Source organism: Carcharodon carcharias, chromosome 14 (genome assembly GCF_017639515.1).
Source record: "Carcharodon carcharias isolate sCarCar2 chromosome 14, sCarCar2.pri, whole genome shotgun sequence".
NCBI classification, from domain to species: domain Eukaryota; kingdom Metazoa; phylum Chordata; class Chondrichthyes; order Lamniformes; family Lamnidae; genus Carcharodon; species Carcharodon carcharias.
Window position 1 is genome coordinate 9575451 of NC_054480.1, and position 144179 is coordinate 9719629.

A 144179-nucleotide genomic window follows, 5' to 3' on the forward strand; every position below is an offset into this window, starting at 1 on the left:
TCACCAGATTGTGGTCCTGAGGCTATTCTAAAGTTAGGTCCCACCGAGGTGTGTCTCTCTGCGCTGGTGGAGGGTGTGGGTGAGTGCTGTGACGGGTCTTCAGGGAGGATGCCTCCAGATTTCCTCTTAAGAGGTTTCTTTGGGGCTTGATTGGAGGTCCTGGTTCATGGATTCTGTGTGCTGTTTGGCAGATGTGCCTGTGAAAACAAGGGGAGATAATTAGTGCATAGCAGTGGCCTGTGAAAGAGGACACGTCACTCACAGCATGCTTGTCTGATGGATGTTGCACTGTTGGATCCTCACTTGGTAGAGCAACGCTGACCTCACCGTCAGCACAGGACTAGTCCTGGTCAACGCTGGCCAGCTGGATGGCTCTGTTTTTGAATTCTGTCAGAACTTTGATCTCCAGCACCCCTCCACCTGTCTTCGACCTTTCTCTCCTGTTGTGAGCCAGTTTGTCCTGCATGGATAGAGATGGGGAGAGTGTGTCAGGATGCCTGCCAGGCCAGGTGATAAGTATGCCTGGCCTGTGTGGGTGGTGAGTGGTCCCATGGACGGGATGAGGACAATAACGGTGTGTGTGAAAGAGTGAATGGTGATGTCCCTTGCACTGGCAGTGAGTGAGTGCCCTCTGGATGTGTGGTGGGTTTGTGAGTGTATGAGTTCGGAGTGATGAGAGGAGTGACTTACCCTGGTGGAACAGAGGAGATCATTCATCCTTTTGTGGCACTGGGTGGTGGTCCTCCTCTGCAGGGCTTTTGCGCTGACCACTGCTGCCACCACTTTCCAAGCCAGGTTGGTGAATTTTCTGCCCATCCTGTGGCCAGAGTGGGGGTACAACACAACCCAGCGGGCCTCCACAACATTCAACAGTCACTTGGGGGACCTATCGTTGAAACGGGGGCTGCAATCTTTTCTCCTTTGATGGCCATGTCTCCTGGGCAGTGGTGGTGAGCTGGTGATGATAAGTGCTTTGCTGACAGTTGCCTTTTAAAGATGGCGGTCAGCATGATGCAACAGTGGGGTGATGGTGGGCAGGCGAATGACAGCCCGCTTGCCATGGAAACAGTGTGTTTCGCGGGAGTGAATAAATAATGAGGTGGGCCCGGACAATACAGTGTGAAAACCTGCCATTTTCGTCTGCATGTAGGACTCCATTTTACCCGCCCGCTACCGTGCTTATAGCAGTTTTGGGAAAATTCCGCCCATTGGCAGTAAAACAGTTTGGGATATTCTTTCCATCTTTATTTCTTTCTAAACTCACTCATTTTACATGTTATTTCTCAAAAACTTCCATATATTCCTTTTGTTAAGAGCAGTTAGAAGATATCTTTCTGACTCTTCTGTACAGAATGTGCCTACTTACTGTCCTCATATACACTGGCTACCCTCACTCAAATGGCCATCCTTCACATTAACCAACAGGAATTTCTAGTATTAGATTTTGTGTTACGGACAAAGCTTATTCTCACATTTCCTCTAAGCCCTAGCCTTGAACTTGCATCATCCTCTGGTTCCTCCCCCCTCATGCCTTCTCTTAGCTCATCTTCTCCATGAGATCCACCTCCTGCTTCCTTAATCCTATTCCACTAAACTGCTGACCACCCAACTTCCCTTCCTGGCTCCCATGTTGGTTGATATTGTTAATGGTTCTGTCCATTCAGATTTTCCTTTGGCAGATTTGGCCAGCATCCACCCATCACTCTGATTGGTTGGGAAGCCCAGAACAAAAAACAAAGAACAAAAATAAGTACAGCACAGGAACAGGCCTTTCGGCCCTCCAAGCCTGCGCCGATCATATTGCCCGTCAACTAAAACATTTTGCACTTTCAGGGTCCGAATCCCGCTATTCCCATCCTATTCATGTATTTGTCAAGCTGCCTCTTAAACACCACTATTGTACCTGCTTCCACCACCTTCTCTGGCAGCGAATTCTAGACACTCACTACCCTCTGCTTAAAAAACTTGCCCCGCACATCTCCTCTATAGTTTTCTCCTCTCACCTTAAATCTATGTCCCTTAGTAATTAACTCTTCCACCCTGGGAAAAAGCTTCTGACTATCTACTCTGTCCATGCCACTCATAATTTTGTAAACTTTTATCAAGTCGCCCCTCAATCTCTGTCGCTCTAGTGAGAACAATCCGAGTTTCTCCAACCTCTCCTCACAGCTAATAACCTCCAGACCAGGCAGCATCCTGGTAAACCTCCTCTGCACCCTCTCCGAAACCTCCATATCCTTCTGGTAATGTGGTGACCAGAATTGCACACAATATTCCAAGTGGCCTAACCAAGGTTCTATACAACTGCAGCATGACTTCCCAGCTTTTATACTCAATATCCCTGCCAATGAAGGCAAGCATGCCATATGCCTTCCTGACTACCTTATCCACCTGCGTTGCCACTTTCAGTGACCTGTGGACCTGTACACCCAGATCCCTCTGCCTGTCGATGCACTTAAGGATTCTGCCATTTACTGTATAATTCCTGCCTGTATTAGACCTTCCAAAATGCATTACCTCTCATTTGTCCAGATTAAACTCCATCTGCCATTTCTCCACCCAAGTCTCCAACTGATCTATATCCTGTTGAATCCTTTGACAATCCTCTTCACTATCTGCAACTCCTCTAACGTTAGTGTCGTCTGCAAACTTACTAATTAGCCCAGTTACATTTTCCTCCAAATCATTTATATATATTACGAACAGCAAAGGTTCCACTGATCCCTGTGGAACTCCACTAGTCACAGCTCTCCATTCAGAAAAGCACCCTTCCATTCCTACCCTCTGTCTTCTTTAACCAAGCCAATTCTGTATCCATCTTGCCAGCTCACCTCTGATCCCGTGCGACTTTACATTCTGTACCAGTCTGCCATGAGGGACCTTACTAAAGTCCATGTATATGACATCCACTGCCCATGGGATGCTAATGCCATTACTGAGTTAAAGAGCCACGGTAAAGTCCACTGACTGAACAAGTTGGTTGCTGACCCTTTACCGGCCTCTCTACTGCATGCAGGTCTGTTATGATAAAATTCTGCCCTGTGTTTCAGGAGGATGAACTTCTGAAAATCTCAAAGATGTCTGATTTTTTTATTACAAAGTGAAGGTTTTTTTTTTGAATTGTGTGGGTTTGGTTCTGTTATGGGATGATACTGGCCACTGAAACGTATCTCCATCAAAAACGGAGCCAGGCATCTGAGCAGCTTCATATTCGGTAATACGCAGGAAGAATATTTTAACTATGTGGTAAGCAATCTCTGGAAGAGGTAAGAACTTCACTTGCTCACGTTACATGTGCTTCAAATTATTCTGAGTTGGATTTATGTGTAATAGTGGATGAAACTGGTTATAAATGTACAGCTTGAGCTGAACTGTTGAAATTGAGTAAAAATTGATTGAATTCCAAAGAGATGAATTTTTATAGTAGGAATGCTTTTTTCCTTATAATCCTACAATGCAGATGCTTCTGTTCCTGCATCTGACATATTTATTACAAGAGTACAGTGCAGAGGGGAAAATGGTATGCACTCCTTTAGCGGGTGTGTGTTCCTATTTACTCAGTTCTCCTCTACATGAAATGATGCAAAATAACCAGATGCAGAAACAGGAAAATTTTCTCTGAATGTCTGATTCAGGTATTAAATTGATCAAAGTAGACAGAAATTTTTCTTTAATTAATAAAGCTATCACTTATAAAGCAAAGCAAAATTAATAATTTTAATTTATTCTATTTTAATAGAACATTCAATAATTTTACCACCAATAACTTTGGGGCTCAGCTTGTCCATCATCTTGGGCAAAGATCTGAAATGGCCTCTCGGGAGAGGCACAGTCTTTGGTGACACTGCCATTCTGATATATGGAGTTGACTTTCTGTACACCTTTTCTGTACACCCTCTTTCAGTACACTTTTGTTCCATGATACCTTCTTCTTTGTTTGGGAGCCTGCTTGTGGCCCCATGTGGCCTTCTGTCACTTTCCCACCCCGATGCTGCCATGAGCTGGCTGCTGTCCAGATCCCTGTCTTTGCAGTCGTCTCCTCTCAAGGGCAACTAGAGAGGGGCAATAAATGCTGGCCCAGCCAGTGAAGCCCAAATCCCATGAATGAATTAAAAAAAAAAGATGCTCCTCCTCACTAGAGGACTTATCCTGAGCGAACGATGCCCATGGCAGGTGGCACTCTGGGTCTGAAGGGCCATTCTCTCAGATGCTTCTGTTACAGACCGGCATGGGAGGAGTGCAGTTAATTCTAGCCCCAATTCTCCACAAGTCAAAACAATAGTTTAAATGTTTAATTCACCCACAAAACTGGCCAATTGCTACCCTTTGATACCGTTATTCCCAGCATAAAAATACTCTAATACTTCTTCCAATAAACACAAAAAAATTGATTTATTATAAAACAAGCTATTTTTCAAAAATAAGTTAATCAAGCAGTTAACATACGAGTTGTAGTTTAGAAGTGCAATAATTTCCCCCTTTTTAAAAAAACAGATATTCAGACCTCCAAGACTCATCCACAACCAAAAAACAAGACAAAACAAACAGTCCCCTGCAGAGGCAGGAGTATGGGAACGTTTTTTTTAAAAGGATAAAATTTGAAGAGATCTCAATGCTGTTGACCTAGCAGAGTTCTAGTCACAATAACGTTTCCTCTTTCTTTCAGATGCCAAGGAACACAAGCTCCAACAACTTATTGATACCAATGCCCATCCAGGACCCTACACCTCTTCCCGTCCCTCTGACCCCATCCTGTATTCTAATCCCAGCCTCTGACCTTCCCCTCTCTGATGCTGAACGGCCTGTACTCAGCAAACGACTCAGTTTCATATCCTTACTCCCTCATCTCAATGAATTTCGGGGTCAGCATAGTGCTGAACACTTCTTCCTCCGCCTTTATCTCTGTGCTCATGTTTTTGGGCAGGATTCCTCCCCCTGTTCAACAGATCCTTTCACCCACCTCCATTATTCTCCCTCCACCTGCACCCCTCCCTCTGGCCTCTTAACTGCTCTTGATCTTTTCATTGAGAACTGTCGGCCTGACATCGGCCATCTCAATTTCTCTGCCCCTCTTACCAACTCTAACCTGTCTCCTTCTGAACTTGCTGCACTCCGTTCTCTTAGGTCCAACCCTGACTTTGTCATCAAACCTGCCGACAAGGGTGATGCTGTTGTTGTATGGCGTACGATCTCTTTCTTGCAAAGGCTGAGCGCCAACTCTCAGATGCTTCTTCCTACCTCCCCCTGGACCATGACCCCACCACCAAATATCAAGCCATTGTTTCCAGGACTGTCACTGACCTCATATCCTCTGGAGATCTTCCCTCCACAGCCTCCAACGTCATAGTCTTCCAACCCCGGACAGCCCACTTCTACCTCCTGCCCAAAATCCACAAACAGGACTGTCCCGGTAGACCGATCGTGTCAGCCTGTTTCTGCCTCACAGAACTCATTTCTTCCTATCTTGTCTCTGTTCTCTGTCCCCTTGTCCAGTCTCTTCCCACCTACATCCGTGATTCCTCTGATACCCTACCTCATATCAACAATTTCCAGTTCCCTGGTCCTAACTGCCTCCTCTTCACCATTCCCTCTACACTTCCATCCCCCACCAGGATGGTCTAAGTCTCTCTGTTTCTTCCTTGAACAGAGGTGCGAACAATAACCATTCACCACCACTCTCCTCTGCCTGTATGAACCTGTTCTGTCATTGAACAATTTCTTCTTAAACTTGTCTCACTTCCTCCAAATAAAAGGTGTGACTATGGGTATCCACATGGTTCTCAGTTATGCCTGTCTCTTCATGGGGTATGTGGAACATTCCTTGTTCCAGTCCTACCCAGGCCCCCTCCCACAGCTCTTTTATTCGGTACATTGATGACTGTTTCGGTGCCGCTTCATGCTCTCGTGTGGACCTGGAAAAATTCATCAATTTTGCTTCCAATTTCCACCCCTCTTATCACCTTCACATGGTCCATCTCCGATACTTCCCTTCCCTTCCTGCACCTCTCTGTCTCCATTTCTGGCAATAGACTGTCCCCTAATATTCATTACAAGCCTACTGACTCCCACAACTACAGCTCCCCACACCCTGCTTCCTGTAAGGACTCCATCCCATTCTCTGAGTTCCTTCGCCTCCGTTGCATCTGTTCCAATTATGCCACTTTCCAAAATGGCGCTTCTGACATGTCTTCCTTCCTCCTTAACCGAGGTTTCCCCCCCACTATGGTTGACAGGGCCCTCAGCCGCATCCAACTCATCACCCGCACCTCTGCCCTCACAGCTTCCCCTCAGGTTGACACCTCATTTTTAGGTATGCCTGGTGCTGTTCCTGGCATGCTGAGTACAATTCTGCTGCAGCTGATGGCCCAAAGCGTCTCATGGATGCCCGAACTTGAGTTGCTAGGTCTGCTCGAAATCTATCCCATGTACTATGGTGGTAGTGCCCCACAACACAATAAAGGGTATCCTCAATGTGAAGGTGGGACCTTGTGGTGGTCACTCTTACCGATACTGTAATGGGCAGATGCATCTGCGGCAGGCAGGTTGGTGAGGATGAGATCAAGTATGTTTTTCCCTCTTGTTGGTTCCCTCAACACCTGCTGCAGTCTAGCAGCTATGTTCTTTAAGACTCAGAATCACCGAATTTTAATGGCACAGAGGGAGGCCATTCAGCCCATCGTGTCTGCACCGCCTCTCCAAATGAGCATTATGACCTAGTGCCATTGCCCTGCCTTTTCCCCGTACCCCTACACATTGTTTCTATTCAAATAATTATCTAATGGCCTCTTGAATGCCTCGATTGAACCTGCCCCCACCACACTTCCAAGCAGTGCATCCAGACCCAATCCACTCGTTTTGTGAAAAAGTATTTTCTCACGTCACATTTGCTTCTTTTGCAAATCACTTTAAATCTGTGCTGTCTTGTTCTTGATCTTTTTACGAGCTGGAACAGCTTCTCCCTATCCATTCTGTCCAGCCCCCTCATGATTTTAAATGTCTCTATCAAATTTTCTCTTTGTATTCTTCTCTCCAAGGAGAACAGCCCCAACCTCTCCAATCTATCTTCATAACTGAAGTTTCTCATCCCTGGAACCATTCTTGCAAAGCTCTTCTGCACTCCTTCCAACTTTCTATAATGTGGCACCCAGAATTGTACATAATATTCCAGCTGAGACCTAACGAGCGGTTTATATATAATCAGCATAACCTTCTTGCTCTTGTACTCAGTGCTCCTATTAATAAAGCCCAGGACAATATAAGCTTTATTAACTGCTCCCTCCACCTGTCCTGCCACCTTCCATGAATTATGCATACCGTACACCCAAGTCTTTCTGCTCCTGCACCCCCTTCAAAATTTCACCCCTTATTTTATATTGTCTGTCCATGTTCTTCCTGCCAAAATGCACCACCTCACACTTGAACTTCAATTTGCCACCTATCTGCCCACTCCACCAACTTGTCCATGTCCTTTTGAAGTTCTACACTGTCCTCCTCGCGGTTCACAACACTCTCAAGCTTCGTATCATCCGCAAACTTTGAAATTGTCTCCTGCCCACCAAAATTTAGATCATTAATCATTAATATATATCAGGCAAAGCAAGGGTCCCACTACCAACCACTGGGGAACTTCACTACAAACCTTCCTCCAGCCTGAAAAAAATCTATTGACCATTACTCTCTACCTCCTATTTTTCAGCTAATTTTGAATCCACGTTGTTACTGTCCCATTTATTCCATGAGCAATAACTTTTGTCACAAGTCTGTTGTTTGGCACTGTATCAAATGCCTTTTGAAATCCATGTACACCACATCAACAGCATTACCCTCATTGACTCAGCCAGCTTGGTCTGTAGTGGTGCTTCTGAGCCACTCTTGGTGATGGGCATTGAAATCCCCCACCCAGAGATTGCAATTGTTTTGCTGGAAAGAAGAAAAGCAAGCCTATAAAGATGGTTAAAAGCAAAATACTGTGGATGCTGAAAATATGAAACAAAAACAAAAATTGCTGGAAAAACTCAGCAGGTTTGACAGCATCTGTGGAGAGGAAGACAGAGTTAACATTTCGAGTCCGTATGACTCTTCATCAGAACTCTTCATCTATAAAGATGGTCGTTGGAAAGATGTTGGAAAATTATTCCAATGAGTCTCTTTACACTCTACAACAGGTTGGCATTGTCAAGTCTCAAGGTAAAAGATGGTTTGTGACTATTGGAATGATGACTGCAGGAGAGCATCAAGCTAATGTGAAATGTCAGATAGACACTGGTGTTACGAGCAACATCATGAGCTTTCGGACCTGTTTGAAGTTGCTTGAGATGGTGACCAAAGAATTAAGCCATTGAAGATAAAGTTGAGTTTCTATGGTGGAATGATGCTCACCGCACGAGGACAAACTAAGCTTAGAACCCAATGCAATGGGAAGAAAGAAGATCAATAGTTCCAGATAGTAGAGAGTAAGCAAAATCCCTTCATCTCAGCTGAAACAAGTCAAAAGACTGGTTAACCCTGCGCGTACCAGAAGAGATTTGCAGCATTTCACAAAGCACCAAGCCATTGACTGTTGAACAGATGCTGACAAATTACAAAGATGTTTTCACAGATCTTGAATGTCTTCCTGGTAAGTATCATCTTGAAGCAGATGAGAGTGTGAGACCCACTCAGCATCTTGAAGAGAGCTGCAGCTGCCATCAAGTCCAGCTGAAAGACAAGATAGGGAAGCCTGAAAATTTGTGATTAATCAAGAAAGTGACAATTCCTACAGACTGGATTCGCAGCATAGTAGCCAGAGCCACCCCCAGGGTATGGCAAATTGGGGCAACCACCTCGGGTCCCTCATTTCGGGAATGACATCGCAGTGTCAGGTGTAAAGCATGGGGTGAACTAGTTAACGTCTTTAAATCAGGAATATAGTGCATTGCATCCGACCTGCAGGATAAGACAATCACTTGCAATGTTGATTTTCAGTCCCCGGCAATTTAAACCCTCTGCTTCTTATTTTATTTTTCTTCCAGCACACATTTGCAACTAACATTTGCTTAAGTTGGAAGATGGACAGTCATTCTTTTTTGAAAAAGTTGAATTATTTTCTTGCATTGTGTTTGTAATTTTTAAAAAAGTTGAATGCAATGAATGTTCTCACTCTGACATTTAGGCTGCAATTTTCCAACCCCTTGTGGTGGGGCTGGTGAGCCATTGAAATTTCCATTCACATCAGCAGGACTGGGGCTGGGATTCCAGACTCAGTGAGGGACTGGAAACTTCCAGCCTTAAAGCTTTTTCCAATTGGGGTGTGGAGCATATTAATAAAAATGTTACAACAGGATCCCATAGAGATTATGGGCAGAATCTTGCCCTCGGATGGCGTGCAGGCTCCACCGGCTTGGCGGCAGGTGGACAGCTGACCCCTGCCACCAAAACGGGGCCTGCCGCCATTTTGAGTGGGCGGGCCAACTAAGGCCCGCCCAGCAGCCTTCCTAAGAGGAAGCACTATGCGATTCCTGTTCCGGGGGTTGGGGAGAGGGAATCCCCAACTGTCAAAGTGCGCTCTTTCACACATGCACACGAAAGAGCACACTGCTCCCTGAGGCAAAGTCCCGACTCAGGGAGATTCATGACAGGTAAATAAGATCTAAAAATAGATAAATATTGAAATTATTAATGTGTCCCCCTCATGTGACAATGTCACACGAAATGGGACATGTTAATAATAAACACATAAAATTTATTAAATGTTTAAAAAGTGGACATGAAACTTCATCCCGCCGGTGGATGAAGTTTCATGAATAATCAGAAGCCCGCTGGGGCTCCTGGCCTGCCTGCCAGCCTTAAGGTTGGACGGGCAGGTCTTTAATTATCTTAACGAGCCTGTCAATGGCCTCAATTGGTTATTGACAGGTCAGCAGGCAGACAGCTGATTGCGCTGTCCGCCCGCCTTGCTAAACGTCATCCCGTGTCATTTTCCCCTCGGCGAGCGGGCCCCGCCCCCAAAACGACGAGGGGAAAATCCTGCCCCATGGATATCTCCTTAACAAAATGAGAGCCAACAATTATGTTCAGCCTTGGAAGCAAAGTGCAGTTTTACGTGGGACACAGTTACCACAGTCAATAGTGCAGAACATGTTTGCAACCGAATGCTCAGTAGCTGGGATACTGCTGGTGCTCCTTTCCACACACATTCAGGGGCCCAGATGTCAGAGGAAACTTGTATAAAAATGTTATGGGATGCCCACCTAGTGTAATTTGCCCCAGGTCCTGCACCCCGGCTTGGCACAGCCCTGATATTAGCGGTGAAAAAGTCTGGAAAGTTCAGAGTGTGCATAGATCCAAAGGATCTCAGCGAAACTTTGAAGAGATATCACTACCCTATGCCAATCATTGAAGAAATTTTGCCGCAACTTGCGAAGGCAAAGGTGTTCACCATCCTAGAGGCGAAGAAGCCAACACAGTCCATGATCAGTATCTAGTGAGACTGCTAGAGAGCTCACGAGATGAACCTGAAGCTGTCTGTGTGGGAAAATTGAACAAAGACATGATTGAACATTATCTTGCAATGATCACCTTCCGTTGCCAAGTTAGGGAGTCATTGTGAAGCCCTTGGGCTGCCCTCATTCCAAGCATTTCATCCCCAGATTCTATCTTGCAGCTGTTGCACAGCCTTAAGGATCTCTGGAAGCTGAAGCCACCACCGGCCCACCACTAGCAATGCCCCAGAATGACAGCGCTTTCACAAAGGGGGTTGGTTTGATCTGGATGAGTACAGCCAGGCACTATCAGCCTTAGTCAGGGCACTGTCAGGCTGCCTCCTTTGAAGTAGATTAGAACCCAGACTTGCACTAATATAATGACTGTAATCATTGAGGCGTGTAAAGCCTGAACCTCTCAGGTGCACTGTGTAGGCATCTTTGGAGCATTTTGCAAATGGTCTTTAGCAGTTTCCCTTTTACAGTTATATCCTTCTGAGCTTTGTGCATTCCTATGTCAGGGATAAGTGGTCTTTAAAATCCAATCAACATTTGGCCCCAAGCCACATTGATTCTCACAAGAATGCGCACCATGATTTAAGGTGCCCAATCCTTCAGTTGGCATTTGAGTCTTCCTAACATGTCTCAGCTGAGCCTTGCTCTCCATGTCCTGAAGCAGAAATTATTAGGGTGCCCCTTCAATTGGCCCAGAAATGCAGTAGTCAACTCCTCCCATGAGCCCTCAGGTCCTTCCCTTGGCGATTTTTTTCCAAGGTTATTTTTCAACTGTGTCATTCCACGAGCTGTCAAAATGGTGCCGCTCCCGTCAATTATGAGACCAGCTTCCAACATCACCGCCCTCCCCCCACCCACCTGTTACCGTCCAAGTCTTTCCTATCATCCTGGAAAAGCTTTATACGCAAATTTCCCTCCCTCCAATCCTCCAATCACTCTTCTGTCCCCCCTCCCCTCTAATCCTGGAGCCCATCGTAATTCTTGTAGATATCCCTGTCCTCCCCGTGAACTGTTTTCTGTTACTGTCCTGGTGCCCTATGTCGACCTGACTCTTCCCTATCTTGAGGCCCTATGCACAGTGACCTACCAATCACCACTCCCCCCACCACGCCCCCACCACCATGAGATCATCGAATGCCCCCTCTTAGTTACCAGTTTCCCATTTACAGGCTGCAGATGCCTCCCCTGACTATGACTGTGCCATCTGTGGTCCAGTACCAAGCACCCAACTCCCAGGACCGAAATGTGTGAGGGACTGACCATGCCATGCACGCCATGCTGTGTGTGACTAACACAACACAGGCAGGCCCTCCCCCTCCCAGGACTGGGAATAGGACATGTGTGCCAGGCACAACACTGTAGCATGGTGCGCACTGCCCAGGACTGCCATTACTTTCTGGCCCAGACTACATGGTGCGCACTGTCCAGGACTGCCATTACTCTCTGGCCCCAACTGCTTGGTGTGCACTGCCCTGGACTGCCTTACACTTATCCCCCCTACTGTGTTCCTTTTACCCCCTGCAGTTATGTGTCTCTGTCCATCCCTACCCTCCTGTGATCTAACCACCCTCAGCCTCTCAGTCAGGTGTCTCTGTCCTTCCCTTTCCTCCTGGGATCCAGGGAACACCCCTCCCCTAGTCATGCCTCTCTGTCTAGTTCACACTCCCAACCCCGCCCACCTCCAGGTCAGGTTTGTGCCTTCCAGCCGCTTCCCTTGCCTCTGTCTAGCCCCACCAACAAGCCAATCAAGCGCGTACCTTCCAGCCTATTCCCTTCCCACTGATCTTGCCTAAGCAGCCCTGGCACAGAGTTGGAGAAGCTGTGAATGCCGCACAGTGAAGAGTGGGCTTCAGCAGCACGCACAAACCCCAAAGTCACGACAGAAGTGAAGTTCGCCAGGTGCATGTCAATTATATATGGTTGTGGTTCATGTTAGTCTAATCATCTGCCAGAGTGGCCATTAGATTTGGAGTGGAGCATGAATTCGGCGAGCTAGGTTTTAAATGAGCATTCATGAGATGCAAAGGCATGCAAATGCAGATTCCGATCCACCATGAAACTCAGAAGCGAAAAATTGCAATCCATTTTTACTCTGTGGGAAATTGACTTTTTGCTGCATGTCTTCTTGTCCTGCCTGTCATGATGCCAGCCATTGGCGGGACCGATAAATCCCGCCCTTAGTCTGATGGACCAGATTAACTTGTCCCACACTACATTTTCCTATCACCGGAATTTTTCGGTCCTGTTGGCTTCGGGCATCATGGCAGGTGGGAATGGGACGATATGGCAAGAAGGCTAAAAATCGATTTCAAGCCAGTGTGAAAGCACAGCAAGATCATCCGATGGTGTCTGCTATGGCAGAACGCCAATCTTGTTGGTGGCCAGCATGAACTCCATGTGCATCCTGGTAATGGGATGCAAAGTAAGGCCCGACTGGAATTGTTCCCTCCGCCAGATTTAACGTTGTGCCAAAGGGAAAACATGTTGGCCCATAACACATCTGGCCAAGTGTGAAATTCAAATGTCAGGACTTACCGTTAGGCCTTGCTCAGATCATGGACATCCGAGGAGCAGAAGATGCTGGAGCCCTACAGCTATCGGACCATGGAGGAGCATATGCATCACATGCTGGGTGGATTCTCATGGTCCTCCTTCTTCCTTAACCGAGGTTTTCCACCCACGGTCGTTGACAGGGCCCTCAACTGTGTCCGGCCCATCTCCCACCCGTCCGTCCTCACGCCTTCTTCTCCCTCCCAGAAACATGATAGGGTCCCCCTTGTCCTCACTTATCACCCCACCAGCCTCCGCATTCAAAGGATCATCCTCCGCCATTTCCGCCAACTCCAGCATGTTGCCACCACCAAACACATCTTCCCTTCACCCCCCCTATCGGCATTCCGTAGGGATCGCTCCCTCCAGGACACCCTGGTCCACTCCTCCATCACCCCCTACTCCTCAACCCCCTCCTATGGCACCACCCCATGCCCATGCAAAAGATGCGACACCTGCCCCTTCACTTCCTCTCTCCTCACCGTCCAAGGGCCCAAACACTCCTTTCAAGTGAAGCAGCATTTCACTTGCATTTCCCCCAACTTAGTCTACTGCATTCGTTTCTCCCAATGTGGTCTCCTCTGCATTGGAGAGACCAAACGTAAACTGGGCGACTGCTTTGCAGAACACCTGCGGTGTGTCCGCAAGAATGACCCAAACCTCCCTGTCGCTTGCCATTTTAACACTCCACCCTGCTCTCTTGCCCACATGTCTGTCCTTGGCTTGCTGCATTGTTCCAGTGAAGCCCAACGCAAACTGGAGGGACAACATCTCATCTTCCGAATAGGCACTTTACAGCCTTCCGGAATGAATATTGAATTCAACAACTTTTGGTCTTGAGCTCCCTCCTCCATCCCCACCCCCTTTCTGTTTCCCCCTTCCTTTTGTTTTTTTTCCAATAAATTATATAGATTTTTCTTTTCCCACCTATTTCCATTATTTTGAAATATTTTTAAATCTTTTATGCTCTCCCCACCCCCACTAGAGCTATACCTTGAGTGCCCTACCATCCATTCTTAATTAGCACATTCATTTAGATAATATCACCAACTTTAACACCTATGTGTTCTTTTGTTTTGTTGGTGACATCTTTTGATGATCTGCTTCTATCACTGCTTGTTTGTCCCTACAACCACACCAACCCCCTCCACTTCTCTCTCTCTCTCTCCGGCCCCCCCCCCCCCCCCCCCCCCCCCCACACACCTTAAACCAACTTATATTTCAACTTTTTCTTGGACTCGAACTCAAGTTCTGTCGAAGGGTCATGAGGACTCGAAACGTCAACTCTTTTCTTCTTCGCCGATGCTGCCAGACCTGCTGAGTTTTTCCAGGTAATTCTGTTTTTGTTTTGGATTTCCAGCATCCGCAGTTTTTTTGTTTTTATCTCATGCGTATGGCTCTGCCACGAAGCAGCTGACGGAAGGCGGGAGGTCTTTGATGTCTCAGGTCTGCTTCGGAGCATCACGGTCTTGGCTTTGGGCTGCTATAGATGATCAATGGGGGCGGGAAAGGAAGGTTCAGCTGTGAGTGGGAGAGGAAGGTGTAGTGGTGGTGGGAGAGGATGATCTAGGTGTGACCGGGAGAGAAAGATGCATTGGTGGGGGAGGGAAGGCAGTGAGTTGTCAGGGGGAAGCTAAGATTTTGGGGAGTTCAGATTGGGAGGGCGGAGGAGGGAGTACAGTGGGAGGAGGGTGTAACGGAGGAGAATGCGGCGACTGGGGCGGTAGATGTAAGGTGGGCAGAAGGTGTAAGGAAAGGAATTTGGAGGGGGGAAAGGAGTTTGGGGGGAGAGCTCGGAGAGGGGAAGGAGTCCAGGAGAAAGGAAGGAATTCGGAGGGGAGAAAGGAATCCGGGGTTGAGCAGGGGATTTGGAGATGGGAGGAACCCCGGGGGCAGAAGGTGTCTGGGAGATGGAGGGAGTTCAGAGGGGGAGGAAGAGTCCGGGGGATAGAAAGGTGTCCAGAGGGAGGAAGGAGTTAGAGTGGAGGAGGGAGTAAGGGGTGGGTGTTGTCCAGGTGAAAGTGCAAGGGAGGGATCTGTGGAGCCAATGACAACCTCAGGAGGAGCAAACCAAGGGTGGGCATTGTAGGAGGGAATGGTGAGTATGAGAGGGGGCAGAGGGAGCTGGAAGGGTGAGGGTGCATCGGTAGCAGTAGAAGGGATGGCGAGAGTGATTGGTGGGGACTCAGAGGCAGACACGGACCCTGGGGTTGGGAAGGAGGAGGTTGGGGAGGTCAATGTGGATGGGGCTGGCATTCTCAGGAAGTTAGGGAGCATGCACATTCACCTGGACACCTTGGAAAGAAAAGGGTTTGCGTTGGTAGATGACAGTGAGGAGGTGGAAGGTGATGCCGGGGGGGTCATCAGTGATGGGGAAAGGAAATGGATGACTGGAGAGGGGAAAGGACAGAGCAGCTGATCAGAAACTTAACGACTACCATGGCTGTCTATATTGAAAGTAAACGGAGCCTCGTGTTGGACGGGCAGAGGTGCTGCATGGGAGTACAATCAGGGGGTGGGCAGAGACGCAGGCCAGCTCAGATGGACAACTGAAAGAGAACATCAGCAGGCAGCAATGAACATACTTGGGACAGTAAGATGTGTATGATGGATGAAGGATCCGCATGCGTGGGAGAGTCCTTGCGCAAGGCTCCAAAAGGCCCTGCCACACACACACACTTCTCCCCCCAGAATCACTCATGGTCTGGCTCCATGCAGTTAAACTGCTAGTTGGGGGGGAATGCAGTGGGAGGACTTGTGAAGCCAGTCAATGAAGCTGAAGGACAACACTACACATTATTCAGTGAAAGTGAATATATTTACAGATTATAAAGTGACAAAATAGATTCACCCATGCAACCACTTGTGATCAGAATTTCTTAACTTTTCTAGGCCTACCACTTCTTCTAGGTGCTGCCTTGATATCTGAAGCAGGGGCAGAGACAGCCTGTGCAATAGTTGGCCCTGTTGCCTCTGATGTCTTCACAGTGTGTCCTCTGGAGAGCCAAGGCCTTGAGAGTGCTGGCTTGCTTTGGCTCTCCTCCTGTGGGCCAGCTGCTCTCTCTGCGGTGACAGAGGATGGGTTGAGGGGCTCATAGGCAAAGGGGACTTGGAGGGAGTGGATAGCCCCTGAAATTCCTGAGCGGATGACCCAGGGATGTCCAGCTGCCTCTCCTCCTCCCTTCGGGTGCTCAAGAACTGTGCCTGACTCCTTGAGGGGAAGGAACACCTGGAGGGATGTCGAGGTGCCCCAATTCCCCATTGTGTTGCCACTGCAGGAAATCACCCAGGGCTACTGCGATGGAGTGCAGGTCTGCGCGCATCTCCGTGTTCTGCTGGACCGGGGTCTCTATGGCATCCGCATCCTTCCCAAAGAAACTTCTATGTGTGCACATGTGGGCATCACTTCATCAGAGAGCAGGCAGATGCAGTCTTACAATTCGTGTGCCACTCTGTTGAGGGCTTCCAACAGCTCTGCGTGATGTTCTCCCACCTCCTGCTGACTCTCCACAATAAGTTGGAAGGCTGGATCCAGAGGCTCATCACCTAATTTGGACCTCTGAAATGCCTCTTCCCCAGCAGTCCTCCGAGTGCCTCAGCACCGTTTTAAATGGGCGACCCCTTATCTTTAAACAGCGCCGCCCCTTAGTTCTAGATTCTCCCACAAGAGGAAACATCCTTCCACATCCACCCTGTCAAGACCCCTCAGGATCTTAAATGTTTCACTCAAGTTGCCTCTTACTCTGCTAAAGTCCAACGATACAAACCCAGCCTGTCCAACCTTTCCTCATAAGACAACCTGCCCATTCCAGGTATTAGTCTGGTAAAGCTTCTCTGAGCTGCTTCCAATGCATTTACATCCTTCCTTAAATAAGGTAACCAATACTGTACACAATACTCCAGATATGGTCTCAAAAGTGCTCTGTATAACTGAAGCATAACCTCCTTACTTTTGTATTCAACTCCTCTCGCAATAAACGATAACATTCTATTAGCTTTCCTAATTACTTGCTGTACCTACATACTAGCCTTTTATGATTCATTCACTAAGGCACCCAGATCCCTCTGAATCTCAGAGCCACGCAGCCTTTCATCTTTTAGATAATATGCTTCTCTTTTATTCTTCCTGCCAAAATGGACAATTTCACATTTTCCCACATTATTCTCCATTTGCCAGATTTTTTCCCACTCACTTAACCTATCTATAATCCCTTTGTAGCCTCCTTTTGTCCTCTTCACAACTTACTTTCCTACTTATCTTTATGCATCAGAAAATTTGGCAATCATCCCATCCATCCCTTCATCCAAGTCATTTATATAAATTGCAAACAGTTGCGATCCCAGCACTGATCCCTGTGGCACACCACTCATCACATCTTGCCAACCTGAAAATGACCTATTTATGCCTACTCTCTGCTTCCTGTTCGCCAGCCAATCCTCTATGCCAGTATGTTACCCCAATACCATGAGCTTTTATCTTATGCAACAGCCTCTGATCTGGTGCTTTATCAAATGCCTCCTGGAAATCTAAGTACAGTACAACAAGGGGAGGTGATGGCATAGTGGTATTGTTGCTGGGCTAGTAATCTGGGGACCCAGGTTTGATTCCTACCATGGCAGATGGTGGAATTTGAATGTAATAAAATTCTGGAATTAAAAGCCTAATGGCCATTGTTGAAAAAAACCCATTTGGTTCACTAATGTCTTTTAGGGAAGGAAATTTGCTGTCCTTACCTGGTCTGGCCTACATGTGACTCCAGACTCACAACAATGTGGTTAACTCTTAAATGCCCTCTGAACAAGGGCAATTAGGGATGGGTAACAAATGCTGGCCTAGCCAGCGATGCCCATATCCCATGAATGAATAAAGAAAAACATTCACCGGTTCCCCTTTATTCACAGCACATGTTACTTCCTCAAAGAATTCCAATAAGTTGGTTAAACATGATTTCCGTTTCACAAAAACATGTTGACTCTGCCTGATTACCTTGAACTTATCCAAGTGCCCTGCTATAACTTATTTAATAATAGCTTCTAACATTTTTCCTATGACAGATGTTAAGCTAACTTGCCTGTAGTTTCCTACTTTCTGTCTCCGTCCCTTTTTGAATTGCGGAGGTACATTTGCTATCTTCCAAACTAATGGGACCTTCCCTAAATCCAGGGAGTTTTGGAAAATTAAAACCAATGCATCAACCATCTCACAGGCCACTTCTTTTAAGACCCCAGGATGAAGTCCATCAGGACCTGGGCACTTGTCAGCCCACAGCTCCAACAATTTACTCAGTACCACTTCTCTGGTGATTGTAATTTTCCTGAGTTCCTCGCTCCCTTCCATTTCCTGATTTATAGCTGCTTCTGGAATGTTACTTGTATACTTTGTAGTGAAGACTGATGCAAAATACTATTCAATTCATCTGCCATCTCTAGTTTTCCATTATCAATTCTCCAAACCCACTTTCTACAAGACCAATGTTCACTTTGTTAACTCATTCCTTTTTTTTTTACATATTTATAGAAACTCTTACTATCTGTTTTATATTTCTGGCTCGTTTTCTCTCGTACTCTAATTTTTCCCTCCTTATTAATCTTTTAGTCATCCTTTGCTGTATTAATGTTATAGTCATCCTTTTTGTCAGGCATTCCTTCACCAGTCTGTTACCTCACCCTTTTGTTGTGTGCCAGCTTGTCCTGTATGAAGGCAGATGGAGAGAATGTAAGCAGTATGCCTGTCAGGCCAGATGAGAAGGATGCTTGGTATATGTGGATAGTGAGTGGTGCCATGGACCAGATGAGGGCATGGTCCGCAGGACAGATGAAAGTATGTGTGAGAGTAAATGGTGATGTCCCTTGATCTGGCAATGAGTGAGATCCCTGTGGATGTGTGACAGATTTGTAAGTACATGAGTTGAGAGTGATGAGAAGAGTGACTTACCCTGGCAGAATGGAGGAGATCATTCATTTTTTGTCCTCTTTTGCAGGGCATTGGTGCTGACCACCGCTGCCACTGCCTCTCAGTCTGGATTGGTGACCTTGCTTGCTGGTCTTTGCTCAGAGTGGGGGTAGAGGACTTCACGGCAGGCCTCCACTGAGTCCAGTAGGCGTCCAAGGGAGGCATTGCTAAATTTGGGGAAGCATGTCTCTTCCCTTTGGCAGCCATGATTTTGCAGCAGCTCCCAATCCCTTAGAGAATGCTAGCTCTGCGCAAGAGCACCCTTTAAATATGGCACCCTGATTACTGAAGGCCTGAGGTGACAGCGGGGTGGGCAAATCAGAGGCCACACCGCCAGCAGTCTGGTGTTATTCCCGGGAATGCATTACTGATGAGATAGGACATGCTGTGAATGGGATGATAAAAACCTGGCATTGCAGCCAGCAAGTAAAACGTCCTTTTTCCCACCTGCTATCGCACTTTGTGCAAATCTGGGACGATTCTGCCCTATGTTCTTCATTGTGTTTTCCGTGTATGGTTATTTTGTATTCATTTATTAATTACTTGTTTGCACGGAGTATCCTTAGTCTCCCGGTAAACTTATTTTTATTACTAAAACAATGCACGTTGTTGTTGTTTGCACGGAGTATCCTTAGTCTCCCGGTAAACTTATTTTTATTACTAAAACAATGCACATTTTTGTTGTTCATTGATCTCTATGTATGATCTCTGTCAGATTACTTAGATTTCTTTTGCAGTAAATTGGCTTACTTTCTATGCTGCAATATTGGGGTATTTCACTGCTTCTCAATGCATATCAAATTAATTATTTGCTTGATATAACTGTGTTTCTTACTGGCTTCTGAGAATAGCACTACATTGAATACGAGCAGCACTTCCTTTGGCAATCCGACTGCTGATAAATTCTGTACAGAAGGAGTTTCTACAGTCACTTAGCTAGACCAAACTGAAATTAATCCCACTACCCTGCACTCTCCATGTAGACCCTTTATCCTCTTTATGCCATTTTCCCTTAAAAAAGACAACGGTCTCTGCTTCAGTTAAATATGTGGAATGGATCAACTCAATGCCATGGAGCAAAACATGAAATCATTAATTCATGAAATAAAAACAGAAAATACTGAAAGTACTCAATGGGTCAGAAAGTACCTTTGGAGAGAGAAACAAAATTAAAGGGCTGAATTTTCCCAATCCCATGGTGATGGATTTATAGGTGGGACTGGGAGCAAAATTAGAGTCTCGCTTTGGATGACTCCCTTCCTCAGTGATCCTGCGGAGGTAGGGTCTGATTGACAGCTAACTGTCTGATAAATTAAAGTCTAAATTGGAGTCAAATAGGTGACACCACTGGGTTCTTCCCAACAGCGGACAGGCCCGCAGTTGGGGCTGAAACCTGTTGTTGCTTGGAGACAGGCTCCTTAGTGGCAGACCAGGGGCCCGTGAGGTCTCCTTTAATTTCTCCCCAAGGACTGCGAATGCTAAAGGGCTATAGCTGCGGCGGCAGCTACAGCTCCCCCTCAACACTAATGGCCTGGCAGCTGTGGTCGCACTTTTCACACTTTTATAATTCTTCAGAGGACGTCTTCATCTGGAGGCACCCTCATGTTCTTCTACCTACATTGACAGCCACGCACCTCTCCCAGGGGCTGTCACCCAGACATCAATGCAGGCCCTGTCATTGGGTCTGCTGGCTCCCTGGTCTGCTTGCCATCCTTAATTGGCGGGCCATGAGGGGGATGCGGGGGTGGGGGGGGGTGGTCCCGGAGGCGACTTCTTAATTGGCTGCCCCAAGGAAGATTCCGAGCAACTGCCCGCCATGACCACTTCCAGGTTCCTGATTCTGAATTGAGCACAATGTCGAGGTCCTGATCTTGGCAAAATCTAGCCCAGTGTTTCAGGATGATGACATTTTATCGTATCTAGTACATGCTAGAGGTGAGCAGCTTTTAAGCAAGTAAAGAGCTAAAAGAAAGGAAGCAAAAATAGAGCAAAAGGGAAAGATCTGTGACTGGAGAAGATGGACACAGCTATGAAAAAGATCCACTGCAAAATGTGGAGGAAAACCACAACACCTACCATGGAACATGCAGTAGAACCATGACAAATGAATGGGGTGGAATATTTCTTCATTACAATCCTGAGGATTTGTGCTAACCAATGTCTTCCATCAACAAGTATCCTTTATTTATTTAATGTACTGCAAGTTGCAAAATAGTGGTGTTGAGACCAAATGAAACCCAACTTAAATCAATGCAACAATTTATTAGATATTACAGAGAAGCAGATAACTAAGAGCAAATAATATTGCGTTCACAAATGGGAAAAATGAGAATGTTCCTCCACACAATACTGATTACATTGGCAATGCATGGCTGTTGGCTGTGTAAGACATGACTGTTATAAAACCACAAAGCCAGCTGCAAAGCAAGCAACTGCCAAAAATATGAGTAGGGGACCTGGGTTCAGATGTAGTCTAGAATGATGGAATGAAGGTCTCCTCGGCCTGATGGCTTCAAGTGTTCTAACTTAAAAGGAATCTGGGGCAGTCTCGACCTGATTCCTAGTGGACATGAGCCCACAGCAAAAACTGGAACTAAACTGGTAGTCTAATTCAAAGAAAGAAAAAATTTCCATGGTTTATATAGCTTCAGCATGTCCCTAATCACTCCACAGCTGATTAAGTACATTTTTTGAAGTGTAGTCATTGTCATAATATAGGGAAATGCAAGAGCCAATTTGCACACAGCAGTGTTCCAGAAACAATGAAGAAATAAATGACCAGATAGTCTATTTTCGTGATATGTTGCTTGAGGGATAAATATTGGCCAGGAAACCGGGAGAATTACCCTGCTCTTCTTCAGCTAGTTCCACTAGAATTTTCACATCCATGTGCAAAAGTAGTCAGGACCTTTGTTTAAAATCTCATCTAACTGACAGCATTTTTGTCAGTGCAGCACTCCCTCACCATTGCACTGGAGTGTCATTTGTATTTGTAATTAGGGCTTGAACCCACAATCTTCTGATTAAGAGACATGAATACTGTCACTAAACTATGATAGACAAAGGACTGAAAGACTGTTTTACAGTAGCAGTAGGGTATTATTACTGAAATTGGGGCTGAAACATATTGGTTAACGTAGAGACAGCTCTACTTTGCACCTAATTGTGATACAGGGAAAGTATTCAATTTCTCAGCAATTCACCTTGCTTACCATAAAATTCACATGCAAATCCAATATATTTTTGAGGATCAGGAATGACAGCAAATGTAACACATCAAACAGCTAACAGCCATGTCCACATTTATGCTGTCGCTCTTCTTTTGACCTTTGGCTTGTACGGGGCAACAGAATAAACAAAACCATTAACATCTTTTCCATAATCCTGAACCACAACATAAATCATTAAATTCAGCCTAAATATAAACATACTTAAATATAACAATATATTTTTGATTCACTGATACACTTGAAACAATGTTAAGTATGAATATAAAAATTATATACGATAACTGAATGGAGTTTTATCATTTACATCAAACTGCATCCACTATTAATGGATGGACATGGATGGCAATACTTTTATGAAAGTCAAATTATTACTGTATGTTGTGGGTTTCCTGCAAACTCTGTGGGTAAATGTTTGATTTGGCAGAACTGACCAGGTCAAGTAAGATTAATGGTGGGCTGGATTTTACGCTCTCCCATCAGCGGGTTTGAAGGTGGTGGGGCTCGTAAAGTTCAGCTGCCGCCCTGATAGCCGTTTACCTGCCTGTCCTGACTTGCCTGAAATTTTACCGGGGTGGGTGAGGCGTTGGGCGGTCTTGGGCCTTTTGGTATTTTATCCGTGATGTGGGAAGGCACATGCCATGCAAGAAGCCCGACAGCTTTAGTTGCACAGGTTGCTGCTGGGTTATGGGGGGAAACCTCCTTTGGGGGCCCATTGAGGCACCACCCCCACCCCCCACCAGGTCATCCCCTCTTTAACTTCCGCCTAGCCTCTTGTACTGCACCCCCCGACCCCAACCCTCACAGATTCAGGCCAGATTTGGATGATTGCTGGGAGAGGGAACTGATGATCTCGGTTGGAATCCTGATTGTGGGAAGGTGGAACAGGGCCATATTGGAATGATGTAAATGCTGCTATCACTGGAGTGGGAAATAGTTTTGCTTGGTGGGCTGGGTTAAAGCACTCCTGCTCCTGGCCCACAAGCAGTGCGGGGAAAGCATTTAGTTGTTCACAGCAGCAGTTCTCACCTCCCATTAGCTTCGGATCTTCCAAGGGCTGGGAAACACAGCTGGTCTGTGTTAAAGCTGAGAAACTGGTTAAAATCTGAAGCACATGCCCTTATTAAAATATTTAAATGAATGACCCACTTCTTTGAAGCAGGTAGGTTGCATACTTCCCATGCCTCCTTAAAAGTGGAAATCATGGGTTCGAAGCAAGATGGGTTTGTGCTTATGATTTTGTGCATTTTAATAACCCTCCCATTTTTTGTGGTTAAAACTAACCCCAAAGTTGCCAGTTCACACAATGTAGAGCCATACCTTAGCATCTCAATAACTTCAAAAGAGGAGTGAAAAGACTGGCAGAGAAATTAATATGCCTTTATTATTTTACTGAAATTGTTACATTATTGAATTAATTTTGTCAACCCTTATTTGTTGCCCCACGTTGCCCTAGTTAGAGTGCTCTAAACTCACATATTTAGGTTACATTGGGTTATTGGGGCATTTCTCCAGTTAAGGTTTCTGGGTGAATTATGTAATTTTTTTTACATTTGATCTTTTGTCAAGCTCCAACATGTTACGTTAACTACTTCATCAAATAAACATAAGAATGGAGTCAAAAAGGTGTCTTACACAGCAAAAAAGAGAAATTAATTAATTTGATTTATGAGAACAAAATAATAGTATTGTGATATATTAGTAAAAGAGAATACGCACCTGTCCCCATGTTAGTCTTTATTCATATGTCAGTATCTGTACATGTGCTGGAATTTATTCCTGTGTCAGTATCTGTACCTCTGCTGGTCTTTATTCTTGTGCCATTTTCTGTACCTGTCCTTGAATCAATTTCTGAATGGGTATCTGTACCTATGCCAGTCTTTATTCCTGTATTGACATCTGTACCTGTGCTGGTATTTATTCCTGTCTTGGCATCTGTTCCTGTACTTGAATCTATTCCTTTATCAGTATCTCCAATTGCTGAAATCTATAAATGTGTCCACCTGTACCTGTACTGATATTTATTCCTGTATCTGTCCTGTCTGATATTTATTTCTTTGTCGACATCTGTTCCTGTTTTGTTATTTGTTCCTGTGTCTGCTTTTGTTACTGTACAGTATGGAATCTATTTCTGTGTCATTATCCGTATTAGTGCTGGAATCTATTCTGATGGCAGTATTTTTATATAGTGGTATCCAACACTGTGCGGGTATTGCAGTTGTGCTGGTATCTGATATGTTGCAAGCATCTGTCCTTTGCTGGTATCTGACATTGTGTAGATATCTGTCCCTGTGCTGGTATCTGATATTCTCTTGACATGTGGCTCTCCTAGTATCTATTCTGTGTTCTCATCGATTCTTATGCCTCAACCTGTCCCTATCTGACAATATGTAGGTAGCTGCCCCTGTATTGGTTTTTGCTATTGTGCCATCTCTTGTCCCTGTTCAGTTATCTGCAATGGTGTTGTTATTTCCCTCTCTGTTGGTATCTGTCACTATGCAAGTTTATTTCCCTGTGCTTCATTTATACATGTCCTGGTGCATCTGTTTGCAGTTCAGCTACAATGTGGCTGACACCAGCGATAATTAAGGCTATCCTCTTAAGTTCTGAAATTTTATGATGAATAAGCAATCCCTCATTTTTCTTTTATAAATTTTAATGACCAGCAGCTCTTACAATTTATTTCATCCCCAAGCTAATTGCTTACCCCATTCTATTTCACCGCTCTCTGACAGAGAAGATATGAGTTGTTAATTTCTTTTGTACCTATTTGTCCTCAAATTGGGAAAAGGTGAAATTGCTATTTCCTTTACAGCCTGACATTTAAATCCTCACTTCTTTTGAAACATACCAACTACCATGCTAATAGAAAATAGTTAGAACTCTTTCAGCTACGGCTAGAACTTGGTAAAATTGGGCCATGCCATTATATTTTACCAAAAACATAGTCAAAACACTACAGAAGGTGAGTATAAGAATGTACAAAACTGGAAAACAGCATTGTGTCCTAGCTGATAATTTGCAATATTTGAAAATTACCACTTCTCTATTTCATATCCTTAGGGCCCTTTACGTGCCAAATATCTGTCCAGTTCCTCCTTGTGCATTATGATGGACCTGCAGCTATTTCTGGAGAAAAGCTGGAAATCCCAGAGCAGTATTGTAGGGATGAAGACCTGATACAATGGATCTCTGTCCCTATTTGCTCTCAACCCTCCCTGCAAACTAGTGTTTCCCAGAAGTAACAAAAGAAAATATGCCTTATCATGTTCCAGTGGTGAAATCAAATTTTGGCTGTTTATGCATCTAGTAATGCCTTGTACAGGGCAAGTAAGCCTTTGGGGTTTCTTTGGGGTTGAATTGGTTCCATTCTGACAGGTTGATAGGAGACTGGAACTATGTTGTTCCTCTGCAATAATAAGTACTCCAGAGCATTGTTGACGAGTGACCGGTCAGCCTGGCTCATTGATGTAAACTGGAGGAACAGACGTGCCATTGAGAGTCAAATGCTTTCCACTCAGCTCCAAATAATCCTGGGAACCAATGACCTAATAGCTGGGGAGGGAGGGAGGGAGGGAGGGGTGTTGTTGTTAGCTGGATAGCCAAGAAGAAACTCATTGCTACATTGTGCTGGTAAAACTACGTGGTCAAACTACAAAAGACTTCCTGTGCAAGCTTCTGAGTTGTTAAGTCTTGATTCTTGACAGCCTATATCCAAGTTCTCTGGATTTAATTACATGGGATTTGTCCCTATGGCAAGAAAGGTTAATAGAAATTTTAATTTAATGGAAATTAATTTCAGGTGGAAGGCCATTTGTACTAATGCAGTTGAAGTAACTGTGGTATGAACTGTGGTGCTTAATTTTAATGGAACATTGTTGTTCCATATTGTTCTTCAAATTAAGTAGCAAGAAGAGAAATATCAATTTTCTCCTTTGAATATAATGATTCATTTACCCTTCCCCAGTTACATTGCTGTGTGCTCTATGGTGGACTGTAATTCAGACAGCTATTCCTCCAAGGCTGTGCAAATCTGGGCGATGAACTAGATCTTGCACAAGAAGACCACATGATTGCTCTGAAAAAAGCAAATAACAGCAGACTCCAATTAAAATTCTTGGAATTAAAGGTAAGAAGGGAAGTCAGATGAAACTTTATCATCAAAGGGGGAATGGACATGTGGAAGTGGCTGTCGAAGTGGCATTATAAATTGGTTCATGAGGCAATTAGATGTATTTCTGGAGAGAAAAGACTGAGCTATATGATGAGAAGGTTGTCCAGAAATGGGTGAATTGTATTAAATAGCGATACCATTGTTTGGGCAGATTTTCCTCATTAATGCTTTGGTAAAAGCCATTCTCTGAGCTGCATCTGATAAAGGGAACATGAATTTGGAAAACTATAATAATATTACAGAATTTTCCCAATTTTCCTCTTTGTGTACGCCTGGGTGATATAGAGGGAAGTCTGCCCCCTTGATCCATTCTGTTCCTAAACATTTTTATTTTCTCATGAATGGTGAGATAATCCTCAATGAGCTGAAGCCCCCCCGCCTTGTCTTTGGTGATTCTCTTAAAGGCATTCTGTCTTTATGATAAAGTGTTTTGTCCAATTTGTTTTTATTTATTTACAAAGATATTGTGTGATGATGTAAATCACACCATTGCATATGCAATTGATAAACTGCTCTCCCTCCCTTCCTCACTCCCCAAAAACATTTGCCAAACATTTTTTTTAGATGCGGCCAGTGACCCTTTGATTTTACAAAAGTGGCACAGAATAATGAAAGGCTCTAAGTTTTTATTGTTGATTTGTAGATAATTCTCAGCCAGTTGGAATCTATCTCTATCTTTACCCATAATCCAAACTGACAATAACCAAAAAGAAGGCATGCATATTATTTTTTGTTCATTTTATAAGCGGGCCGGCTGTGCTTTTTTTTAAATTATGAGACAAACTGCTTATGTTCTATCCAGACACTTGGCATTCAGCTTCCGGCAATAGCAGACAGTATTGAAAAAACGGCAGTGGCAGAAGGCACAAGGGTTGCAACATGGTGGAGATGGCGGTAGACACATTCCCCAGAGCTGCACACAATGACCATTGTATGGCCTTAGCTTCTTCACCTTATGGACCATTGCAATCCCGTTGTTCTATATTTAAGGAAATGAAAATTAAAGATGAGAAGATTGCAATACAATCACTATAATAATCATACTTACAAAGATTTTGTTAAGGCCATATTTCAATTACTCATCTGCATTCTGTCCAGATTGAATACTGGAACCAAGATGAAAGGACAAGGTCCAAGGTTCAAGGCATTGCCAAAGAATGAAGAGAATTGAATAGAAAATGAGGGAAATCAAAACATAAGAGCTGTGGTAGGATAAAGCTTTGGTTTTAAATACTTGTAGTTTGTGGGAGGAAGGGAAGATTGAGGGAGGGAAAGAGTTCTGTAAGTCCTAGGAAGGATTGCGTGCAATTTAGAGATAGTGTTAAGAATTTTGATTAAAGTAAGGGTACAGGGAGGAGTACCACATAGAATTGTGCGATTGGAGTTTTGGAGCAACAAGTTCAGAGGAGGAATAAACAGCAATATTGATAAAAAGAGGAAGATACAAGAGAGATTTCAGTGGAATTCATTTCTATTTTCTTTCCCCTTTTTCTTCATTACTTTGTCACACCAGAAGCCATTCACTTGGTCAACATGATAGGAAAGTGATACACTTCTCAGTGCTCTGCCAATTCCAAATTTATAAGCAGCTGTTCGGCACTTGGCTGAGAGTAACTCCCAAAGATGATTCTCGCTTCTGTTGTCCCTATCTGTAGGAAACTGTTTCTTGTCATAGAGACAGAACTGAGATCAAAGCCATAGATCCTGCCTGCCACCTTGTGGCAGAACAAGTTAGTAATCCAAAATGCATAAGTACAGAAAATGAGGAAATCTTTGGTACCAAGATGCATGCAAAATAGGCAGTGAAGATTTATTCCATTCTTTAGCTTTACTATCATTCTTAATTAAGAGAGCTCATGATAAAAGACACCAAAGGTGCTCTCACTACTTCAGGTACCAAATATCATGTTTGCATTGAATACCTACAGGTTTTAAATAAGATTGAGGCCTGAATGTTCGCAATGATGGAGAAGGTCTCCAGCTTATCCAGAATGGCGCTCGAGGCCCGAATTGAGAAGTACCACCCATGAACCCGTCGCTCACCATTTTCGCAGTGGAGAGGGGTTCTGGGATGAGTTGCACTTTACAAATCTATGTTCATGGAGGCAACTAGACTTGTTAAATTTCTGCTGCCTTCAGTCAGATACAGTTTTTGTTAGTGGGATGTCAAAAAGCACAACCTGTGCACTTTAGACCTATCAGAAGAAAGTCTAAAATTAGCAGAGTTCTTTGGAGAGGTAGGGTGCCCTTTTGGAGAGGTAGGTCCCATTCCAGATTTGGTCCCAGGACAACTTTGGGAGAGGTCAAGTGCCCTTTCGGATTGTTAAAATTAGACATGAATGTGTGTTAAGAAATGGATAGACTGCCAAGCGCATTGGAAATGTCATGGGAACTGTCAAAAGAAGGTTTCAAAGGAGCTGTCAAGCTGTTAAGCTGTCAAGGCATTTAGATCTCCTGCACTTTAAATAATTGAAAAAGAATCAGTGCTTGCTATTTCACTCTGCCTGTTGACATAAGCCTGAGGCTTATCATTACAGGATTAGTGCTGCATGACTGATTTCACAACCTATCATTATCACGATGTGGTGCCTACCAGTTAACAGTTTGATTGACAGCTTCAAGTGCTTATAATGGTGGCTATGGGTGGAATCGTCCCAGACTAAGACAATTGTCCCAGACATTTTACCCGCTGGCCGCAATGGCAGATTTTAGCACCATTTTGTCCCCTTCCCAGGGCATCTCACCTCATTAATAATGCATTCACGGAAACATGCCAGATCACTGGGGGGCATGCTTGGATTTGCCTGCCATGCCATGACCTCAGTGCTTCCTCGCTCCCGGCGCCATATTTAAAGTGCACCAGAGTGCAGCCTACTTCATGTTCAGACCAGGACTGCTCCAGGCAACATATGGCCCCGAAAGCAAAGGTGACGGCAGCCCTCTGAGGGACCTAATGGAGGCAGTGGAAGGCTGCTGTGAACGCCTCTACCCCTGCTCTGGCTGTAGGAGATTCACCAGAATCACCAATCTAGCCTGGGAGGCGTCAGCAGTGGTGGTCAGCGCCAACGGGGCACAGAGGTGGTCAGTCATCCAGTGCAGGAAGAGGGTGAATGCTCTCATCTGTTCCGCCAGGGTAAATCAAGCACCTCATCACTCTCAACACACACTTTCAAACCCATCATACATCCACAGGGATCTCACACCTCAAGAGACAACACCACTAACTCTCATACACACCCTCACATCTCCATCAGGTTCAATTCCCCTGGAGCTCACGTCCTCATCCCATCCATGGTTCCACTCACTACAGAAATGTTCCACACATCCTTATCACCTGCCATGGCATGCATCCTGCTCACACTCTCTCTATCTGTTTTCATGCAGGAGAAGCTGGTTCACAACAGGAGGGAGAGGTCCCAGACTAGAGGTGGAGTGGTCAACCTTAGGCCACTCACTCACTCTGAGGAGTGTGCAAGTGCGCCGGCTTGTGAGGATGCAGACTGTGCCTGTGGTAACAGTGAGGTTAGTGGCCACCACCCACATGAAGATCCTGCACTGGATTATCCCTCTGTCAAAGCAACAGAGTGCTCTCTCTCCTGTTTTTGACACTGCAGCCATGCACTAATTATCTCTACTTCAGTTCAAGGGAGCTCTTTGAAGCAACCAACACACTCAGCCAGCCAGTCCCTCAGCTCCTTCCAGGCCCTCACCTCCACCGAAGAGGACCCCTCCTCTATTGAAGAGCTGGAAAAAAGCAGACTGGAAGACCCATCACAGCACTTACCCACACCCTCCACCAGCACAGAAACACACACCTTGGTGGGATCTAGATCTAAAGCAGGCTCAGGTTCACAATCTGGTGGTCACTGCACATACATGTGTCCAAGGCAAGAGGAGGCAGGTTCAACCGAGCTCCCCGGTACTCAGAGACTGCTGGGGAAGAGGCATCTCAGAGGTCCGAGTCAAATGACAAGCATCTGGATTCAGCCTTCCAACTCATTATGGAGAGTCAGCAGAAGGCAGGGGAACATCATGCAGAGCTGTTGAAAGCCCTCAACAATTCTTTACCCCAGAGAGTTGTGGAGGCTAGATCACTGAAAGTATTTAAACAGGAGGTAGTTAGATTTTTGAAATATCACGGAGTTGAGGGCTATGAGGAGCTGGCATGAACAAGGGGTTGAGGCCTGGGGCAGATCAGCCATGATCTTGAGTAGCGGGGCAGGTTTGAGGAGCCGAATGGCCTACTCCTGCTCCTATTTCTTATGTTCTTATGCTCTCAACAGAGTGGCACATGAGTCAGAGGAGTGTGTTCGCCTGCCCTCGGATGAAGTGATGCCCACATGTGCGCGCATGGAGGTCTCCACGAGAAGGATGGCAGACACCATGGAGACCCTGGTCCACAGAATGCAGAGATGTGCGCAGACCTGCACTCCATCGCAGTAGCCATGGGTGAGTTCCTGCAGTGTCAATGTGAGAGGGAAATTGGGCACCTCAGTGTCCCTCCAGGTGCTCCTTCCCCTCAAGGAGTCAGCCAAGGCCCTTGGGCACCCGAAGGGAGGAGGAGTGGCAGCTGGACATCCCTGGGTCATCCACTCAGGATCCTCAGAGGCTATCCATTCCCTCCGAGTACCCTTTGCCTATGACCCCCCTCAACCTTGTCCTCTGTTACCGCAGAGTGAGCAGCTGGCCCACAGGACAGCCAAAGCAAGCTGGAGCCCTAAAGGCCTCGGCTCTCCAGAGGACATATGCCGAAGTCATCAGAGGCAACAGGGCCAACCATTGCACAGGCTGTCACCACCCCTGCTGCAGATATCAGGGCAGCACCTGGAAGAAGTGGTAGGCTGAGAAAAGTTAAGAAGTCCTGATCACAAGTGGTTGCACAGATGAACACATTTTATCACTTTATAATCTGAAAATGTATTCACATTCACTGAATAATGTGTAATGTTGCTTTCCAACTTCATTTATAGGCTTTGTGAGTCCTCCCACTGCATCCCCACCCCCTGAGCAGTTCAACTGCAAGCAGCCGGACCATGAATGATTCTGGAGGGAGAAGTGTGTGTGTGGCAGGGCTGTTCGGAGCCTTGCACAAGCACTCTCCCACCATGCGGAGCTTTCATCCATCACACTCATCTCACTGTCCCAAGCATTTGTAATGTTGCCTGCTGGAGTCTCTTTCAGTTGTCCATCTGAGCTGACCCATATCTGCCCACCCACTGATTGCACACCCATGCAGCACCTGTCCAACATGAGGCTCTGCTCACTTTCAATTTCTGCGAAATGGTAGTTGTCAAATTTGAGATAAGCTCCACCCATCCTTTCCCCCATCACAGTCCACCCTCCTGGCAGTACCTTCCACCTCCCCACCATTACCCTACAGCTCGAACCTTGTCGCTCCAGGGTGTCCAGGTGAACATGCACATTTCCTACCTTCTTAAACATCCCAACCCCATCCACACTGACCTCCTCGGCCTCCTCCTTCCCACGCCAGGGTCCATGTTTGACTCCACGTCATGAACAACCACCCTCGCCGTCTTTTCTACTGCCACCATCACACCCTCATCCTCCCATCCTACCGGCTCCCTCTGCCGCCTCTCACACTCACCATTCCATCCTACCATGCCCATCCTGAGTTTGCTCCCCAAGAGGTAGTCATTAACTCCACAGACCCCTCCCTTGCACGTTCACCTGGACATTCCACCCCCTTACTCCTTCCTCCACCCTTACACCTTCCTTCATCCTTATCCCCCACCTCACCCCTCCAAGCTCTCTCCTTCCCCGGGACATCTTCCCCCTCCAAACTCCCTCCTTCCCCTGGACACCTTCCTTCCCTCTCCCAACCTCGCGCCCCCTGACACCTTCACACCCACCAACTTTACCCCCCAACCCCGACACATTTGCCTCTCCCTCCAATCCCAAACTCACCCCCCACTGACACCTTTGAACCCCACCCTCCCAACCTCACCACGCAACCCCCCCACCCCCGACACTTTCGCAGCCACCCTTACAACTTAACCCACCTCCCGGTACACTTTCTTCTCCCATTCACACCTAGATCTTCCTCTCCCCTCCTCCAACCTCACCGATCATCCATACCAGCCCATGGCAAAGTCCGTGAAGTTCTGAAGCCACAGCAAAGTCGAAGCTGCTGCGTGGAGACCTCCCATCTTCAAAGAGCTGCTTTGCGGCGGAACCATGTGCATGAGGATCCACCCAGCATGCAATGCACATGTTCTTCCAGGGTCCGTTAGCTGTAGCGCTCCAGCATCTTCTTCTCGGATGCCCGCGATCTGCACTAAAGGTAAGTCCCAACATCTGCACATCACGCTTGTCCAGATATGTTCTGGGCCGGCATGTTTTCCTGTCAGCCTAACGATAAATTGGACATGAGGAGACGATTCTGGTCGGGCCTTACTTTGCATCCCAGTAGCAGATGCAAAAGGGGTTCACACCAGTCTCCAGCGGGATTCGCGATCCGCCACACTATCGGATGGTCCTGCTGTGATTTCACGCTGGCATTAAACCGTTTTCTGCCCCTCTCGCCGAATTCTCCTCACTCCCGCCCGCCATTGCGCCCGCCGCCAATGGGAGCGGAAAATTCCGGCCTATGAGTACAAATGCACCTTGTTAGAAGCAATTAAGTGGTTGAAGGAATTTAAATGTAGTGAATGGCTTTTTTCATCAATAGACACTTAGAAATTTATTTTATTTCCTCTCAGATCCCGAGATCAGCCCATGATGGATACTGGGGGACTTGGCATGGAGGGTGTAAGGGAAAAGGGTGATTGTGTGGGAGGCATGAGTTGGCACTAAGTTGGCATAGGGGCTATAAAGTGCCATGGGGATTTGGTAGAGGCACATAGGTTGGCATGGAGGGTATGAGGGGCCAAGGGGGGTTTGGGTGGGGGTATAGGTTGGCATGGTGGTATGAAGGTCCATGTGGCATGTGTGGGGCATGGATGGGGTATGGGGAGTGTGTAGTGCGGGGGTGATGGTGAGAGCTACAGGGCTGTTTTTCGTTTCCATTATCTTTTTTGAAGCTGGGACAAAGAGCCGGATCACCGAGGCTGGCCTTTTGTCCAGCCCGCCTCTGCACCCAGAGCAGTCCTTGGGCTGCCCCTGAACTGTTTCTGGAGTCGGTGTCCATGACTCCTTTTATACCCCATCCCCCCAGAACTAAAATCAAAAATTTTGGAGCTGTTTTTCAGGATTTGGCTTCTCTTGACTCTCAGACTTGGGTTGCATGCGCAGCTTGCTTCAAGTCATCCTAGTCTAATGCTTCCTTCAAAGGGCTTAGAAACTCTCAATTTTTGCACAAGGCACTTGGAATTTCTACTGTTAGGAATTTCTGTGAACCAACTTCTTTGGGGAGGCAGGAATTCTGTCTGCCACAAAGACATATCCATATTTGTTGCATTAGGTTCGTCCACTAGGCTATGGGATGTGGAGAATTGTGGCTACATTAGGGAGCTGCTGTGTGTGTAATGTGTTCAACTGTCTCAAGGGTAGCCAAGAAGGGAGAAATCTTTGGAAATATTTTCAAATCATGGCAAGTTGAACTAATTGCCCCAAGATTGATTCAACTGTCCCAGGGGATTTAAGATTTAAAATCTCACCTTTGTCCAACAGGTGTCTCTTGTGCACACCTTTCCTACTGTATAAGTGACAGGAATACACTATATGACATTTTGCCATTATTTGTGTGTAATTATATTAAGACTTCCCACATGTAGGCTTGTCTATTGCTAGCTAGTGCTTAGTCTAGTAACATTTTTACAGTTGGTTGCAGGTACAACAGTTAAATGCAGCAGACACAGCGTAGGAAGGAAACAGTGGTTCCTGATTGTTGTGAACATAGATCTCGAAAATGTGAAAGAAGGGTGAGCATTCTGGTGTGTATGCACTGGTTGTGCGTGAGGACCTCGCTGTAGCAGTGCCTCATCCAACAAGCCACAGAACAACCAGAAACTGACTGCATAAACTCTGCTGCAACAAATAACAAAAGAGGAAGGAGAGAGAGCTGAACCCCAGCTTGAGAACTCACTTTCTTCAGGGCAATTCTTTCCCTCTCTGCCCTTGAAGAGCCATGGCTCTAAAATTGGAGCCATGCCTCCAGGATTGGCCTGCTGAGTCACCTGAGGATTCATAAATCACAAAAGCTGGCAGACGCCATCCTTGTTTTGCGGAACTGATGACGATGATGATGTGCTGTTATAGACCTGCTTCCGTCGCTGGCATTCTCCTCAAAGTTTGTTGAGCGGCAATGAAGTCAGGATCTTTGCCAGACAGTGGGATGAATCCAAGCTGTGCTACCTACTGAATCAGCTGGTATTATTGACTGACTCATGTTCGGCTGTGTAGTTATCGAGCCCCTCAGCACCCCGCCCGCATCCCCCCCCCCCCCCCCTCAACCTGTAAACAATCAGGCTGCCTCATTACTTCAGAGAATTAAATAAAACAAATTCTTACTCCCTCAGTTTCAGAGATCCAGGTCCCAAGCCCCTTTTCTCTTAAAAAGTAGCAATTTGTGTTAAATTGTAATTCTGACACCACCTATTCTTCGGTATCTTGCTTGAGGAGACATAAATGTAGTAGAAAAGCAAAATGAAGGGTCATCATCAATGTTAACTCTGATGCCCTCCAGAGATGCTGCCTGACCTGCTAAGTCTTTCCAGCATTTTCGGTTTTATTATAAATGTTAGTTAGCCACTTAACTGTAGGTAAGGAATTCTAGCCAAGCTAAATTCTACCCTCAACTGGCATTCACACTTGCAATCTGACAGTATCACATTCTGACAGGATAGCAATCAGAAGTAGGAACCCTGGCCAGCATTTTGCCTCCTTGGCCTAAGGATCACAAGTCAACTATAAATTTAGTTCTGTGGCTCTGGCTAAATAGCTAGGACCAGAAATTGGATTTGTGACCTCCCTGGAAGTATGACTCAGTGTCACATTGGGCAGTGGATTTACCCACTTACGTAATTTGGAAGATTCTAAAATGTTTTATTTCAATGCAGATTACAGTAAGCATTAATCTACAAAAAGCTGTCTGATTTTACTTACTTTTTTGTGTTGACTGGGGCTCATTCTTCCACCATCTCTTCTGAAATTTATTTTCCTACTGTTTGGCAGTTCTGTAAGGAAGATACAAAAGGGTTGGGAAACAGTAGAGTCAAAGTTTGAAGCACAGTGTTAACTACTCTGATAGAACAGGAACTAGAACTTCTGAAAAGAACAGGGTTTTCTGGTCCCCTTCCCGTCTGAAGTTAACGGACCTATTGCTGGTTTGTCAAATTTTCTGTCCTGCCCGTGATGATTCCTATGATGGGCAGGACCAGAAAATCTCACCCAATGACTTAGAAGTAGTGAGGAGTTGAATACTCATTTGTCTGAGTGTTATTACCTTCTACCAAGTTTCCATTATGAACATAGGTCATAAAATATGTTGTGTCACTTTTAATTTTGTGGACAACACTGGACCGTAGACTTCCAGTGCTGTCATGCAGGACCAGGACTAACATTCTCGCAGGGAAATTTGCTAGTGCTGTTGGGAAGGGTTTAAACTAGATTTGCAGGAGGATGGGAATCTGAGAGGGAGCTCAGATTGGAGGGAACAAAACTGGTATCAGGAAGTAGAAAAGTAGTAAGCAAAATCAAAAGGCAAATGAAGCAGAAGCAAGCATTAAATAGAATCAGAACGTGGAATAATGTTAAAAAGACAAAGTTAAGGGCACTTCATCTGAATGAATGCAGCAATCGCAACAAGGTAGATGGTTTGAAGGCACAAATGGGTATGATTTAATTGCTATTGCGGAGATGTGGTTACAGGGTGACCGAGACTGGAAACTGAATATTCAAGGATATTCGTCATTTAGGAAGGATAGGCAAAAAGGAAAAGGAGGTGGGATAATGCTATTAATAAGGGATGAGATCAGTACATTAGTGAGAGAGAATCCTGGATCAAAGGATCAAGATGTAGAATCAGTTTGGGTGGAACTAAGAAACAGTAAGGGGCATCAAACATTGGTGGCAGTTGTTTACAGGTCACCAAACTGTAGTAGTAATGTTTGGCACAGTAGGAATCAGAAAATAAGAGCTGCATGTTATATGGGTGATACACTAATAATGGGGGACTTCAGTTTACAGATAGATTGGGTAAACCTAATGAGCACTAATGCTGTGTAGGATGAATTCCTGCAGTGTGTATGAGATGGGTTTCTGGAGCATTACATTGAAGAACCAACTAGGGATCAGGCTATTTTAGATTTAGTATTATGTAATGAGAAATGACTAATTAATAACCTTGCTGTAAAGGAGCCTTTAGGAAATAGTGACCATAATATGATGGAATTTAACATTAAGTTTGGAAGTGATATGGTTCATTCCCAAACTAGGGTCTTAAATCTGAACAATGAAAACTATGAAGGTGTGAGGGGCAAGTTGGCTATGGTGGACTGGGAAAATACACTAAAACATTTGATGGTAGACAGGCAATGGCTAGTATTTGAAGAAGTATTACATGGTCTACAACAAATGTACATTTCTCTAAGACACAAAAACCCAACAGGAAAGGTGAATCAACTGTGGCTAACAAAAAAAAGTTAAAGATTGCATTAGATCAAAGGAAGTGGCTTATAAGGTTGCCAGGAAAAGTGGTAAGACTGAAGATTGGGAGCAATTTAGAATCCAGCAAAGTAGGACCAAGAAACTGAGAAAGAAATATGATAAAGAATATGAATGCAAGCTAGCGAGAAACATAAAGGCTTCTTCAGATATTGAAAAGGAAAAGATTAGCAAGGACAAATGTGGGTCCATTACAGGTGGAGACAGGAGAATTTACAATGGAGAATAGGGAAATGGTGGAGAAACTAAACAATTACTTGATCTTCATGGAGGAAGATACAGAAAATCTTTCAAAAATACTAGGGAATCAATTGGCTTGTGAAAATGAGGATCTGAAAGAAATTAGTATTAATAGAGAGATAGTACTTGAAAAATTAATTGGATTGAAGGTTGATAAATTCCATGGACCTGATGAGCTACATCCCAGAGTGTTGAAGGAGGTGGCTAAAAAGATAATGGATGCATTGGTGATTATCTTTCAAAATTCTATAGATTCTGGAAAGGTTCCTGCAGACTGGGAAGTAGCAAATGTAACCCCATTATTTAAGAAGGGAGAGAGAGAGAAAATGGAGAACTACATACCTGTTAGCTTGGTGTCAGTAGTAGAGAAAATGTTGGAATCTATTATAAAGGATGGGATAACTAGACAACCAGAGTTTTTTGAGGATGTTACTTATAGCATAGATAAAGGAGAACCAGTGGATATTGTATATATGGATATTTGGATTTTCAGAAGGCTTTTGATAAGATCCCACACAGGAGATTAGTAACCAAAATGAGAGCACATGGAATTGGGGGTAATATATTGATTGGACTGAGAATTGGTTAGCAGACAGAAAACAGAAAATAGGAATAAATGGGTTATTCTCAGGATGGCATGCTGTTGCTGGTGGGGTACCACAAGGATCAGTGCTGGGGCAACAGCTTTCATGGTCTAAATAGTTGATTTGGATGTGGAGAACAGATGTAATACTTCCATTTGCTGATGACACAGAACTACTCGGGATGTAAGTTCTGAGGAGGATGCAAGGAGACTTGAACAGGCTATGTAAATGGGCAAGATGGAATATAATGTGAATACGTGTGAAGTTATCCTTTTTGGTGGAAAAAACAGAAAGGCTGAATATTCATTAAATGGGGAGAGATTGAGAACTGTTGATGTCCAAAGGGACTTGGGTGTTCTTGTTCATGAGTTACTAAAAACTAGCAGGCAAGTGCAGCAAGCAATTAGGAAGGCAAATGATATGTTAGCCGTCATTGCAAGGGAATTTGAGTACAGGAGTGAAGATGTTTTGCTGCAATTGTGTGGCACCTTGGCAAGACTGCATCTGGATTATTGTGTACAGTTTTGGTCTCCTTATCTAAGGAAGGATATCCTTGCCATAAAGGGGGTGCAATTGAGGTTCACCAGACTAAACCCTAAAATGGTGGGATTGTCTAATGGGGAGAAATTGAAGACATTGGGCCTTTATTCTCTAGGGTTTTGAAGAATGAGAGGCGATCTCATTGCAACTTACAAAATTCTCACAGGGCATGACAGGGTATATGTAAATATAATGTTTCCCCTGGCTGATGAGTATAGAATCAGTGAACACAGTCTCAGAATTAGGGGCAGGCCATTTAAGATTGATATGAGGAGAAACTTCGTCACTCAGAGTGGTGAATCTTTGGAATTCTCTACCCCAGAGGGCAGTAGAAGCTCAACCATGGAGCATGTTCAAAACAGAAATCAATAGATTTCTGGATACTAATGACATCAAGTGATATGGGGATAGGACGGGAAAATAACATGGAGGTAGATGGTCGGCCATGATCTAACTGAATGGCGGAGCAGGCTTGATGGGACAATGGCCTACTGCTGCTCCTATGATCCTCGTGCTACAGCTGAAGAGCTCCCTTTGGTCTTCAGGCATCAATAGTCCTGCACCTGCAATATCTGCTCACCTTCACACATGTTATATGGTAGTGGCGCTCAATCAAAGCCAATGGATACTTAAACAAGCTGTCTGTACTATTTCAGTGCTGTTATTAATGTTTGGATGGAACCTCCAGGAGGCCTCCAGGGCCCAACATCAGCTTGAATAGCTCAATGGATTTTTGATACCACAATTCTCTGAAAGCACATGTGCATGTAGACCATAAAACGGCCCAACAAAATTTTGGTTTCATAAACAATGGCATATAGACTTGAGCTTGTACAAAACACTATTTAGGTCATAATTTTGAAAACTGTGTCTTTGGCACCATATTATCAAAGGTCATTAAGGGCAGAGAGTATGTATTCTGTAGATTATGCTAAATATAAGAAAATATAGTTATTTACAGAGACTTAAGATGCTGCATTTATAAGGTCAGAATCCTGTATGCCTTTTTTACAGCCTTATTAATTTGTCCTGCCACCTTCAAAGATTTGTGTATGTGAACCTCTGGCCACACTGTTCCTGTACTCCCTTAGATTTCTACAATGTAGTTTGTATTCTTCCTTCCAAAATGAATCACATCACACTTTACATTAAATTTCACCTACCATGCTTCTGCTCATTTTACCAGTCTGTCTATGTCCTGATCTGATTCTATCTTCCTCATTGTTCACTAAATTTCCAAATTTTGTGTTATCTAAAAAAATTAAAATTATGACTCCATTTTCAAGTCCAAGTCATTAATAAATATTAAGAAGACCAATTGTTCCATTATCAATCCCTGATGGATACCACTGTATACATCCCTCCAATCTGGAAAAACAACAAATACTCTCTGTTTTCTACCTCAGCTAATTTCATTTCTACTCTGCCACTGCCCCTCTAATCCTGAGTTTACATTTTCTAATGTGGCACATTATGAAACACGATTTGAAAGTTCATATGCGCATCAGCTGGAGTATCTTCATCAACCCTCTCCATTAGTTCATTGAAGAACTCAGACAAGTTTTGTCAGATGTGATTTATCTTTAAAAACCTATGTTGTCTGCCAATTATTAACCTTGTTTTTTTCAAATTCTCACTAATTTTATCTTGAATTATAGAGACTAAGGGACTAAAGTTTCTGGGGCCAGGGTGGTGGAGAGCTAGCATATTAACCAATAAATGAAGCCCTGAAGGGATAAATTAATTCTCCAAAGATGGTAACATATTCCTTTATAAGAATTTTTATAATTTATAGAGTCTTACTCTTCATCCCTTCTGTCCTGATTTTCGTGGCCACTGTCAGAAATGGTAGCCCTGATGCAACCTTACAGGCTGCCCATTCCAACCATTTAAATAATCCTACACCTAGGCCAGGATTTTACAGTCAGTGTGCAGAGACAGGCCCGAGATGCCAGCGCGTAAAATGATACGCAATGATGTTGGGCGTGTGTCCCAACGTCACCGCGCACCATCGCGATATTTCGGCAGGCGGGCACGTGTCTGCCCTCATAGTGTGCCCGCCTTCCATTAATTAACAGGCCAGTTAAGGCCCTTGAGGCAACAACTGAATTTGATTTTGCGCAGCCCGTGCGATTTTCAGGGCATTGCATGGGCACAACGGGCAGGCAGGTAGGCCACATTTTCAAAAACCTCATACATGGGTGGGATAAGAGGGGTGAGTGGGCTTGCTAATGCGAGTTGTTAGAACTCTTACTTACTGCTACTTGATTGTGTGAACAGGACAACTTAATTTCTCTTCAGGGCTGCTTTAACAGAAATAATAGGCTTCAGTTCAAGACGCCAGAGGAGTCATAACACTTGAGGCCTTCCAGGTACGAGTCAACCTTCCCTTACCCTGTGAGTGGGGATTGTGGTCTCCATTGGAGGCACCCTCTCTGAGGAGGAAGAGAGGTCCCGAAGTGGGAGGAGGCCAGGTGTCCCTTTGCAGCCTCCAGGGGAGCGACCCGTGGGAGGACAGGCACTGGCACAAGGGGTGCAGGGCCAAGAGGAAGGGAAAGGCGGAAGGGGCTGCGGAAGCTGCCATTATATTGCTACTAGGGTTTACAGGCAGCAATGCAGCTACCTCCAAATGTCTGAAATGCATTGCCACATAAGGGAAACAGTGACCTCCATCTGTCAGATGATTGGCCCTGAGATTAGCTCCAACTGTGTGGTGGACACCCCATGCCAGTGGTGCTGAAGGTCACAGTGGCACTCAACTTCTATGCCTCAGGCTCTTTCCAGGGGTTGGTGGATGATCTTTGTGGAGTCTCCCAATCAGCTGTCCGCAGTTGTGCCAAGCTGGTGACAGACATTCTGTTCAGGCATGCATTGACTTTCATTCACCACCGCATGGACGAGGCCAGCCAGGCAGAGGCTTTGCCATGACTGTTGGGTTCCCCTGCATCCAGGTTGCAATTGACTGCACACATGTGTGAGCCAGGAGCCTTCGTCAACAGGAAGGGATTTCACTCCATAACATGTAGATAGAGTGTGACCATAGGATACAGATTCTGCAAGTCTGTGAACGGTACCCAGGCAGCTGCCATGACGCTTACATCCTAAGACATTCCCAGATGCCGAGGCTCTTCAGTGCTCCAGCCCAGCTGGATGGATGGCTGCTGGGCGACAAGGGCTATCCCCTCAAAAGATGGCTCATGACGCCTCTCCACCATCGAAGATCAGAAGCTGAGCAGCGGTACAATAGGAGCCATGCCTCCACAAAGATGGTGGTAGAGAGAACCATCGGCCTTCTTAAGATGCGCTTCCAATGGTTGGACCATACAGGGGTCGCCCTGCAATACTCCGCAGATCGTGTGTCAGTGATAGTGGTTGCACGCTCACTCTTCACAATCTGGCGTTGGAAAGAGGGGACGCCATGGAGAAAGAAGATGATGCAGCTGCTCTGGCAGCAGACGATGAGTCCAGTAGTGAGTCCGAGGATGAGCATGCTCAGGAGAATGCCAAGGGGATAGACGCTGACCTAGGTAACCTCCAGGGAGGCAGGGACACCCCGGATGCTTTGATCCAACGCTCCTTCAGCTAGCCTACTAAAAATGAGCCACAACCACATGCCAGGGCTGCAGGCTCCATACTCGATAGCTGACAGGAACATTTGCTTGGTGAACAATATGCACTATGTGTCATTTCAATAAAGCTCAATGACAGACAAGTCACTCATAACATCATGGGTTACCCTTCACCTGCGGAACTGATGAAGCATCCAGAGCCTCGTTGAAAACAAACACATTTACTAGTGTGGAGCCTGGCATACATAAATCAAATTAAATGTTAAGGTGTTCAATAACACACCAACTTAATAAGAACTTAAAAGTTCATGTCGTGTCTAAGGTGATTTATGTTTGCGTTTGCGGGTGCTACAACTAGGTGCTCCCCTCTCGCTGGCACCGGCATTGGAGAAAGCCTACTCACTCTGCAGTCCTGTTAGCCTTGATGGCCTTGGTGGGCATCCTCTGGCCTGTGGAGACTATGCTGGCCCCACCTGGGAGGGAATGGCCAGTGGCATGGCTGGCAACTCCCCAGTCGCCGCAGCCTCATTGTATGCCACAATCACTGGCAGAGGGGATAAGGAGCTGCTGCCCTCATCTGGAGCATCCTGAGAGGAGCTTGCAGAGATGACAAGCAGCTTGTGCACCAATGTCAGGTTGCTTTGGACCTCCCTGCTCACCATTGATGGATGGGCACCTAGCTGGGATACTGGGTGCCCAATCCATCTCCCACACTGACAGTAATCACCTGAAGTCATTGCCGGTGTGAGGGCTTGCAGGTCTGAGTGCATCCCCAGGAAGCTCGGATTCAGCTCCAGGAGGATCCTCTCCATGAGAGTCATCACTCTCTCCGTGGAGGAGGCAGTGCACTCGGCCATGAGAGTCATTGCATTGCTCATGCTCTGCATGGACTCCTCCATCACAGACACGATGGCATGCATTCCCTCATGTATCTGCACCAGATCCTCCCGCACACCCTGCTGGACTTCCAGTATCTGCTGCCTCAGGGACAACTCCAGATGCACATCATCAGCCACTGTCTGAGCAAGTTCCTGGTCCCTAGCAGTCCTCCAACTGCCGGTGTCGGCTCTCTCTGCCTCCGCCTGCACCTCAAGTGAGTGTGAAGTAGCCTCACCACTGTGCACCAAAATACTAGCTGACAATCTAATTCCCACCAAGGTGCTGGTATCTACACTGGTGCCTGCCTGGCTGAGACAGTGTGATGCTGGGCCGCTTAGATCCTCTGTGTCCTCTGGGGTGAGTGGCAGTCCTTCAGGCTCCTGACCCCAAGGGTCTTCTGGTGAGCCTAAAAGGAAGAACAAGGACATGTGATTAGTTGAAGTCATTACACTGTTACTGTGTATGCCTAGCACCCAGATCAGGATGCCCTCGTCTTTCCATTATCAATGGGGATTCCATGTTTGAGGCTCACATCAATATACAGACAACTGTGGAATGGCTGCTATGACAGACATTCTGACCTCAGTGCACTGCACTTTTACCTCCCTGTGGTACCCCAACCTCACCACGGCCAGTTGATTTAGGTGCATTGCGCCTCTCCAGCTCCAGTGCCTCCTGCTCATATCTGGTCAAGATTACAAGGTGGGCCGGGCCACCGCTAGTCCGCAGCCTCTCTACATTATTGTGGGCTGTCTTCTCCTGAAAGAAGAGAGGGGCATTGATTAGTCCACCCTGTACCTGCATTGCCATTGCAGCCTGGCCAACCACACCTGAGGAAAACCTTGCAGGGCTCAGCTGATTCGTGACCCTGGAGCCGCAAAACACTCATTCCAAGCAGCCAGGGCTCCGCCCAGTGCCCAGATGCTGCCTTACTGACATTTGCCACTTACACTATAAGAACCCTGAGGTCCGGTGGGGGGACACCTAACTGCTGTGCTAAGTGACACAATCCAGCACAGTACTCACCCTTCCTGATCGCAGGACGTCATTAAAGCACTTGTGGCACTGCACCCATGTGCGCCTCACCACTTCATGGGAGCTGACCTTAGATGCCACCTCCTTCCAGGCATTTTTGGTTATGTGGGGGGGCCTCCTCCTCCTGTCCCTTGGGACAAGGATATCCTGGCGTGCTGCCGCCTCCTCCAGGAGGGCACTGAGACACTCGTCTGAAAACCTCGGGACCGACTGCCCTGCCGACCTACCCGCCCTGTTCTCCAATGACGTTCTGCATCCGTACGGCAGCACAAATTCAATGGCAGCCTTCGCACGGCTGCCTACGCTGTTTCTGAATGCCGGATCGCCATTGGACCTGGCAGACATTGAGCTCCTGGCCCCGCCCACCTCTTCCTGCTGATCCTGGAGATGCGCATTATGCTGGGCGGGTCTTAATTGGCCCTGTAAAATGGCGGTGCGTACCCGATCGCGGGCAGCAGTCAGGTTCCTAATCTCCTCCGCCCGCTCCCGATGAGCCTGCCCGATGTGGGAAAAATTCAGGCCGTACAATTTTGGATGTGGTCCCTATTTGTGTCTGAGGCCAGATGAGAATTCTATTCCATTGCCCTTCTGCTACCAGAGTGGGATTCCCAGAAAGTTGGCTCCTAAGAGTTTACCTGTAACTGATTTTCGATTAATTGATTTATGCACTTAATCTAAATATTCAGTTTCCACTGCAGTTACCATGTCTGATTGGGAGAATCCCCAATGAAATTACAGGCAAGAATTTTATTTAATAACAAAGTCAGCATCTTGCCTGGCAGAAGTTGAAAATTAATTAAACAATATAAGAAGCAAATTGGAATCGTTATTTTAACCACCAAGTTCAGAGCTTGTAGTAACCTCTGCAAGCCAGTGCTATAAGCACAGAGCAGACGGTTCCAGGAATCAAGTCAAAATCAAGGATAGAACCCTTTAATCGTAGAATGCTGCAACTTTAAACAAAATAACTTAATAACTCATTCATACTGGAAGTTAATTTCAATACCTACATTAACTGCTTAACCCTCAGTTTAAATGACAAGCAATTTATTTAAAAGAAGCCCCATTCACACCACAATCTCATGACTAACCTACTATGGAGATGCCAGTGTACTTGGATTGCTTCTCAGGATGGAGATCAGAAATATTCTTGATCTGTGGAGTTTCTGGGAATTTTTCTTCCATAGCTAGGTGTGAGTATACAAGGAGGCAGCAGGTGTATTGGAGAATCCAGCAAAGGTACATTGTCTTAGCCATCTTGAATGTTGGAGAACTAAAGGATAGGCAAAATAAAACAGGTTATTACTTGTGCATCTACAACAAAGATGGCAACATCTTTTTCTATGATAAATAAAGAACTTGCAATTATATGCTTTTTACATCCTGAATACAGACCAAACCACTTTATACTAAATAAAATACTCTTGAAATGTAGGCGAATTGTTGTTGTGTAGGCAAACATGCCAGCTGTGATGTGCAGAGGAAGATCTCAGAATTTCACAGAGAATTTCACAGAATTGTTACAGCACAGAAGGTGCCATTTGGCTCTCAGAATGAGCAATTCATTTAGTGCTATTCTCTCACCTTTGCTCCACACCCTGTACATTCTTCCTTTTCAGAAAACAGCCGAATTCCCTTTTGAATGCTTCAGTTCAACCTGCCTCCACCACACTCTCAGGCAGTGCATTCCAGACCTTAATAACTTGCTGCGTGAAAAACCTGTTTCTCATATTGCTTTTGTTTCTTTTACTTAAATGTGTGCCCTCTCATTCTCGATGATTTCAGGAGTGGGAACAGTTTCTCCCTATCAACTTTGTCCAGATCCCTCCTGATTTTGAATTCCTTTATCAAATCTCCTCTCAGCCTTCTTTTCTCCAAGGAAAACAGTCCCAACTTCTCCAATCTATCTTGATACCTGAAGTTCCTAATCCCTGAAGTAATGCTTGTGAATCTTGCCTTCATTCTCTCCAATTCCTATACATCCTTCCTGAAGTGTGGCGCCAGATCTGGATGCAGCACTCCAGCTGAGGCCAAACTAGTGTCTTATACAAGTACAGCATAGCCTCCTTGCTCTTGTACTCTATGGCCCTATTAGTAAAATTTAGAATAACTTATACTTTATTCATTGTGTTCTCAACAAGCCCTGCTGCCTTCAATGACTATGCACATATACAACCAGGTCCCTCTGCTCCTGCATCCCCTTTAGAGTTGTACCCATTATTTTATATTGCCTCGCTTTATGTTCTCTCTACCAAAATGAATCACTTCACAGTTCTCCCCATTGAATTTTATTTGCCACCTGTCTGCCTATTCCACCAACTTGTCTATGTCCTTTTGAAGTTCTGCACTATCCTCCTTACAGATCACACTGTTTCCAAATTTCATATTGCCTAAATTTTGAAATTGTGCCCTGTATGCCAATTTTTAGGTCATTAATATATGTCAGGAGAAGCAAGGGTCCCAACTCTGACCCCTGGGGAACTCCACTACAAACCTTCCTCCAGCCCGAAAAACAATCATTAACTACTACTCTCTATTTCCTGTCATTTAGCCAATTTCATATCCAAGTTGCTACTGTCCCTTTTATTCCATGAGCTATAACTTTGCTCACAACAAATACAGTGCGACACATTTCAGACTCAGTCCATCACCTTCTACCCTTCCCCTGTTACCACCAACATCCCCCTATCACTCTTGACCCACCCAATATCACCATTTCCCTCCCCTTTGTCACCCTTGATCCCCCCTGCCCCCATTCCCCTGGACCCTATCATGATCCAGCTCCACATGCCTTCCCTCCCCTCAGAGCCGATACCCGTTACCGTCCCCACGCCCACCCTGATCCTGTCCCTTCCCATTATCCGAGCCATTTGTCTAGTCCCCCTCCACGATGCCTTTTGGAAGTCCATATACGCCACATCAATAGCATTGCTCTCATCAACCGTCTCTGTGACTTCTTGAAAAAACTCCAGCAAATTAGATAAACACGATTTTGCCTTAAGAAATCCATGCTCGCTCTCCTCAATTAATCTGCAATAGTCCATATGACTATTAATTTTGTCCCAAGTTATTGTTTCTAGAAGTTTCCCCAGCACCGAAGTTAAACTGACTAGCCTGTAATTGCTGGGCTTAGCTTTACACCCTTTTTTGAACAAGAGTGATGATTTTGAACAAGAAATGCTTGCAATTTTCCAGTCCTCTGGCACCCCCTGAGTCTAAGGAAGACAATAATAAGGCCAGCGCCTCTGCAACTTCCACTCTCACTTCCCTCGGTATGCTTGGATGCATTTCACGTGGTCCTGGTGCCTTATCAAGTTTAAGTACAGACAGCCTATCCAATACCTCCTCCTTATCAATTTTAAACCCTTCTGGTGTCTTAATTATATCCTCCTTCATCATGGCCTGGGTGGCATCTTCTTCCTTAGTAAAGACAGATGCAAACTGTTCATTTAATACCTCAACTATGCCCTCTGCCTCCATGTGTAAATCCCCTTTTTGTCCCTAATCAGCCCCACTCCTATTCTTACCATTTATATGCATATAGAATTCTTTGGGATTCCCTAAAATGTTGTCTGCCAGTCATCTGTTCGTACTCCCTTTTTGCTTTTCTTGTTTGCTTTTTCACCTTTTCTCTGAACATTCTATATTCATCCTGGTTCTCAATTATATTTTCTACCTGACATCTGTCATAAGCACACATTTTCTTCTTTATCTTAATCTCTATCACCGTTGGCATCCAGGGAGCTCTGGATTTATTTGCCCTACCTCTCCTTTCCGAGGGAAAATATTTTGACTGTGTCCGAACTATCTCTTCTTTGAAGGTAGCCCATTGTTCAGCTTCTGTTTTTCCTGCCAACCTTTGATTCCAATTTATTCTGCCCAGATCCATTCTTACCCCATTGAAGTTGGTTTTCCCCAGTTAATTCTTGCTCTAGATTGCTCTTTGTCTTTTTCCATAGCCAACCTGAACTTTATAATACAATGATCCCTGTCCCCTAAATGTTCTCCGACTGATGCTTGATCCACTTGGCCCACCTCATTCCCAAGAATCAGGGTCTAGCAGTGCCTCCTTTTGTCATTGGACTGGAAACATTCTGTTGTAAAATTATCCTGAACACACTTTAGGAACTCTTTCCCCTCTCTTTGCACTACTGCTGTCATAGTCTATGGGTGGGATCTTCTGGTCCTGCCAGCAGTGGGAATCGTGGTAGGCAGGAACACTTAATTTGGCGGGAGGCAAAAAAATCTGTTTCCTGACAGTGGGATAAACTGTTTGAATTTTGTTCTCCTGCCTTTTAAGGCAGGTCAAGCTTCCTGATGAACAATGTTGGGAACTCCATTTGCATACATTAGCATCTCATGCATGCTCATTAAAAGGCCATCTCCTTGGAATTAAATTTACCATCCAAATTAAGTTCCCAGCCAGCGAGAATTTAGAATGTTCGTTTTTATGACTGTATATAAGTTGTGTGCACCTGGCAAGCTTTACCTCTTTTACAACTTTCGCCTCTTTGAGGACCTCACATAACTTCAATCATACCAAGTGCCCGTAGCAAAAGCTGCACCAAGGCTGGACACAGGAGGTAAGCTAAACAGGGAAGGGGGTTGATAGTAGGGGGAAATTGTCCAGGGAAGGGACGGGGGGGGGAGTCTCCAGGGAAGGTGGGGTGTAGAGATTGTCCAGGGAAGTGGGGGGAGAGTTTCTTAGAGGACGGGGATCAGTGGTATCAATGGTAGGGTCCTGGAAGGTCAATTCAGGGTACTGATGATAGGAGTTACAGTCAGAGGGGGCAGGGAGATGTGGTAGGGTGGCAGGTCTGGGGTGAGAGTTTGGTAGGTGAAAGCCTCTTAGGGAGGAAAGGATCATGGAGGGGGACTAGACAAATGGCTCGGATAATGGGAAGGGACAGGATCAGAGTGGGCATGGGGACGGTAACGGGTATCGGCTCTGAGGGGAGGGAAGGCATGTGGAGCTGGATCATGATAGGGTCCAGGGGAATGGGGGCAAGGGGGATCAAGGGTGACGAAGGGGAGAGAAATGGTGATATTGGGTGGGTCAAGGGTGATAGGGGGATGTTGGTGGTAACAGGGGAAGGGTAGAAGGTGATGGACTGAGTCTGAAATGTGACGCACAGCATTTTTCAAATCTGACCTTGACCATGCAGTCAGTGAGTAAGTGAGATTCTTTGGAGTGGGAGGAGGGTCTTTTCGGGTGTGCGGAGTTCCAAGTCAGCTCAAGTGGCTGACAAAAGGGATACCCTAATAATTATGAGGCACAACTGGATGTCAACCATGCTCAGTTGTGTTGACCTCTATATGGTGAAGCCCAGATGGCAGCAGTTTTGTTCCCAACTCATGGGTCTCATAACATTGAGATCCCAGCAAGGTGTGGAGCTGCCATTTATCCTGTGCCATTTGCCATCTCCTGCAGTCAGAGGCAGGGAGGGAGGTGGATGCCTATAAGCGGCACGGCTGGTGGATGGCAGGCATCTAGCGACTCCAAACCTCCATCCTCCCAGGCAAATGGTCATGGCTGATAAGGGCTTATGTGGTTAATCTTTCTATGCTACCTAGGCAATGGCAATGGCTCTATAGAGTCTTGAGGGCAGTGGAGACAACCAGAATAGTATCAGGGAGGCTTCTTACACATGACTGTCATCACTCTTGTCGAAGAGCAATGTCTCCATGCATAGTCATTTATGAATGGGAGGAACACCCATCTCTGGTCCTCCAGCATGTCCTCCACCTGGAAGGGGTGGGGTGGGGGTGCCATGTCTAGATGGAGGTCAGACGAAGGGCTTAGCACTGGCTTGCTGGCTTTGAGCTGGAGGGAAACCTGTAAAGGACATGCTCACTAAATTTATCACTGCCATTCGTTCACAGATCCACTGAGGCATTAATGATGCAGGCTGCCTTGGTGATGGCTCTCATCTAGATGAGGAGAAGGAAGGTCCATCATAGGTTGGCACAGGGCCAGGTGGAGCCAGGGTCTGAGCAGCAAGAGGTAGTAGGGTCTCAAGAAGGTCAAGAGGCTGGCGAACATGGTCCACTGCAACAGTGACCGTTGGCCTAACCATGAATGTATTGCAGGTGGTGTTCTTATCTAGAAATGAGTGAAAGTCAATGCTGTACACGCCTTCATATGTCCTGGGATGTGGTTGCACACATCTGCTAGCTTCTCCAGTACAGGCAGCAAGGACTCTGGAGGAATAATACGGAGCTCCTAGCCTGCACTGAATGAATGGCTGTCCAGGTGCCATTTAGATATGGTGCCAGGACCTTGGACCCCATGAGATAACGGTAGGGCTGGCAACTTGCTGCCTGCCCCGCCGTGAGATTCACTGAGCTCCTCGTTGATGCATAATTAAAGAGCTGAACAGCAGAAGATCACATGTGTTCAGCCATCCTGCCACCCAGCAGGACTCACGCTGATTTTGTCGCCTGTCACCGGACGTAGACTCCAGAACGGAAGATTCCGCCCTATATTTGGATAATTAAAGTCCATCATTATAACTACTCTATAATTTTTATACCTCTCTGTAATTTCCTTGCAAATTTGTTAATCTACATTCTTCCCACTGGTTGGTGGCCTATAGACTACACCAAGCAATTAGAACCATAGAAAAGTTACAGCACAGGAGGCCATTCAGCCCATCTTGTCCATGCCAGCCCGAGGACACCCAGCTGCCCTTTCTAATCCCACCTTCCTGCACCCAGCCCATAGCCCTGCAGCTTTACAGCACTTTAGGTGCAGATCCAGGTATTTTTTAAAAGAGTTTAAAGTTTCTGCCCCTACCACTAACTTGGGCAGCGAATTCCAGACACCCACTACCCTCTGTGTAAAAAAGTTCTTCCTCATGTTCCCCCTACACCTGCCACTTATCTTGAATCTATGTCCCCTGGTTCTAGAATTCTCCACCAAGGGAAACAATTTTATCCTGTCCACTCTATTCTCCTCATAATTTTGTACACCTCAATCAAGTCACCTCTCAGCCTTCTTTGTTCTAAGGAAAATAACCCCAACCTATCCAATCTCTCCTCATAGCTACACTTTTCTAACCCTGGCAACATTCTTGTAAACCTCCTCCGCACTCTCTCCACAGCTATTACATCCTTCCTGCAATGTGGTGACCAGAACTGCACACAATACTCCAGTTGTGGCCTCATGAGTATTTTGTATAATTCCAACAGTATATCCTTACTTTTATATTCTATACCTCTGCCAATGAAGGAGAACATTCCATATGCCTTCTTTACAATCTTGTCTACTTGAACTGCTGCCTTCAGGGACCAGTGTACTTGTATGCCAAGATCTCTCACTTCATCTACCCCTCTTAGTATATTCCCATTTATTTTGTAATCCCTGTAACTGTCTGACCTCCCTAAATGTATGACCTCACACTTCTCTATGTTAAAATCCATCTGCCACTTTACCGCCCACTCCACCAACCCATCTATATCGTTTTGCAGATTATGGTTATCCTTGACACTATCCACTACTCGACCAATCTTTGTGTCATCTGCAAATTTCCCAATCACGCCCCCACGTTCAGGTCCAAATCATTAATATATAACACAAACAGCAAGGGTCCCAACACCGAACCCTGTGGAAAACCACTTGAGACACCTTTCCATTCGCAAGGGAATCCATCTACCATTACCCTTTTTTTCCTGTTATAAAGCCAATCTTTTATCCAGTTTGCCAAAATACCCTGAATCCCATGGGCTTTTACTTTCCTGTCCAATCTGTCATGTGGGACCTTGTCAAATGCCTTGCTAAAATCCATGTACACAACATCCACTGCACTACCTTCATCAACTCTTCTTGTCACTCCCTCAAAGAATTCAATCAAATTTGTGAGGCAAGACCTTCCTTTAACAAGACCATCCCTGACTAGTCCATGCCTTTCCACATGACAGTTAATCCTATCTCTCAGGATTGATTCTACTAATTTGCTCACCACCGATGTAAGACTAACTGGCCTATAATTGTTTGGCATTTCCTTTGATCCCTTTTTAAACAATGGAACTACATTTGCATTTCTCCAGTCCTCCGGTACCTCCCCTGTATCTAGTGAAGATTGGAAAATCATCCTCAGAGCATCTGCTATCTCCTCCCTGATGTCCTTCAGCAGCCTTGGAAACAATCCATCTGGCCCTGGCGACTTATCAACTTTCAAGGATTTCAACCCTTCGAGTACTTCCTCTCTCTTTATCGGACTATCCCGTCCAATATCTTGCAGTGTTCCTCCTGGACTACCATATCTACATCCTACCTTTTCTCCCTTGTTCCTAAACACTCGCCAAATAGATTCTGTCCTTGATCCCTCTGGGATATCCTCTTTCTCCAGGACTGAAATGTTTTCCTTAATCAATACCACCACCCCTCCCCCTTTTCTTCCTTCCCGATCTTTCCTGAACACTTTGTATCTAGGAATATTTAACACCCAGGCCTGTCCTTCTTTGGACCAGGTCTCTGTTATTGCCACAACTTCATATTTCCACATGGCAATCTGCGCCTGTAACTCACCAGTCTTATTTACTACACTCTGTGAATTCACATACATGCACAGTAACCCTAATCTAGGATAAAGGCAAAATACTGTGGATGCTTGAAATCTGAAATAAAAACAAAAATACCGGAAAAACTCAGCAGGTCTGACAGCATCTGTGGAGAGAAAGACAGAGTTAATGTTTCAAGTCCGTATGACTCTTCTTCAGAGCTAGAGGGAAGTAGAAATATGGTGAAGTATATACTGTTTCAGGGGGGTGGAACAGGTGAAGCTGGATAGAAGGCCAGTGATAGGTGGAGGCAAAGGAGAGATTGCAAAAGATGTCATAAACAAAAGGTCAAAGGGGTGTTAATAGTGGCGATACTGGCTAAAGGAGGTGCTAATGGTGACATTAAGAGTGGAAAGCAGAATATGATAATGGCCAGACCAGGGTGAGCGCTCAGGAAAGAACAACATCAACAAGTGACAGATGGCCCTAGTGGGGGTGGGGTAGGGGAAGGGTATGGTGGTGGGAAAAAATTGAAAATAGGCTAAAAGCTGGGGATAAAACAATGGATAAAAATGGAAATAAATTTTTTTTAAAAATAAAAATAAGTGGGGAAAAAAAAAATATTGAAAAAAGGGGATCAAAAAGGGGTGAGGATGGAGGAGAGAGTTCCTGGTTTGAAGTTGTTGAACTCCATGTTAAGTCCGGAAGACTGTAAAGTGCCTAATCGGAACATGAGGTACTGCTCCTCCAGTTTGCATTGAGCTTCACTGGACCATTGCTACAGGCCAAGGACGGACATGTGGGCATGAGAGCAGGGTGGTGTGTTGAAATGGCAACATTCTGAGATATCAGCTTTTGACTCTGTGAATCACCTTTTGACTCTGTGATGAGAGAGATACCACCTAAGTACTGAAAAACATCTGAAGTATTCTTTATAGAGTGGAGGCAACACAGTTAACACTGCATGAGAGGAAAATGGAAAAAATTGGACAGTTGACAGAAATGGTTTAGGGGAAGTTTTTGAAAGAGATTGGAAGATGCCGATTTAGAGAGCTTTAAAGGGGTAATTCTGGAGTTAAAAATGACTTGCATTTATATAGACTTTTCACAACATGGGACATCTCAAAGTTCTTAACAGCAGATGAAATACTTTTGAAGTGTAGTCAGTATTCTAATGTAGGAAGCATGACAGCCAATTTGTGCACAGTGCGCTCGCACAAGCAGCAATATGGTAATGACTAGATGATCTGTTTGACGGGTACTGAAGATAACCGAGTGATCATGGAGGGAAAATCATTGGGAGATGTTAGGGCATTGCAGAAGCTACCAAGAACAATTAGGATGGTTTAGAATAGTAAAACTCTTAGGTTGTGGGGAGTTGAATTTTGTTTACATTGTTGAAAAGAATGGAATGTTACAACAACAAAATGCAGATAAATTTCACCTTTATTATAATAAAATATTCCAAGACATCTCACAGAAGCATTATAAAGAAAGATTTGACACCGAGCCACATGAGGAGATATTAGGGCAGATGGCCAAAATCTTAATAAAAGCAGCAGGTTTTAAAGAGCATCTTAAAGAAATTAAAAAAGGTAGAGGGCCAGAGATTTAGGGAGGGAATTCCAGAGTTTAGGGCCTAGACAGCAGAAGGCATGCCACCAATGGTGGAACGATCAAAATTGGGGATGCTGCACAAGCCAGAATTAGATGGACAGATGTCTCAGAATGTTGTCCTGCTGGAGGAGATTACAGTATATAAATAGACCATTTGACCTATCAAATTTCACTAGTGTTTTTTCTTGATGAGTCAACCTAATCCCACTTGCCTGCTCTTCGCCCATATCATTTTTTTGGCATCAATCAAATTCTCCATTTTAAAGTAGTCTGTAGGTACTGAACTTTAAAGAAAACATTCCAGAAAAGTTTTTCAACATGACAGGATGTCCTATATGCAAAGGATTGAGAGGAGCCAGAATTCATGTCTTTAAAATGAAAGGCATTTTTAAATGCACATTTAGCTTAAATTGGGATTGGAGAGTTACAGGCAATGAATCCAAAAAAAGGGAAAGTGCCAATGAAACCTCAACTTTCAGGATGGCGGGAGCTTGGCCCCTGCCTTCTGAGGAACATATCCTCGCCTACTCCAGCAGCCCTGATGCCAATTTACACTCTAATGAGCATTGATTGGCCTAAGGTGGGACTTCCTTCCGAGTAAAGGTAAAATCCCAGAGAGCAGGCTGGCCAATCATATTAGCCAGCCGCTTTCCAGGCCGGAGGGAGCTGCTTAGAACTAAGTCCCGGGACACAGAGGACAGGTAAGTGGCAGGGGTACCAGGTGGGAAGGTTAGGCAACATTTAGAGGGTTTGCCAGGGGGTCAATCGGGGTCTCGGGAATAGGCTGGGTGGGAAGTGAGGGCCAGAGGTCACCAGGCTCTGAGGGAAGGGTTCCCCCAGTCGGAAGGGGCCATCTGATGGAGGCACTCCCCCACTTCCCATTGAGATCAAACTCAGTTTATTTCCGGCCTTCCTCCATTGAGCTGCCATACGCCCACCAGCCTAAAAATTGAGGTTGGATGGGAAAACGCCCTGGGCCACTTAATGGCTGTAATCGGGGCAAGGGTGGACTTCCTGTCTGAGGCCCTGACAGCCCCACCATAAAATCGCTATCAGGTTGGGGTTGACGGGAACCCAGAGGGAATCCCATCCATTCAATTTAACGCTACACGCCCCCCCCCCCCCCCCCCACCCCCCCGCCCGCCCGCCCCCCCCCCCCCAATCCCCTCAGAACCCACTGGTGGAAGGGAGCATAAAATTCTGGCCCAGGAGTTAGATATTGTTCCTTCTAGCAGTGGAAGATATAAAAATAAGCTAACAAATGCTGTGTAGATTAAAAAGAAACTGGACAAATATTTGAGTAAGAAAATACCTGTTGTATAGAATTCCAATTGTTCAAATTCCTTTCACTTCATTCAGCATATAGGGACAAATTTTCATAGTTTCGGGAAGACTCCGCACATACCTTTAAAAATGGTGAGGGGGACTGAGGTGGAAAACCTGCCCCTATTTCTGGCAGCTCAATTTTTTGCCAACATGGGGCAGGCATGAATCACAGAGGAGGGAAACCCAAACTCAGCAGGGCCATTTGAAGTTAGTGCTGAGTTCAAACAGACCCCATTTTGGCTCTTGCAAGGGTCGTAACATGCAGTCTGAGAGTCTCACTTTATGGAGAACGTGCTTGAAGAGTGGGTAAGACCTCTTTAAGTGTCATGATCTGAATTTTTTAAATTGCTCACTCTTTAAATGAAATAGATCACGCTGAATCTGTTAGTGAGGCTTTAAAAAAATCTCTCTGGACAACACTATCTAGTCGTACAGTTTCAACAGAGGTTTTTGTTAATATTTCCCCAAGGGTTATTATTATGTCATTATGGTGCTTGGCTGAGTTTCAGAAGCTACAAATTAGCTGAACAGGCAGTCCTGAGTTCACAGTTTGAATGACAGTTTAAATAGACATTTAAAGGATTAGCTTTCTTTGATGTGGGGTCTGAAAAGAAGTTTGTTTGTTTTTATAAGAGATTAACCACCTGAGGAGACTTAAAAAGCTTTGAATGGGTTCCTTGAATGGGAGTTTTTTTCCACTATTAAGTATGTAGGAGTGAGAGCTGTATTATATTATTAGAAGTTTATTTTTCTTTCATCTCCACATGGCTTCTGAGGTCTGCCCATGGTACATACTGGATGAGTGGCTTTCTCCATCTTGATGAAGAATTCTATCATATTATGGTCACTCATCCCCAAGGGGCCTTGCACAATTAGATTGCCAATTATTCCTTTCTCATTACACAATACCTAGTCGAGGATGGCCTGTTCTCTCATTGGTTCCTCAATGTATTGGTCCAGAAAAACATCTCGTATACACTCCAGGAATTCCTCCTCTACGGTATTGTTACTAATTTGATTTGCCCAATCTATATGCATATTAAAGTCATCCATAATTACAGATGTTCCTTTATTACATGCGTCTGTAATTTCCTGTTTAATGCCATTCCCAACATCACCACTACAGTTTGGGGGTCTATATACAAACCCCACTAATGTTTTTACGTTTTAAGTCTCCCATACTACATAAAAGCAAAATACTGCGGATGCTGGAAATCTGAAACAAAAACAAAAATTGCTGGAAAGACTCAGCAAGTCCAGCATCATCTGTGGAGAGAAAGACAGAATTAACGTTTCAACTCCGATATGGACTCGAAACGTTAACTCTGCCTTTCTCTGTCAGATCTGCTGAGTTCTTCCAGCAATTTTTGTTTTTGTTCTCCCATTCTACAACCAGGATCTATAGTCTTTGCTGTATCCATGTTTTCAGCTATTTCTCGATATCACGTGGAATGAATCAAATTGGCTGTGATGCTGGGTATCTCAGGAGGAGGCTGAGATGGATGAACCAGTTGGCACTTCAGCCAGTTTGCAAATGCTTCAGCCTTGCCTTTTGCAATGAGGTGCTGGGCTTTCCCCATCATTGAGAATGGGGATGTTTATGGAACTTCCTTCTCAGATTAGTTGTTTAATTGTCCATCACCATTCACAACTAGACTTACTGCAGAGCTTAGATCTGATTTATTGTGGGATTATCTACCTGTTCCACTGTTTAGCATGCATGTAATCCAGTGTTGTAGCTTCATCAGATTGGCACCCCATATAAAAGCATACCTGATACAGCTCCTTGAATGCTCACCTACATTCCTCATTGAACCAGGGTTGATCCCCTGGCTTCATTCAGCATTTAATTACGATTCATGTTGCAACTCAGAAACTTGGTTTTGCTTACTATTTTTTGACAGAACCAGCTTGCATTTATGTAATGCCTTTCACATCCACAAGACATCTGAAAGGACTTTATTGTCAATGGATTGCTTTTGAAGTCAGTTATGACATAGGTAAAGGCAGCATCTAATTTGTGCACAGCAAGTTCCCACAAGGGCAATGAGATGAATGATCAGTTAATTTGCTTTGATGGTGTTAGATTAAGGGTTAAATGTTGCTATGGGGAACTTTCTGCTCCTCTGTTTGAACTGATCTAAACTGTTTGAACTAATCTTTTGCATCCGCCTAAGTGGACAGATGGGGCCTCTGTTTAATGTGTCATTGAAGTGTCAGTATTTAATTCTTGGAGTGAGCTTTTAACTGACACAGTGACAACAGTGTTACCTCTGAGCCAAGCCAAGGTCAATTAAGCCTAGCTGTGAACACAAGGATAAATGTGAGGAAGATGCCTGAGCAATAAAAATGATAGCAACTGCCAGCTTCTGCAGCTGTACACACAATGTCACTCTTCCATTCCAGTCTTGTGTGCAGTTTACTATCTCAAATTTGGCACTGTATGTGGTTTTTGACCTTGCTGTGCAAATGTAGAATCCAGCCGTACTACACAAAAGATTGGCTAGTCACAGATTTCTTATAGGAGCACACACTGTCACTGCACATGTGTTGTTATGCCCAGGTTGAGCCCTGACTCAACATCCTCCTTGCACACCATATTACAAAAGTCAGGAGCCTCTAATTTCCATTTCTCCTCCTTATACAGAAGTGCCAACTGTCCACAAACCCGCGTTCCACAGTGCATAATATATTTCTTTTTGTTGAGATAGTCATAAGGAATGGAATTGGGTAATTGTGAATTGGATACTTGCTTTACACCCAGCCTCATTTTCTTCTCTATTGAACTGAACCCCATAATTCTTTCTAATGGTTTGAATATGAGTTTCAAAATGAGACTGTCACTTTAAATTTTTTAAAGAAAAGCTCAACTTGAAAGAATCGTGAAAGGATCAAGAGTGAGAGGGCACAGATTTAAAGTGATTTTCAAAAGAAGTAAATGTGACGTGAGAAAAAACTTTTTCACATAATGAGTGGTTCGGGTCTGGAATGCACTGCCTGGAATTGTGGTGGAGACAGGTTCAATCGAGGCATTCAAGAGGGCATTAGATGATGATTTGAACAGAAACAACGTGCAGAGGTATGGGGAAAAGGCAGGGCAATAGTACTCGATCATAATACTCATTTGGGGAGCCGGTGCAGACACGATAGTCCGAATGGCCTTTTGTGCTGTTAAAATTCTGTGATTCTGTGAAATGAAACTATAATTGTGCTGCTGAAACTGCCATTACAGAAATATTAAAGCCTTGAAAAGCTTGCAATCAGTAAAACATTTGGTTTATGGAGCAAGATTTGATTTTTTTTCTTAAATTTAATTTCACATTTTTTAAGATTGTCTTGAAAAATCCACTTAATAAAAATCCACTAAAATTCCATATGGCAGAGCATCTAAAAATAAATGCTAAGATGCTCCGTCCTCAAATCCACCAAATTTTGTGGCAGTCAATGGTGGGTACCTGAACCACTAAGAAGCACATTTTGGGTGTAAGGACACGTGGACCCCAGGCAGTTCGCACATCCAAGCCAGAGCAGCCGATGGTCTCGCAGGGCATACTTACTCCAACCGTTTCTACTGAAGACTGAGGACACTAGAACTCTAGTGTTCAGGGTCCCTTTGCCCTATACTGATGACCACGTTTGAGACAGGCAGAGGCTTTGCCCACCCAAAAGTCCACCTTGGAAACTTCAACGCTAAGTTGGAATCTGGAATGGCTATGGATTTTCAGCATTTTTTATTTTCAGCACGTCTCCATGCCTGGACACTAGCCACAGAAAACTTTGCTCTGTGAGAGGCCAGTAGCAGCAGAAAGGACCACCAACCATGGAGGATATCAAAAGGTAAGTAAAAACCAAAAACAGCAATCAGGAGACCTCAAGGCTCAACAAACAATAGGGAACATGAAAAAAGGCCCTACTTACCTTTTGAGACCTTGCTTTCTTTGTCCCTTGCTCCCTCAGATTCTTCAGTCTGAGAGGGACCAGATACAAGGCCAACGTCCATTTCCTCTGGCATTTCTCAAAATGGGCACCTTCAGGGGGAGAAAAATGAGACCGCAGAGCCTGGAATTCTCCTTGCTATCTCATTATCATGCTAACCATTTGTTGGTAGTGTCTTCCCTAAGCACAATGGTGTGGAAGACCATGAATGATCAGGGCAACTCACTCACATGTGGCCATTAATTTTTAAATAAATATATCAAGCAAACAGCTGAAAGGAGACCCAATTTTTGAGTGAAGAATATGGCCATTTATCAATTTGTAAGGGAATCCAGAACAAGGGAGCCTATACCTAAAAATAAAATTCGCAGAAATCTGGACCTCTTTTCCCCAGAAACTGGTTAAAGCTATGTCAGTTGAAATTTTCAAAACTACAATTGATAGATTTTTCTTATCAATAGTTATGGCTTAGCATACCATTAAAAAAGCCTTATAAGCCCCCCAAAAAGTTATGCCTTGTTAAATAGTGATCTCATTCTTGTTTGTCCTTCAAGGCAAAGATGACCATGTCCATCATCTGGAGAGTTTAGTCATGTTCTGGTAGCTACATAGTTGACTGCTCTTCCACAGGGTGTGCTGTTGAAGTCTCCACAGATAGAAATCTTTAGAAATCACTGAACGGATAAGAATTTACCTCCTTATGCTCTAATGTCACTGTTCTATAAAGCAATAATCCTGCCACTCTGCTCTACGGATGCGAGACTTAGACTTTGTGCCAGAATCATGCCAAGAAACACAACCACTTTCACATGAGCTGCCTTTGGAAGCTTCTGTAAGTCAGATGACAGGACAAAATACCAGACACAGAGGTGCTCATTGAGCTGCCATGCCAAGCAACCATAACGTATTGAATCACAACTGAGTTGGGCTGGTCATGTAACCAGAATGCCTGACACTCGCTTACCAAAGTGAATCTTCTATGGAGAGCTTAAGTCTAGGGTGCAGTCAAAGGAAATGCTACAAGGACACTCTGAGGGCTTCACTTAACAGTTTTGATATTGATTTCAGGTTCTGGGAGAAGCTCCCCTAGGATTGCTGAACCTGGCGCAACCACATAAAAATAGTATCTTCCTTAGAAACCAAGCACAAGTCAGAGGCAGAGAGAAAATGCAAGGAGAGAAAATTCTGAGCAACTCATCCAAAATTCAATCATCTGTGGTATCCTGTCCTGTTTGCAGCAGAATCTTCTGGGTACAGATCAGCCTTAGCAATCGCCTACCTACCTACCGGATCACTACTAAACACTCCAGATGATGAATATGGTCATTTTTGCCTTGAATGATAAACAAGGAAGAGATCACTGTTTAACAAGGCATAACCTTTGGGGGTGGGGGGGGGATGCTTATGAGGTTTTTTTATGGCATACTAAGCCATAACTTTTGCAACTGGTCTCAGAGTCTGTTGGCCAAGGATGGGGTGAGGATCAACCTCTGTCAGTAGGTCAAGGTTTTCACTTCACCTTACCCTTGCTGAAAAATGTGTCTCCCTGTAAGGTAATGTCGAATAGGAATTGATTTAGCCATGATAGGTTATGAGGACTGGATCTAGTTGATGTAGGTATACCCACAGTGCTGTTATAAAGGCAGTTCCAGGATTTTGATCCTACAACAGTAAAGGAACGGCAATATAGTTCCAAGTCAGGATCCTGTGTAGCTTGGAAGAGAATTTGCAAGTGATGGTGGTGCCATGCATCTGCTGCCCTTGTCCTTCTAGATTGTAGAGGTTGCTGTCAGAGGAGCCTTGTTGAGTTCCTGCAGTGCACCTTGTAGACAGTACACACTGCTGCCACTGTCTGCTGGTGGCAGAGGGAATGAATGTTTAGTGCTGTGCTGTGAGATCTTTAACATTCAACTGAGCGGGAATACAGGGCCTTAGATTAATGTCTTATCTGATAGATGGTATTGCTGGCAGTGCAGTGCTCCCTCAGTACTGCACTGTAGTGTCAACCTAGATTATATGTTCAAGTCTCTAAGTGGTGACTTGAACCTACAGCTTTCTGACTTGGATGCATGAAGTGCTACTGCTGAGCTATGGCTGACACTATTTCCCTCCTCCCCTTCCCTCAACCAAGCCAGGTAGCACCACCTTCATGTCTGAGATTATCTAACTCAGTGCAGATTAAGGATCAAAATTGGCATTTTGTTCAAACGTATTGCTCAGATCAACAAAGGTCATTGCCTATTGCTGAAAAGAGAGACATGCCTAAGCTTTTTGTCTTGCAATCTTCAGAACACAAGAATACCAATATAAGGGGGAAAACAACAATTTATACTGTATTTGAAGAGAGTGCTGATTGGTTGGCAAGTGGCTTTGCAAAGGGGAATGCACCATTGATGGTGACTGACAGTTAACTGCCAAGCATTGTTTGAAATTTAAACCAGGCAGCTTGACCCTGATTGGTCAAGGGATTGCCCTGAGGAATGAGTCAGCTAATGGCTGTCACTTATTTTGATTAGCTGAAACAGGCACAATGTATGTACATGGTCTTTCTGTCTGCAAAGAACAGGACCTTGTGCATTAATATATGTAGCTTCCAGTACCTGCAAATGCATTACATTGCAAGCCTGACTGACAATCTTAAATTGGTTGTCAGCACAATTCTTAGCACATTGAGGATTATTTAGCAAACATCAAGTTGTGGAATTACATCTAATGTTGGACACTGTGTTTTGAGTTTTGCAAGCATGAGCTAGTTGGGTACGGTCTCTAACCTGTCTGTTGCAAAGAGCGGCTGAGACATGCTGTTTGATATAACCTGTCAGTCTCTGGGACATACGGCCTACACACCTAGCATCACACTGGCACTGAAATTCATACACCACATTATTTGTTTGTTTGATAGGCAGAACGTCTTTTTGGCTTGATGGCAGCGCCCTGTTAGTGGTGAATACCGCTCTTGTTGCTGCATAGTAGCAATGTGAAACAACTAGCTTCACCTGTTGCTCAAATTTTTGAGATACCTTGCCCTTCCGGAGTAATCTGAGGTAGAATGGGCATTTTTCAGGGCCAAAAGTGACAGCCTTAAACCTGTTCATGAGTTTCTGTGATATACAGCGTGAAATGATCTGATCAGGGTAACTATTATCCTGCAGGATGCTTTGCTGTGCTCCCCTTCAGCATCAAGTTTGCATGGTGAGCAAATGGCTCGGCCCTATTTACAAGGTTGCCGATAAGACCAATCTTAAAATGGGTGGAACTGTAAGAATCCCCATGTGTATATTCACCAGTGAAGGTAGGCATGTGGTATACTGTAGTAGAGAATCCCCTGGCCAATTTCTCAACCAGTATATCAAGGTAGGGGAGTTCATTTGAATGCTCCATTTTATAGGTGAATTTGAGTGCAGGTTGAAGCCCATTAAGGCATGTAGGGAAATTTCATGCTGACTCATGAACAGGCCTAAGGCCGTCACATTCAGCCCTGAAAAATGCCCATTCTACCTCAGATTACCCTGGTAGGGCAAGGTATCTCAAAAGTTTGAGCAACAGGCGAAGCTAGCTGTTTCACGCTGCTGTAGCAACAAGAGTGGTATTTGCCATTAACAGGATGCTGCCATCAAACCAAAAAGACGTTCTGCCTATCACACAAACGAGTAATGTGGTATATGAATTTCAGTGCCAGTGTGATGCTAGGTATATTGGCCGTACATCCCAAAGACTGGCAGATCATATCAAACAGCATGTCCCAGCTGCAGTTCGCAATGGGCAGGGTACAGTCCACACCCAACCAACCCATGCTTGCAAAACTCAAAACACAGTGTCCAATATTAGATGTGATTCCTCAATTTGACAACATTTCCTTAATAATCCTCAATGTGCTAAGAATTACGCTAATAAACAATTTAAGATTGTCAGTCAGGCTCGCAATGTGGTACACTTGTGTATACTGGAAGCTACGTATATTAATACACAGGGCCCTGTTCTTTTCAGACAGAAAGAACGTGTACACACATTGTGCCTGTTTCAGCTAACAAAATAAGTGACAGCCATTAGCTGACCCAATCCTCAGGTCAATGCTTTGACCAATCAGGGCCAAGCTGCCTGGCTTAAATTTCAAACAATGCTTGGCAGTTAACTGTCAGTCACATCAGTGGTGCATTCTCCATGGCAACGCCATTTGCCAAAACCAATCAACATTCTCTTTACATACAATATAAATTGTTATTTTCCCTTTCCCCCTTATATTGGTATTCTTGCAAGTGTCCCGATGAGCGCAAGATGAAAAACTTAGACATGACTCTTTTCTCAGCAATACAGGGGATGCGATGGCATGGTAGTATTGTCACTGGACTGGTAACCCAGAGACTCAGGGTAATGCTCTGAGGACCTGGGTTCAAGTCCCATCATTACAGATGGTGAAATTTGAATTTAATAAAAATAAATCTGGAATTAAAAGTCTGATGATGATCATGAAACCATTGCCATAAAAACCAACCTGGTTCACTGATGTCCTTTAGGGAAGGAAATCTGCTGTCCTTACCTGGTATAGCCTACATGTGATTCCAGACCCACAGCAATGTGGTTGATTTTTAAATGCCCTGTGAACAAGGGCAATTAGGGATGGGCAATAACTGCTGGCCTAGCCAGTGACAACCATATCCCATGAACAAATAAAAAAACTCAAGTTCTGTGCTACCAAATGATGAAAGGCATTTGCCAGCTTAGTGGAAGCCTTGTAATGTGTTTTAGCTTTAAAATATTCATAATTAGTATTCATTCTTTGCAAACTATAAGCTAGTGGCCTTCAAACTTTTCTGTCAGGAAGGACCACAAATACTGACAACCATCTCCACTTATTGACACAACTCTGGGAAAACTGTGCAAGCAACTGACATACAGGTGGGACCCCTTTACCAGTAAATACGCTCCAACCAACCTTTTTCTGAACTTCTTATCAAAGACAGTATTAGCTACCCAAAAGAAAAACATGTATCAATACTCGGGAGCTAAGCAAGCACAGAAAACAAATAAATGCAGAACTCTTGAGACAGCCCTAAATGGACAGAACTCAGCTGATCTCATGAATCTCAAGGTATCTTCTATGGAATCCCATTTGACAACCTATGCTTAAAATATTTGAGAAGTTTTAAAGAATATATTCAGTATTCCATGACTCTGACTGTAGGCTCCAGATGTCCCTAGCCTGGTCAAAGCATGATTGAAAGCATTTTGTCAATGCTATGTCAATCCGAGTTTCTGCAAACTAAACTATCTGAACTAATACTTAGTTTGAGTTGCATGGGATCTAATTCATGCCTCAGGCACTTGGATAGTTGCTCATTATTAGTACGAGTCACTCAGTGGGTAAAAACAGGAAGAAAGTCTCACCACTTGATTTTGTAGCAGTAGCGGAGGGGGAGCACATAACATAAAACAATGGCGTATTCAATTCCCTGTAACATACGTTCATTTACTTCAACAAATCAGTGATTTGGAATCTGTTTTTCATTTTACTGCAATGATTGTGATAGTTAGTTCTAAAAGGGTAAATTCAGGAGCTGCCATCATATTTTTATCTTACTTTTATCTTACTTACTTACTTTTATCTTACTACCCTTTATTATCCTGTTGAGAATGTAAGAAAGCAAAGAATGAAGAAAGACCATTCATCCCACTGATAGCACTGCTTCCACAAACTATAGACAATCTACTCAGTCATGGATTCTGCCACTCCTAAAGTTCTGAAGAAATACTAAAATACAAGAAAAAATCAAGAACAGGAGAATGCCTTTCAATCAATCAAAACTCATCTCTTGAGTATTCCAACTGACTTCTATCTTTATCCTTGAGTATTCCAACTCACCAAAATAGAGTCAAACTTTATTTTGAACTCATTCAGCATCTTTCCAGCATCTTTCCAGCTGCCTTGCATCATAGATTAAAATAAGCAGTAGTCACCCTTTGAGTAGAGTTTTTCTCAAAATCTGCTCTTAATTCACTTATTTAAATTTTTCTGCCCTTGTGCTTATTCTAAAAAAGCTTCTCAGTGACCTCCAAGAATCCCCATTTTCCTTTTTAGACAATTCCTTGGGATTGCAGATGACATGCTTCCACTCTGGTTCAGTGGGTTCTGCGATGGCTGGTAAGTTAAATGCACGATCTGCAGACTCTGCCACAGGTGGAGCTTTAAGGATTGGACAGATGAGGTGTTTGGAGGTTTGTGTGTTCTTTTCGATCTCTCGACTTTGCTGCTGCGTGCTTCTGATGAAGTCTCTCGATGTGTTTTGCGCCTTCCCTAATAAACCTCTATTTTGGTCGGTCACAAGCCAGGGACTCTCATGTGTCAACAGGGATGTTTGATCTCTTTAGGGATACTTTGAAAACATTTCTAAAGCATTTATGCTTTCCTCCTGGGAATATCCTTCCACGATCGTGTTCCAGGTAAGACAGTTGCTTCAGGAGTCTGGTGTCAGGCATACAAGTGACATTCACCCCCCACCACCAGCTGAGTGATGCTGGACATGTTGGTTTGTGATGTTACTGATCACTAGCTGATCTAATCTACCATCTCCATCAGCCTGGCTCCCAAACAGTGGAGACAACAGAAGCAATGCCACAAGAAAATTAACATCAAAGGACTTAAAGATCCCACGAAGGTAGCCCTTCTCAGCCAGCACCTCACTACCAACCTCTCAGTCTCCAGGCACCAGAAGCTACGGTGTGTCCATAGTGCCTGGTCAACACTAAAGTCCACCATAACAAGCACCTGTGAAGATGTCTTTGGTTTTTTTTAACCAGGAAACATCATGACTGGTTTGACATAAATGACCAAGAGATACAGGACCTAATAAAGCCTAAGCACAGAGATTTGATTAACTGGAAAATTCACCACATCTCAAGAGAAAAGCAGCAGTCCTACAGGTAGCTGAAGACAGTGGTACAGCACAAAACCTGCAACATAGAGAACGAATGGTGGATAGAAAGAGTGCAGGAGATCCACCAACTTGCAGACATCAATGACATATGCAGTTCCTTCAGCACTGTCAAGACAATCTATGGAAGAAGTACTCAAGGGCCCACCCCATAACGTGCCAAGCTTGGAGGGGAGCTCTTTAAGGATAGTAGGCAGTCAGTGCTTACTGAAAAGAATGTTTTGAAGAACTCCTCAACCGAGACTCTGTCTTCGATTTGTATGTCCTCAACACCATTCATCAATAGGAACATAGGAACAGGAGTAGGCCATTTGGCCTGTCAAGCCTCCTCTGCCATTCAATTAGTTCATGGCTAATCATCTACCTCAATGCCACTTTCCTACACTATCCCCATATCCCTTGATGTCATTAGCATCCAGAAACCTATCAATTTCAGTGTTGAACATGCTCAATGATTGAACTTTCACAGACCTCTGGGGTAGAGAATTCCAAAGATTCACCTCCCCCTGAGTGAAGAAATTTCACCTCCTCTCAGTCCTAAATGGACTTCCCAATATTCTGAGACTGTGTCCCCTGGTTCTAGGCCCACCAGGGGAAACATCCTATTTACATCTATCCCATCAGCTCAGCCTCAGCACTACCCCTATCCTGAGCGAAGTTGAAAAAGCAATTCAACAGCTGAAAAATAACAAGGCTGCTGGAACTGATGGAATCCCTGCCAAAATTCTGAAATACAGAGGAGATAGACCCCTGGCACTGCTGCACATCTGGGAATAGGAGTGCATGCCAGGAGATCTTGACTATATTCAAGAAGGGAGACAAGTCCGATTGAGGTAACTACAGAGGAGTCTCCTTGCTGTCAGCTACAGGGAAGATTATTACAAGGATCCTCCTCAGTCATCTACTCCCAGTGATTGAAAAGCAGCTTGCAAAGTTGCAGTGTGTTTTTTGCCCTTTGAGAGGCACCACAGAAATGATCTTCACTGTACAGCAGATTCAAGAAAGTTGCAAGGAACAGTAGCAACTGCTGTACATGGCCTTTTTCAACTTCACAAAAGCCTGTGACTCTGTCAATCACGAAGGCTTATGGAGTATCCTCCTCAAATTTGGCTGCCCTCAGAAATTTGCCAACATCTTCCACCTACTCCATGATGACATGCAAGTTATGATTTTCACCAATGGAACCACCCTATCTCCATGAAGACTGGGGGTCAAACAAGGTTGTGTCATTGCACAAACCTTCTTCTCCATTTTCCTTGCTGCAATACTGCATCTCACCCCCAAGAGTAATCAAAGAAAAACCTCAAAGTATCTTACCCTCTGCTAGCTTGTGGTCACTAATAGCATCATATTCAATACAGCCCCCAAAATGGGCATTGGGATTGCGATGTGTGATAAATCTACAACCAGTTGAAATATAGGCAGCACACCAAATTCATGTGGCTTGCTTGTTTGAATAATTGCTGCATGCAGCAAATGCTAGCTGCACTTTCATTGACTACAGGCATCTCTGGGCACCCAAAATATCACTTCAAAACACCACTTAAAGCTAGCCTGCATTGCTTAAAGTGAGCCTGCACCACTTAAAGGAGAACTGCATTATAGGAAGACAATGATGATGAAGACACACTCTCTTCAGCTCAGATACTAACACTACATAATTTAGAGGATGACATTAAAGCAGGATCTGCCGATGATGGGCGGAATTTAATCCAGCCCACAGGAGTGGGCTGGGAGATGTGTGTGGTGATGGTGGGGAGCAGACGGGAAGTGGTTGCACTGTAGAATCGGGAGGGAAGGCAGAGGATGAAGTGCCCATCACCTTCCCAACTTCTTGCGATTCAGTCATGGGTCGGGAAGGCTGTGAATGGTTTTCTAGATTAGAGACCAGTTGAGGGCCTTAAGTGGCCAATTAAGGGCTAATTACCAGCCAGGCTCAGGGAAGGAGGGGCCCTTCTGTGGCAAGGGCCACCCCCATTTAAAGACAGCCCCTGCCCTCAGCAACAAGCTCCCACCTCATCGCTGGGCTTGCCTGACAAGCTGCATAAAGCCTAACCCACAGGTACCAGCTTGCTGGAGGGTGGGGTTGCACACGAATTCTACTGCAGAAGACTTTGATGGGGCAACCTACAGAAGAAGGATGATGGGCATGCACAATGAAATGCTTGGCATATGGTGAAGCCTGCCAGAAAGCCTGCTGTCAATGTAGGGGAGCACGGAGGAGCATAGAGCCGATTTGGCACAAGGGTTTGCATAAAGTTTAGAGCCCATGCTTTGTACCATGGCAACTCCATTTACAGACTTATGGACCTAGCCATGATGCAGCATCTAATGGCCAATGTCTCAACTTCCATTGCAGCACAAGAAACTTCCATCAAAGTCTGAGTACTAACAATGGAAGCTCAGACTGAAGTCATGCAACATCAGACTGCTGCCATCATGGCTATGGATGCCAGTGTTCAAAGGAGCTTGCAGGATGTCATAGCAATCCATCATCTATCTTCCAACACATTATTTGGATTTCTGATCCTGACTGAATAGCACCAGCCTCTTGGATTATGAACCTGCTGTCCCCTCTCTGGATGATAGCATTCGTGCTCCTGCTCTTGCCACTCTGCCAGTGCAGGTTGAAGCTAGGCCTGGTAGGTAAAGAACAGCTTGTGGTTGTCCTCCAAGGTCATCGGAAGTCTCTGGCACTGAAAATCAACAGTTTTCCAGCACCCGTGATGCAGGATAACACTGTGTAGTCACACAGAGAAGCAATAGAATGCACAAGGATGTTTGTATGCAATGTGGCATGATTTCATTTGTAAATTTAGTTTGAAATGTTTATTTTGTGGTGGCTTTTACTTTTTCATTCTGGCCAAAAAGACAATGCAATTGCCAGTGACAGTGAGAAAGTAAGAAGTGTGGGACTGTTGGAGAGCGGGAAATTCTGAAGAAGAGTCATACTGGATTTGAAACATTAACTCTGTTTCTCTCTCCACAGATGGTGCCTGACCTGCTGAGTTTTCCCAGCTCTTTCTGTTTTTATATCAGATCTCCAGCAATTGCAGTATTTTGCTTTTATATTTGTGTTTATCGGTATGTTACTCGAAGTAGTTCTTCACATATAGCCCGGGTAGAAGGGGGCTATCTAAGTTGTTACTCCTTCCACCTCCTCCTCTTTCTCTTCCTTGTGCTGCTCCTCCTTTTCTTCCTCCCTGTTATAACAGTTGCCCTGCTCAGTATGGTCTCTGCTCATTCTCTCAGTCATGTTTTATTCTGCTGGAAAGGCTTACTAGTGCACCCAGTTTTGACACCAACTGGCTTGTGAAGAAGCCTTTAAGTCAGGAAAAAGTCCTTCAATGCTGACCATACCATTCACTGTAAACTCCTGCAACTTAAAATAACTATGGAAAGCACCAAATGTTTTTAGAATCATACCAACAGCCAGAAGAAGTCAACCGGAATCTCACATGTATGTAGTTCATGATTCCATCATATAACACTGGGGATGGGGTCCTTCCTGCCTCTTAACGTGTATTCTGTTGAGTATGGTTAAGAGAGAGCATTGGCTGAAGAGTTGAACTTTAAAATGACAATGCTGGCTCAAAATTTGTCATGGTCTGCCTGATTTGCATATTTCAGGTGGACATTAGCTGTGGACACACTAATGCTTTCATCATGGCAGGAAGATATAATAATGTTATTGGAATTTATTGTAAAATAGAGGTATCTGTGCCTATATATGAGTGTGTGTGTGTGTGAGTGACTTAATGGGTTAAAGGCAGCTGGCCTGAAGGCTTTGATGTGTTAGAAGAGAAGCTAGGGTTGAAATGTTCAGTAGGTAACACAGCAGTAAAGGGAACATTTACAATTTGAATAAACCAGACGAGATTGTTTTCAAAAGAGGGAGTGAAATGTGTTACCTAGTCAGGTGAAGTTTAGAAACAGTGTGTTATTTTTCCCAAAGATTGCTGGTAAAATGGGTACTATGCTAAATGTTTATGATCAGAAAGGTAAAGTCCAAAGATATAGTGAAACAATGGGAATTTGCATTCAAAGGGGAAAATATGTATAATGGAGCAAAGGCTGCATGTAAGGGTAGGTATTTGAAGAACTAACAAGTGTGAAATGCCTTCAGCATCTATGCCTCAAGCTGCTGTTTTCAAAGAACTGAAGTTAAGAAAAGTCACTTTAAATTCGACTGGTTCAGGATATCATGTTTCTTTGCCTGGGTCTTTTAAAAATATGTGCCTTACAGTTGCCTTAAATGTAACAGGGAGTCAGATTAAGTAGGGGATTTAGAAGTTATCATTGTAGTAATTTGTAGATCTATGTATATATTTAAAGTCATTTCTTCTATTAATAAATGTTTAACCCAGTTTTGTAAAAACCTATAAGACTTGGTAGTCTTATTAGTATTGAATTAAAGGCACACATCTCAAAATTTGTACAAATTGCAAAACAAATTGTGACAGTTGTTTCAAGTTTTTCTTTGGGATTTGAACAACTCAGCATTTACCATCAGCTGCGCCTTAACAGCCATTATTTCACCATTCAAATAATGGGCACCACTGAGCCCAAAAATCTAACCTATTTTTTGCAAGTGTAAAGAGATAATAAAGAGATAAACTCACAAAAGTTATTGATTAAGCTAAATGTTAAGAGTGTTGTATGGAGTTTTTGGTTTTCATTACAGAAAGGATATTAAAACCATAGAGAACATACATTATAGATTCACCTAGATCACATCAGAGATGGAAAATATTGCCTCAAATCTTCTGGTCAGCGGTGGAGCAGGAGTGAAGAGTGCAGCATGCAACCACTATCAGCAACACACGATCTTGGGGGTATTGGAGTGTACCCCCTGATTGGCCCAGGCATCGGAAGCGCATCATGAGAAGACCAATGGTTCTCTCCACCACAGCCCCAGTGGAGGCATGGCTCCTATTGTACCGCTGCTCAGCCTTTGTCCTTGGATGGTGGAGAGGCGTCATTAGCCTCCTTTGAAGGGATAGCCCTTGTCACCCAGCAGCCATGCACCCAGCTGGGCTGGAGCACTGAAAAGCCTCAACACCTGGGAGTGTCTGAGTATGTAAGCGTCGTGGGAGCTGCTTGGGTACCTTGCACAGACTTGCAGAATCTGTAGCTTGTGATCACACACTATCTGCACGTTCATGGAGTGGAAGCACTTCCTGTTGATGAAGGCACCAGGCTCACCTGCTGGCGCCTTGATGGTCACATGTGTGCAGTCTATTGCACCCTGGATGAGGGGGAAGCCAGCAATCGCTGCGAAACCTCTGGCTCGTTCTGCCTGACTGGCCTTGTCCCAGCGGTAGTGGATGAAAGTCAATGCACGCCTGAACAGATTGTCTGTCACCTGCTTGACACAAGTGTGGACAGCTGATTGGGAGACTCGGCAAAGGTCACCAACCAACGCCTGGAAAGAGCCCGAGGCATAGAAGTTAAGGGCAGCTGTGACCTTTAGTGCCACTGGCATGGGGTGCCCACCCACACTGTTTGTGGAGATCTCAGGGCCTATCCCTTGAGAGACGGAGCCTCCTTCGGCACTGCACCTTAGACATATTGAGGTAGCTGCTTCGCCGCCTGTATACCCTGGCAGCAGGATAGTGGCGTCTTCTGTGGCCCCTTCTGCCTTGGACTTCTTGTTGGTCCTGCGCCCCTTGTGCCTGTGCCTCTCCTCCCAAAGGTGGCTCCCCTGAAGGCTGAATGTGGACTCCTGGCCTCCTTCCCTCTTTTGGTCTTCCATTCCTCCTAAGGGGAGGTGCCTTCAGTGGAGAGCACAACTCCTATTCCCAGGCTAAAGGAAGGCTTCCTGAAAGCTGCACGCCCCAAAAATGATCTTTACCTGAAGGCTTTTACTCCTGTCCAAGTAGCGGGTATGAGTTTTGAAGTATTCCTGCTCACACAGGCAAGTATCAGTAACTTTCACTATTAAATACCTGACAGATAACATTCGTGGCCCTACTCACTCCTCTTATCTCACCTGTAGATGAGGTTTATATAAATGTCTCCCACCCACCTGCCCGTTGCACCCGTGCGATGTCCTGAAGATCGCACGGGCCCCGAAAAATTGTAGTCAATTGCTGCCTCAAGGGCCTTAACTGGCTGATTAATTAATGGCGGGCATGCATCCGAAAGCATCGCGCACCCGCCCACCTAAATATCGTGATGGCACGCGGTGACGTTGAGACACTCGCCCGATGTCACCACGCGTCATTTTACACGTCGGCATGCGTGGCCTGCCCCCGCATACCAACAGGAATATTCTGGCCTTTGAAATATGTATTGGAACATGCAATATGGAGTCAGAGATCATTGTACTTTTGAGAGAAAGTTGGACAAATACTTGAAGTAGTGAAAGTTTTAGGGGTTTGGGGAGAGAGAAGGACATTGGGATTAGTTTTGGAATGCTGTAACGAAGAACCAGCGCATGCACAAAGGGCTGAGTGCTCTCACGTGCTGTAAATTTCTATGCATTCCTATAATTGTTAATCCCAATAATAATCAGACATTTAATCCATGTGTATGTCTTAACCTGAATTAATTTTGCCTGGAAATTGTTCCACACATCTAGTATTGTGAGGAGATAAATACTTCTCTTCTGACATAAGAGAAACTTTGCAAACATTAACGTTCTGCTTTTCAATGCTGTGTTTTCAATATTTTCAGGCTTTATCTATTCTCTCCTGCAGCCTTGTATAACATTTGTTAATTATGCACTCTGTATTCTCTTAGTTGTATGTTCATTGTCTAAGTCACTCAACTTCGCTTAGATTTTAAAAGACCGTAACCCCCAATGAAAGTTGAGTTTGAAAGTTGGTCTTTGTAATTTGGAACAGGAAACACACATTCTAAACGCATCCTCGTTACTTTTCTCTGAGCCCTCTCCAAATAATTAAGATGCCTTGAAGGTTGGATGCACATAATATTTTAAATATGTTGTCATTCAATAGAAGGACTTGTTTTGTCTCAAAGTCAATTGCTGTGACCTGCATACTGAAGTATTTGATTAACATTGTTCATAATAGCTTCACCTTGACATGAAACCTTCAATGAATGATCCATAATTATATCCAGATCCCCTCCACATTTTTATTGTCGCATATTTCCTACTCAACAAGGGGTGACTAAAGTAGTGGATTGAGGAACATCTACAGATATTTTTTATAGACTTCCAGAAAGCATTTGATAAAGTCGCTCAAAGAACACCATTAACTAAGGCTGAAGTTCATGGAACTGAAGGCAAATTATTGATGGTTAGAAAATTGGTTGAGCAGCAGGAGACCAAGATTAGGGTTAATGGGCAGGATATGACTAGGGTTGTCACACAAGGATCTGCTTTGAGGCCTCAACTATCCACCATATTTATAAAACAAACTCTGATGATGGAATAGAAAGCTACATATCCAAATTTGCTGATGACAAAAAGATAAGCAGCATTTTAGGCAGTGTAGGTAGAAGTTGAAAATAATGAAGAAATATTGCAAAATGAAGCGAATTAGCAAAACTGTGGCAAATGAATTTCAATGTAGCAAATGTGAGATCATTCATTTTGGACCTAACATGGATAGAACAGGGTACTTTCTAAATAGCGCAAAGCCGGAAACAGTAGTGGTCTAATGAGTATTAGAGGTCCAGATACACAGATCATTAAAATGCCATGGACAGAAAATAATCAAAAAGCTTAATGGAATGCTAGCCTTTATTTTTAGAGGCCTAGAACATAAGGTAGAAATCATGCTTCAGCTATACAAAGACCTAGTTAGAGCGGATTGGGTGCACTGTGAGCAATTCTGAACACCATACCTAAGGAAGGATATTTTGGCTTTGGAGGGAGAGCAGCATAGATTTACCAAAATGATACCAAGGGTTAAATTATTAAATTATGAGGAGATGTTATACAGACTAGCAGTTTTATTCCTTGGAATTTAGAAGGTTAGGAGTGATTTGATCAAAATTTACAAGATGGGTCGAATGGCCTACTCCTGCTCCTAAGTCTTATATTCCTAAAATATTAAGGGGAAAAGATGGGATAGATAGAGAGAAACTGTTTTGCTGGTTGGGGAATCTAGGACTAGAGGGCATAGTCTAACTTAGAGCCAGACATATCAGGAGTGAAATTAGGAAACACTTCCATTCCCCAGAGGATGGTAAAATGTTGGAAATTTTGTTCTGCAAACAGCATTTGCTCAGTAAATTATTAATTTTAAATCTGGTAGATTTCTGTTTACCAAAGGTAGTAAGTGATAGGGGACAAACACAGGCACATGGAGTTAAGTCACAGATCTATCCATGATGTAATTGAATGGTAGGTTAAATAACTTACTCCTGTTCCTATATTCGTAATGTCATTTATTACTGTTTTATTCATGTGTTGTAATGCATAAGCTGAAAAATAGTGAAACCAGTTAGCCTAAGTGGGGTAAATTGTGTTTTCATGGAATTAATGACAGCCTAAGGGTCAAGTGAACTACCACACTTTGGTCATTTATTGAAAAAAAAATTATTTTATTATTAGTCAAAAGTTAACACAGTTATGACCAAGAGGGAAGGAAGTGATTGGAAGCAGCTTCTCTTTAGCCATGAATCATTGCTTTCATTCCCAACAATGAACACAGCACAGCTGGCACTGCCCACTCTGTCAACAAGATTGATTTATATCCCATAATATTAGCATTTTTGATAGTGTATCAAATGCTGTTAGCCTGCCAAAAAATGCTTTGAAATTCTTTGCTGTTTGGCACCATTTATAATGGAACTCAGATTTCCTGTAAATTGTAAATATGCCGTGAGATTATGTTCCACATTGTTGCAGAATAATTTCTTCAGACAAATTTATTTATTCTGAACAAGTGAGGCTATGGTGGCTTGTCCCAAGTAATTGGTGTGGTGAGGGTGCTCTCCCACTAGCCCAGGAGTAAAAGCCATAGTGGTTTTCTGCCTCCCAGGCCAGAGAGAGAGTGAAGTCTCATCCCAGACTGATACCCTGAGGAGACAGAAAAACTTTGAAAAGGAAAAGCTATTATGTCAAGGTCTATTGGCTAAGTCTAAAGTGAGCTCTCATACCATTACACTACTTACTGATATTTTTAGTCTCAATGATTCTCCCCATCTTTTTATTTTGAAGGAAGGATGGGATATCTTCTGGAACAAGACCTGCTGCCAACTAGTAGTCATATTTTACCAGTGCGTACTGGAGAAATTTGCAGGATTTCATGGTTGGCAGTGCACAAATGCTTGATACAAGTGGCTGATTGTTTCTTTGATGGGGTAACAATCATGTCAACTTTGCCTGTGATGATGCCAGTCAGACTGAGTGGCTGCTTGGGTTGCATTCCTGACTGGCATATTGACTGCACGCGTCTGACAATTAGGACACCCAGACAACACTCAGGAATGTACATCAACCACAAGGACTTCCATTTCATGGATGTGGAGCTGATGTGCACAAGATGCCCAGTCAGCCTCCCAAGATGCTTTTGAACTGTAGTAATCCACTCTCCTTGTGAATTCTAGATTCACACCTAGAAGTAAGTGTTATTGGCTGGATGTTTGTGGACAGGGGGTATCCACTTAAAATGTGGCTAGTGACACGTCTCAGAAACCCGAGCAATGAGCCACAGAAGCAATACATTTGACCACCAGATGTGTCATCAAATAAGTTATCACCATGCTGAAGATGTGTTTCAGTTACCAGGATAGATCTGGAGGCAACATTCAGTACACAACAGCCAGGGTCTCCAGAATGCTTATGGTGTGCTGTACTCTAAACAACATTGCAGAGGAGTGAGGTTCTGCCTAGAGGAAGAACAAGGTGCAGATTCCAAGGAGCAAGAGGTGGTAGATGATGCAGGCAATGTACCAACATTGGTGCCCAGAATGCTGATGCCTATAGATAACACAGGCCAACTCTGGTGTTTTGGAATGTGCTGAAAAGCTGTGAAAATCTTTTGATTGAAGAAAACAACTCAGTTTTGGGCCAGGAAAATATCTGTCCTGAGAAACAGTTGGGTTTAAATCTCCCTTTGGAAAACCCACATTAGTGTGGATTTGTTCTGGGAAGTCATGGATTGTACTTCTGTTTAAAGTGAAAGCAATTCCTCGGTTTGGGTAGTAGTTCCTGGATTTTATGGTTAAGAATCTATAAGGACTGTTGCCAAAAAGATAGTTTTATTGGCTGGAATTTTCCAGCCCTTCCTGCCAGCGGGATCTGCTGGTCCCGTGATGTGAATGGAAATTTCAATGGCTTGCTGGCACCTGCTGGCGAGTGGGACACCTGCTGCGAGTTGGGGGGGGCGGGGGTGGGGGTGTTGGCGGTGGCTAGAAAATTCTGGCCATAGTATACCTTTGATAAAGCATTTTGAGATGTTATTTTGTAAGATTTTCTTTTCTAACTGTGTACCTTTTATCTTGTGTCTTTAAGTTTTATCCCCTTTTCTTTTAATATATTAATTCTTCAAATTTTAAAAGTTATCACTGGAGTCTTGTGCATTTGTGTTCAGTAACTTTCCCTTCTCATTTCTACAATATAGAGAAAAAAAATTACAATCAGTCGAGATGGATTTCAATCTGAGATCTGGCTTGTTCAGCACTAACATTAGCTGCTTTGTAACAGGGAGGAAGTTATCTGCAAGGCTATGGACCAGGAGCTGGAAAGTGGGATTAAAATGAACAGCTATTTTTTTTCTCTCTTTTGGCTGATGCAGACATAGTAGGCTGAATGGCCTCTTTTGGCGCCATGCCTTTCCTGTGGCTGTAAGCTCCAAGATTTTGACCCAGCAACAGTGAAGGAACGGTGATGTAGTTCCAAGTCAGGAGGATGTATGGCTTGGAGGGTGTTGAAGGTGTTGTATCTGAATGCACACAGTATACGAAATAAGGTAAATGAGCTTGTGGCGCAGATTGAAATTGGCAGGTATGATGTGGCATTACGGAGACATGGCTGCAAAGGGATCAGGATTGGGAGCTAAATATCCAAGGATATACATCCTATCGAAAAGATAGGCAGGTTGGCAGAGGGAGTGGGGTTGCTTTGTTAGTAAGAAATGAAATTAAATCGATAGCAAGAAATGATGTAGGGTCAGATGATGTAGAATCTGTGTGGATAGAATTGAGCAAAGGTTAAAAAATCATAATGGGAGTTATGTACAGATCTCCGAACAGTAGTCAGGACGTGGGGCACAAGATACACCAGGATATAGAAAAGGTGTGTAAGAAAGGCAAGGTTACAGTGATCATGGGGGATTTCAATATGCAGGTAGACTGGGAAAATCAGGTTGGTAGTGGATCCCAAGAAAAGGAATTTGTGGAATGTCTACGAGATGGCTTTTTGGAGCAGCTTGTCGTAGAGCCCACTAGGGAACAGGCAATTCTAGATTTAGTGATGTGTAATGAGGCAGATTTGATAAGGAAGCTTAAGGTGAAGGAACTCTTAGGAGGAAGTAACCATAATATGATAGAATTTACCCTGCAATTTGAGAGGAAAAAACTGGAATCAGATGTAACGGTATTACAGTTGAATAAAGGCAACTACAGAGGCATGAGGGAGGAGCTAGCCAGAATTGACTGGGAGATAAGCCTAGCAGGAAAGACAGTAGAACAGCAATGGCAGGAGTTTCTGGGAGTAATTTGGAAGACACAGCAAAAATTTATCCCTAGGAAGAAGATGCATACTAAAGGGAGGACGAGGCCACCATGGCTGACAAGGGAAGTGAGGGACAGCATAAAAGCTAAAGAGAAAGCATTCAATGCGGCGAAGAGCAGTGGGAAACCAGGGGATTGGGAAGCCTACAAAGACCAATAGAGGACAACTAAAAAAGAAATAAGGAGGGAGAAGATTAAATATGAGAGTAAACTAGCCAGTAATATAAAAGAAGATTGCAAGAGTTTTTTTGGATATATAAAGGGTAAGAGAGAGGCAAAAGTGGACATTGGACCGTTGGAAAATGACGCTGGAGAAGTAGTAGTGGAGAACAAAGAAATGGCAGAGGAACTGAATAGGTACTTTGCGTCAGTCTTCACAGTGGAAGACACAAGTGACATCCCCAAAGTTCAAGAAGGGGGGGGGGGGGGGGGGGGGGTTGGTGGGGTGGTGGTGGGCAGAGGTGAGTATGGTGGCCATTACCAAGGAGAAGGTACTAGGAAAACTGAAAGGTCTAAAGGTGGATAAATCACCTGGACCAGATGGATTACACCCCAGAGTTCTGAAGGAGATAGCTGAAGAGATAATGGAGGCACTAATGGTAATCTTTCAGGAATCACTGGAGTCAGGGAGGGTCCCAGAGGACTGGAAAATCGCTAATGTAACCCCACTGTTTAAGAAGGGAGTGAGGCAAAAGATGGGAAACTACAGGCTGATTCGCCTGACCTCAGTCGTTGGTAAGATTTTAGAGTCCCTTATTAAGGATGAGATTTCAGAATACTTGGAAGTGCATGGTAAAATCGGGCAAAGTCAGCATGGTTTCATCAAGGGGAGGTCATGCCTGACAAAATCTGTTGGAATTCTTTGAGGAGTTAATGAGTACGTTAGACAAAGGAAAGCCAGTGGCTATTATCTACTTGGACTTCCAGAAGGCCTTTGACAAGGTGCCGCACAGGAGGCTGCTCAGTAAGATAAGAGCCCATGGTATTAGAGGCAAGATATTAGCATGGATAGAAGATTGGCTGTCTGGCAGGAGGCAGAGAGTGGGGATAAGGGGGTCCTTCTCAGGATGGCAGCCGGTGACTAGTGGAGTTCCGCAGGAGTCAGTGTTGGGACCATAACTTTTCACTTTATACATTAATGATCTAGATAAAGGAACTGAGGGCATCCTGGCTAACTTTGCAGATGATACAAAGATAGGTGGAGGGACAGGTAGTATTGAGGAGGCGGGGAGGCAGAAGAAGGATTTGGACAGGTTAGGAGAATGGGCAAAGAAGTGGCAGATGGAATACAACATGGTGAAGTGTGAGGTCATGCACTTTGGTAGGAAGAATAGAAGCGTAGACTATTTTCTAAATGGGGAGAGAATTCAGAAATCTGGAGTGCCAAGGGATTTGGGAGTCCTAGTCCAGGATTCTCTTAAGGTTACAAAAACAGAAATATCTAGAAAAACTCAGCAGGTCTGGCAGCAACGGCGGAGAAGAGTAAAGTTGATGTTTCGAGTCCTCGTGACCCTTCAACAGAACTAAGTAGAAATAGGAAAGGGTGAAATATAAACTGGTTTGGGGGAGGGGTGTTGTTGGGACAAGTACGCAGTGATAGTCTGAGATAACCAAAAGATGTCACAGACAAAAGAACAAAGAGGTGTTGAAGGTGGTGATATTACCTAAAAGAATGTGCTAATTAAAAGTGGAGAGCAGGATAAGCAATGTAGCTCTAGTGGGGGTTGGGTGAAATAAACCATGGGCGGAATACATTTAAAAATAATGGAAATAGGTGGGAAAAGAAAAATCTATATAAATTATTGGAAAAAACAAAAGGGAGGGGGAGAAACGGAAAGGGGGTGGGGATGGAGGAGGGAGTTCAAGATCTAAAGTTGTTGAATTCAATATTCAGTCCGGGAGGCTATAAAGTGCCTAGTTGGAAGATGAGGTGCTGTTCCTCCAGTTTGCGTTGAGCTTCACTGGAACAATGCAGTAGGCCAAGGACAGACATGTGGGCAAGAGAGCAGGGTGGAGTGTTAAAATGGCAAGTGACAGGGAGTCTGGGTCATGTTTGCGGACAGACTGAAGGTGTTCTGCAAAGCGGTCACCCAGTCTGCGTTTGGTCTCTCCAATGTAGAGGAAACCGCATTGGGAGCAACAAATGCAGTAGACTAAGTTGGGGGAAATGCAAGTGAAATGCTGCTTCACTTGAAAGGAGTGTTTGGGCCTTTGGACGGTGAGGAGAGAGGAAGTGAAGGGGCAGGTGTTGCATATTTTGTGTTTGCATGGGGAGGTGCCGTGGGTGGGGGTTGAGGAGTAGGGGGTGATGGAGGAGTGGACCAGGGTGTCATGGAGGGAACGATCCCTATGGAATGCTGCCAGGGGGTGAAGGGAAGATGTGTTTGGTGGTGGCATCATGCTGGAGTTGGTGGAAATGGCGGAGGATGATCCTTTGAATGCGGAGGCTGGTGGGGTGATAAGTGAGGACAAGGGGGACCCTATCATGTTTCTGGGAGGGAGGAGAAGGCGTGAGGGCAGATGCGTGGGAGATGGGCCGGACGCGGTTGAGGCCTCTGTCAACTACCATGGGTGGAAAACCTTGGTTAAGGAAGAAGGAGGACATGTCAGAGGAACTGTTTTTGAAGGTAGCATCATCAGAACAGATGCGACGGAGGCGAAGGAACTGAGAGAATGGGATGGAATCCTTACAGGAAGCGGGGTGCGAATCGAGGTAGCTGTGGGAGTCGGTAGGCTTGTAATGGACATTGGTGGACAGTCTATCACCAGAAATTGAGACAGAGAGGTCAAGGAAGGGAAGGGAAGTGTCAGAGATGGATCATGTGAAAATGATGGAGGGGTGGAGATTGGAAGCAAAATTAAGAAATTTTTCCAAGTCCCGACGAGAGCATGAAGCAGCACTGAAATAATCATCGATGTATCGGAGAAAGAGTTGTGGGAGGGGGCCGGAGTAGGACTGGAACAAGGATGTTCCAGATACCCCATAAAGAGACAGGCATAGCTGGGGCCCATGCGGGTACTCATAGCCACTCCTTTTATTTGCAGGAAGTGAGAGGAGTTAAAGGAGAAATTGTTCAGTGTGAGAACATGTTCAGCCAGACGGAAGAGAGTAGTGGTGGATGGGGATTGTTTGGGCCTCTGTTCAAGGAAGAAGCTAAGGGCCCTCAGACCATCCTGGTGGGGGATGGAGGTGTAGAGGAGGTGGTTGGGGCCAGGGAACTGGAAATTGTTGATGTGACGTAAAGTGTCAGAGGAATCATGGATGTAGGTGGGAAGGGATTGGACAAGGGGAGGGAGAAGGGAGTCAAGATAGCGAGAAATGAGTTCCGTGGGGCAGGAACAGGCTGACACGATCGGTCTGCCGGGACAGCCCTGTTTGTGGATTTTAAGTAGGAGGTAGAAGCGGGCCGTCCGAGTTTGGGTGACTATCAGGTTGGAAGCTGTGGAAGGAAGATCTCCAGAGGAGGTGAGGTCAGTGACAGTGCTGGAAACAATGGCTTGATGTTCAGTGGTGGGGTCATGGTCCAGGGAGAGGTAGGAGGAAGTGTCTGCGAGTTGGCATTCAGCCTCCGCGAGATAGAGGTCAGTGCGCCAGACAACAACAGCACCACCCTTGTCAGCAGGTTTGATGACAATGTTAGGGTTGGACCCGAGGGAACGGAGTGCAGTATTTTCAGAGAGAGACAGGTTAGAATGGGTGAGAGGAGCAGAGAAATTGCAACAACTAATGTCACGCCGACAGTTCTCAATGAAAAGATCAAGAGAAGGTAAGAATCCAGAGGGAGGGGTCCAGTTGGAGGGAGAATATTGGATGTGGATAAAAGGATCCGTTGAATGGGGCGAGGACTCCTGCCCAAAGAAGTGAGCACGGAGACGAAGGCGGTGGAAGAAGAGTTCAGCATCGTGCCAAGCCCGAAATTCATTGAGATGAGGGCGTAAGGGTATGAAACTAAGTCCTTTGCTGAGCACTGAACGTTCTCTTAAGATTAACTTGCAGACTGAGTCGGTAGTTAGGAAGGCAAATGCAATGTTGGCATTTATTTCGAGAGGACTAGAATATAAAAGCAGGGATGTGCTGCTGAGGCTTTATAAGGCTCTGGTCAGACCACATTTAGAATATTGTGAGCAATTTTGGGCCCCGTATCTCAGGAAGGATGAGCTGGCCCTGGCGAGGGTCCAGAGGAGGTTCACAAGAACGATCCCAGGAATGAAAGACTTAACATATGAGGAATATTTGAGGACTCTGAGTCTATACTTGATGGAGTTTAGAAGGATGAGGGGGGATCTGATTGAAACTTACAGAATACTGAAAGGCCTGGATAGAGTGGACGTGGGGAATATGTTTCCATTAGTAGGAGATACCAGGACCAGAGGGCAAGCCTCAGAGTAAAGGGAAGACTTTTTAGAACAGAGATGAGGAGAAACTTCTTTAGCCAGAGAGTGGTGATTCTATGGAATTCATTGCCACAGAAGGCTGTGGAGGCCAGGTCATTTAAGACTGAGATAGATAGGTTCTTGATTGGTAAGGGGATCAAAGGTTACGGGGAGAAGGCGGGAGAATGAGGTTGAGAAACTTATCAGCCATGATTGAATGGCAGAGCAGACTCGATGGGCCAAATGGCCTAATTTCTGCTCCTATGTCTTATGGTCTTGGAGGGGAACTTACAGTTGGTGGTGTTTCAATGTGTCTGCTGCGCTTGTCCTTCTAGGTGGTAGAGGTTGCGGGTTTGGAAGGGATTTGATACAACTGAGTCTTGCTGGGTCATTTCAGAGGTCATTTAAGAGTCAACCATATTGCTGTGGGTCTGAAGTCACATGTAGGCCAGAGCAGGTCAGGGTAGCAGATTTCCTTCCCTAAAGGACATTAGGAAACCAGATGGGTTTTTATGACAAATGACAGTAGATTTGTGGTCACCTTTAGATTAGCTTTTAATTTTAGATTTATTAATTGAATTTAAATTCCACCAGCTGCCATGGTGAGATTTAAACCTATGTCCCCAGAGCATTAGCCTGGGCTTCCAGATTACTAGTCCAGTGACATTTCCCCTATACCACCACCTCCCCAGGTTGTGGGTTTGGAAGTGCTGTCAAAGGAGGTTTGGCAAGTTGTTGTGATGTAACTTGTAGATAGTACACACTGCTGTCATTATGCACCAGTAGTGGAGGAAGTAAATGTTTAAGGGTGCCAGTCAAGCAGGCTGCTTTGTCGTGGATGGTGCAATTTCATGAGTGTTGGAGCTGCACTCATCCAAGTAAGTGGAGAGTATTCCATCATACTCCTGATTTGTGCCTTGTAGATGGTGGACAACTTTGGGGAATCAGTAGGTGAGTTAGTCTCTGTAGAATAGCCAGCCTCTGTCCAGCACTTGCAGCCACAGTATTTATACAGCTGGTCCAGTTAAGGATCTTGTCAGTGGTAACCCCCAGAATGTTGATGGGAGATTCAACAATGATAATCCCATTGAATGTCAAGGGGTGATTGATGGATTCTGTCTCTTTGGAAATGGCCATTACTTGTGAATGTTACTTGCCACTTAACAGCCCAAGCCTGAATGTTGTCCAGGCCTTGCTGCGTTTGGACACAGATTGCTTCTGTATCTGAGAATTTGTGAACACTACTGAACATTGTGCAATCATCAGTGAACATGCTCATTTACGACCTTATGATGGCAGGGAAGTCATTGTTGAAGCTGCTGAAAATGGTTGGGTCTAGGCCACTGCCCTGAGGAACTCCTGCAACAATGTCCTGGGGTTGAGATGATATGGCTACCGACAGTTACAATATCCTCCTTTGTGCTAAATATGTCACCAACCGAGTGCCTTCAGCCATTTCTTGATATCATGTGGAGCGATCTGAATTGGCGGAAGACTGGCATCTGTGATGCCAGGGACCTCAGGAGGAAGCTGAGGTGGATCATCCACTTGGCACATTTGGCCAAAGATCACTGCAAATACTTCAGCCTTGTCTTTTGCACTGATGTGTTGGGCTCCTCCCATCCTTGAGGATGGGGGTACTTGTGGAGCCTCCTTTAGTTAGCTGTTTAATTGTCCACCGTAATTCACAACTCGATGTGGCAGGACTGCAGAGCTTAGATCTAGTCCGTTGGTTATGGGTACCACTTAGCTCCGTTCATTGCATGCTGCTTCCGCTGTTTGGCATGCAAGTAGTCCTGAGTTATAGCTTCACCAGGTTCCTCATTCTTAGGTATGCCTGGTGCAGCACCTGGCATGCTCTCCTGCATTGAACCAGGGTTGATCCCCGGCTTGATGGTGCTGGTGAAATAAGGGATATGCTGGCCTTGAATTTACAGATTATGGTTGATTACACTTTTGCTGCTGATGATGACCCACAATGCTTCATGGATGCCCAGTTTTGAGTTGCTAGAACTGTTCTAAATCTATCCCATTTAGGACGGTGGTAGCGCCACACCACACAATGGAAGGGTATCCTCAGTATCAAGACGGGACTTCATCTCCTCAAAGAATGTGTGGTATTAACTTCTATCAATACTGTCATGGTAATTTAATGATCTGTGAAATGCCATGAGACATCCTGAAGGTGTGGAAAGTGCTCCTTGGCAGTTGTTTTCTCAGAATGTTTTGAACAATGAAAGAGCACCATCTACTGATTGGAATTCGACACTGCAATTGTGGGAAACATTTTCCTTCTGACCTGGGAACCTAAAAACAGAAGTGGACCATTAAGGCCTTTTAGTTTGCAACAGGACTAGGCCATTCAAGTAAATCATGACTGATTTATATCTTGGACCATGGCTCTGGAAGTCCTGTTATCCTTGTCTAGCAAAAAAGTATTGATCTCAGTTTTGATTATTTTAATTGACCCCTAACCTTAATATCTTTTTGGGGAAATTTCCAGATTTCCACGACAATTTGTTTGAAGATTTGTTTCCTGACATTAATCTTGAATGGCATTGCTCTAATTTTAAAGTTATGTCCCCTTGTTCTGAACTCACTTCACCACCTTTTGTGCACGCCTAGTCTATGTTATCTGCGGCTATAATTTAATGCTTTTAATCCTGGTATCGTTCTGGTGATTCCACCACACCCCCTCCAAGATAAATGTATCCTTCCTAAGGTGCCCAGACTGAATGCAGTATCCTAGATACAGTCTAACTAGAGCTATATATTACTGGCCTATAACTTGTACCTCATTTTATTCCAGCCCATTGAGATGAAGGCCAATATCTCATTAGCCTTTGTCCACCAGTATCTGTCCACTAACCTTTAGTGATTTCTGTACATGGATCCCTCAGTCTCTCTGCTCCTCCACAGTTCCTTCTCTTGACCATTTAGAAAATACTCTGATCTATATTTCTTAGGTGCAAAGTGGATGACTTTTCTCTAAAGCCAGAGCCAGATCTTCTACTTCTTTGTTCCTCTTAGAGTTGTATGTTTGTTTTCCATCAGCATTACTCAAGTTAATAGTTTATTAATGCTACTATTATACTACACGTGCCATTTTACCTTATAGCCAACTCGATATTTGAAACAGACAGAAACTTTTGACCATGTTTAAGACTCTCCAAACCAAAGTGCTGATAAATACACAGAGGTAGAGTTTGCTTGAAATTTCAATATACTCCCCCATGAGGAGATACTACACTAAGTTATGCTCAAAGAGTCTTAGCACAGGATGGCAAGATATAAGGTTTGGGGCCCTGCTGGAACTTATTCAGCTAAAATAATGTAGTCAGAAGTGATGTTAAACCAAGGCCCCACCTTTTCCCCCAAGGTGGAAATAAGAGATTCCATGGCACTGCGTCAAAGAAGAGCAGGGGAGTGGTTCTCCGTATCCTGGCCAATATTTATTCCTCAATCAACATCACAAAAATAGATTATCTGGTCATTAACTTATTGCTATTTGTGGGAGTTTGTTGTGCGCAAACTGAGTGCTGTGTTACCTGCATTTGAACAGTGACTGCATGTATTGACTGTAAAGTGCTCTGGAATGTCCTGAGGTTGTGAAAGACATTATATAAATGCAAGCCTTTTTAATTTTTTTAACAGGATTATATGAAGCTGAAAGGGGAGAGCCCCAGCCCCCAGTGACAAATGCATCCCTTCAAGTACCATGAGTGAGTTATGGTCAGTCAACAACGGCAGACCTGCTTAGCTCAGCTGCACTGAGCCTGAAACAGAATTATCCACTCATTTGTAATCTGTAATTGACAGGCACGTTATCTTAGAGTGATCTTAGATATTGGCCTAGATCTTATGGTCTCTGGATCATTGGAGACTGGATGTGTGACAAAAGATGCACGTTGGGACCCCACAGAAGTCCCAACATGCTGACCTCCACGGGAATTGCTGGGAAGTTTGAACTTCTGATGGGGAATTCCCCTGCTCCCTGGGCCCCTCTTCGAAAGTCTCCCTCTCTGACTTGGAAATATATCGCCGTTCCTTCACTGTTGCTGGGTGAAAATCCTGGAACTCCTTTCCTAACAGCACTATAAGTGAACCTACACCACGTGGACTGCAGTGGTTCAAGAAGGCAGCTCACCTCCTCCTTCTCAAGGGTAACTAGGGATGGGAAATAAATGCTGGCCCAGCCAGCGACTCCCACTTCCCGCAAATGAATAATTTTTGGGTTCCACCAGGGCCACTCAGCTCCTGATCTCATTACAGCTTTTGTCCAGACATGGACAAAAGAGTTGAACTCAAGAGATGAGCTCAGAGTGACTGCTTCCCATTGTCTCCAGTTTTGCTAGGGCTCCTTGATGCCACACTAGGTCAAATGTGGCCTTGATGTCACTCTCATCTCACCTCAGGAGTTCAGCTCTTTTGTCCATGTTTGAACCAAGACTGTTATGAGATCAGTGGCCCTGGCGGAACCAAAACTGGGCATCAGTGAATAGGTTATTGCTAAGCAAGTGCCGCTTGATAGCACTGTTGATGACCCCTTCCATTACTTTACTGATGATGGAGATTAGACTGATGGGGTGGTAATTGGCAGGGTTGGATTTGTCCTGCTTTTTTCTTGTGTACAGAACATACCTGGGCAATTTTACACATAACCAGGTAGATCCCAGTGTTGTAGCTGTACTGGAACAGCTTGGCTAGGGGCGCAGCAAGTTCTGGAGCACAGGTCTTCAGTACTATTGTCAAAAAATTGTCGGGGTCCAACAGAGGGTGCTAGTGAGAAGTGACTGAAGCATTCTGCGAGAAGTCATCACAGCCACTGCGACTCAGGAGGGAACCAAGGAGAAGGACTCTTGCACTCAACAGGAGGAAGGGCATCCAACAGAGGGTGCTGGTGAGAAGTGACTGAAGCATTCTGGGAGAAGTCATCGCAGCCTCCGCGACTCAGGAGGGAATCGAGGAGAAGGACTCTTGCGCTCAACAGGCGGAAGGGCATCCAACAGAGGGCGCTAGTGAGAAGTGACTGAAGCATTCTGGGAGAAGTCATTGCGGCCACCGCGACTCAGGAGGGAACTGAGGAGAAGGACTCTTGCACTCAACAGGAGGAAGGGCATCTGACAGAGGGCGTTGGTAAGAAGTGACTGAAGCATTCTGGGAGAAGTCATTGCAGCCACCGCGACTCAGGAGGGAATCAAGGAGGACCCACTGTCAAAGAACGGAATAGCCCCAAACATTATATTGCTGTAGTGTTTCCATCCCTCCCTCCTCCTCAAACCTAAAAAAGAGAGGAAGAGGCAGTGCCTGCAGGAGTGCACCAGACCTGCAAGGGACACTCTTCTGAAAGTGGATTTTAAAGAAAAAGCAGCTGATTGGTGAGTAATCCTGGGAGCAGACTTGGAGGGAGGAGCACCGGAGCAGTGAGCATAAATCTAGCTTACCTCGGGGATTCGTGGCCTTGTCTCCAGGGAGGAGCACCGGAGCGGTGAGTATAAATCTAGCTTACCTCGGGGATTCGCGGCCTTGTCTCTAGGGAGCAGATTCGGAGGGAGGAGCACTGGAGCAGTGACCTCGGGGCATAGAGTAACTGAAGCCAAAACTGAAAAAGTGACATCACAGGAAAGCTTTGGTTGGCAGGAAATCTGCACCAAATTTGAAAAAAAACACTGCAAAGCTAATTAATAAATTAATTATCTACATAGAGATGGCTGGGCAGGTGATGTGCAATAGCTGTATGATGTGGGAGCTGGCAGATCCCATTGCGAGCCGCAGTGACCACATTTGCAGCAAGCATTGGTTGCTAGAGCAACTCCGGCTCAGAATTGATGAGCTGGAGTCCGAGCTCCAGATGCTGCGGCACATCCGGGAGGGCGAGAGTTCCCTAGACGCTTTGTATCATGAGGCGGTCACACCCGGTAGATTAAGTACCTCAAGTCCGGTCAGTGGTCAGGGTCAGCAGGGTGTGACTGCAAGTGAGGCAGGTAGAGGAATCCTGTTTTCAGGAACAGAGGAGCCTCAGCTCTTGACCTTGTCCAACAGGTACGAGGTACTTGCGCCCTGTGTGGATGAGGAACAGGGCTGTAGGGAGGATGAGCCAGCTGACCACGGCACCATGGCACAGGAGGCCATTCAAGAGGGGGGAGTAAAAAGACAAGTGGTAGTTGTAGGGGATTCTATAATTAGGGGAATTGATAGCTTCCTTTGTAAGCAGGATCGAGAGTCCCACGTGGTATGTTGCCTGCCCAGTGCCAGGGTGAGGGACATCTCTGACCAGCTTGAAAGGATATTGGAGAGGGAGGGGGAGGATCCAGTTGTTGTGGTCCACGTCGGGACAAAAAACATAGGTAAGACTAGGAAAGAGGACCTGTTTGGGGATTATCAGGAACTAGGAACTAAATTAAAGGAAAGGTCCTCAAGGGTTATAATCTCTGGATTACTACCCGAGCCACGTGCAAATTTGCATAGGGACGCGAGAATAAGGGAAGTAAACACGTGGCTAAAGGAGTGGTGCGGGAAAGAGGGGTTCCATTTCGTGGGGCACTGGCATCAGTATTGGAACAGGAGGGATCTGTACCGTTGGGATGGCCTCCACCTGAACCGATCTGGGACCAATGTTCTAGCGAAAAGGGTAAATAGGGTGGTCAACAGGACTTTAAAGTAGAAAGTGGGGGGGGGGGTGGAGGGAAGGGTAAAACTCCGAGAAGTATGACTAATGAAAAACAAAGCAGCAGGTTAGCGTGTTGGTGGGGGGGGGGTGATTCGACTTCATGTAAAATTATGAAAAAACTGAAAAGAAAGGAGAGCCCAGGAGAGGCTATTAAAGTCTCCAGAACACGAAATAGGACAGAGTGTTTGGAAAGGGCTAAGAATCTAATTACAAGCACATCAGATAAAGGGATGACAATGAGAGAGGGGACGGGAAATACAGGACTGAAGGTGTTGTATCTGAATGCAAGCAGTATACGAAATAAGATAAATGATCTTGTGGTGCAGATTGAAATTGGCAGGTATGATGTGGTGGGCATTACGGAGACATGGCTGCAAGGGGATCAGGACTGGGAGCTAAATATCCAAGGCTATACATCCTATCGAAAAGATAGGCAGGTTGGCAGAGGGGGTGGGATTGCTTTGTTAGTAAGAAATGAAATTAAATCGATAGCAAGAAATTACGTAGGGTCAGATGATGTAGAATCTGTGTGGGTAGAGTCGAGGAACTGCAAAGGTAAAAAAAAACATAATGGGAGTTATGTACAGGCCTCCGAACAGTAGTCAGGATGTGGAGCACAAGATACACCAGGAGATAGAAAAGGTGTGTAAGAAAGGCAAGGTTACAGTGATCATGGGGGATTTCAATATGCAGGAAGACTGGGAAAATCAGGTTGGTAGTGGATCCCAAGAAAAGGAATTTGTGGAATGTCTACGAGATGGCTTTTTGGAGCAGCTTGTGGTAGAGCCCACTAGGGAGCAGGCAATTCTAGATTTAGTGATGTGTTATAAGGCAGATGTGATTAGGGAGCTTAAGGTGAAGGACCCTTAGAAGGAAGTGACCATAATGTGATAGAATTTACCCTGCAATTTAAGAGGAAAAAGCTGGAATCAGATGTAACGGTATTACAGTTGAATAAACGTAACTACAGAGGCATGAGGGAGGAGCTGGCCAGAATTGACTGGGAGATGAGCCTAGCAGGAAAGACAGTGGAACGGCAATAGCAGGAGTTTCTGGGAGTAGTTTGGGAGACACAGCAAAAATTCATCCCTAGGAAGAAGATGCATACTAAATGGAGGACGAGGCAACCATGGCTGACAAAGGAAGTCAGGGACAGCATAAAAGCTAAAGAGAAAGCATACAATGCGGCGAAGAGCAGTGGGAGACCAGGGAATTGGGAAGCCAACAAAGACCAACAGAGGACAACTAAAAAAGAAATAAGGAGGGAGAAGATTAAATATGAGGGTAAACTAGCCAGTAATATAAAAGAAGATTGCAAGAGTTTTTTTTAGATATATAAAGGGTAAGAAAGAGGCAAAAGTGGACATTGGGCCGCTGGAAAAGGACACTGGGGAAGTAGTAGTGGGGAACAAAGAAATGGCGGAGGAACTGAATAGTTACTTTGCGTCAGTCTTCACATTGGAAGACACGAGTGACATCCCCAAAATTCAAGAGGGGAGCAGAGGTGAATATGGTGGCCATTACCAAGGAGAAGGTGCTAGGAAAACTGAAAGGTCTGAAGGTGGATAAATCACCTGGACCAGATGGATTACACCCAGAGTTCTGAAGGAGATAGCTGAAGAGATAGTGGAGGCGTTAATGATGATCTTTCAGGAATCACTGGAGTCAGGGAGGGTCCCAGAGGACTGGAAAATCGCTAATGTAATCCCCCTGTTTATGAAGGGAGTGAGGTAAAAGATGGGAAATTACAAGCCGATTAGCCTGATCTCGGTCGTTGGTAAGATCTTAGAGTCCATTATTAAGGATGAGATTTCAGAATACTTGGAAGTGCATGGTAAAATCGGGCAAAATCAGCATGGTTTCATCAAGGGGAGGTCATGCCTGACAAATCTGTTAGAATTCTTTGAGGAGGTAACGAGTAGGTTGGATGTTATCTACTTGGACTTCCAGAAGGCCTTTGACAAGGTGCCGCACAGGAGGCTGCTCAGTAAGATAAGAGCCCATGGTGTTAGAGGCAAGGTATTAGCATGGATAGAAGATTGGCTGTCTGGCAGGAGGCAGAGAGTGGGGATAAGATGGTCCTTCTCAGGATGGCGGCCGGTGACTAGTGGAGTTACGCAGGGGTCAGTGTTGGGACCATAACTTTTCACTTTATACATTAATGATCTAGATGAAGGAACTGAGGGCATCCTGGCTAAGTCTGCAGATGATACAAAGATAGGTGGAGGGACAGGTAGTATTGAGGAGGCGGGGAGTCTGCAGAAGGATTTGGACAGGTTAGGAGAATGGGCAAAGAAGTGGCAGATGAAATACAACGTGGGGAAGTGTGAGGTCATGCACTTTGGTAGCAAGAATAGAGGCATGGACTATTTTCTAAATGGGGAGAGAATTCAGAAATTTGGAGGGCAAAGGGACTTGCGAGTCCTCGTCCAGGATTCTCTTAAGGTTAACTTGCAGGTTGAGTCGGTAGTTAGGAAGGCAAATGCAATGTTGGCATTTATTTTGAGAGGACTAGAATATAAAAGCAGGGATGTGCTGCTGAGGCTTTATAAGGCTCTGGTCAGACCACATTTAGAATATTGTGAGCAATTTTGGGCCCCGTATCTCAGGAAGGATGTGCTGGCCCTGGCGAGGGTCCAGGGGAGGTTCACGAGAATGATCTCAGGAATGAAAGGCTTAAAATATGAGGAATGTTTGAAGACTCTGAATCTATACTCGATGGAGTTTAGAAAGATGAGGGGCGATCTGATTGAAACTTACAGAATACTGAAAGGCCTGGATAGAGTGGACGTGGGGAAGATGTTTCCATTAGTAGGAGGGACTAGGATCCGAGGGCACAGCCTCAGAGTAAAGGGAAGACCTTTTAGAACAGAGATGAGGGGAAACTTCTTTAGCCAGAGAGTGGTGAATCTATGGAATTCATTGCCACAGAAGGCTGTCCAGGCCAAGTCATTGTGTGTATTTAAGACCGAGATAGATTGTTTCTTGTTTGGTAAGGGGATCAAAGGTTAGGGGGAGAAGCCGGGAGAATGGGGTTGAGAAACTTATCAGCCATGATTGAATGGCCGAGCAAACTTGATGGGCCGATTAGCCTAATTTCTGCTCCTAGGTCTTATGGTCCATAGCCTTCGCAGTATCCAGTGCCTTCAGCTGTTTCTTGATATCACGTGGAATGAATCAAATTGGCTGAAGACAGGCATGTGTGATGCTGGGGACCTCCGGAGGAGGCTAGCCAAGCTTCCTGCTGAGGCGGGCTTGGAAGATTCTGCTCATTAGTTGTGGGCAATCACCCTGGGCATGGTTTTTGCTTATGATTGAATAGCCTGTTCCACTTACTATACTTTTTGATGAATGTGTTTGATGAATGTTAAATAGACAAGATACTGGAGAGTGGTTGGCTACTGTGAAACCCCACATTCAAAAAGGGTTGGTGAATTTAGGAATGAAGGGTGACAGGACAAAATATTTAGATTGAAAAACTGTGCTTTTCTCAAATAAATGTCTTTGATTTTCTTCTCTTACCCTTCCTCTTTTTAAGAGGTCAATTTGTGCTGAAGTACAGTTCCACAGGATCCAGTTGCCTTGTAATACTTTGCCCAAGTGTCCATTTGTCATGTACAAGCATATAATAGGGTCATAGAATGATACAGCACAGAAGGAGGCTTTTTGGCCTTTTGATAGAGCTACCCAGTAAATCAGGGAGGTCTAGTGGTGGAGTAGTAGTGTCCCTATTTCTGAGCAAGAAGCTCTGGGTTCAAGTCCCACTCTGAGATTTGATGGCTACGTGTGGAAGGTGCTTTCAGAACGTGGCCAAACAGGTTGATTATCAGCCTGTACATTCTTGCAATATGTCTGATGGCAGGTGGTAGGAGTGGGAGAGTTTCTTGGTCAGCCATACTGCAGAAGGCAACAGCAAACCGCTGCAGCACTTTGCCAAGCATAATCATGGACCAATTCAATGGAAGTCCATGGTCGCCATGCCCTCTTAGGGCATAATACCTTAAGGAAGAGGAGGATCCAATAAATCCCATTTCCCTGCTCTTTCCTATAGCTCAGTAATATTTTTCCCATCAATTATTTACAAACTCTTATGAATGTTACTATTGCTTTTGCTTCCACTTCCCTTTCAGGCAGTGCATTCCAGATTATGACAACTTGCCATGTTCAAAAATGTTTCCTCATATCACTTCTGGTTCTTTTGTCAATCACCTTAAATGCCACAAACTCCATTCCCTAGCCATCAACTCCACTGAGGTCCAAAGCTCTGGAATTCCCTCTCTCATTTTTCCCCTTTAAGATGTTCCTTGAAACCAACCTCTTCGACCAAGTTTTTGGTTATCTGCCCTAATATCTCCCTATGTGGCTTGGCATCAAATTTTGTTTGATAACACTCCTGTGAAGTGCCTTTGTTTACTTTACAATATTAAAAGTGCTATATAAATGCATTATTGTTATAAATTGTACCCCGTCTGCCACATTAGGTTGAAAGAGGCCCCCTGCTCACTCCAGCCAGTTTCATGGATGATGGAACCTAAGATGCCTGGCCAAAGTTTTGAACTATTTTGATGAACCCAGGAAAACACTCCACAAAAATAATCTTGGCTGCAGCCTCCCAAGAACTGCCAACCCCCAGAATCAGGATTTGTTGGATCATGTGGAGGAGACCATAAATCCAAATGAGCTTTTCATGGATGCTAGGGGGCTGGAAAGACTGGCAAGGGATGCCAGGGACAACCTGATTTATAAAGGTCTGCACAACAATAATGCATCGCTCCAATGCCAGACCTCCATAGTCTTCTTGAGGTGTAGACTTAGCCCTGCCATCTCCCTTGCTGAGTTAACTCTAAACATGTGTCCTCCACCACCTAAAATAGAATAGGGAGTGGAGCTTTGCCACACACACTGGCTAGGGAGTGCTGGCACCAAGGAAATCTTAGGGGTACGTGGACATCCATGAAACATCCTTCATTGTCCAATTATTCTGATCCAGCACAGCTTTGCACCTGTCTCATTTATACCTGCTGAGAGTAAAGTGGATCAATATCCTCTAGAGTACATTGATGTTGGGGAGCTGGGGGTGGCATCTGTGCCTACATTTTAAGCAATGTTCCACAGAATGATCATTAAAGAGGTAACAATTAACATTAATATTCAATAAAGAATATACCAAAACACAACTCCTCTCATTCAGGAATAATGTCTGCTTCCTTATGTCTTCTCCAGCCATCGCATTGTGAGAAACTTGGGATGGGCCAAGACCATTAATCTGACACTGTGACAGACCCCAATAATTCTCAATAATAATGAACGATTACAGAAAACAAGTTATATTGTGCATATTTTAACAAGTCAGAAAGACATGAAAAAAATCACTTATGCCACCCTAGCACTCATTGTTTTTTCAATTTTATTTTTCTGCCACCACACCTAGGTGCAACCCCAATATCATTGGCTGAGGTGGAGGTAGTCTCCTCAGTGTGATGCCCTGTTGTCTTGGATACCTCCTCTGGAGGCATGGGGCTTTGAGGGTTCCAGCCTACTGGGCATCTCCTGCACTGATGCAGGGCATCCCTCTCAGCTTTGCCTGCTGGCACTTTGCGGGTAGTGGTGCAGGGAATGAAGAGACACTGCTAACATTAGGGGTATCCTAAGCAAGCATTTCTCCTCTATCTGGGTGTTCAATGGAACCTCCCTATGCTGTGCATAATCTCTGGCCTCTTTTTTTTTCTTCATTAATGGGATGTGGGCATCACTGGCTAGGCCAGCATTTATTGCCCATCCCTAATTGCTCTTGTGAAGGCAGTGGTGAGCTGCCTTCTTAAAGTACTGTAATCCATGTGGTATAGATATACCCACAGTGTAGGAAGGAAGTTCCAGGATTTTGACCCAGAGACAGTGAAGGAACAGCGATATGTTTCTGCTTCAGGTGTGTAGCTTGGAGGGGAATTTCCAGGTGGCAGGGTTCTCATATATCTGCTGCCCTTGTCCTTCTAGGTGTTAGTGGTCATGGGTTTGAAAGGTGCTGTTTAAGGACCCTTGGTGAGTTCCTGTAGTGCATCTTATAAATGGTACACAGTGCTGCCACTGTGCATCAGTGGTGGAGGGAGTGAATGTTTTTGATTGGGGTGTCAATCATGTGGGCTGCTTTGTCCTGGATGGTGTTGAGCTTCTTGAGTATTGTTGGAGCTGTACTTATCCAGGCAAGTGGAGAGTATTCCACCACACTCCTAACTTGTGCCTTGTAGATGGTGGACAGGCTTTGGGTAGTCAGGAGGTGAGTTACTAGCCACAGGATTCCTAGACTCTGACCTGCTCTTGTAGCCACAATATTTATATGGCCAATCCAGTTCAGTTTCTAGCCAATAGTAACCACCAGGATGTTGTGGGTGATTCAGCAATGATAATGCCATTGAATGTCAGGGGGTGATGGTTAGATTCTCTCTTGTTGGAGATGGTCATTGCCTTGGACTTGTGTGCTACGAATATTGCTTGCCATTTATCAGCCCAAGCCTGGATGTTGTCCAGGTCTTCTTGCATTTGGATATGGACTGCTTCGGTATCTCAGAAGTTGTGAACGGTGCTGAACATTATGTAATCATCAGCAAACATCCCCACTTAGACCGTATCATGGAAGGAAGGTCATTGATGAAGCAGCTGAAGATGGATAGGCCTAGGACATGACCCTGAGGATCTCCTACAATTATGTCCTGAAACTGAGATGATTGTCCTCCAACAACGCAACCATCTTCCTTTGTGCTAGGTCTGACTCCAACCAGTGGAAAGTTTTCCCCCTGATTCCAATTGGCTCCAGTTTTGCCTGGGCTCCTTGATGCCACAACTGGTCAAATCTGACCTTGATGTGAAGGGCAGTCACTCTCAGCTCCCCTCTGGAGTTCAGCTCTTTTGTCCATTGTTGAATCAAGGCTGTAATGAGGTCAGGAGATGAGTGATCCAAGTAGGTTATTGCTAAGCAAGTGCCGCTTGATAGCACTGTTGATGACCCTTTCCAACACTTTATTGATAATGGAGAGTAGACTGATGGGAAGGTAATTGGCCAGTGTGGAATTGTCCTGCTCTTTGTGGGCAGGCTATTCCTGGGCAATTTTCCACATTGCTGGGCAGATGCCAGTGTTGTAGCTGTACTGGAACAGTTTGGCTTGGGGTGCAGCAAGTTCTGGAGCACAAGTCTTCAGTACTATTGCTGGGATATGGTCAGGGCCCATAGCCTTTGCAGTATCCATTGCCTTCAGCCATTTCTTGATATCACTTGGAGTGAATCAAATGGACTGAAGACTAACACCTGTGATACTGGGGACCTCCAGAGGAGGCCGAGATGGATCATCCACTCGGCGCTTCTGGCTGAACCTTGTTGCAAATACTTCAGCATTGCCTTTTGCACTGATGTTCTGGGCTCCTCCATCGTTGAGGATGGGGATATTTGTGGAGCCTCCTCCTCCAGTGAGCTGTTTAATTGCCGACCATCATTCATGACTGGATGTGGCAGGACTGCAGAGGTTAGATCTGATCTGTTGGTTGTGGGATCGCATAGCTCTGTGAATCACATGCTGCTTACGCTGTTGTAGCTTCACCAGGTTGACACCTCATCTTTAGGCATGCCTGGTGTTGCTCCTGGCATGCCCTCCTGCACTCTTCTTTGAACCAGGGTTGATCCCCTGGCTTGGTGGTAAAAGTAGAGTGAGAGATATGCTGGTTTACGAGGTTACAGATTATGTGAGTACAATGCTGCTGATGGCCCACAGTGACTCATGGTCGCTCAGTATTGAGTTACCAGATCTGTTCAAAATGTATCCCATTTAGCACTAAGGTTCCTTCGACAGCACCTTCCAAACCTATGACCACTACCATCTAGAAGGATGAGGGCAGCAGACAGATGGCCACACCACCACCTGGAAGCTCCCCTCCAAGCCATCCTGACTTGGAAATATATCACCGTTGCTTCACTGTCGCTGGGTCAAAATCCTCAAACTCCCTCCCTAACGGCACTGTGGGTGTACCTACACCACATGGATGTTGTGGTTCAAGAAGGCAGCTCATCACCACCTTCTCAAGGGTAAGTAGGGATGGGCAATAAATGCTGGCCTAGCCAGCGACACTCACATCCCATGAACAAATATAAAAAAGAAACATTGCCAGCTGATGGCCACTTTCACCAATGAAAAGTTTCGCTGCTGCTAAATTGCACGTGTTTTCCACGCACACCGCTGTCACTTAGAATTTTAATTTTACTCACATGGAAGGGGGCAGAAAGAGAGAAAATGGAAGTGGCACCTGGTACCCATTAAGACGTCGGGAATAGCATGCTATTGATAAAATCCTGACCTATCTCTGCGCACCAAGGATGGTAGACGTTTGGATCTCTCCTCCTCAATTGATGCTAGATCAATTGTTAATTTTAATTCTGAGACTGATGGATTTCTCTTAACCAAAGGTATTAAGGGAAATGGGGAAACATGGGTATTTTGGTTAGGTCACATGGCTTCATTGAATGATGTAACAGGCTCAAGTGGCTAAATGGTCTGTTCCTATTCCTATTCCTGTTCCTATGAATGTTATTTCTTTCCTTTTACTTTTCCTTGTCAATATCAAATAATTAAGCAGCCCCAAAGAAATCCTGTTCATTGAAATTGATGCATAAATTTCAAGTTTCCAAATTACTGAGGGAGGTTTTGCTTTCATTTGAAATTTTGCAGGACTTCAATTAAGATTTCCAGTTTGTAATTGAAGCTCTTAAACATGCTGCTCAGTTAGTGGCGCAGAGCCAAAACATAGTCCATAGTTCAGGAAGTTATTGTTAAAATATTAATTTCCTTTTGAAGGGATCATGAAACTTAAAGCACCCTGCTCCCATTTCTGCATCCCCACAAAAGCCTTTGCCTGGAGGAGGTGACTGAAAAAATCCAGATACCTATATAACTTTAGAGGTAAAATCTGTCAGAAAATATTTGCTCCCTATAGATTTTAATTTCTCCTGGCAGCTCAATAGTTAGTGTAAGAATTATTGGTGCTTTATTTTTATGTAGACAACATGTTTAAGATAAGTGGGTTAGTTGCATGCAACAGAATTTTACACCTTAAGTAGTACTGTACCAGTAGTACTATACCAGCATGTTAAACAAGCAAGGGATAGATGGCCGCCTGACTGAGTTAACTATTTCCTCCTGACCAAGCCCACCATGCCCTCCTGAGAGGGCTCACCATGATCCAACCAGGCCTGCCACAACCTGACATGGCTCCTCATGGCCTCTTAACTGGGACCAAATTACCTTGATTTCCCATCAGGCCATTTAGTTAAAATTATCTCGTATATACGGCGCACAAAGTCCTTATTGGTTTATATACCTCACTCAAGCCTCCTCCGATCCTTTCTCATCTAACAGTATCAACAAAACCTTTTTAATTGAATTCCACATTAAGTTTGAAAACAACATACTCCAATCACAAATAAGAACCTTAAACTTAAACAAGGCCAATTACATGGGTATGAGGAAAGAGTTGGCTAAGGTTGATTGGATAAATAGACTAAAATTTAGGACAGTAAATAAATAGTGGGTAACATTTAAATGAACAATTAAAAATGTTCAACAAAAATGAATCCAATTGAAAAACAAAAACTCATTGAGAAAGATCCATCCATGGCTTACTAAGAAGATTAAGGATTTTATTAGTTTAAAAGAAGAGTCTTATAATGTTGCAAAGAATGGTAGCAAGTCTGAGGATTGGTACTGTTTCAGAAACTAGCAAAAGACCACCAACAAGTTGATAAAAAGGGAAAAAATAGAATATAAGTGTAAACTAACCAGGAATATGAAAATAAATTGTAAGAGCTTTTACAAGCATATAAGGAAGAGAGTAGCTAAAAGAAATGTTGGTCCCTTGGTAGCCGAGACTGGAGAAATTATCACGGGAATGAGGAAGTGGCAGAGACATTGAACAAATATTTTGTGTCTGTTTTCACTGCAGATGTCACAAGTTACATGCCAAAAATAGAGGGTAACCTAGCATCTGATAAGATTGAGGAAATTAATGTAATTAATATCAGCAGAGAAAAAGTACCGGAGAAACTCAAGGGACTAAAACCTGACAAATCCTCCGAGGACGTGATAGCCATATCCTAGGGTTCTAAAAGAGACAGCTGCAGAAATAGACAATGCCTTGAGTAGAATTTTCTAAAATTCCCTCACTTCAATGATTTGTTGCACTCTGGAAGGGTGAGTGCCATGTTGGTGTTGGGTTTTTAACCCAGCAGGTAGCCTTAGCCTTTGAGGCTACCCCCCCACCACCCCCCCAAGCCTTACTGTCATGACTGCATTGACTCATGTTGGCCATTTGTCGCACGCTGGGTGGGCAAGCAGATAGTGACCATGCTTATATCAGCCTCAGTGGTTCATGAGAAGATAGGTTCTCCCCACACCATGTGTTGGTCTTAATTGCACATGACTAATCTGGGGGCAACCTGCAGGAATTGCAGCTAGGTGCATAGTCGGAACTCCAACACATGTCCTATTCACGGTGATGAGGTTGTGGAAGGGGAGCCTCAAGGTCCCATGGGCAAGACCCATCTAGTGCCCTCAGCACCACACTAAGTTGCGCCTTCTTGCCATGGGAGCTAAGACCGCGTGTTTCTGAAAGTGATGGACACAGAATGTGTCCAAGGTGGCCGTTGGCTGGTGGTGGGGAGGGTGGCGGCGGGGATGGGGTGGCTGGTGTCAGGAGCAGTTGTACTATATTTTTGTGACCGATCAGCAGTAGCATGAAGAGGAGGCACTGGAGGCCTCAGATGGGCCTCTGTGGTTGGGAAGCGATGTGCACGTGCGGAGTACATGTGCAATTAGCCCTAATGAATGGTCTTCTCAAAGAATTCCAATAAATTAGTCAAATTTCCCTTTGAAAAATCTATGTTGACTCTGCCTGATTGCATTGAGATTTTCTAAGTTCCTCACTATAACCTCCTTAATAATATATTCCAGCAATTTCCCTATATCAAGAGCTGGGGACCTGTCAGCTTTTAGTTCTAATAATTTTCTCAGTACCCTTTTCCTGGTGATTGCAATTGCTTTAAGTTCCTCCCTCCCTTTCACCTTCTGCTTCACAGTTAATTCTGGAATGTTATTTGTATCATCTACAGTGAAAAATATCTGTTCAATTAATCCGCTATTTCCTTATTTTCCATTATTAATTCCCCAGACTCACTCTCTAGAGGATCAAGACTCACTTTACTTGTTTTCCTTTTTAAATAGCTGTAGAAACTCTTACTACTTGTTTTTATGTTTCTAGCTAGCTTTCTCTCTTACTCTAATTTCTCCCACCTTAATATTAAAGTCATTCTTTCTGTTCTTTATATTCTGTTCAATCTTCTGACCTGCCACTCATCTTTTCAGAATTATGCACTTTTTCTTTCAATTTGATACTGTCTTTAACTTTCTTAGTTAGCCACGGATGGTGCATCTTTCACGTAGAATCTTTCTTTCTCATTGGAACGTATCTTTTCTGAGTATTCGGAAATATCTCCTTAAATGTCTACCACTGCACCTCTACTGATCTATCCTTTAAACTAATCTCCCAGTTCACCTTAACCAGCTCTATCTTCATGCCCTCATATTTGCCCTTATTTAAGTTCAAAACACTAGACTTAGATCCACTCCTCTCTCCCTCAAACTGAATGTGAAATTCAATCATATTATGATCACTACTACCTAGGGGCGCCTTCAGTATGAGGTCATTAATTAATCCTGTCTGGTTGCATATTACCAGATCTGGTGCAGCCTGCTCTTTGGTTGGTGCTAAAACGTGTTGTTCTAAGAAACTGCCCCAAAAACACTCTAAGAACTCATCATCCAGCCTAGCTTTGCCAATCTGATTCATCCAATCTATATGTAAATTAAAATCGCCTAAAATCATCGCTGTACCTTTCTCACAAACCCGCATTATTTCTTCCTGTACATTCCGTCCTACAGTGTGGTTACTGTTGCGGGGGATGGGGGGGGGTGGGGGGGGGTGCGGGGGGCCTAAAAACCATTTCCATAAGGGGCTTCTTACCTTTACTATGTCTAATCTCTACCCAAACTGATTCTACATCATGATCTCCAGAACTAATGTCATCTCTTCCTATTGTATCATTGTCATCCTTAATTAGCAGAGCCACCCCTCATCTTTCCCTAGCTTCCTGTCCTTCCTAATTGTCATGTACCCTTGAATATTCAGATCCGTCTTTGTCATCCTGCAACCATGCCTCTGTAATGGCTATCAGATCAAACATATTTATTTCTATTTGTGCCATCAATTCATCTGTCTTGTTACTAATGCTACATGCATTCAAATACAAAGTCTTTAGTTGTCTTTTTACTATTTTGGTAACCTCCAGCATTATCTGCTGGTACACTCTTAGGTTTGTACACTCTGTGCCTACCTGGCACGCTCTGTTTATGATTTCCCTTAATCTGTTCTCTTGCTTTGTCTTCTCTATTTAATTTATCACATCTTCCCAAACTTGATCCCTTGCCTCCACTATTTAGTTTAAAGCCCTCTCTACCACCCTAGTTATACGACTCACTAGAGCACTAGTCCCAGTAATTTTCAGGTGAAGGCCTGCTCTATCAAGATCTTTCATTATTTTAAAGACCTTTAGTAGATAATCCCTCAGCCTTCTCTTTTTGAGAAAAGAGGCCCAGTCTGTTCATCCTTTCCTGATACGTGTAACTTCACAATTCTGGTATCTTCCTTAGAAATCTTTTTTGCATCCTCCCCATCTTTTATAAGATGGAAATCAGAACTACACATGTAGTGCTCAAGTGTGCTCAAATCAAGATTCATACAAATTGAGTACAATCTACTTTTCAATTCTGTGTCTCTAGAAATAAACCCTAGCACTTGATTTTCATTTCATTATGGTCTTAAAATTGCACCCAATGTCTGACTTGGGCTATAAGAAGTGACCATGTCCTATTTTCGGCACATCTCCTGTCAGTCCCTTATCCTACCTTTCAGAACCATGATAAAGGTACCCCTTGTCCTCACCTTCCACCCCATCGACCTCTACCTTCAATGCATCATCCTTCACTCTTTCTGCCACCGACAGGAGAATGCCAACACCAAACACATCTTCCCCTCTCACTCCTTTTCAGCATTCCAAAGGGCATTCCTCCACAACTTCCTGGTTCATCCTCAATCACCCCAACACCCCTTCTTGCCATAGCACTTTCCCGTGAAAGCACAGAAGATGTGACAACCACCCTTTTACCTCTAGACTTCCTACCATTCAAGGTCCCAAGCACTCCTTTTTCAGGCAAAGCAATAATTTACTTGCACTGCCTTCAATTAAGTATACCGTATTCACGGCTCATGGTGCAGTCTCACCTAAAGTGGTGAGACCAAATGCAGATTGGGTGACCACTTTGTGCACCACTTCTGTTCAGTCCACATGCATGACCCCGCACTTCCAGTTGCTTTTCATTTTAATTCTCAGTCCCACTCCCACTCTGGCCTCTCTGTCCAGTCTCCTACACTGGTCAAATGAAGTTCAATGTAAATTTGATTAGATGCTTTACAGCAATACAGCCTTCTAGACTCAACAGTAAGTTCTATAATTTCAGATCATAATCTCTGCTTCCTGTTTTTCTACAAGTGCTGGTAATAATTTTGCTATTCCATTTACACCTCCTCTTGACTCATCATTAACTTCTTTACTTATCCCATTACCTTCTCATTTTGCCATGCACCATCATCTTTTTTGTCCTTTAATCTCTTCTGCCTTCCATCCTGTCATAGACCTCTTTTATTATTTTCTCCCTCCCCTGGTCCCTGCCTCTGTACTTGCTTAAAACTCTTTGCATGTCAAACTTTTTTCAATGTTTCTCCCTCCACAGATAATGCCTGACCTGCTCGGTATTTCCCATTTTTTAAGTTTTTATTTGATGATGTTAGGAAATCTCATGAGAAAGACAGTGAGATCGATTGGCTCACGGTGTGGCAAGCCTCTGGGTGGGTTGTTGAGAAATCCGTAGACTCTGCCTCAGTCACATCTGTCATTTACTTTGGAATGTGTCTGACCACTGTTTGCCTGTTAAATCACACGTACTACATCCTTAACCTGAATATTAATATAAGATAGATGTGGTAAATTGTTTTATCTTTCCTAATTTGTATGTGTCTGTAAAGATCTAGCTGGGGTGAAGAAATAGTGAATATTTGAATCATCTTCATGTGTGTTGGTATTGAGATCTTTCAAACATTTTTGTCTGGTGTAATATAGTTCATTTTTCTTCTTTTAATAAATGTTTTATTCTTTGTGTTAAAAGTTCACCAGCAGATTCCTGTGAATTTGTTCAGTGACTTTTAAAAAATTCATTCAAGGGGCGTGGGCTTCGCTGGCTGGGCCAGCATTTATTGCACATCCCTAGTTGCCCTTGAGAAGGTGAGCTGTCTTCTTGAACCGCTGCAGTCCATGTGGGGTAGGTACACCCACAGTGCTGTTAGGAAGGGAGCTGCAGGATTTTGAACCAGCAACAGTGAAGGAACGGCGATATATTTCCAAGTCAGGATGGTGAGTGACTTGGAGGGGAACTTCCTGATGCTGGTGTTCTTGGGCCTCCACGGTTTCTAAAAAAAACTAAAAGTTAAGATCTATTAATCCAGATTTCACTCTGGGATTTTACTAGTGCAGTAGTAATATCAGCTGGTATCGTAACAGTTGGGAAAGTAAAATATTACTTTAAATAAAGTTGTGGGAGTAGGACAAGGGGTATTAGAAGTAGGGAAGCTATGGTGTAGTGGTATTATCACTGGACCAATAATCCATGCGACCCAGGGTAATGCTCTCGGGACCTGGGTTTGAAACCCACCATGGCAGGTGGTGAAATTTGAATTCAATAAAAGCCTGGAATGAAAAGTCTAACGTTGACCATGAAACCATTGCTGATTGTTGTAAAAACCCATCACTAATGCCCTTTAGGGAAGGAAATCTGCTGTCCTTATCTGGTCTGGCCTACAGACCCACAGTAATGGGGTTGACTCTTAAATACCCTCTGAAATGGTCTAACAAGCCACTCAGCTGTATCAAAAAAGTGGGGGGGAGGGTTTAGTTGCATGGAAATATAAAAAATCAAAGTTTAAGGAGAGGGTAAGAGTGCAGGTTAGTGACGAGGCTGATTGTTACCAAAAAGGAAAGAAGTCCCTGGTGGGAGTAATCTATAGGTTCCCAAACAGTAGTTCAGCAATAGGGCACAGTATAAACCAGGAAATACTGGGAGCATGTAAGAAAGGCACGGCAATAATCACGGGTGATTTTAATATGCATATGGACTGGACTAATCAAATTGGCAAGGGTAGCCTTGAGGGAGAGTTCATAGACATTGTTTCTTGGGGCAATATGTTGTGGATCCAACCAGGGAGCAGGCGTTTCTGGATTTGGTTTTGTGTAATTAGATGGGATTAATGATGATCTCATAGTAAAGGATCCTCTAGGGGAGAGTGGTCATAGCATGCTAGAATTTCAAATTCAGATTGAGACCGAGAAACTTGAGTCCCACACTAGTGTTCTGGAGTTAAATAAAGGTAACTACATAGGCATGAGGGCAGATTTGCCCCTAGAGGACTGGGCAGGAAGACTACAAGGTAGGACAGTTGATGAACAATGATAGATATTTAAGGAGATATTCAATTCTTCCCAAGTAAAATATATTCCAAAGAGGAAGTAAGATGGTAAGAGGGGGAAAAAGCATCTATGGCTAAGCAAGGAAGTTAAAGATAACATAAAGGCAAAAGCTAAGGCATACCAAATTGCAAAGGTCAGTGGCAGGCTGGAAGATTGGTAAACTTTTTAAGATCAACAAAGGGTTACTAAAAAAATAATAAGAAGAACAAAGGTAAATTATGGAAGAAAACTAGCGCAAAATGTAAAAACTGATAGCAAAAGCTTCTACAAGTATATAAAAAGAAAGAGAGTAGCTAAAGTGAATGTTGGTCCCTTGGAGGATGAGACTGGGGAGTTAATAGTGGGGAACGCAGAAATAGCAGAGATGCTTAATCAATATTGTGCCTCAGTTTTCACGATGCAGGACACTAGTACCACCCCAAAAGTACCAGGTAGTGCAGAGGATGTAGAGAACGAAGAACTTAGAACAATCACCATCACTAGAGAAAAAGTACTGAGCAAACTATTGGGATTAAAGGGTGACAAGTCCCCAGGACCTGATGGCCTACATTCCAGGGTCTTAAAGGAAGTGGCAGCGGAGATAGTGGATGCATTGGCTATAACATTCCAAAATTCCCTGGATTCTGGAAAGGTTCCAGTGGATTGGAAAAATGCTAATATAACGCCCTTATTCAAAAAGGGAGGGGAGGCAGAAAGTAGGAAACTATGGATCAGTTAGTTTAACGTCTGTCATTGGGACATTGTTGGAATCCATTATTAAGGAAGTAGTAATGCGGCATTTGGAAAGTCAAAATGTAATCAGAGTCAGCATGGTTTTATGAAGAGTAAATCGTGTTTGACTAATTTTCTAGAGTTCTTTAAAGATGTGACAAACAAAGTGGATAACGGGGATCCTGTAGATGTAGTATATCTGGACTTCCAGAAGGCCTTTGATAAGGTGCCGCACAAAAGATTAATACACAAGGTAAGATCACATGGAGTTAGGGGTAATACATTAGCTTAGATAGAGGATTGGCTAACCAACAGAAAGCAGAGAGTCAGGATAAATGGGTCCTTTTCTGGATGGCAAGCTGTTACTAGTGGGGTGCCACAGGGTTTGGTCCTTGGGCACCAACTATTTACAATCTATATTAATGACTTGGATTCAGGGATAGAAGGTACTGTAGCTAAATTTGCAGATTACACTAAAATAGGTGGGAAAGTAAGTTGCAATGAAGAAATATGAAATTTCCAAATGGATATGGACAGGTTAGGTGAATGGGCCAAAATTTGGCAGATGAAGTTTAACGTGGATAACTGTAAGGTTCTTATGTTCTAAACTACTAAAAAGTCTAAAATGAATGAAAACAGACAGACCACATAGCATCGGCCTAGGCACCAGAAATGACAATGGCAAGCTCAGCCTTGTCGACCCTGGGGGCGAGTGCCAAAATTGATTGAGCTGTCCCACACACTAGTCAAGCAATAGCCTGACATAGTCATATTCATGCAGTACCTTAAAGATAATGTCCCAGACACCACAATCACCATCCCTGGGTATGCCCTGTCCCACTGGCAGAACAGACCAGCAGACATGGCAGCACAGTGGTATGCAGGCGGGAGGGTGTTGCCCCAGGAGTCATCAACATCAGGTCTGGACCTCATGAAGACGTATGGCATCAGGTCAAACATGGGCAATGAAACGTCCTGCTGATTACCACTTACTGCCACTGCCACCACCCCTACTCTACCCCCCACTACATCTTATGCATCACTACTTCTCCAAGTTGAACACCACTTGGAGGAAGCACTGAGTGTGGCAGGGGTGCAGAATGTACTCTGGGTGGAGGGCTTCCACGTCCATCACCAAGAGTGGTAGCATCACTACAGACCGAGCTGGCCGAGTCCTAAGGACATAACTGCTAGACTGGGCCTGCAGTAGGTCATGAGGGAACCAACAAAAGTGAAAAACATATTTGTCCTCATCCTCAGCAACCTGCCAGCCACAGATACATCTGTCCATGACGGTATCGGAAGACGTGACCACCACACAGTCCTTGTGGAGACAAAGTCCCAACTTCACATTTAGGATACCCTCCATCATGTTGCATGGCACTACCACCGGGCTAAATGGAATAGATTTTGAACAGATCTAACAACTCAAGACTGGGCAACCATGTGGCACTGTGGACCATAAGCAGCAGCAGAATTATAGTCAACCACAATCTGTAACCTCATGGCCTGGTATAGCCCCCACTTTGCCTTTGCCACCAAGCCAAAGATTAACCCTGGTTCAATGAAGTGTGCAGGAGGGCATGCCAGAGGCAGCACCACGTATATCTAAAAATGAGGTGACAACCTGTTGAAGCTACAATATAGGACTACTTGCGTGCCAAACAGCATAAGCAGCAAGTGATAGACAAAGCTAAGTGTTTGCACAACCAACACTTCAGATGTAAGGACTGCAGTCTTGCCACATTCAGTTGTGAATGGTAGTGGACAACTAAACAACTCACCGGAGGAGCACAAATATCCCCATCTTCAATGATGGGGAGCCCAGCACATCAGTGCAAAAGAAGTGCTGAGTGGATGATCCATCTAAGCCTCCTCTGGAGGTCCCCAGCATCACAGATGCCAGTCTTGAGCCAATTCAATTCGCTTCACGTGATATCAGGAAACATCTGAAAGCACTGGATACTGCAAAGGCTATGGGCCCTGACAATATTCCGGCAATAGTACTGAAGACTTGTGTTCCAGAACTTGACACACCCCTAACCAAGCTGTTCCAGTACAGCTACAACATGAGCATCTACCCAGCAATGTGAAAAATTGCCCAATTACTGCCCTATCAGTCTACTCAGTAAATTGATGGAAGGGGTCATCAACAATGCTATCAAATGGCACTTGCTTAGCAATAACCTGCTCACTAGTGCTCAGTTTGGGTTCCGCCAGGGTCACTCAGTTCCTGACCTTATTACAACCTCGGTTCAAACATGGACAAATGAGCTGAACTCCGAAGGTGAGGTGAGAGTGACTGCCCTTGATATCCACATGTAGCAAGAGCTGGACAATATCCAGGCATGGGCTGATGAGTGGCAAGTAACATTCACACCACACAAGTGTCAGGCAATGATCATCTCCAACAAGAGAGAATCTAACCATCGTCCCTTGACGTTCAATGGCATTACCATCGCTGAATTCTCCACTATCAACATCCTGGGGATTACCATTGACCAGAAACTGAGCTGGATTGGACTAGCCATATAAACACTGTGACTACAAGAGCAGGTCATAGGCTAAAAATCCTGTGGCAAGTAACTCACCTCCTGACTCCCAAAGCTTATCCGCCATCTACAAGGCACAAGTCAGGAGTGTGATGCGATACTCTCCATTTGCCTGGATGAGTGAAGCTGCAACAACATTCAAGAAGCTTGACACCATCCAGGACAAAGCAACGCCCTTAATTGGCACCCCATCCACAAATATTCATTCCCTCCACCACTGACGCACAGTGATAGCAGTGTGTACCATCTACAAGATGCACTGCAGGAACTCACCAAGCCTCCTTAGACTGTACCTTCCAAACCCACAACCACTACCATCTAGAAGGATAAGGGCAGCAGACACATGGAAACACCACACTCTGGAAGTTCCCCTCCAAGCTACTCACTGCCCTGACCTGGAAATATAGCGCCATTCCTTCACTGTTGCTGGGTGAAAATCCTGGAACTCCCTAACTGCACTGTGGATGTACCTACAGCATATGAACTGCAGCTGTTCAAGAAGGCAGCTCACCACCTCCTTCTCAAGGACAATTAGGGATGGGCAAAAAGTGCTGGCCTAGCCAGTGATGCCCACATCCCATTGAATGATTATAAAAAAAAATTCAAGTTAGTAAAATATGTCACCTAGACTTATATTAGGAAACCCTTCTTCATATAAAGAGCAACCAGCATATGCATGGATCTAAAGACAGAGAAACAGAGGTGAAAAACCTGGATTCAGTTAACAAGTAATTGCACAATAAAGTGGGATTTTTGGGATTTTTTCTGGATGGATGAAATAACATGGGCCAAATGGTTGCCTTTATCCATAACTATATTACGATCTGGTGACTAGTTTGACATTACGTGAAGTCTTTCTCATTTCTGAGCCTCTTTGTTGACAGTGACACCAACTGTCTGCGTGTTTCATGTCCCTACTGTGCCTTTTCTCCACTCAACATTATATTACTAAGGAGTTAACCAACAGACAATTTCTACATTCAGTAAATATGCTAAGCAATGATATACTTAAGTGGACACCATAATAGTTGGAACTTAATTTTCAAGCTGATCTCAGGAACATATTTTCAATCATTAAACTAGACTAGATTAACATCTAGTCTACAGGTAATTTTGAGTTTATTTTTACGGGCGAATGTAAATTTAGAAAGCAAGCAGAATTGGAACTATGTGCTTGATGCTGAGCTAGGACTTGAACCATAGACTTGTTATAGCCCAGCAAGAGGCCATTTAGTCCATCATGTCTGCCAGCTGCAAGAGCTACTCACTTCGTCCCAATCCCCTGCCTTTTCCCATAGCCCTGCAAACATTTCTCTTCAGATAATGATCCAATTCTTTTTTGAAAGTCACAATTGAATCTACCTCCATCTAACTCTCAAGCACTGCACTCCAGATCCTAACCACTTGCTGCATAAAAAAGTTTTCCTCATGTCACTGTAGCTTCTTATGCCAATCACCTTAAATCAGTGTCCTCTGCTTCTTGATCCTTCCACCAATGGGTACAGTTTCTCCCTATCTACTCTGTCTAGACCCCTCATGATTTTGAATCCCTCTTATCAAATTTCCTCTCAACCTTCTCTTCTCCTACAAGAAAGCTCCAGCTCCATCAATCTATCCATGTAACTAAAGTTCCTCATCCCTGGAACCACTCTTATGAATCTTTTCTCACTTTCTCTAATGCCCTGGGCACAATACTCCAGTTAAGGCCAAACCAGTGTTTTATACTTCCCTGGTCTTACTCAATAATTTCCTTTTTCATTTTGTTAGCAAAGTGTAAAAGCCATTTTAATTTTAATAAAAAGCATCTAGCCTCTCAGATAATTTTATTGAGAAGCCTAATTGATTGTCCAAGACTGGTAGTGCAGGATTAAGTTTGAAAGAGAATATGATGGATGAGGTAACTCAAGTAGTGGTCAGACAACATCAAGCTTATGCTACTGAAACCTGTATATTATAAAAAAGAACGAACTTGCATTTATATAGTGCCTTATCTTCAGGATGTTCTAAAGTGCTTCACAGCCAATGATTTACTTTTGAAATATCATTGCTGTTTTTCAGGCAAATAGAGCACTCATCTTGTGCAAAGCAAGACCCCACAAACAGCACTGAACCGAATGACCAATTAATCTGCTTCGGTGATGTTGGCCAAGGGATGAATTCTTGTCAGGATACCCAGAGAACTTCCCAATCTTCCTTGAAAAGGTATCTGAGTGTAAAATCTCACCCAAAAGAGTGCACTTCCAACAATACTGAACTGCCTTTATACTGCATTGGACTATCAGTTTTGAATCCTTGAGAAACCTACAACCAGCTGTGTGGGAGACAATGGACCTACCAGGTTAAGGAGGAGATAAGCCTGATGGAGGTAAGATGTTCTAATTCAGGAGGGAATGATTTAGAGTAGGAGATGGTGCAGTAGGGGAGGTGGTAGCATTGTGGACTAGTATTTCAGAAACCCAGGTTAACGCTCTGGGGATGAATCCCACCACGGCAGATGGTGAAATTTGAATCCAATAAAAAAAACCTGCAATTAAAAGTCTGATGATGACCACGAAACCATTGCTGATTGTTGTAAAAACACATCTGGTTCATTAACGTCCTTTAGAGAAGGAAATCTGCTGTCCTTACCTGGTCTGGCCTACATGTGACTCCAGAACCACAGCAATGTGGTTGACTCTTAAATGCCCTCTGAACAAGGGCAATTAAAGATGGGCAATAAATGCTGGCCTACCCAGCGATGCCCACATCCCATGAACGAATAAAAAAGTGCCAGTGGCAGCACAGTGAGGATGCAGAGTGCTGTAAGAGTATGCAGCACAATGCATTTGAAGTGCAGGGAAAATAACAGAGAACAGTTCATGAGTATTACCCAGTATAGGGTGACAGAATGGGGAAGGATAATTAATGCTATGTTAGAGAAATTGGAAATTACCTATTAGCTTTTCCTTACACAAAGGCAAAATACTGTGGATGCTGTAAATCAAATAAAAGCTGGAAATGCTGGAAATACTCAGCAGCTCTGGCAGCATCTGTGGAGTGAGAAACTGAATTAACCTTTCAGGTCTGTGACCTTTCATCAGAGCTTTGTCTTACATATCCAGGAGTGAGACAGAGGTTCTAGGAGAGTCTCCCAGGATATTAGAGTAGTATTCAAGTATTGAAATGTCTTGGACTTCATAAAGAGTTGAGTTCACAGTTAAGTGTTGCTATCATATTTACGACAGAATGTTTTCCATCATTTTTATATCTTCCATAAGCAGTGTCATCTCTTTGAGGTTGTTGATATATAGCTGGGGCTTTCTTAACAGAGAGGGGATGATGAAAGAATGGGAGAAATATTTCTACCTGCCCACCCTCTCCCACAAAGATTGTTACATAATTATCATTCCAAACTTCAGTAGTTAACCATACAAAAGTTAGTTAGCCCCCAGATGGCCCAAATGATAAGTGCATTGCCTTGGATAGATGTGAGACACACAGACCAGAAGGGTCCCAGATTTGTAATGAGTCATCTGATCACACCTAGGAACACTAGGACTATGGAAAAAAAAGACGTTCCCACTGCTGCTCACTCTCTAGTGATCTCATTAGGTGAGGACAACTTTTTTATTCATTCACAGGATGTGGGCTTCGCTGGCTGGGCCAGCATTTATTGCCTATCACTAGTTGCCCTTGAGAAGGTGGCGGTGAGCTGCCTTCTTAAACTACTGCAGTCCATGTGGTGTAGGTACACCCACATTGCTTTTAGGGAGGGAGTTCCAGGATTTTGACCCAGCTACAGTGAAGGAACGGCGATATATTTCCAAGTCAGGATGGTGAGTGGCTTGAAGGGGAACTTCCAAGTGCTTGTGTTCCCATGTGTCTGCTGTGCTTTACCTTCTAGATGGTAGTGGTTGTGGGTTTGGAAGGTGCTGTCAAAGGAGCCTTGGTGAACTCCTGCAGTGCATCTTGTAGATGGTACACACTGCTGCTAATGTGCATCGGTGGTGGAAGGAGTGAATGGTGCCAATCAAGTGGGCTGCTTTGTCCTGGACAGTGTCAAGCTTCTTGAGTGTTGTGGGAGCTGCACTCATCCAGACCAATGGGGAGTATTCCATCACATTGCTGACTTGTGACTTGTAGATGGTGGACTTGGGGAGTCAGGCGGTGACTATTCCTAGCCTCTGACCTGTTCTTGTAGCCATAGTATCTATATGGCTAATCCAGTTCAGTTTCTGGTCAATGGTAACCCCCAGGATGTTGAAAGTGGGGGATTCAGTGATGGTAATGCCACTGAACATCAAGAGGCAATGGTTGGATTATCTCTTGATTGGAGATGGTGATTGCCAGACACGTGTGTGTTACTTGCCACTTATCAGCCCAAGCCTGGATATTGACCAGCTCATGCTGCATTTGGACATGGACTACTTCAGTATCTGAAGAGTTGCGAATTGTGCTGAACATTGTACAATAATCAGTGAACATCCTCACTTCTGACCTTATGATGGAGGAAAGGTCATTGATGAAGCAGCTGAAGATGGTTGGGCCTAGGACACTACCCTGTGGTACTCCTGCAGTGATGTCCTGCAGCTGAGATGACTGACCTCCAACAAGCACAACCATCTTCCTTTGTGCTAGGTATGAGTCCAACCAGTGGCGAGTTTTTCCCCAATTCCCATTGACTCTAGTTTTGCTAGGGCTCCTTGATGTCACTCGGTCAAATGCTGTCTTGATGTCAAGGGCAGCCGCTCTCACCTCACCTCTGGAGTTCAGCTCTTTTGCCCATGTTTGAACCAAGTCTGTAATGAGGTCAGGAGCTGCGTGGCCCTGGCAGAAACCAAACTGGGCACCAGTGAGCAGGTTATTGCTGAGCAAGTGCCGCTTGATAGCACTCTTGATGACCCCTTCCATTACTTTACTGATGACCCAATAGTAGACTGATGGGACAGTAATTGGCCGGGTTGGATTTATCCTGCTTTTTGTGTACAGGACATACCTGGGCAATTTTCCACATAGCCAAATGGATGCCAGTATTGTAGCTGTACTGGAACAGCTTGGCTAGGGGTGCAGCATGTTCTGAAGCACAAGTCTTCAGTACTATTGCCAGAAATTGTCAGGGCCCATAGCCTTTGCAGTATCTAGTGCTTTCAGCTGTTTCTTGACATCACATGGTGTGAATCAAATTGGCTGAAGACTGGCACCTGTGATGCTGGGGACCTCTGGAGGAGGCCAAGTTGGATCATCCACTTGGCACTTCTGGCTGAACATTGTTGCAAACGTTTCAGCCAAATCTTTTGCACTGATGTGCTGGGCTCCCCCATCATTGAGGATGGGGATATTTGTGGAGCCTCCTTCTCCAGTGAGTTGTTTACTTGTCCACCTCCATTCACAACTGGATGTAGCAGGACTGCAGAGCTTAGATCTGATCCATTGATTGTGGGATCGCTTAACTCTTATCACTTGCTGCATATGCTGTTTGGCACCAAAGTAGTCCTGTGTTATAGTTTCACCAGGTTGACACCTAATTTTTAAATATGCCTGGTGCTGCTCCTGGCATGCTCTCCCACATTCTTCATTGAACATCATAGACCCTAACTGCCCACACCGGCCCCCACCTTATTGGCCAGCATTAAGGAAGCATTTTGATATATTAAGACATGTGTTCAGGGATATTGACATATTGAGTCCTGCATGGTGTTAAGAGGCAGAAGATATCACTAATACAAAAAGCATTCGATCTTCTGAGTGAGCTGAGCATTGTACATTCTTGACTAAAGGGCATCTTAAATTCTATCCAAATTCAACTCAGATACCCACTTAAAAATAAAACGATGTCCTTCCTATAAGATGAGAGCCAAAGTTAGAATTTGTAACCAACAAAATTCTCATCAATCCAGTTGACTAGCGCTCACCGATACATTTGGTTTTCTTATTTCGAACAGTACCTTCCTCAGAGTACCTCTCTTTCTCAGCATCCGCAATGTTGAAATGCTGCTTCTAACAACTTCAATCCTTCAGTCCTGCATACCACTGCTGATTTTAAATTTATTCCTAGTTCTAATACTTTGAGCTCTCTCTGGTATTAAGTCGCCAGCCGTTGTTCAGCTGAAGCTGGGTGTCGTAGTTCCTAGTTAAACATCGCTGTCCTTTCTATGGAGAAACCAAATGGAAGATATAACCTGTATTTATAACACACCCTTTTCTTACTTTTTGCCCCAAACAGGGGCATCATTTTGGTCTGTATGCCAGTATATAATGTATACATATTGGCATAAACAAACAGCCAGAGCTTTGTATTCTAACGTAGCTGGTATTTTATGAAGAGATATATAATTAGAATAATTTCCGTGGCATTGCCAAATACACCGTGGGGTCTTTAAGTACTGAGTATGGTATTTAAATTTTGCTTAACTGTTGCAAAGTTTGAAACTCAGTTTCCAGAAATATAAACCCACAAAATCTTCAGCAGAGGTTGCATGAAAAATAACTAAACATGAAACATATTTTTCACTGTGGCAATGATCTAAGAGTTCGCTTATGCTGCCATTTTCCACAATGAAGCCGTTTTAGGCGCTCGCCCACACGAAATAGTCATAGTGTAAGGTACGGGGATAACGATTGTTTTAAAAAGAGGGTGGAATCATTTAACTTGGCGTTGCAACTTAACATATCGACTGCGCAATTGTGTGAATCTTTGTGAAGATTCCAACATTAAATTAAGGCGACATTTACCTTTGCGGAAAAAAAAATTCCCGACTTTCTCTTGCAATGAATCATCTGCTGACAAATCACGGGCAATACATCCAACGTCCTGAGAATGTGATATTATCGGATTGTTAAGTATGAAAAAAAATGGCCTTTCGCCTGGTTTTCATTTAAAAATAGAATTTCACCCATACTGAGCTTTAACAAATGGATCCATCAAATTATTTTCACATCCATTAATCAGTCAGAACCGCCCTAGATTTTTCTCAGCTGGAAAGAACGCTCCTAGCCACCTTTCTGGTTATATTCCACTCACTCGGTAGTCTACCCGAATTCATTGCCAGTGTATCTAAATTGTATATGTTTTACATAGCCTTTACAGGTCCCATTTTAAAGAAGAGATCTATTTTAAAAAAGCATTAATTGGCCTCATCGGCAGGGAATAAAAATAAATCGACCGATCGCTATCCACTGTGTTGCAGGTGTGAGCGGTGGGTCATAGCAGGAACCAGTTCAGCTGCAATATATGGTTGAGGTAGCCCCTAAATATTGCCCATTAAAAATGTATCCTATAGACCCTTCAAAATGTCTCAAATCCCTTCAAACTGTAACCTTCTCCGGCCTTTCGACTCTCTGAAAACTCCGCATTCCTAATTCTGGCCTCTTATACATTGCGGATTTTAATCGCCCCACCACTTGCTAGGGCCTAGACTTTGGAATCCTCCCCCTCAACCTCTCTACATCTCATTCTTCCTTCAAAATCTATCTCTGATAAAACTTTTGTTCATCTGTCCTAATTGTCAAATTGTGTTTGATAATCGCTCCTGAGAAGCATTGTGGGACACTTCATTGTGTTAAAGACAATACAAGTTGTTGTTCGTTACATTTAGCTGTCAATGACTGTTAATCCCTAGGTAACAGCAGCAGTCATTTCGTGTACAGGCAGATCCCACAAATAGCCACGCAAATTGATTTATTTTTGGCGTTGCTTTTTGAGGGCGCAATGCTTGCTTATTTGAATAGTGTCACTGAATCTTTCACCTGCCCGAATCATCGAAAAAGACATAGAGGACCATAGTTTAATGCCTTATTTAGTCCACAACATGTTCAATAATGCAGTTTCAATATTGCACTGAGATCGTAAAGATTTTCCGTAAACCGCAATTTTGATACTTGGGTTGCATTAATGAATCATTCAGGCTATCGAATAATTCTGCCAGCTTCTGATGGAGAGTGGTTTAAAAGGCAAAAAAAGGGAAAATCGACTGTTATATTTAAACGTTTAATATGGGGAAAAGAATAAAAGGAGTTTGAGAAGGACGGATAATTCTTTAGAAGAAAGTCAGATCAGGCTCTATGACGTTGGCATAGACAGCTGTTTTCAAATCCAGGCCCAGGTTATATTTCAACCCTGTGCGTATGATTTACTTTGCCGAATACTCCATGGTATATCCAAAATCAGAATGGACAGTCTCCTTTTCAAAGTTACCGGCTATTCTGGCTTGGAACTCCGCTATTGGTACAACTGGTACTCTAGATTTATTCTAGGTCAGTCTAGATTTTCCCTCAAAATAATTATTTTTATTTATTTATAAATATTTGTTTATTTTATATAAAGTCCATTGTATTTGGTTACATATACTGCAAAAAAAACCTTTTACTGATGCTACCTATTATGGACAATTTATATTGAATACATTTTTACACATTATTGTAATCTAGGGCATTCTAACCAGCAACTTTTGGCAGACCGTAACTTAAACGAGATGGAATGCAAAGTTTGGTTTTTAAAAAATAACATATTTGGATCATTGAAAAGAAAATTAATGGGATAGGGCTAAAAGTATTAACTCGACCAAAGTAATTGAGCAGCAGGATCACATGCCAAAGTGAAACGTCCTTTGCTATGAAGTGAATTCGCGCTATATTTTACAGTCCGGAAAACGTACCCAGTAGTCTTGTGTGCAGAATTTCCTGCACGGTTTTTTCCCCCGACGGCTACGCATTCTCATCATCCTGCATTTGTTTTTAAATTACTTTTGTTACTAGCTGGACAATGTCGCCGATTTATTGATTTCCTAAAACCTCAGAATTGAACGAGTTTATATAATAAACGTAAATAAATAAAACCACAATTTCTCTTCAGTCGCGTTATTTGCAATACGTCCAGAACCAATTCCTGGTGAAAACAGTTTTGAAAGGCCCGGGCAGATCCGATCTCCACTCTCAAAAAATGTTACGTGTTTGGATTCTCCGAAACAACACTCGTGAGACTTCCATCTCCGAACGGATTCACTCAAAACGACGATCAACACCCCATCCTCTCCCCGCCCCGAAAAAATCAGAATAATTAATGTTTCGTTTCATGAAATTTGTGTTAAATCAAAGGCTGGAAAGTTGCAAAAAGCACCGGTTAAAGCCTCTGTAAATCAGTAATTGAATTTCAGAAGGCTCTCCACATAGGAAGGAAACTATTCTCTCGAACCACCGGTATCACAAATATTTATATATGCCAAGGCATTCTTTTTAGATGGAAGTTGTGCATTATTTTTTTTTTTGGGGGGGGGGGAGGTGTAGGGGGAAACGTTTTGTCGAATTTAATTCACGTTCTCGTAGTTTCCCAAATAGCAAATTTAAGTACAAACAATTCAGAAATGTATACACGGTCTGTTCAAAACTTTGGCTGAATTAGCTGTTCATATATAAAGATTCGGGTTGAATGATGACTGAAGAAGTTCACCTACCCGTGCAGACTGGACTGCTTCGTTGCTCAATGGAAACTGGCTTTGAGTCCTGGAAATGTACAGCTCAGCCATCTGGGAACGACTTAAATAAATACTTTTTTTTGTCTTTCCCCCTCCCCTTCTCAAAATAACCTGGAGGCAGTACTGTATATTGTTTCCCTTCGACCCCTGCTTTCTCCCACCCCCCGCCCCCCCACCGCTGGGCTGGGGGTGGGGGGAGGGGAGGAAGAATGGCACATCCCTTGTCAACAAAAGGCAAACATTTGGGAACTGGCTAGTTGAAGGTTAAGAGTCAAAGAGAGGAGCTTTTTTAAAAAACAAACCATTCACTGAAAGAGAAAAAACTATGTGTTTAGAGTTCATAACCACAGAATTTAAACGCTTGGCTAAAGTTCAAAACTAATTCGAGTTTTTAAAAAAATGCGAACAATCAGAGGAAGGTGGAGACTTAAAAAAATGACTGACGGAGAGAGAGCCAAATGGTTGTTTCAAAGGGATGAATAACCAATTATAATTGCACAGGCCTGACTGCTATAATAAGACGTTATCAAATTAATTATTGTAGCTTTGTAAAACAACTGGCAGGGCATTGTTGTTATCAAATGTGTGCAGCATATTATAAATCATCAGCGAGCACGGCTTATAGAAGCATCCATGGAGATTCTATGTAATCACTCGGGGCTTATTCAAGGTTGATACCCTTCTCTCCCACAGTGGACCGTGGTGCTTCACCTGGGTTTGTCTCTTTATATTACACGTTCTAACTTACCTGGATAGCTCACCAAATTGAATATATGTACAACCAGTTGACGGATACGCACCATGCCTGGTGCCATGAACTTTAGCCATCTACTTTCATTTGACTTGATATATGAAACAATGGTTCAGTTTAACGAAAGCTCTTTTGCATTTACCATTGGTAAATTCCAGTTCGAAATTTCGGCAGTTAAACACATCCCATTGGAAAATAAAAATAAATTTAAATGCTGCGAATCCTTTGTAGAATGGAACACAAAATATAGTAATTTGGAAAGTAGAGAATTGATTAGATGAATTACAATTGCTTTGAAATCCGTACATTGCAATTTGTTATTGAACAACAGCGAGAAAGTGCAATAATTTATTCCTATGCAGAATAAGTCTCAAACTTTGCGAATACCGCTTATAATTATTAATATTCAACAAAAAATATATCAGATGCAAATAAAACTTTAAATTACGTTTTGATGCATTTATTTGTTATTTATTTTACAAGTTTTGAGTATTCATGATGAAAAATATTATCAGTTACTGCAGCAATGTTCAAAATAAAAAACCTTTCAAAACCATGACTGAAATTATAAAAATAAATTTAAACGAATCTCCGAGTATTGTCTTTTTATACAGCTGGACTATGTCTTTTTTCAGTCCCAACCATTCTCATGCATTTTTTTTCAATTAAAAGGAAGTATTTTTTTTCACTTGCTGGGAAAGATTTTTCCGGCTGTATTTTATTTATATTTATATGTTTCACTTACGAGACTAAACAAGAAGCGTATGACGTTAAAATATTTAGTCTCAGTAGACTTTATTCTATCAATAATTTTTCCCTGTAGAATTTCGAAACAACATTACATATATGCGTATTTGTCTGTGTAACATATTTATACATTTTTCAAGTTTATATTCGTTTTAAGTTAGTTTCCTCAAGTTTAGTCCCAAGGTAGCCATTTCTTAAACGGGATGAAAACTTCTGAATTTGAACTTAATCACATATTAATAAACAACCCTGTAAACCACAACTATCAATTGTTTATTTCTATTTACCTCTATTGTTTTGCTATGTTAAGAATTACTAAATAGACTGACGATTAAAGCCATTACAAACGAAAACTTCGCGGCGTTTTAAATCTAACAGGATATTCGCATCGATAAAACGATTATAAATTGGAATGGGTTGGAAACAAGAATTGGATTTATTTTGAAAACACCGAAACTATAAGTTTGGGTGAAGTTGATTAATTTCATTTTTTTATTTACAACTACATTTTTCCGAAAAATATGTAATGGATTGCTTTGAAAGAAAAGATACCCAATACTGGGCACACTAAGAATACTAATGTTAATATTTAAGGGTTGGGGAAAAATATTTAATTTATTTGATGAATTAAAGTTCGAGGAATTTATTTTAAATCCAACTATTCGTTACAGATTTTAATAAACAGTGAATAGCAGGGGAAAATAGAAAAGTAGAGTGGGGTAATCATCTTAAATTTCAATCACTAACTACAACCAAGAGAAAAATTAATTATCAGAAAGTTATTCAATACTAATCCTGTAAACGTGTACTTTCCTAACCGTACAATTTATATGTAACCACTGAAACACGTTGAGGTTCTTAAGTTTAATTCAGGGAATTCATGAATTCACGGAACATGAATAAGATGAAAATTGCTAGCTGTAGCCTTAGTATCCATGTGTATCTACTGTTCATTGTAACTGCAATGCAGAATATGTTAAGTGACTACTTATTTACTCAGTGTAAAGTGATGTTTATTACACTCAGGGAAATGAATCAAGGACATTTATTGCACTCAATATAATGTATTGCAATCATTATGGTGTGAAATTTGGCTGGTTACTCAGTTTGCTTTAGTTTTTTATTTTACCCAGTTTAATTTATTTGATTTATTCAATCTAATATAATATGAATAGTGTAATGTAATATTTATTGCATTCTTTATGCTTTGACATATAGTATTTATTGTACTTTGTTGTGTAATGTTTATTTTACTCTAATGCAATATATTTCATACAATGAATAATGCAGTAATATTTGCACAGAATGCACTGTGCATCATAGAACTTATTGTAATCCGTGCTCGGTATAATGTGACATTTTCAATTATTTTCATGGGATGTGGGCATCGCTGGCTGGGCCAGCATTTGTTGTCCATCCCTAATTGCCCTTGAGAAGGTGGTGGTGATTGGCCTTCTTGAACTGCTGCAGTCCATGTGGTATAGGTACACCCACAGAAGGGTTAGGAAAGGAGTACCAGGATTATGATCCAACAACAGTGAAGGAACAGAGATATAGTTCCAAGTCAAGATGGTGTGAGGCTTGGAAGGGAACTTGCAGGTGGTGGTGTTCCCATGCATCTGCTGCCCTTGTCATCCTAGGTGGTAGAGATCATAGGTTTAGAAGGTACTCTTGAAGGAGCCTTGGTGAGGTGCATCTTGTAGATGGTACACACTAGTGCCACTGTGCGTCAGTGTTGGTAGGAGTAAATGTTTAATGTGGTCTGTGGGGTGCAATCAAATGGGTAGCTTTGTTCTGGATGCTGTTCAGCTTCTTGAGTGTTGTTGAAGCTGCACTCAACTAGGCAAGTGGAGAGTTTTTAAAAAATTAATCTTTCACGGGATGTGTACATTGCAGGCAAAGCTAGCATTTGTAGCCCATCCTTAATTACCCACAAATGAGGGGCTTGCTAGGGTATTTCAGAGGGCAGTTAAGAATCAATCACATTGTTATGGGTCTAGAGTCACACGTAGGCCAGACCGGATAAGGATCGCAGATTTCCTTCTCTAAAGGGCATTAGTGAACCAGATGGGCTTTTACAACAACCAAAACTAGTTTCATGGTCACCATTACTGAGGCCAGTTTTCAATTCCAGATTTTATTAATTGAATTTAAATCCCATCAGCTGCTGTGACAGTATTTGAACACATGTCCACAGAACATTAGTCTAGGCCCACTAGATAACTAGTCTAGTGACTTTAGCATTATGCCACTGTCTCCACTCTAGTCCAGCCTGCTTCTGACTTGAGCCTTGTAGATGGTGGACAAGCTTTGAGGAGTCAAGAGGTGACTTACTCGCCACAGAATTCCCAGTCTCTGACCTGCTCTTGTAGCAATTATATTTATATTGCTGGTTTAGTTCAGTTTCTGTTCAATGGTAACCCCTCCAAGATGTTGATAATCAGGGTTTCAGCCATAATATAGCCATTGAATGTAAAGGGAGATGGTTAAATTCTCTCTTGTTGGAGATAGTCATTACCTGTCACTTGCGTAGCACAAATGTTCTTTGCCACTTATCAGCCGAAACCTGAATGTTGTCCAGGTCTTGCTCCATATGGGCACGGACTGCTTCAGTATCTGAGGAGCCATGAATGACACTGAACGTTCATCAGCGAACATTCCCACTTCTGACCTTATGCTAATGTTATGACCAGGTGAGGAGGAGTGAGTTGACTCCCCTTCTATTTAACGCCCTTGGTTGGTCGCAACAAAGGCTTTAAAAATGCCTTTTACCTGTAAATGCCTTTTCCAATCCAAATGTTAAAAGACAGCCAATCAAATCAGGATTCCTTGAGTCAAAGACAGTGTTAGTTTAGACTCATAGACGTTTACAGCGCAGAAGGAGGCCATTCGGTCCATCATGTCCACGCCAGTCAACAAAGATCTGACTACACTAATCCCATTTTCCAGCACTTGGCCCATAGCCCTGGGGACTATGGCAGCACAAATTAATATCTAATTACTTCTTAAATGTTGCAAGAGTTTCTGACTCAAACACCCTTTCAGGCAATGAGTTCCAGGCTCCCACCACCCTCTGGATGAAAAGAAATTCTCCTCAACTCCCCTCATGGCCTCTACCTCTTACCTTAAATCTATGCCCCCTGGTTATTGACTCCTCTGCTAATGGGAAAAGTTTCTTCCTATCTACTGTATCTATGCCCTTCTCAATTTTGTATACCCCTATCATGTACCCCCTCAGTCTTCTCTGCTCTAAGGAAAACAACCCTAACCTATCCAGTCTCTCTTCATAGCTGAAATGCTCCAACCCAGGCAACGTTCTGGTGAATTCTGTCTGCACCCTCCCCAGTGCAATCACATCCTTCCTATACTTTGGCGACTAGAGCTACAGGCAGTACTTCAGCTGTGGCCTAACTAGTGTTTTATACAGCTCCAACATAACCTCCCTGTTCTTATATTCTATGCCTTGGCTAATAAAGGCAAATATCCCATATGTCTTCTTAACCACCTTAACTACCTGTGCTTTACCAAAGTCCTCTGCTTGTCTTTGTGACATAGACTGTTGAACATTGCAGCCATTTGAAGTTAGGTGGTTTTCTGCAGAATTCTGGAGTTGACTTTGTTCAGGTCTGCATTCTGTTGAAGACACCATTTTATCTTCCAGAGAGAGAGAGAAATATTTCCTGCTCTTTTCCAGCAGTGTTTTTAGATGACTGTCATGTTTCTTTCTCTTCCTGCTTGTTCTTTCTCTAATTCTGCTTGGCAGACTTGGTTTTCAAAGGTCTTCTTGGAATATTCTCAGAAGAAAGTATGATTAGCATGTCTTGAACTCATTCTTTTTTAAAAAACAGGTCTTCTTTAAATGGTTCAATATGTCTGTGGTTAACTGGTGAAGCTGTTGGTAGCTCTCACTCAGTCGCAGTTTCCTGTCATCGTGACATTAATGAAACAGATGAAGATGGTTGGGCCTTGGTCACTGCATTGAGGAACTCCCACAGCAATGTCCTTGGACTGAGATGATTGACCTCTAACAATCACAACCATCTTCCTTTGAGCTAAGTATGATTCCAACCAGTGGAAAATTTTCCCCGATTTTGCTAGGGCTCCTTGATGCCATACCAGTCAAATGCTGCCTTGATGTCAAGGGCAATCATTCTCATCTCACCTCTGGAGTTCAGCTCCTTTGTCCATGTTTGGACTAATGCCAGAATGAGGTCAGAAGTTGAATGGCCCTGGCGGTACCCAAACTGAGTGTCAATGAGCAGGTTTCTGCTATGTAAGTGCCACTTAAAAGCACTGTCGATGACACCTTCCATCACTTTTTTGATGATCGAGAGTAGACTGATGGGATGGTAATTGTCCAGATTGGATTCTTCCTGCTTTTTGCGTACAGGATATATCTGGGCAATTTTCCACATTGTCGACTAGATGCTGGCATTGTAGCTGTACAGGAACAGCTTGGCTAGTCTTCAGTCTTCATTACTACTGCAGGAATGTACAGTATTTATATGGCTAGTCCAGTTCAGTTTCTGGTGAATGGTAAACCTCAGGATGTTGATAGTGGGGGATTCAGTGATGGTAATGCCATTGAACATTAAGGGATGATGGTTAGATTCTCTCTTGCTGGAGATGGTTATTCCCTGGCACTTGTGTGGCATGAACGTTACTTGCCACTTGTCAGCCCAAGCTTGGATATTGTCCAGGTCTTGCTGCATTTGGACGTGAACTGTTTCATTAACTGAGGAGTCGCAAATAATGCTGAACATTGTGCAATCATCAGCGAATATCCCCACTTTTGACCTGATGATGGAAGGAAGGTCATTGATGAAGCAACTGAAGATGGTTGGGCTGAAGAGGACACTACCCTGAGGAACTCCTGCAGTGATGTCCTGGAGCTGAAATGACTGACATCTGGCAACTGTAACCATCTTCCTTTGTACTAGGTATGACTGCAACCAGTGGAGAGTTTTCTGCCTGAATCCCATTGACTCCAGTTTTGTGAAGGCTCCTAGATGCCACACTCGGTCAAATGCTGCTTTGATGTCAAGGGCAGTCATTCTCACCTCAGTGTAAGATGTAAAGCTTTGGCAACATGTCACTCTTTTCAGCAATATTCAAGTTCTGTGCTTCCAAAGCCCAATATGCAGTGTAATGTGATTTTTTTTTACTTTTCTTCTTTATTATAGTCAATATAATATGTAATGCAATATTGTACCTAATGTTAGGGAACATAGATTGAAGGTCTTAGCCAGGGGAATATGAGGAAGAACTTTTTTATGCAGTGAGTGGTAATGAACTGGAACTCGCTGCATATGAGAGTGGTGGAAGTGGACACAATCAATAATTTCAAAAGAAAATCGGATGGGCACTTAAATGAAATATGTTTGAAGGGCTATGGGGATCGAGCAGGGGAGTGGGTTTGACTGGGTTGCTCTGCAGAAAGATGGCATAGACTCAATGGGCTGAAGGCCTCCTTTTGTGCTGTAAATCTAATATTTATTGTAGTCAATGTTAAATTTAATGCAGTATTCAAATAGTCATTTGTTAGTACAGAACTTGAGTATTGCTGAAGAAAGGCATTTTGTTGAAGTTTTGCATGTTGTACTAATCAGGACAATCACAAGAAAACCAATGTCAGGGGAAGCAACAACTTTATACTGTATGAGAAGAGACTGCTGATTGGTTGGCCAAGTGGATTCTGATTATTTGAGGCATTCCCATAGAGAATGCACCAGACTGACAATTAACTGCCAAGCATTGTTTGAAATTTAAACCAGGCAGCTTGACTCTGATTGGTCAAGGCATTGCCCTGAGGATGCATTAGAGAAACCCTGCAGGATAATGGCTACCCTGATCAGATCATTTCATACTGTATATCGCGCAAACTCATGAATGGGCCTAAGGCTGTCACTTTCAGCCCTGAAAAGTGCCCAGTCTACCTCAGATTACTCTGGAAGGGCAAGGTTTTGCAAAAATTTGAGCAACAGGTGAAGCTAGCTGTTTCACACTGCCACTATACAGTAGCAGCACAAATGGCATTCGCCACTAACAGGATGTTGCCATCAAGCCAAAAAGACATTCTGCGTATCACACAAATGAATAATGTGGTATACGGATTTCAGTGCTAGTGTAATGCTAGGTATGTAGACCGTACATCCCAAAGACTGGCGGATCATATCAAACAACATGTCCCTGCCACTGTTTGCAATGGGCAAAGTACAGACTGTACCCAACCAGCTCGTGCTCACAAAACTCAAAACACAGTGTCCAACAGTGGTGCAGTGGGAAATTTTGAGTGCAGGAGCTCTAAGAAAACATGTTGACCATATCATTTCTAAACCTACTGATACGTTGTTTTCCTTTGTATTAATTGAGTGCCCAAACATCAGTAAAACTATGGTTTTTAAGTGAAAAATATCCGTGCCAGTAGGCATTTTATTTTGAACCCTGTGGTATTTTGAATCATTTGGGCAGAACTTTTCACTTGGCATGCGAGCTCAAGCCCGACACGCTCGAACATGAAAAAGCAGTTGATGACGTTGGGCGAGCGTCCCATCGTCATTGTGCACTCGCATGATATTTCGGTTGGCAGGTGCACGCGAGAGTTGGCAGTGGCCCAGCAACAATCAAGAGGCCTGTTAAGGCCATTAATATATTAATCAACCACGATTTTTCATTGTGCATCCAATGCTATGGTGGGTGGGCTAATCAGCCAGGCAGACTTTGCCTTTTGAGGAAACCTCATCAAAGGGTGGGATGAGGTTTCCGTTATTAATTTTTTAAAAAGTTAAAATGTTTGTGCAAAATTTTTATGTGGAATATGTTCTGGTGACTGATTCTGATGCATGGGAATTTTTTCACAGTTTTTCATATCTTTATTTTTGGCATTTAAATTCTCCAGCTTCCTGAGGCAACTCTCTGTCTTCAGGGAACTTTCATTCTGCGCTCCCCTGCGCTTGCACTGACTTCAGCGCTTGGCTTCCTCCCACCCCACCCTGGCAGCACTGAGCCTTTCAGCACGCCTTTCATGCCTGTCAGCATGAAATTGCGGTGGGGGTCCCTTCCCCAACCGCTCCCGGGTCTGCTGATTGCGGGCTCCTGCCGAACTAAAAATCCTACCCTTAGTCTTTAGCATGGCTGGAATTTCATTATGCAACAGTTTTGTTATTTAATTCAAGCCTATTAAAAACATGAATTACAGAAAACTTTACTTACAGGATAAGGAACAAAACTGGGTAAATAAGTTAGGATACAGATCAGTCATAATTTAACTGAATAGCAAAACCAGCTCAAAGGGCTGAATTGTTCTTGTTCTTCTGTTCCTATCTCCATGTCAATAAATGGGGCTTGACACATGTGCGCAAGCATTCATGTATCAAGCTCTTTCTCCAGTCAATTTGAACTAGTCCAGGATCTTTCAGAATTATTAGTCAGTTAAATTAATGGCTCACGTAGTACCTCTCCAATTTTCTACAGCATTCAATGTTAAATGTCATCAGGTTCAGCAACCTGATCAATCTTCAGTGCCTCAAACCAAGCTAAGGCCATTTTTCTTATTCATTTATGGGATGTGGGCATCATTTATTGTCTGTCCCTAATTGCCCTTGAGAAGGTGGTGGTGAGCTGCCTTCTTAAACTACTGCAGTCCCTGTGGTGTAGGTACACCCACAGTGCTGTTAAGGAGGGAGCTCCAGGATTTTGACTCAACGACAGTGAAGGAACAGTGATATATTTCCAAGTCAGGATGGTGAGTGGCTAGGAGGGGAACTTTCAGGTAGTGGTGCTCCCAAGTATCTGTTGCCTCTGTCCTTCTAGATGGTAGTGGTCATGGGTTTGGAAGGTGCTGCCTAAGGAGCCTTGGTGGGTTTCTACAGTACATCTTGTAGATGGTACACACTGCTGCCACTGTTCGTCGGTGGTGGAAGGAGTGAATGTTTGTGGATGTGGTGCCAATCAAGTGGGCTGCTTTGTCCTGGATGGTGTCAAGCTTCTTGAGATTTGTTGGAGTTGCACTCATCCAGGCAAGTGGAGAGTATTCCATCACATTCCTGACTTGTGCCTTGTAGATGGTCGACAGGCTTTGGGGAGTCAGGAGGTGAGTTACTGCATTTATGTATTTACATTTATGGAATCAATATCAAATCATTTGTACCTCCCACTCTGTCATCTTCAATAGTGAAAATGAATACAAAATATATATTTTGTGTTTCAGCCATATCCTACTCAATCCTAACCACCATGCTAAATTTTTCAAAGGCCCTCTGTGGCTTTTCTGGCTTCCAGCATAACTTATAAAGCTTTACCATGGGAATGTCACCTGATCAGTTGTCCTTTTTCCAATGCATTTTTGGCTTTCAATTGTGTCTTTAGTTAACTTCAACTGTGTCTGATACCTATATATGCAATCTTGCCATTGTTTATACTTTGTGAAATATTTATTTTTGAGGCTACTTTCCCTATGTATCTTCATTAAGACATTTAGATTTCATCTTAGCATATACTCCCCTTTTTATGAAAAGGACATAACAAGATTTTCTGACTATATCTTTAAATAACTTTCTGTTTCTTCCCTATTACTTATTTCCATCAACCAGCACAATCCCTATCTCCATTTGTAAAACGTTTCTTTATGCCTGAAAATTGAGCCTGTTCTTACAGCAGGTAACATGTTGTCTGCAGCAGTAATTTCTGCAACCACATGAAATCTGATGATACAATAACTAATGATATGAGTTGAGGGCATGGAATGTTCCCACAAGAAACAGTGGCAGGAATAGAATCCATCATATGCTTCATATCTGAAATACAAAAAGAGAAGTATGGGGAATAGGATGATGTGGATAGTTCTTCCTGAAAACAGCATTGCAATGATGGGCCAAGTGGCTTCCTTATATGCTGTAAAATTCTACGGTTCCCTCATGGAAATTGCATATCATCTCAAGAGTACTGCTGTTGATTAAATCCATTACTTCCCGATGTGTTGAGTAAGGAAGAAATTCTTGCCTGCACCTACAACTATCTTTTCCTTGCCATCCTATCTATTGAATAAGGTAACACACCCTAATTTCTGACCAATTGTCGTTGTTTTTTAATATGCCTAGCCTTTTCATTTCAGATATTGTGGTTGTGCTACAAAATCAGAGAAATGAAGCGATTGACGAAACTTGTCCAGTCAAACCTCTATATCCCTCAAGAATTTGGCCTTACACGACCCAAATCTTGATCCTTATAAAATATTTATTAGGTTGGGAAGCCTAAAGAGCAACCCTGGTGCTGGGATTCTATAACAGAGGCCATTGCCTGATTTGCTCCTGCTTGCAATAACACAAAGGAAGAAAGGACATTAATCGAAAAGCAGAATACATTGTTCTTTCTGAGGGAATGCAGGCTTGATGTGGACTGATTTGGCCTCGCCTCAGAGCTAGGGTGAGGGATTTACCTGCAAAATGTGCTTCTCTCTCCCGGTGTGTTAGTTGTGCACTCCAAATGCTACATCCTACTATAATGGTGGCTGTATCTTGAAAACTTCCAGTAGCAAACTGCATCGCAATTCCAGATTGCACATCCCTGAGTGGAGGCTGCTGTAAGGATCGGCTCACTCCTGAAGGATCTGGTCAGTTTCCTGGATATAAACAGGTCTCCCACACACACACACACGCACACACACACACACACACACACACACACTCACTCTCTCACTCCCACACAAACACACACACACACACACACTCAGTCTCTCTCACTTCCACATACACTCACTCACTCTCACTCCCACACACACACTTACCCACTCTCTCACTTCCACACACACTCATAGAGTCTCATATAGTTATACAGCACAGAAACAGGCCCTTCGGCCCATTGTGTCCATGGCAGCCATCAAGCACCTATCTATTCTAAACCCATTTTCCAGCACCTGGTTCGTAGGCCTGTATGCTATGACATTTCAAATGCTCATCTAAATACTTCTTAAATGTTGTGAGGGTTCCTGCCTCTACCATCCCCCCAGGCAGTGTGTTCCAGATTCTAATCACTGTCTGGGTGAAACATTTTTTCCTCAAATCCCCTCTAAACCTCCTGCTCCTTACCTTAAGTCAATGCCCTCTGCTTATTCATCACTCTGCCAATCCCACACACACTCACTCACTCTTTCTCACTCCCACACACTCACCACTCACTCACTGTCTCCCTCTCACTCCCACACACACACACACACACACATACCCGGCAGTCAGCCTCTTACTCCCAACCCCCACTCCACTTCCTCACCCATGTGACAGATTTGTGTGCACTGGAAGCTACATATATTGATACACAGGGCCCTGTTCTTTGCAGATAGAAAGAACATGCACACACATTGCACCTGTTTGAGCTAAACAAAAAAAGTAATAGTCATTTGTTGGTTCTTTCCTCAGGACAATGCCTTGACCAATCAGAGTCAAACTGCCTGGTTTAAATTTCAAAAAATGCTTGGCAGTTAACTGTTGGTCACCATTAACTGGTGCATTCTCCATGACAACTCCTCTACCAATCGGAATCCACTTACCAACCAATCAGCACTCTCTTCTCATACAATATAGAATTGTTGCTTCCCCTCACATTGGTATTCTTGCAATTGTCCTGATGAGTGTAAGACGAAAAACTCCGTCAAAATGTCTTTTTCCAGCAATACCCAAATGCAGTATTCATTATTCACATTGTAATGTTTACTCTATGCAGAAGCGTAATGTACCCACTAATAATCTTGACTGTTTATTTCTTCATTTTACCAACATATTTTTCTGATTCACAGGAGCAGCATGGCAGAATTAGAAACAGTGAAACAGAACATTTCCAAATTACTTATCAGGATGGAACATTATTGAGGTACTGTGTTAGCAACAAACTAGGATAATTGTTTGTGATGCAGAGATATAAAGGTTAATTGTACTAGGCATAAGCTCCTACACCCTATTATATGACTAATTCTGAGTTCCTGGAGGCAAAATTACTTTTACAAGGGAGTAACCTGTCTCCAATGGCTTTTTCATGTGAGGTAGGCTGAAACTATTCACAAGTTGCACAGCAGCAATCTCCGACTGCGTCTCCCAAACCCACAACCACTACCAACAATAATAACAACTTGTATTTAAATAGCATCTTTAATGTAATAAAATGTTCCAAGGTGCTTCACAGGAGCATTATAAAGCAAAATTTTACACTGAACCCCATAAGGAGATATTAAGACAAATAAAGGTTTTAAAAAGTAAAAACAGAAAGTGCTGGAAATACTCAGCAAGTCTGGCAGCATCTGATAGAAACAGGTAATGTTTTGAGTCAAATGTGACTTCAGAACATCCAGTGCATGAGCTCTTTGTCTGAATGATAAACCATGTTTTCATTTTTTTTCAGTGTATTGTATGGTAGACAGTAATATGTGAGCATTGTAGTCTATTGTCATTGTTTATCTTTTGTACAGAGATATCAAATTATGACTGATCTTAAAAGGCATTTTTATTTCATAGTTTATTAACTCATTCAAAGGCATTCACAGTTTTTTCCTGATTTCGCTGCTAGAGCTGTTTATTAGAGTTATTGGGTCATCTATGGAACATGGGAGGAGGCTATTCTACCCATCGAGTCTATGCCAGCTCTCTGCAGAGCTCTTGCCTGTAATCCCACCATCTCCCTCTTTTTCTACATTACCAGCCTGTCAAGCTCAATATCCATATGAATTGAAATCTTCAACTTGAGTTTACCCAACTATGTGGCCTTAGGTTGCTGCTGAGGTGATGAGTTTATTAATTGCCATGATACCTAGATCAAGGATAAACGTCTGCAATGCAGGATAGCAGTAAGGCTGAAAGGAGAATAGCAGGTAAGATTAGCTGTCCCTTTCATCATTAATGAATGGAAAATAACAAAGGCCTCAAATCAGGATGCTGACCCCTGTGCTTGAGTTCTGTGAATGGGCTCTTGTTATACAGACAGCATTAAATTAAATCATTTACTCTTACACTACTCAAGAAAAGGTGTGCTCACTGGTGCTGGTTATGCAAGTGCAACATGTCTGTTATGACTCAGTAGGCTGCATTTGCCTCTGAGTCAGTTGGTTGCAGCTTCAAGGCATAGGTTTCAGCACATAATCTAGGCTGACATTCCCGTACAGTACTGAAGGAGTGCAGCACTGCTGAAAATGCCATCTTTTAGATGAGACATTAAACCAAGGCTCAGTCTTCCCTCTCATGTGAACATAAAATGTATTATGGCTCTTTGCAGAAGATCAGAGGGGCCCTGGTGTCCTGGCCAACACCTAAAATAGATGCTGTGGTAATTTATTTCATTGCTATTTATGGCAGCTTGCTATGCACAAATTGGCTGCAATGTTACTTACATTACATTACATTACTACAATTACTACACTTCAAATTACTCAGTGACTATAAAAAACTTGCTGATGTCTTGAAGTTAGAAAAAATACTACATAAATGCAAGACTTCCTTTTGTATTTTCTTAATGCAATTGTCATATTTGTTTGTAAATGTGTTTTCGGATTAATTAATGCACTAATGTAAGGCAAAGCAAATTGGTTTCTGCTGCATAACTCATTGTTTAGCAATGTGTTTGCCTCAAATCTATACAGATGCATCAATCTAGAACAGTAACTTCCTTTCCCTAAGACATTGAGTGGAATATTCTGTGCCTGCTGGAATTGGGCGTCATGGTGGGCATGAGCGGACAATATGGCAGGAAGGCCAAAAATCAGATTCACGTCATTGTGAAACATGTTTGCAATCTCCCTCTCAATGGTGGGCCGTGTTTCCCACTGCCAGACGTCAGGAACTTAATTGTAATACACCTGCATATCATTATAAGCCCAGCTTGCCATAAATCAGCCCCCCACTCTGGATCATCCAAGCACATGCCAACATGTTTCACAACAGCATTTATAAATTGTGCTGCTGGTGAGCTGCATGTCAAGGGGAACTCAGAGGTGAGTGCATGGTAATGTTGTGCAGCGCTTGCGAGGGCCGCCTGTTGCACCTCAAGGTTGAGGTGCTGCGCATTCTGGCGAGGGCACAGGCAAGTCGCTTTTTCCCAGCCGACTGACAGTACGGTGCCGGGGTAAGGGCTTCCCTGCAGTTGATATGGGTTGGGGGGTTGGGGGGGGGGGGGGGGGGGGGGGGGGGGGGGGTGGTGGGGTGGCAGAGGTGCGCTGCCCTGCCCTGTGGTTGAGTCAGGTTGCGGGGGAAAAGGGCTGCCCTGCAGTTGAGGTGAATTGTAAGGGGGGAAGGGCTGCCTTGTGGTTGAGGCGAGCTGGGGTGGGGGAAAAGGCTGCCCTGCGGTTGAGGTGAGTTGTAGGGGCAAGGGCTGCCCTGCAGTTGAGGCAAGTTGGAGTTGGGGGTAGGATAAGGGCTGCAGTATGGTTGAGGCGAGTTGTGGGGGTGGGTGGGTAACTCTTTCGAGTACAAACCCGTTTCCATCTGTTTTAGATGAAGTTACATTGTTTCATAGTTTGCCATTGTGAGATTTGAACTCTTGATCTTGGGGTTACAAACCCAGTACCATAAGGGCTGCCCTGTGGTTGATGGTAGTGTACAAACACGTATGGGAGTTGGGGGAGATGGAGGGAAGCAGCCATGCAGTGAAGCGGCCACACATCAGGGAAACCTTGTATAAAGTGACCATTCCTCTGCAGATGTGACAGTTCAGGTGCAGCCACATTGACATGCTTGGAGCCGGGCATCTATCTTATCTGCCCACTCAAGCAACGCAATCATGAAAGTGCCACCAAATGCTCCAGGGCTCTTTACCCCTCGGGCACAGAATGCAAACTAATGAGCATTTTAGTGCAGAACAAGTGGACAACTGCATAGGTTGTACAATCTCCTTGCAAAAGCTGGTCATGGAGCAATCCCTGGTGGAGGTGATCACAGCGCTTTGCAATGTCATCATTTAGGTTAGGATCAGTATCCCCCATGGTTCAAGCTAACAGTGTAGCCTTGCAATACTAGTTAGGAGAATGCCTGCACCTGAGCTGAGAGCACAGCATGCAACCCAGCGGGTGAAGCTGCCTCCTTTCGGTCAGGTGGAGTGGGGCAGAGATGGGTGGGGTTTCAGGCAGCCATGCAGCGCACTAAACTCTGGCCGTCCAAGTGGTGGCTAGCACCCTCCAGGATGCGTTAAGGGGCCTTCAGATTTAACCAAGAAAGGTTCTCCAAGCTAACCCATGTATCTCTCTCTTTCATCCTGTAGGAGGAGTACATCAAGAACATGGAGCCTAGTGACCTAGCTGTATGCCTTGTGGCTTACAGAGAGTGGAGACTAAGGAAGAAAGTGATGGGGATGCTTGGCTGGGCAGAGGGGAGAGCAACACCCTCAGGGGGAAGAGGTGGCTGGGGCTCACGCTCACGCTACTGAAAAGCCACAGTGAGCCGTTGCTTGTCGGCGCCTAGCTAGAACCAGGATCTTTGGACGCCGCCTTCCATTCCTGCAGATGACCGAGAACCAGTGTCATCGATGATTGTGCTTGTCTAGGGAACTGGTCGGCCATACCTGCCAACTGTTGCAGGACGATCACAAACTGGTTCCACAAAGTCATGAAACTGATTTTTGGCCTTCTCGCAATATTGTCCGCTCAAGCCGCTGAACAAGCCCAAAACCAGCAGGCACGGAAAATTCCGCACAGAGCTAACATTTCAGGACAATGAACTTTCATCAGAATTGTGTTACAAGGCCTCATTGCAGAGGTATAATCAAGTGAGATTCCTGAAGCCCAAACAAGGAATAATGCAGCATCAGAGGAGTAAGGGATGTTGAATTGGAGATCAGTGATGTAAAATGGGGTGAGGTGATAGAGGAATTCTAGGATCAGGATGTTGCAGCACTGGTCTTGAGCGGTTAGAAGAGCTTGGAAAGGGCCCTTCCGCGGTGAGGAATTGTTGACACAGAACTCCTTGGTTGCAGGTCTGAGTTTTTATTCTTTTCACAGATGGTGGAGGGATGAAATCAGATAAGCATTGGGGAAAACATTAACTGGACTGAAGGGCCGTTCCTCATCCTTGATACTAAAGCATACACAAAGACAGGGATCACAGGGAAATGGACTTTGTGAAACTGAGGACACAGGGTTCTAGATAAGTCATTATTTATGGAAGGTGAATGCGGTAAAGCCTATTAGGAGACGGTAGAGATGTTGAACCTGAAGGTGATAAAGGTATGAGGAGCAATTCTTCACCAGTGGCAGGGGAGGGAGGAAGGTCAGAAACAGATGATGTTGTGAAGGTGGAGGAAAAGAGCCTTTATAATGGTAGAGTGTTTGAGAGGAAGCTCAGCTCAGGGCTGAACAGCATGCTAAAGGCCCACACACAGCCTTACGTGGTAACCAACAAGGATAAGGGTGGCAAGGTCAGAGGTCAGTATATACAGTCAAGAGCTGAAGAGAATGCCTTTCATTTTACCGACATAGAGTAACAGTTAGCTGACACCAAACTGGGGTTTGAAAAGTTTATATATTACCAGGAGAAGAAAAAATAGAGGAAAGTGAATTTTCAATAGTTTTGAGGCCATCAGAAAGAATTAATTTGCTCAGCATGTTCTGCAGTAATTTTTGATTTCAACAAGTGAGGATACGGAATGGAAGATGGCATACTGGAACATAAATTGAACGGGAGATGAAATTTATAGTGTGTAATGCACGGTAGACTTCTTCGTAGGCAGTCTATCGGGATCGAGGATTCACGCTTCCATTCCCATATGATGGGTTCTGAAATGGCTGATAAGTTCCATGTATCTTCTGCAGACTCTGCCACATATGATGCAGGCGGTGCTTGAAGGGTTGGGTAGGTGGGTTGTTTGGAGGTTTATGCCAAAACTTCATCCCTCCACATTTAGGATTGCCAACCCTCCAGGATTGCCCTGGACTCTCCAGGAAATGACAATCAATCTCCAGGACTCTGCTGTGAGCAACATCCCAGAGAGAAAAAAAAATGCTTTTTTCCATTTTCTTTTGTTCACTTCTGTTTATTAGTTGCAAAAAGATTTCGGACAGAAAGATAAGTAGGCTGTTTCAGAGTCTGTCATCCAACTGGATGATTTTTTAAAGTGTATGTTTGTTTTCCAATTGACTATGAGAATGTGGAGCACCATGAGGATAGACATATGGGTGCCCAATGTCAGAAGTATTAGATGGGGAAGTTGGAAGTGAGTCATGTCATATGATGAAACCTCCAGGAATACGTCTAACTAGAGTTGGCAACTCTATGCACATTCCTGAAGAAGTCTCTCAATGTGTTCCTTACTGAATGAGCCTTCTCCATTTTGGTCAATCACAAGCCAGGGTCTCCCATGAGTTAGTGGGTATGTTTGATGTCGTCATGGATGCTGAAAAGTGTTTCTGCTCCTTCTGGGAGTTCCTGCCACAACCAAGTTCCAAATAGAGCAGTTGTTTCAGGAATCTGATGCCAGGCATACGAGTGGAGCTAGTTTTGCGTATCAGCACTTCAATGCTGGGCAAATTGGCTTGGGAGAGGATGCTGTTGTTGGACTGCCATTCTTGCCACCAGATTTGGAGAATCTTGCGAATACACTGCTGGCATTACTTCTCCAATACTTTGAGGTGGCTGCTGTAGATTGTCCAAGTCTCTATAGCATATAGCAATGAGGGAATCACTGCTGCCTGGTAAACGATGACCTTACAGTTTGAGATCCTGGTCCTCAAGTGATCAAAATAACCACAAGCGATCTCCATTGTGCGGCATATTCAAGAAAAATGCAAGAAACAGCATCAACCACTGTGAATGGCCTTTTTCAACCTTGTGAGGCCTTTGACTCTGTGAACTGCGAAGGCTTATTGTGATAATTATGGTTTTATGTAATGTGTAGTATACCTTTAAGAAGGATCTTATAAAGGAAGATCACGTGATCTTATGTAGCAAATAGAGGAGTAGCGTGGGCTACCTTTGTAGTCAGTGGTCTATAGTTAGTGGTCAAAATTATGGAGACAGGGTTTGAGTTGAAAGCACACAAGTTAAGCTGCTGAGTACTTTTGTAAATAAACAGAATATGCTCCACATAAGAACTGTCTGCTGATCAACTCTGTCTATTTTACCAACTCGGTCATCCCAAAACAAGCGTGCAGCCCGGATCCATAAGTCCCAACAAACTAGTGACCAGGATCCAACACTTATGGAGTACTCTCTTTAAATTTGGCTGCCCTTAGAAATTTGTCACCATCCTCCGCCAATGCCATGATGACATGCACACCGTGATCCTCACCAATGGAACCACAACAAACCCTATCCTGGTGAAAACTGGGTCAAACAAGGCTCTGTCAACCCATTTCTCCATTTTCCCCATTGCCTTCACCTCAAGAAAACTATCCACAGGCATGGAGTAAGCTACAGAATAGATGGTAAATTGTTCAACTTATGCCACCTTGAATCCAAAATCAAAACCACTCCACTCTCAGTCATTGACCTTCAGTATGCAGATGATGCTTGTGTGTCTGCTCACTGAGAAGCTGAACTCCAGGTCCTTATCAACTCCTTCTCCAAAGCATATCAGAAAATTGGCCTTTCAATAAGCATCCAGAAAACTAAGGTCCTCTATCAACCAGCTCCCATAACAAAACACCTTCCCTCATCCATCAAGATCAACAGCAAGATCCTGGAAAAGGTGGACCATTTTCCATATCTTGGGAGCGTCCTCTCAAAAAAGACATAGATGACCACATTCATCATTACCTCCAATGTGTCAGCTCAACCTTCAGCCAACTGAGGAAAATAGTACAAAGCACATATTGATAGATGAGAGGAAAAACAAGGAAAGTTGCACAGAAAGTGAGAGACTGTAGACATGGCAAGTTACCACAGTGCATCTCATAAATGGTACACCTTACGGTGGAAAAAAAGGTAATTGATGAAGCAGCTGAAGATAGTGGGGCCTCGGACACTACCCTGAGGGAAACTGGAGCAATATTTTCTGTACTTTGTGAGGGACATCCTCTATTGTGAAAACTGCCATTAATCAGGATGATAATGATTTAATCAGAGTCTGCTTTGACTAAGATGCTGCACATACTGTGCATGAATTTTCTTTTCTCTGAAGCTAATTTGTTTTTAACAAAGGTAGCTTTGTGACAGTTCTGCCCAAGGCCATTTATATTTTAAATTCAGGATTATTATGGCATGCTTGGCTCAGAAAACGATGCTTAATATGTTTGTATGTGCTACAATTGTGTGTTACAATTAATTGAGAATTTCCATTTAGATTTGTTTTGCCAGCTGTAGCCTATTTGTGCTTATTGCCTTAACCTTACGATAAGTGTCACGACTCACTGGGGATAGTGCGCTGTAATATCAAGCCCCGTTGTTCCCTGAGGCGCGACAAATGTGAAAAGTTTGACCAAACCACCAGATTGCCCCAGTTCTACCTAACTGTTTAATTTAGGTTAACAGAATATGAGCACCAGATTTATAAACTTAATAAGTAAATAACTGTTTATTGAACAAATTGTTTTAACTAGTGGCAAAAAAAAGAAATATGAACTGCTAATTTCTAACCCTATAACTTACACTCTACCCCCTTCTTAAATCCCTAGACAATACACATACACAATATGCATAAGACACACAAAACATGGATTTTAAGGGTGGGATAAAACAGCCCCATAGCACCATTCCAGAGTACATGATTCGATGGGTTGATTTTGATCGATGTCTTCCAAATTCCTTTCAGTTCTTGTTGATGACATGAGGTGGTCTTCCAGCACTTTTAGTATTTAGTTCACTGGTTGAGAACTTGCTATCAATGTCTCTAACAGTGGTTTTCCCCTTTTCCTTTTTACAGGGGTTTCCTCAGAGAGAGCAGGTTATAGAGATATGAGATATGAGATTTTAGATGTTTTCTCTTTGCAGGCCAAGAGCTTTCTGCTGCCTTGCTCTTCACACAAAGCCTTGGTCACCTTGTCAGGGGCCAATTAAAATGCTATTGTCAGGCCCTTGTTCCAGGATCGTTTCCAGCACCATCCTGTCTTTTATGGCACATTCTGTTCCAAGACTGCAACATTGTATATATCTCTCATCCTGTTGGACATGTCTTTCAACCTGCAGCCTTTGTAATTCTAATCCACAGTCCAACAGAAAATAAAAAGGTATGTTCTTTACATAAGGCAGTGATGATGATACAGTCCTGTTAAACGATGTATATAGTTGCAGGGACAATTGGTAATGTAGCAGCATCAGTTTACAGAACTGAGCAACTACAATAGCTTACGTTTATATAGTGCCTTTAACATAATAAAATGTATTGCTGAAAAAAGAGGTATGTCTAAGCTTTCCATCTTACATTCATCAGGACACTCACAAGAATATCAATACAAGGGGGAAAACAACAATTTATACTGTTTGTGAAGAGAGTGCTGATTGGTTGGCAAGTAGTTTTCAAGTGGCCAATTATTGTTTTCCCCCCTTATATTGGTATTCTTGTGAGTATCCTGATGAGTGCAAGATGAAAAGCTTAGATGTCTCTATTTCAGCAATACTCAAGTTCTGTGCTACCAACCGACTATAATAAAATGTCCCAAGGTGCTTCACAGGAGTGTTCTCAAGCAAACATTTGATACTTTGCTACATAAGGTGATATTAGGACAGATGATCAAAAGCTTGATCAAAAAGGTATGTTTCAATGAGCGTTTTAAAGGAGGAGAGTGAAGTATAGAGGTGAAGAGGTTTAATGAAGGAATTGCAAGAGCTTCGAGCCTATTAGCTGAAGGCATGACTGCCAGTTAAAATTGGGGAACTTTTATGTTGAGCAGTTACATTCATTACACTTACCAACAGCTCGAAGCCCCATCCCTGAGACTTGAAGACATAATTCAAGTTGATACTTAAAGAGTTCTGCACTGTTGGATGTTTTATCTTTTGGATGAGATTTTTAAACCAAGCCTGTATGACTGCTTAGGTGCATGTGAAGGATCCTATGGCAATATTCGAAGAAGAGAAGGCTTATTGTTTTTGGTTATTTGTTTCCATTGGAGAAGCAGAGGGAGGGCACCTGTTAGTTCTTGAATACTCTTAGCAAATTCAATTGGTGTAAGGTAACATCTTGATATTCAAATATTCATCAGATTCAGACTTGGTATTAGCCATTGATTTCCTTTATTTCAGATATTAAGCAGGCAGATAATACATAGATCTATGAATCTACGAGGAAACAACACATTGGATAACCCAGCTCTGCGGCTCTTGCCTCTAGTCCAAGTACTTCAAAACTGCTCAACTTCTCTAATAAACCTCATCTTTATATACCCTCTCATAGCATATCCCTTCTTCTTCCGCCACTCTTGCCTATTTTGGGAAAATGTGTGATCAACATTCTACAGCTCCCCTTTAACTCTCCCGATTCTGCACCCCCCATCCCACACAAAGACCCCTGACGACATGTTGACTATTTAGCAGAGCAGTCAGATTATCAGGGATATACTTCTACATGAGAGTTCAGGAGAGTCAGGGCAGAAGCAAAGTTCAGCAAGATAGCTTGCATAGGAAGATAGTGTTATTGGCAGATAATTCACGTTGCAAATTGATACCTGTCAAGAACAATCCATGAGAAATCAAGGGCAAGGAAATATAACTATCCTGTACTCAGATAAGGGAAGTTTGCTTATTGGTGCTCACCAATTTTCACTTTATCCTTAGTTTTCACTAACTAACCTGTCCATAATGTCAAACTTTAGCATATTTAAAAAAAACATAGACAAGGATTTTCCGTGCCTGATCAGGACTGGTGTGGACAGGACAATCTCAATGGTGAGATTGGAAAATCTCATGAGAAGGCCCTAGGTGCGTTTCCTGGTGACGTAAACCCAAGAAGCCATTGCCGCCACCTCCCCCCCCCCCCCACCGTCAATGGCGGTCCACATTTCTCACCATCGGAGGTCGGGAACTTATTTTGAATACATTTGCATATCATTATTGTGGCCACATGCCGGAATCACTCCCCACGTCAAATTTAAATCCCACACCGGTGTGATTTTAGAACAGTGTGATTTACAACTGCCTTCGAAAGGCATGCACCTGGCGACCTGACCTTCGAGGGGAACTCAGAAGTGAGTGCACACAACTTAATGCAGCGCCCACGAGGATCCCAATGCAAGGAAGTGGCTCCATGGATAAGTGTGGTGGGGGGGGGGTGGTGTCACAGGCAAGTCCACACAGTGGCTTCTTCGTGGCTGGCTTGAAATGCAGGGGCTAGCGCAACATTGCCGGAGAAAAGGGAACTTCAGAGCAAAGGCTACAGTGTCAGAGAGAAAGGAAACTTGCCCAGGGAGAAGGGAACCTCAGGGATAGGGCAATAGTGCAAGGTGGGGAGGTCATGGCAGCACAGACTGAAGGCTGCACACTAACAATGACAGTTAGGGTGGGGGAAGAAAACGGCCAGGCAAATGGAAAAACATGTCAAAAATGAGCACTCTTCCTCAGCTGAGACCGTGTAGCTTGAGCTCAGTTGACATTGCTTGGAGTCAGGCTAAACAAGCAAATGTGCCCAATCAAGCAGCACTAATTCCTGAGACTGCCAATTATTGCTCCTCTACTTTAAACCCTTCATGCACAGACTTTAAAATTGAATGAGTGCTATGGTGCTGCAGAAAATTAGGCAACTGAGCAAGCTTGGTGATTCCCTTGGGAAAGGTGGCATGGAAAACTGATGGAGGGGTCGCCCTAATCCCTTGCATTATGTTTAAGTAGACATTGAAAAATCACCCTCATGGTCCAAGCAAACCGCAAAACCTTTGAGTGCAGGTTAGGACAATACCTGCACCTGAGATGAGGGTTCAGGATGCAGTCCAGTGGCCGAAGTTGTCGCTGCTCAGTCATGTGGCATTTGGAGGGTGGGGTTTTGGTTAACCATCATGCACACTAAACACTGAGCATCCATGTGTTGACCAGGCATATCTTGCTTGTGTAAAAGGGCCTTGAGAAGTAGCTGCAGGTGATAACGTGGTCCTTAGGGGAGAATTACTGAACCTTGCATTTATCTCTTTGATACTGCAATGAGGAGACCATCAGGAAGATCTCGCTGTCTGCCTTATTGTTTATAGGCAGGGGAGAAGACAGAGAAGAATGCGATGGAGGCAGCTGGCTCGCCAAAGGGAGGAGCAGAACCCTCAAGACGAAGGGGTGGCTGGGCCTCCTCTGCATGCAGAGGATGAATCCCAGAGAATCATTGTTTCCAGGTGCCTCACGAGACCCAAGGTCTACAGATGATGCGTGTGCTACCTGCAGATGAGTGAGAACCAGTGTCGCCAACAACTGCGCATGTCAAGGGAACTGGTCACTCACATATACCACCTTCTACAAGAGGGCATCCATTGCCAGTGGCAGTGAAGGTGACTGCGGTGCTCAATTTCTACAGCAGTGGCTCCTTCCAGGGCTCCACTGGGGACCTGTGCCGGATCTTACAAGCTTCCACCCACAAATGCATCCAAGAGGTCATGGATACCATTTTTGCCAAGGCAAATAATTTTGTCTGCTTTGACAGAGATCAGGTGAGCCAGGAATCAAGAGCGCTGCCATGCTCTCTACTTGCCTGGATGAGCGCAGCTCCAACATGTTCCTGAAGCTCAACACCCCTTAGGACAAAGCAACCGACTTAACCGGCACCCCATCCACCATTATAAACATTCACTCCCTACACTGCACATAGTGGCAGCAATGTGTACCATCTACAAGATGGACTGCAGCAACTCCTTTGATAGTACCTTCCAAACCTGCGACTTCTTAAATCTAGAAGAACAAGGACAGCAAATGTATGGGAACACCACCCCTGCAAGTTCCACTCCAGGCCTCATACCATCCTGACTTGGAACTAGATAGCTGTTCATGCACTGTCGCTGTGTAAAAACTTTAAAGTCTCTTCGTAACAGTACCTACATCATCATCACTAGACTGGTAATCCAGAAACCCAGGGGTAATGCTTTGGAGACCTGGGTTCAAATCTCACCACAGCAGATAGTGGAATTTGAATCCAATAAAAATCTGGAATTAAAAGCCTAATGATGACCGTGAAACCATTGCTGATTGTCATAAAAACCCATCTTGTTCACTAATGTCCATTAGGGAAGGAAATCTGCTGCCCTTATCTTGTCTGACCTACATGCAACTCTAGACCCACAGAAATCTGGGTGACTCTTAAATGCCCTCTGAACAAGATCAATTGGGGATGGGCAATAAATGATGCCACATCCCATGAATGAATTAAAAAAAAACATGAACCGAGTGGTTCAAGAATGCGACCTACCTTCTCAAGAGCAAACAACACTCACATCCCATGAAAGAATAAAAAAATTGTTTCCTGAAGTTTTCCCTTCAATGTATTGATGTAGTATTCAGGATCCATATTTAGATAATGTTTTACTGCTTCTTTGATAGTGTTGGACAGGATTAGGACAAAATGGAAATCATACAGCTCTATATTTGCTGCTAAGCAAATAAACATGTTACTGCTATCACTGAGAAAGAGGAGCCTGGACCTTTTTAAAGCAGTGGAACACAGTGGGAGCGGTTCAACGAATGGCAGGAAACATTTGCAAAAGAGATAACATAGTCAACATTGCAGGTGAAATGGCATTCCTTGAGCACTTTAAGCTAATTGGTTATTATCCACAGTCTAAATTTAACTATCTAGTGGATTATAATTTTTCAAGGGCCTAAATAACTTAAAGTTAAACATACGAAGCGAGAGTAAGAAAATGAACTAATGACTTTAAATAAATAAATAGACCTAATTGAATAAATTTACTAAACTGAGTGCTGAAAGAAACTAATTAACATTAAAAGCAACTCAGTTAGCACTTGGTAAATACATAAATATAGAATAGAAAATAGCCAATGTGTCAGGACTGAAGAATTTGAGAGTTTGTTGACAGGGTCTATCAATGTGGACAGAGTGGCTGAGCAATTGAACAAATTTGAGCTGATCAGAGAGCATCAGCATGGATTTGTGAAGGATAAGCTATTTCTGACTAATTTTGTTGAATTTTTGAGGAGGTTAATACAGAAGATAAGATCACATGGAGTTAGGGGTAATATAATAGCTTGGATAGAGGATTGGCTAACCAACAGAAAGCAGAAAGTCGGGATAAATGGGTCATTTTCTGGATGGCAAGCTGTAATTATTAGGGTGCCAAGAGTTCGGTCCTTGGGCCCCAACTATTTACAATCTATATCAATGACTTGGATTCAGGGATAGAAGGTACTATAGCTAAATTTGCAGATGACACCAAAACAGGTGGAAAGTAAGTTGCAAGGAAGGTTAGGTGAATGGGCCAAAATTTGGCACTTGGAGTTTAATGTGGATAAGGGTAAGGTTATCCATTTTGGTCGGAAGAATAAAAAGGCAACTTATTATTTAAATGGAGAGAAACTTCAGAATGTTTCAATGCAGAGGGATCTGGGTGTCCTTGTACATGAATTGCTGAAAGCTTGTATGCAGGTACAGCAGGTTATAATGGAATTTTGGCATTTATTGCTAAAGAGATAGAGTATAAAAATAGGGAAGTGTTGTTGCAACTGTACAAGGCATTGGTGAGACCACACCTGGAGTACTGTGCACAGTTTTGGTCCCCTTACTTGAAGAAGGATGTAGTTGCACTGGAGGAGGTTCAGAAGAGGTTCACTAGATTGATTCCAGAGATGTGGGGCTTGTCTTACGAGGAGAGATTGAGCAATTTAGGCTTATACTCGCTAGAGTTTAGAAGGATGAGAGGAAATCTAATTGAGGTATACAAGATGCTAAAGGGGATTGACAAAGTAGACGTGGAGCAGATGTTTCCTCTTGTGGGGCATTCTAGAACGAGAGGCCATAGTTTTAGGCTAAGCGGTGGTAGATTTAAATCAGAGATGAGGAGGAATTACTTTTCTCAAAGGGTCGTGAATCTGTGGAATTCACTACCTCAGAGTGCAGTGGATGCCAAGACGCTGAATAAATCTAAGGAGGAGATAGACAGATTTTTAATTAGTAACGGGTTGAACGGTTATGAGGAGAGGGCGGGAAATTGGAGTTGAGGCCAAAATTAGCTCAGCCATGATTATAATGAATGGCGGGGCAGGCTCAAGGGGCTGAATTACCTACTCCTGCTCCTAGTTCTTATGTTCTTATGTTATGAACAATGTGGCTTAGACACAGTTTACATGGTCTTGCATAAGATGTTTGATAAGGTTCTGCGCAAGATATTATCAGAAAAAATGAAAGCACATAGAATTGGAAGCAACTTGCAACATGGGTGAAAATTGGTTGGGAGATAGGAGACAGAGAGCAGGGATAATGGGTACATGCTCTAATTTGCAGAATGTGACAAGTGATATTGCTCAGGGACTTGTACTGGGACCTTAGTTTTCCACCTTATGTAGCATTGACTTGGGCTGGGATTTTCCGTGTCTGCTGGCGTCAGGCATGCTCAGTGGCG

At 43.8% G+C, this 144179-nt stretch overlaps 1 protein-coding gene across 1 annotated transcript; it reads right to left on the reverse strand.

Moving 5' to 3' along the window:
* Positions 1-27053: 27053 nt before the first annotated feature.
* Positions 27054-117263, reverse strand: asip1 (agouti signaling protein 1). The gene is made up of 4 exons (XM_041205227.1): positions 117217-117263; positions 44941-45122; positions 35443-35513; positions 27054-27358 (listed from the first exon to the last, which is right to left on the reverse strand). The coding sequence occupies exons 2-4, from the start codon at positions 45104-45106 to the stop codon at positions 27167-27169; spliced, it is 429 nt and encodes a 142-aa protein (XP_041061161.1). The 5' UTR covers positions 45107-45122; positions 117217-117263; the 3' UTR covers positions 27054-27166.
* Between the last annotated feature and the right edge of the window lie 26916 nt (positions 117264-144179).

What these genes read in the sequence shown, in the direction of transcription:
- asip1 (XM_041205227.1), bottom strand. Translation starts at nt 45,106, where the DNA reads ATGGCTAAGACAATGTACCTTTGCTGGATTCTCCAATACACCTGCTGC. An exon ending in CACTGGCATCTCCATAGTAG is followed by an intron (nt 35,514 to 44,940) that starts GTTAGTCATGAG and finishes TCTTCCTTACAG; the next exon opens with AACTGCCAAACAGTAGGAAA. An exon ending in GCCCCAGTCAACACAAAAAA is followed by an intron (nt 27,359 to 35,442) that starts GTAAGTAAAATC and finishes CCTTAAATATAG; the next exon opens with AACAACGGGATTGCAATGGT.